The 142,240-nt window shown below is 50.9% G+C and overlaps 5 protein-coding genes across 5 annotated transcripts; 4 read left to right on the plus strand and 1 right to left on the minus strand.

Annotated features, from left to right (window-relative positions):
* Positions 1 to 15,081: 15,081 nt before the first annotated feature.
* Positions 15,082 to 27,235, minus strand: LOC311186051 (CD177 antigen-like; the record flags this gene model as incomplete). The annotated part of the gene is made up of 9 exons (XM_084256939.1): positions 15,082 to 15,167; positions 19,302 to 19,442; positions 19,667 to 19,801; positions 19,929 to 20,114; positions 25,440 to 25,583; positions 25,776 to 25,895; positions 26,558 to 26,740; positions 26,963 to 27,115; positions 27,187 to 27,235. 9 exons carry the CDS (start codon positions 27,233 to 27,235, stop codon positions 15,082 to 15,084), a joined length of 1,197 nt encoding a protein of 398 aa, XP_084113065.1.
* A 13,755-nt stretch (positions 27,236 to 40,990) lies between these two features.
* On the plus strand, positions 40,991 to 52,055 carry LOC311186052 (cell adhesion molecule CEACAM1-like; the record flags this gene model as incomplete). Its single annotated transcript, XM_084256940.1, is given in 8 exon segments — positions 40,991 to 41,104; positions 44,308 to 44,478; positions 48,270 to 48,596; positions 48,962 to 49,084; positions 49,087 to 49,215; positions 50,390 to 50,668; positions 51,586 to 51,706; positions 52,010 to 52,055. Coding segments are annotated over 8 exon segments (1,260 nt in total). The 5' UTR covers positions 40,991 to 41,040.
* A 14,267-nt stretch (positions 52,056 to 66,322) lies between these two features.
* On the plus strand, positions 66,323 to 84,356 carry LOC311186053 (poliovirus receptor-like; the record flags this gene model as incomplete). Its single annotated transcript, XM_084256941.1, has 8 exons — positions 66,323 to 66,404; positions 72,396 to 72,755; positions 74,949 to 75,248; positions 77,683 to 77,800; positions 80,233 to 80,381; positions 81,622 to 81,735; positions 83,443 to 83,474; positions 84,279 to 84,356. The coding sequence occupies 8 exons, from the start codon at positions 66,323 to 66,325 to the stop codon at positions 84,354 to 84,356; spliced, it is 1,233 nt and encodes a 410-aa protein (XP_084113067.1).
* An 8,885-nt stretch (positions 84,357 to 93,241) lies between these two features.
* CEACAM19 (CEA cell adhesion molecule 19) lies at positions 93,242 to 107,012 on the plus strand (the record flags this gene model as incomplete). The annotated part of the gene is made up of 7 exons (XM_084256942.1): positions 93,242 to 93,296; positions 93,887 to 94,255; positions 102,672 to 102,828; positions 104,742 to 104,788; positions 105,733 to 105,818; positions 106,096 to 106,149; positions 106,875 to 107,012. 7 exons carry the CDS (start codon positions 93,242 to 93,244, stop codon positions 107,010 to 107,012), a joined length of 906 nt encoding a protein of 301 aa, XP_084113068.1.
* A 13,869-nt stretch (positions 107,013 to 120,881) lies between these two features.
* Positions 120,882 to 126,674, plus strand: CEACAM16 (CEA cell adhesion molecule 16, tectorial membrane component; the record flags this gene model as incomplete). Its single annotated transcript, XM_084256943.1, has 5 exons — positions 120,882 to 120,918; positions 122,076 to 122,420; positions 122,752 to 123,027; positions 123,940 to 124,218; positions 126,247 to 126,674. The coding sequence occupies 5 exons, from the start codon at positions 120,882 to 120,884 to the stop codon at positions 126,672 to 126,674; spliced, it is 1,365 nt and encodes a 454-aa protein (XP_084113069.1).
* Positions 126,675 to 142,240: the final 15,566 nt, after the last annotated feature.

The raw sequence follows: 142,240 nt of genomic DNA on the forward strand, positions 1-142,240 counted from the left end.
GCTAAGCATACAACAGAGAAATTAATTAAGCTAACAGTTCTATTAATACACAGTGTTTAGTAACGTTTCATTTGAATTAGCCTAGTTATTAGATTTTGTATGTTCTTTTTTAATCAGCAAACCAATGACCTTTTTAGACAGAGAAAGAGAAAAGATTTTAGAAAGAGAAAAGATTTTAGAGAGACAGTTGTATTAGAATAAAGTTTGTGGGCCTTGAAAAGGCGGGATAAGGTTCCGTGTGGTCAGCATTACTGTAGTGGCTCCTGGGGGTCGTTATCTTTCAACAGGCTTCCGTCTTATCTATGTCTTCAGGGTGTTTTGCTGTTCTCCCCCTGCGCACTGGTTCCTTGCCCAGCCGGACCTAGGGACCTTGGCGAAAGCCATTAGCCCTAAAGGTCACTACAGGGGGAGGTGCAGCAGTAAACAGTGCTGCTATGAACATAGGGGTGCAGGTGCCCTTTGGAATTAATGTTTCTGTGTCATTTGGGTAAATACCTAGGAGTGCTGGATCATACACAATGGAATATTACTCAGCAATCAAAAAAGATAAACACATGCAGTTTGCAGCAACATGAATGGAGCTGGAAGGGATCATGCTCAGCGAAATAAGTCAGAAAGAAAAAGAAAAATACCGGATGGCCTCACTCATTGCAGGAATTTAGAAAACCTAAATAAGGGACAAGGAAAAGACTAATTAATACAAAGTAAAAATCAAAAGCAACAAGCAACTATAAACCAGAGACACACTGGACGGGAGAGGGGGAGCGGGGAGAGGAAGGATTAGGGTCAAAGTAAGGGGGGGTACAATTGTATGGGGAATTTAACCAAAATGAAAAAATGCATACATTGTGCAAAAATGAAAAATGATGTAAGAATTATATAAAATAAAATATTAAAAAGAAAGAAAGAAAAGATGAAATGCAGCTGTTTTCAGCAAAATGGAGGGAGTTAGAGAGAATTATGTGCAGTAAAGGCAAATCAGAATAATAAAAACAAATCCAGGACATTTACACAGCAGATAACCAATGCTATGTAAATGGCAAAGCACAAAAAATAATTCTTCGGCTCTGTGAAAGAAAGATTTATTGGTTACGGGAGGGAATGGGGCGAGGAGAGAGAGGATGGGGAAGGAAGAGGATAGGACATTAACATGAAAGTTTTTTTTTTGAAAGATTTATTTATTATTTACTTATTTATACAAGCACTGGGTACAGTCAGAAGCGTGGGAGGGTGAGAGAATTCACCAGAGCCAGAGCGGGGAGCAGAGCAGGCAGAAGGACCGAAGTACACTGCTGAGGGGAGCAGCGGGCGGCAGGAGAGGTCTGCGCGCCATGTGGGACCCTCCTCTGGTGGCCGGGGAGCAGCTGGGAACCGAACCGACGCTGCAGAGGCTGCGGGCAGCTTCGCAACCCCGCGCTCAACCGCTGCGCTACCGGGGAGGCCCAACATGAAAGTTTTAATGTGGGGTGAGTGAGGGCACAAATGGAGGTATGAAAATGTACCCCCAAAGTTAAAAGATTTGTAAATGACTGACTAATAAAATTGAGGGGGAGAAAGATGACTTGATAAGTAGATACCAGAACTAGTGGACATGGACAAACATTCTGAAGGGCTCTGAAGTTAAGAGGGTGGGGAAGGAAAAGGAACAAGGGATTGAGGGATGCTGGTGGGGAAATAAATGCAAACACTTGAGAGAAAAGAGCAAATAGAGCAAAGAGAAAATATAATAAGCAGAAAATGCAAAAGAAAAAGGCATCTGTCAGTATTGATATAAATATATCAACAGTTCCAATAACAAAAAGGAATTAAAATTCCCTGTCGAAGGGTTGAACATGTAACTTGTCTCACAAGCAGCCACTCTAACCATGGCGCTAAGATCAAGAGGTAGGCGGCCTCCCTGGTGGTGCAGGGGTTAATGTCTCAGCACTATCAAGCAATGGCCAGCCACTGTGGCATGAGGGCATGTGTTCAATCCTCGGCCAGGGAGCAGACCTCTCCTGTTGTGCCCGCTGCTCCCCTCAGCAGTGTGTTTCAGTAGATCTGCCTGTTCTGCTCCCCACTGTATCTCTGGTGAATCCTCTAGAGACTCCCCACACCTCTGGCCTGTACCCCAGCTCTTGTATGCATAAGTAAATAAAAATAAATCTTTTTTAAAAAGGATAAAGAGGTAACAAGAACATGTCTCTTCATGGAGTTTGTAATGCCCACAATTACTTATTTTTTGAATTGAAGAATAAGTGGCCTGATAGATAGAAATTGGAAGTCCATTAACTTTCTTTGAAAAAAAAAAAAAAAAAGAGTAAAGCCTTCCTAGCATCTGGCACCAGGACAGACTCAAGACATGGCAGATGGATTTGGGCCACTGGTATTGATGTTACAGGACACAGCAGCCCTCTGTGGTGCAGGCCCTTCCCTCTCTCCTCTCTCACCTCCATCCACACTGTCCAGCTGTAGAAAGATACAGGCACAGGCCCAAACCAGCAAGATTCTCAAACCAGGCGCCATGCCTGCTTGCCTTCTCGGTGCTGACACTGTCTACCTGTCCTGTCCTCTTATAGAGCTCATTCCCCCTGCACGACCCCCTCCAACCTGATAAGAATCCAGCTCACTTGGACAACGCTGGCACATTCCTCGGCTACAGGACATAAAGTTCAAGCGTATCCCTCAGGTGGAATCCACAGGGCCTGGCCAGCAGGCAAATGTTCCTGAGCCTGCAGGGTTTGAGATGCCCTTAAAGAGAGTGGAGATGTTCTTGAAGCGCTGTGCACTTGCCAGGCTCCCCGGCCAGGCACAGAGACCAGGGGCAGATGAAAGGACCTTGTTTCAGTGTCCTCAGTCCAAGGTATCCTGAGATACCTTGAAAGAGGTGAGATCTTTTCAAGACTAGAGTTAAGACGCTCTACTTTCTGGTACACAGTACATGGTGAAATTGGAAGGCTGGAAAAAGGCACAGAGGAAAGACAGAAAGACCCACACAGATGCACAGCCCCGGTGAGCTGGTGTTGACGGAGCGCCTGGTGCAGAGGGAGGCCCCACACCTGCTTAAAGCTCTTACAGCCCGCCCACGGCAATGCTGGGAAGGGGTCACTATGCCCATTTTGCAAGGGAGGAAACCGAGGCTCACAGCAAGGGAAGCATTTCTGAATGAGTAAAGGAAGCTCCGGGCCTGAAGCCGTTCTGGGGAAATCAACGCATGCCAGTAGGAGACATGGCGGGAAACTTCCACTCTGAAAAAGTCCACCAGACCACACAGTTCCCACAGCCTCTCTGCCCCAACTCACCCTGAGCCTTTGAGGCATTTCCTGAGCCTCAGTTTTCTCCTCATCCTCCAAATAGGACATGCCTGGATGCTTTTTTGGGGTGCTTTGAGACCCTGTGGGGATGAGTCCCTGACACTGAGCCTATAGTCAGGAAAGGAGATGGCCGCTGTTGGATACCCCAGGGGAGAGAACAAGGTCCTTTCATCTTCCCCTGGTCCCTTTGCAGGCCGGAGAGCATGGCAAGTGCACAGCGCTTCAAGAACATCTCCACTCTCTTTAAGGGCCTCTCAAACCATAGAGGCTCAGGAACATTTGCCTGGTGGCCAGGCCCTGTGGATTCCACCTGAGGGATAGGCTTGCACTTTATGTCCTGTGGCCGAGGAATGTGCCAGCATTGTCCAGGTGAGCTGGACTCTTATCAAGTTGGAGGGGGTCATGCAAGGGGAGTGAGTTCTATAAGAGGACAGGACAGGTAAATGATTGTCAGCGCCAGGAGGCAAGCAGGCATAGTGCCTGGATTGAGAATCTTGCTGGTTTGGGCCTGTCCTATGGTCCATTCTGGACTATGTGGATAGAGGCGAGAGAGGGGAGAGGGAAGGGCCTGCACCACCGTGGGCTGATTTGTCCTGTAACATCAATGCCAGTGGCACCAAATCTATCTGCCCTGTTTTGAGATGCTAGGCAGGGCTTTGCATTTTATTTAATTTTCAAACAAGTCTCTGAAATGTAAACCTAGTCCATCCGACCCCAACACCCACAGAGTTATTGACCCACTCTCTGAATGCCTCCTTCACTCCCTAATGTGCATCCAGTGTCCCAGACGTGGGCAGCCTACACGGGGTAGGCCGTATACTTCAAAGGAGGCTTTTTTTTTTTTAAAGATTTATTTATTTATTTATTTATACAAGCACTGGGCACAGTCAGACGCGCGGAGGGTGAGAGAATTCACCAGAGCCAGAGCGGGGAGCAGAGCAGGCAGAAGGACCGAAGTACACTGCTAAGGGGAGCAGCGGCGCGGCCGGGGAGCAGCCGGGGATCGAACCAGCGCTGCAGAGGCTGCAGGCAGCTTTGTAACCCAGCGCTCAACCGTTGTGCCACCGGGGAGGCTCCCAAAAGAGGCATTTTTGATGTAAATAGGGTTTCATGTTTGGCGTATCAGGGCAGCGCCACCTCAGGGCATGTCCTAGGGTTAGTGTGGTATAGCTGCGTCTCAGCTTTATCCTTTGAGTCACTTGTGCAAGAACAACAATAAGGAGAAGCATAAGATTCCGATTCACGTGCTACGCAGTGGCCTTGTCCACATCCAGAGTGTGTCTATTTCGAGCAAACATGGGCTTCAACACATGAAACCAAATACGGAATTGCTGACTATTCTCACCACACAGTCTCACTCTAGAGCAGATCTAGACCTTACACTTAAAAAGTGTGAAGAAGGGAGATTACATTAAGTGTTCTTACACCTAGAGAATTATAATGTACATTATTTTTAATATTTAAAAAAAAGAGAGAGAAAGCGACAGAGCTGGTCCTGCCACAGGATGTATTCTGCTTGTGTCACTGCTTTGTTTTCGCTCCTTCTCCATCCATGTCCTCTGCTTCTGCATTTCTTCCAGCTCATTGGCCATCTGTGAAACTCTGATTCTTCTATAGTTAATCAAACTTATCAACACTGGAAAAAATGAAAACCAAAATTGAACAAAACATGCCAATATGAGTGGGGAGTCTGCTGAGGCGCTGCGTGTACACCAGCTAACTTGGCTCCCAGTCTCAGACTAGGCTGGTGTGCACGTTCCCAGGCTGCATGGGAAGGGTCAGCTTCCACCAGCAGAGCTAGGGAAGCATCAGGGTGAAGCCGCCTGCAGGTGGGGGCTGAACCTGAACCCAGGGTCAGGCCTGCAAAGCTGGTACCATATGCGGAAGGAGGATATGTCTCTTGACATATCCATATGTCAAGAGACATATCCTCATGTCAAGAGAAGTGTTCTGATAGGAGCCTGTCGGGGTGGCATAAAGCAGGATGGGGTAGGAAGATAGCATCAAACAGAAATATTCAGCGGTGTGCAGAGAGGTGACGTTTACTACAGTAAATCCAGGGATGAGGCCGAGAGTTCACCTAGGTAACACAGACTTGGCCAGGGGCCACATAACCCCGGGGCCCTCCGCTTGTGGTACTTTTCATCTGAAATCCATGCCAAGGCCAGCACGTACTGAGACAGCTTGGATACTCCAGGCTTTCCTATGATGTGAAACAGAATATTAATGATGGTAACAAGAAATCACCTATGTTCACAGAGAGAAATTCTATTTAGACTTTTTTTTTGAAGATTTATTTATTTATACATACAAGAACTGGGGTACAGGCCAGACATGCTGGGGGTGAGAGGATTCACCAGAGACAGAGTGGGGAGCAGAACAGGCACTGACTGAAATACACCGCTGAGGGGAGCAGTGGACGAGACAGGAGAGGTCTGCCGCGCCATGTGGGTAGCTCCCTGGTCTGGGATCGAACTTATGCTGAAGTGGCTGCGGTTAGCTTCATAGGTTGTGTCTTACTTAACCCCTTGCCCCACCAGGGAGGCCCTATTTAGACTTTTGATGTTGTTCTGGTAAAGCAGAAGCTACAGCTCCAGATTCAACAGATCAACAGGTTATAACAAATTACGATCTGAAATCAGGCTGCCTTGGGATCTGGTAAGCTTATCTGTTGCCTGGAGCGCCAGCTCTAAGCCCATAACAGCAGAAGCAGACTCCTCAGGGTAAGACTGTGCCAGGGAGGAAAAAAGCTTAGCTCCAGGCCTGTGACCAGACTGTTAATTGCAGTCTGTGCCCAGTGCCTAGAGTGGCAGTGGGTACAGGCTGTACTCTCACTGAGTACCAAGGAGCTGGCCTGGATGAGGGGATCACTGTGGATTCTCTCCCCACCACACAACTCTGGCACCTACAGCACAACAGGAAGTTCAAATTCCTGAGTCTACTACTATTAAAAACAATACGGTATTGGCACAAAAAACAGATACATAGATCAATGGATCACAATTGAAAACCCACGTACATAGACATAAGAAAGGACGAAATGCAGCTATTTCAACACAATAAAGGGACTCTGAAAGAATTATATGCAGCAAGTAGGTCAGAATGATAAAAACAAATACTGGACATTTAGTTGGAGACAATTCAATAATTTTCAAAAAACCAGTGGAGATTAATGAGCATCTGGAGGGTTCTGAGGTTAAGTTGGTAGGATGTGTGATTTTAAAAAAGAAATCAAATCAAATTTTACACCAAATGTGTTACTTTGCAATTCTTAGAAATTTCTTGCTTCCCTTGATAAACCAGGTTTTTTTTTACTTTAATGGAATTTTCCTTAAAATTCCATTGAGAATTTTTACATTGAGAAAATTTAAATCTTAAGGTTTCTTCTGTAATTTTTTTCAGCACAGAGTATTAAATGAATAAAATGAATAGAGTGATATTGTCATAAGGTCACACAATTTTTACTGGCCAAAAAAAAACAAAACAAAACAACAAACTATGGCATGTTCATTCAGTGGAAAAATATTAATATAAAGGAGCAAACCATTGATACACAATATCATGAACAAATCTCATTGACATTATGAGTGAAAGAAGCTGTTCTCACAAGCTTCCATACTATATGATTCCAGGCTTTGTGAGCTTTTTTTTTTTTTTTTTTTTAAGATTTATTTATTTATTTATACAAGCACTGGGTACAGTCAGAAGTGCGGGAGTGTGAGAAAATTCACCAGAGCCAGTGCCGCAGACCAGCACAGCAGTAGACGATGAGGCCACCTCAGGGTTGAGAGAAGCGTGCAGGGTGGTCAGGGAGTCGGCGAAAGAAATGACAAACAGACACACTTCAAGAGTGAAAATCTGAGTGTAATTTTCTTTAAGTTTGTGACTAGTATATATGTTTTCTAAAAGCACAGGAATGAATAAAGAAATTAGCTTGCTCGCTGGCTCAGTCTATCACTATCAGGGAGGTGATCTACATAACAAGCAATGACCATTATAGAAGAAAGGAGGAAGTTTAGAAAGACAGATAAGGGATTAAAGTTTGTAGTTCTAGGATTTTTAGCATTCTTGTAGTGGTTCTTGGTGGTCGTTATCTATTGATAAGCTTCTGCCTTTTCAGGGAACTTCTGCTGCACTTCCTCTGCTTCAGGCTGTTCTCTCCCCGCGCGCTGGGCCCAGCCGGATCTAGGGACCGTGGCGAAAGCCATTCCTAAAGATCACTGCGGGGAGAGGTGCAGCAGGTAGGGTTTTGCTGTTCTCCCCCTGCGCGCTGGTTGCCCAGCCGGACCTAGGGCCGGTTAGCCCTAAAGGTCACTGCAGGGGGAGGTGCAGCAAGCCAGAGCGGGGAACAGAACAGGCAGACAGACAAAGAAATACACTGCTGAAGGGAGCAGCGGGTGCGGCAGGAGAGGTCTTTCATGCCATTTGGGACCCTCGCTGGTGGCCGGGGATCGAACTGGCCCTGCAGGGGCTGCGGGCAGATTTTCAATCATTCAACCGCTGCACCTCTAGGGTAGGCCCTTTGTGAGCTTTTTGGGTTTTTTGTTTTGTTTTGTTTTGTTTTTAAAGATTTATTTATTTATGCATATAAGAACTGGGGTTCAGGCCAGAGATGCGGGGTGGGGGTTGGTGAGAGGATTCACCAGAGACAGTGGGGAACAGAACAGGCAGATTGACCATAGTGCACTGCTGAGGGGAGCAGCGGGCGAGTCAGGAGAGGTCTGCTGCGCCATGTGGGTTGCTCCCTGGCTGGCTGGGAATCGAACATGTGCTGCAGAGGCTGTGGATTGCTTCATAGTGCGGTGCTTAACCCCTTGCGCCACCAGGGAGGCCCCTTTTTGTGAGTTTTTTGAAATGGCAAATCTATAGCAATAGAGAACAGTGGTTGTCAAGGGCGGGGCTGAGGGATGTGACTGGAAAAGATAGTATGGTAGAGTTTTGGGTATGAAGAAACTTCTGTGTTCTGATTATAGCACTCTTTAATTTACACAGTGATATTTTACTGCAAAAGAAGTTATTTTTTAATTTGCTATATCACTGTTTTAATCATGTGTCCCACATCCAAAAATGAATCCGCTACGTTCTCTTATCCATTTCCCTCATGATGGATATTTGAGTTGCCTCCAACTTCCACCAAAAATCCTCAGTAGTATAACACAAATTGTATTCCTCAAATTCTTAGCATAGAGCAAAAACCAGATTAAGTGTCCCAAAATGTAACTTTTTGTTAACATGAAATAGTAACAGGACCTGAACAACTAATTTTCTGGTCCCCAATCAAAATTGACCTCCTACTCAGACATCACTGGCCCAAACGAGGGTGTGCCTACATGTCCACTTTAGCACCACTGAGGAAACAAAGAGGAATCTTTCTATTCTTACCTTTTTGCAATGCCCATCCTAAACTGTAACTCTTCTCTGCTTGAACTTGCTGGCTATTTTCTTCACATTAGCGCCAAGTCGAAAGTAATGGGTTGCAGTTGGTGGTTGTTATTTAGCTGTTGGAGAGGGGTGTGTGTGTTTGTGTGTGTGTGTGTGTGTGTGTGTGTGTGTGTGTGTGAGAGACAGAAGCTTGGTTCACTTTGATCAACAGTTCTGGAAGACCCATAACAGAAAGTTGCCATTCACATCTTACAGCACTGTTAAGTTGTAAAGCTGTTGGAAAGCAGGCCTGTTCCTGAGGTGCTGTTATCTTATCAGGGGAGACCATACTTTATGGGACATAGTTGTTGCCATTTGTAACAACATGGATGAAGCAGGAGGAGATTATGCTAAGTGAAACAAGTCAGAAGGAGAAAGACATTTTTTTAAATATTTTATTTTATATAATTCTTACATCATTTTTCATTTTTTCACAATGTATACATTTTCATTTTGGTTATATTCCCCATACAATTGCACCCCCCCTTATTTTGACCCTAATTCTTCTTCTCCCTGCTCCCCCACCCTGTAGTGTGTCTCTGGTTTATAGTTGCTTGTTGATTTTGATTCTTACTTTGTATTAATTAGTCTTTTTCCTGGTCCCTTATTTAGGTTTTCTAAATTGCTGCTATAAGTGAGACCTTCTGGTATTTTTCTTTTTCTTTCTGACTTATTTCGCTGAGCATGATCCCTTCCCGTTCCATCCATGTTACTGCAAACTGCATGTGTTTATCTTTTTTGATTGCTGAGTAATATTCCATGGTGTATATGTACCATGTCTTCTTGATCCAGTCATCTATTTTTGGGCATTTGGGTTGTTTCCAAAGCTTAGCTATTGTAACAGTGCTGCTATAAACATAGGGGTGCAGGTGCCCTTTGGAATTCATGTTTCTGTGTCATTTGGGTAAATACCTAGGAGTGGAATTGCTGGATCATATGGAAGCTCTACCTTTAGTAGGTCAAGAAAGCTCCACACAGCTCCCCATAGTGGTTGGACCAGTTTGCACTCCCACCGGCAGTGCAGGAGAGTTCCTTTTTCAGAAGGAGAAAGACCTTATTGACATAAGGTAGGCACGTGTGCTGGGGCTATGCTGAGGGGAAAGGGAGATGAATTTCAGGGTATAAGGAACATGATCGCAATGATGTGAGGACAGAGCTGATTCCACATAGATGAAGGAGCAGATGTATGGCAGAATTATATTTTGCTGTTGCTACTGCCTCCCCACACCCCAAGTCTTCATATTACTTCTCTTGCTCCTTCTCGCTATTCAATCAATTACCATAGAAATCAAAAGAACCAGAAATATCTTTTTTTTAAAAGAAATATCTTAATGTCGGGCCTCTCCAGTGGCGCAGCGGTTGAGCGCTGGGTTGCGAAGCTGACCGCAGTCTCCGTAGCGCTGGTTCAATCCCCAGCTGCTCCCCGGCCACCGGAGGAGGGTCCCACATGGTGCGCAGACCTCTCCTGCCGCCCGCTGCTCCCCTCAGCAGTGTACTTCGGTCCTTCTGCCTGCTCTGCTCCCCGCTCTGGCTCTGGTGAATTCTCTCACCCTCCCGCGCTTCTGACTGTACCCAGTTCTTGTATAAATAAATAAATAAAATAAAATAAAATAAATCTTTAAAAAAAAAAGAAATATCTTAATGTCCAAGCTTTGAAGTTTCAAAGTAGGTTATATAAATTGAGGCAGAGATAATATCCAGGTCAACACCTGGAATGTTCAAGTGTCAGTCTAAGAATGAAGGCCTTCTGGTGTGATCGTTGCTACAAATAACCAATTTGAGAACCATGTGTCTAGTGTAAAGTGGATGGTACGTGCCAGGTGCTGAAACTTTCCTGGGTGCCCCTTGGGAGGAAGCAAGTCCCTGTGAAGTTCTCTTTTCTCAAGGTCTTGGGGGAATTTCATCAGCCCTATGGGCTGTCTAGGCAGCTTCAGATTCCTGAAGTACTTCCTAGTCAGTGGGACTTGACAGCAGGAAGACACTGGGAGGAAGCAAAGGGGGATGCAGAGTTTTGAGGGTGTGTGGCGTTGGCAACTGGTGCCCAGACAGGGTTGGAGGAGTCCCAGATGCCAGCAGGTATGGTGCTGACTGAGCACCATCATTAGTAGGAACTTGGACATGAGAGCAGTTAGCAGCATGAGAGGCAAAAACTAGATGGTGCCCTCAGTCCTTCAGCAGAGGCCTGGATGAGGAGGGCGGGAGCGGGGAAAGGCCTCAATTGGCTGAACTTAAATCTGAAATGACCGAGAAAAGTGAAGTAAGTCAGAGGAGAAAGACAAATACTGGATGATTTCATTTATGAGGAATATAGAGAAACAGAACACAGGAATGGAACAACTAAATCAAAACAAGGCCTAGAAAAACAGACACAAACAAAGCAAACTACACCAAACTCTAGAAATTTACCGTGAACTGAGGCTACCAGGAGAGAGAGGCAGGGATATGAGAACAGAAGGGAGGGGGCTCAGTGGCCTATACAAGAATATTATCACACACAATTGGAACAGTGTGACCCTGTTCTCTTAGAATATGTATAGTGTTATAAATCAACATTACCTCATTAAACATAAAAAAAGAAATGAGTGTGAGAAACTCATTAAAGTTTTCCAGATCTCCCTTTCAGCAAAATGTGTGGGTTGGAGAAGATGAATTTTTAAGGGCCCGTTCAGCATTAATTGTCCACTTCTAGTCCCGGGGCATGCACAAGTCACAGCAGAAGCTTTATTTAGAAATAACAAATACACCTACAGGATCTTTCTGTTCTTCACATCTCCACCCAACTCAGTGATCAGCAGTCAAAAAAGGCTTGAGCTTCCTCAGGGACAGTAGGCAAGCAGTTGTAATAACAGCAGTAGCAGTAGTGCTGACCTCCATACTGAAATGGGAAGGCAGGCCTTCCCAGTTTCTGCTGCTTTGGGTTGAGGGACAGGCTGGCTTGGACACTTTTCCTTCACCCACATGGGTCCGATTGTAAAGAACCCAGACATCAGCCTGCAACCAACTGAGGATGAGCAACCTTTGACCTCCAGCTCTGAGTTGATGCCTCCTATGGAACAAGAAAGGTGGGAGATAGAGAGGTTTTAGGAAATCTAGCGCCTCACCCCCCCCCCCCATTCCTGGAACCCTGAATGTGAGGGAACCTCTTGGGATCCTCTCAGAGATGTCTGGTTTTCCATCCTCTGAAACCATCCATGTTCAGTTTACCTCCAGTAACCTGAAGCCTTCCTTGATAGCAGTGAGTTGTGCCAGTGGGACAGGGAAGAGAAGGTGCGCTGGAACAGGTCCCAAAAGCCATACAGGTTGGGCAGCTGAGGCCGGATGGCTTTCCGGGAGCTGGAGGGTAAAAGAGAGGGGCAGTTAAGAGATAAAAGATAGTGGTCTGAGGTGCTTTTGTATATTGGCCCTCTGCATCTAAGTCAAGTAAGACAAACAAAGAAGACCTACAGGGGGTGATCACATTTCTCTTAACAACCACCTCTCCCCTCCCAAGGTACCTGGGGTCGCTTGTGTATGCAATAATTCAGATATTTCTTCTTTGCTGTTGCAAAAGGACGACCCACAGTAGTTGCTGTATGAGATGGTGAATATGCCGGGGAATGGAGAATGCTGGACAAATGTCACCGCCTGGTCCCCTTCAGCGACGCAGCCCTTAGTGGCCAGCACTGCTGTCTTGCCTCCTGTTATGAGACAGGAGGGAGGGACATGCATGGTGGGCCTAATACTTGGCCTGGGGAAAGTCAAACAGAATTGGCCTGGGCATAATCACCCTTCCTCCCACCCAACCTCACTTTACCTGTTCTGATCACCAGCACAGACTCCTGGCAGTAGATTTCATTGCCACAAGTATCAACTTTCTCTGTGGTCCAGTTAAACGGCTGCTCTGAATCACCTTCTATACTTACGTATACACCTTTGTGACAGTAGAAATTTTCCATATCTGGGGAGAAAATGAAATCAAGGTAAACACCTGCCCTTCTCTGTGGGCCCCAAATCACTTCTTTTCCACTGGAAATCCATCCTCTGTGACCCTGCTGTGCTCCCCACACCCCCCATACATACAGTTTGAGAAGGTGGTCCCCAGGAGAAAGAGGAACAGCAAACCCAGGATGGGACGGCTCCCCATAACTTCTTTTAGAGCGGTAGGGAAGAGCTGCTCAAATCTGTGCTTCAGTGGAGAAGAGGAAACTTGTGAACCACACAGAATGAGATTAAACCCAGGCTCTGCCCAGTCACTGACTTCAGGGCAGTAGATGGCCTAAGGCTGGGACAGTCTGTCATGAAACGTTTGTGAGCTGCAGCAAGTAAGGGAGGCTCTGGTGTCTGTTTCCACAGCCGAGTCCGCAGACCCGGCCACCTAGTGCTGCTGAAGGCCCAGGTGTCCCTCAGGCCCCAGGGGTCCGGCCCCTGGACTCGGGGGTCCTGCTTCAAGCCTGTGCATTCTTAGGGCCCGGGCAGCTCAGTCCCCAAGCCCAACGCCACCAGAATCTGGGATTCTGAGAACCCGGCCCTGTCGGAGGAGGGTTCCAGGAGCTGGGGTTCGGTCACCTTTTCCCATAGAGCGCGGGATTCCAGGGTGCCCAGCGCCTGCCCCCCACCCCACCCCCCTCAGGCCCAGGAGTCCCGCACCCCCAGCCCGCTCTTCCCTCAGGATCCATAAGTTTGGGTCCCCTGACGACGTTTCTCCCCTTAAGGGACCAGAACCTCCTCCAGGCTTCCAGACAACCCCCAAAACCCGGCTGTGCTGAAGGTGCCGCTGCCAACAGTGGGCAAAATGGTCTAAGGGGACATTTCTTAGAGCAAATGCAACGTCCTTCTGGCCCTACCTGCTCGCCCCGTGCGGTCGCGGAGGCACAGAGGGGGGGTCAGCCGCACCCGCCCGCTTACTCGACGCCCCATTGGTCCCCCGGCAGCCTCTGGCGCGCTCATTGGGTGAGCCCGCGGGGGCGCCGTTGGCCGGAGAAGCGGCTTCCCGCCGCTCCCAGGGGCGCATGCGCAGAAGGCCCCGGGCAGGCCGCTTGGCCTGGGGGTTTGCAGGACTGGCCGTGCCGGGCGTGCAATGAATGCAGTGCTCGCAGGGACTGCTCAGGGGGTGGTGTGTCACTGTCTTCTCTCTTTGGGCTATGGAGTCAGCTTCTCCAGCCATGCTAGGAGGTCCAGCCCTCGGGCCTCACCCACCAGGTTTTGCGCTCTCTCTGCCCAAATGGACGCGCATGTGCCCTGCCCGGCTCCTGCCCCACCACCCTGTGGTGGCCCTACCCGCTGGGGGTCAGTTTGGCTCTCTCACTATCTACCCCACCCACCCCGGAGGCCTCCTCCAGGCCGTGGCCCCAGCCCTCTCCATGTTGTTCTGCCAGGCGTGTAGAGGAAAGCCAGCTCTGTTGTTGTTTCTGGCAACTCGGAAGGTGTGAACAGGAGTAGTAACTGTGATGTGATGGTACAAGCTACTGTCACATTGACCCTGCGTGTGTCTGTCAGTGTCGCGAACCAGATGTGACATTCAGATCTCTTGTTCATGGCAGCAAAGCTTTCTGGATATGACTTGAAGTAAGGACGCCTTTTGTGTAATGGTATTTTGTTCTCTGAATTCTTGGTATAAATGAATATTTGTTAAATAGAGAAAATGCCACCATTAGAATGGCATTAGCAAAGTTCTTACTTTTACATACAAATATTTACTCAAATTGCTTTAAAAAACCCAATGGAATAGCAATACAAATATTGAGAGGTCTAATGTAGCTAAATTAAGAATATAATTGTTCTTTTAGAATTCCCCCAAAAGCTTTTAAAAACTCAATAATAATCTAAGACAAAAGAACTGCAATGAGGTTCTGTTGTCCTAAGCAAAACACTAAGAGCAGATAAATGATTCAGGGAGGAGATGGGAAATAATTAGGTGTCAAATGTCCTTAAGTCCTGGGACTAGAGAATGGATGGGTTGGGGTCATCAGGAGGTGGGAAGGGATGCAGCACCTCACAATAGCCAACCCCCAATTTTGCCCAGCAACCAAGCCAGGGGCAGTGCCCTCAGCCCCAGGAGAGGAGGCCTCTGTGGGTGGCAGTGAGCATGTATGCCTCGTGTGTTCAGGAAACTTCTGCCGAGTATGACTTGATGGGGTTCAGTTCTTTCACGTGGGATGTCGGATTTAAGGTGTTGACACCCGCATCTGAAAATATATTACTAGTCTTCTAGGATAGTGAGTTAATATCTGGAGTGAATTCTAGGATGGCTCTGGCATACTGGAGAAAAACAGTGTCCCAAGTTTGGGGACATGTGATGAGTCTGTCACATGCAGTCTCCTTACTGTATCCCCTGGGGAAGGCATTAAATACACAGAGGAAGGAACATCAGGAACATGGCAATGGTGGCTCATCTGTGAGGCAGAACATGCTGCTGGGATCCTGGAACAGCCAAATGGTGACACTGGGTGTGCAGAAGCCAAGTGGCCCCAATCACTGAAACAAAACACAGAGAAAAAGGTCATCAGAGCAGGCTGACAGGCGGGGGTCTGTGCTGAAGTTTAATGACAGGGGTGAGGGTGAAGTAGCGGGGAAGGTGTCCCTAAAAGTGAAATCAATGGAAAGCCTGCTAAGGTGGTGCAGGTGGGAATTTTTGAGCTCTGCTTGGAAGAATTACGACTTGGGTCACTACCTGGGGATTTATGGCATTTTAATCTACTTCCCCAGATTAAGCCAGTTCATAGACCTGGAATGCTATGAATGAGGGGGAGGCTGGGTCTGTTTGGGAAGGACCTTGCAGTGCAGCCACAGTGGAGACAGTGAATCTTCCCCTACATAGAAGAAGCAGGCGGGGACCAGGGCAGGGGGACGTTTATCTGGGAGAGTTGGTCACTGGCCAAAGGGAATGTTCAGATTTAATGGGAATTATTTGAATGATGCCTCTGGAAGGATGTTAATCCCCGCCGTGACCCAGGTCAGGGCATAGGTGGCCTTTTGGTTCAAGTGCCTTTCCCAGTGGGCATAGAGGGCCCACGGACTCATCATGTTGACATTTATGTGACTCCAGAGTGTATAATGAGAATAAGTAACTGCAAAATTCCCCACAGGTGTTGCCTCACCCATGGAGGGAGGCTATTACGGTTGGAAAGTCAAATGATGCTTCTGATACCATCACCTCCCCAAACAAGATAGTAAATGAGAAGCAATATTTCTCTCCTGGAGGAATTTCTGATCTTGCAAAGCTAAGAGGCATTGGAGAGCAGGGGTTGAGATTGCAGTCACGGCTCTGTGTCCTGAACCTATTTGGTCACTGCATAAGCAGAAGGGTCTGGAAAATGACAGCAGTGTGTGACAGGCATAAGTGGCAATGGCAAATGCAGCTGCAGTTCTGGATGTGATTTCTTGCAGACCTTGGACATGCAGCTTCGGCTCTAGCAATTCATTTTCTTGTATTTATTGGCAGAGACCTCAGCAGCATGTACACCTTCATTTTCTGACCTCATGACTCGGTTAGATCTCCAACAGTCTCCTATAATATGGTCTTGAGGGACATTGATCATGTGATTTCCTATTGAACATCACACTGGTCAATTTCAGTGATGAATTTCGTTAATTGGATCAGACACAGTGAAGAAAAAGTAGTAAACACCCTGATGACATGAGAATAAGACGCTGGAGCCAGTCTCCCATTACACTGGTGTAAATTCTAGGGGCCTTTGGTCTCGGCATGGCCCAGTAATCTTTCAAAATTGAGAGACATTTTGCTATACTTTTGTGGTTGCCTTTGAAAAGGAGCTATATCCCTTAGAATTTGGTGGTGGGGTATGTAGCACATTTTGACTTGCTATCCTATTCACTGGTGAGAGAACCCCTATAACTGCCAGCTTTGTGTGGCTCCAGGGCAGGAAAGGGCTCTAACATAGGCCCAGGCTGGAATCCAGCTGCGCTGAACCTTGGGTTTTATGACCCAACACATCCAACATCACTGTAAGTTCTGTGACCTAAAGAGATAATAGGATAATCATAGTGCAGAACCTCAGGGTTTGGGAGCAGAGGTGTCTCCTCTACAGATAAATGGTCTCCATTTTGAAAGCAGCTCCAGGCTTATTACTGGGTCCCAGTGGTCTGACGGCCTGACCACGGGGCACCAAGAGTACTGTGGCCTGAACTGCACACCATATACTGGGTGCTGTCTGAGACGGTCACAGGTGTGCACCTTGGTATCCATCATCCATGGAAACCTTGTGTCTGCCAATGGCTCAAGCAGGGAGTGAGGGCGCTCATGAATGCCCCAGCAGGTGACTGACACCCATGGCACCTGCTCCTCCCACCTCACTTTCTCCCACACAAGCAAGTTCACAGGGAAAGTGCATCCAAGGTTTCTGGCTGGATCTGAGAGTGGGCCGACTCCAGGAAATTGTGGGTGCCTGCTATGTTAGCACCCCACAGAGACAGGCACTGAAAGAGTAAAGTAGGAAAATTCTTCAAGTCACAAAGCCTCAGGGGTCCACCTTGCTGGAGGCAGGATGTCCATGGGTCCAACTCTGCATGTGTCCATGGTAAGCACCTGGTCAGGGACTTGGAAAGAATAAACTTGAGACAAGGAGGCTCTGTGGACTTCTTGAATAGCGACGGCTGGAACTGAGCAGTGGAGCAGGGAGGGCCAATCAGGTGGTTGGAGTTGTGGGGGCCCCCTGCCCGCTATTGGGCAGGGCACTTTGACACTCTCATGGCACTTTGACACTCTCATTAAAAATCTTCTAACACACCCTTGATTACTTTGCCTTTATACACACCAGTGGTGCACACCCTAAAAGGGCAATGTGGGGGTTTTCTCCTCTCGGTGTGGACCCCCGGGATGCCCCTGGGCTTTGCCTGGCATCACTCTGGGGATTGGCACAGAATGTGAAGATTGTCACATGCCCACCAGAATGCCTGCATGAGAGGAGCCTCCTGGCATGTGGTGCACAGTGTGAGGCCTTCCCCTTCAGTGTATGCTCTGTGGGTAGGAGGGAAGACTCTGTGTGGGCACAACAAATGGGCTCTCTCTCCCCAAGGCTCACCTGGCCATGGACTGAATCAGTACCCAGCCAGCATAGGCAGGGACCGGCACTAAGCCCCCGTTCCAGCAGCTGCTCTAGGGCAGGACTGCGCTGCACACACCCGTGGCAGTCTGGGCAGAGCTGTGTCATTGCAGAGGTCAACTGTGTGCCGTGGGTTGTGAGTGAACTTCCTAGTACTAGATGCTTCTGTCAATGCTGCTGTTCGGGAAAATAGAAAAATGTCTTTTCTACTGCTGTGGCATCCGTGATGTATTACTTCACACTCACACTCAGGGAGCTCACAGGTTGCCTCTGGTGCCCACTATAAACATGGTTGCTTAATTGGAATGATGAGGTGGCCCATGACTGACCATGAGGGCACCAGGCGAGACACTGTACCTGCCATCTGGTAGGAAATGATGCACATCTTAAGCCAATGACCAATCTATCCTGCCTTCTCCCCCGATTCAGAATGCAGGGGCCCATGAAATGGGGTGGACAAGGGAGACCCCCCTCCCACTAGTACACCCAACCCACTGAAAGAATTTTTGCTTCTGGTCCCTGTGAGTTTGGCATAGGTGAAGAATCCCATCTCGACACCAATCAGTTGGAAGCTGTGATGCCCCCCCCCCAGCCATTTTGTGTTCTTTGTGCTGCTGGAGCAACAGGAAAAGAGGGTGACCCTGCTGATAGCCAGGGGGAGGTTGGGTTGCTGGTTCAAGGAAGACTCTGCTTGCAAGCCAGACAGCACTTTGGGGTAATCTTTCCTTGGTTAATGTCTCTGGAGTGGAAAATGGCCAATAGTCGTAAAGACAAGACCATCAAACACTTCCCATAAGAGTGGAAATTTGGGTGCTACAACAATGGTCCAGGGGGGTGTTTGCAGATGGAGGGGTTGGATGGATTTTCCAACCTGAGATCAGAGCTCCCTTCAGGCCACCCTCTCTAAATCTCCTCTCTCCCGATTCCTCTCATGCTTTCAGGTCTTAGGATTAGCCCAGAGACCCAATGGCATCATCTTTGGGAAACTGCAAATCCTTTGTTTCTCTACTTTACACATACCCTTATGTCCACTTACTCCAGTGGGGTGAAACTCCTGCTTGTTTGGGGGCCTTTTCTGCTAAGATAGATGCCTCTGGAGATATGGACTGGCTCGGCAAAGGACAGACCTGAGTTGGTGACTCTCTTATCAACCTCCTCCTTCTCCCCTTGCTGGACTTCTGAGTGCCTTGCCCTCCCCTCAAACAGGAAAACTCCAGCAGTGGGAGAAAAATGATGCTTTTATTATTAGACACATTGTCACTGCTTGAATGTCCAGTGTCCCTTAGGGTGAGTTCGGCTGCTACCAGCCCTTCCAAATATTGTCATCAGGTGATAGTGTGTGGGTGGGTATAGGGATGATAATTCAAAGAAAGAACAGGCATTTTGATTATGGGGTCAGAAGGAGGATTAGGCTTTGGGTGTGAGGAGGGGTTGAGAATCATGGTGAGTTGTGGTCAGCAGAGAGGGCAAATTCCCCCACACCAAAGGGCAAGGAGTAGCCACAACCCCATCACCCAAGTCAGGTAGCGGTCAGGGGCAACTTTACTTTGAGATGAAGGCTGTTCCTCAGGCTCATTCTCAAGGGTCTCTTCCACAGAGAAGATCCCAATATTCTTGATGTGGTGCAACAAGGACCTGGCATTTTGGGTCATGCAACCCTTTATGTGAATTGAGAGGGACAAACCACCTAGAGAGCGAAGATCCAGTCAGGAGGACTCCAGTGCAGCACACTGCAATTCCCCAGACCCAGAGTCTAGGCTCCAGCCCCTCCACCCTCAGACCCAGGAGTCCATCCTCCAGCCCCTCCGCCCTCAGACCCAGGAGATCAGCCTCTACTCCCTTCCTCCCTCAGACTTCAGAGATCTAGGCCTCCAGTCCCTTCACCCTTGAGACCTGGCCTTCGGTACTCACCATTTCCGACAGAAATAAAACCACTGTAACAACTAGTGGTGCCTTTAGGACACGTAACATTCTGACTGTTTTCTGAGCAGGATCCAAACAATTCTAAACAGACAGGACACAGCAGGTCTCCGGGAACAGGGACAGCTGGGGAGCAGAGAGAAGGTTGGGGGTGCCCAGCCCTGTTCCTCGCTGCAGCCATCCACCTTGAGCCCCAGAGTCTGTGTTTCTGGGAACCCCATGTCTTCATGCCCAGGCCACAGGGACCCCATACCTGAAGGGGAGAGGGAGTTCAACAGGACGCTGCTGCTGTTGGCTCGGTTGCACTCCTGGGAGGTGCAGAAATGGGCGTAGGAGGCCAAGAACACTCCATGGTGCCCTCCGTGTGAGGTGACATTCTGGGAATCATGGGTCTGGGCATCGCTACAGCCTTTACTTCCCACTAGGACTGATTTGGGTCCTGTGGGGCGAGAAAGGAAAAATGGAGCTGCTGGAGGTCAGAGCTGGGGATTCCACCACCCTCAGCAGGTGGAGGGTGAAGGCTCTGCTGAGCGGTGTTGAGCATGGGGCAAGCGGGGGAGAAGGAAGGGGCGGGGCGGGGGGGGTCTTCCTCTCAGCTCTGCTTGTCTGGCTTCCTCGCACCTGCCCTCAGCACCCATTTTCAAATGGCTGCTTCCAGCTCACTTTCCCTATCTCTTCCCTTCCCCAGCTGGATCTCTCTTCTTAGCTATTATCTCCCTGCCCTGAGCTGCTTCTTTTTATTTTTTTCCCGTTTCCTGTTTTCCCAGAAAACTACAGGAAGGCAGACACAAGGACACAGTGGGGTCTGGGGCATCCAGCAGGCAGGTGCTCAGTATGGAGTCTGTGCCTGCGACCACCCAGCAAGGTAGTCTCCCTGGTGGCCATCACCCCACCCCCAGTTTCCAAAAGGAGAAACCAAGGCACAGAAAGAGGAAGCAGTTGTGTTGAGAACTCTAGGTGTGAGGGGGAAGAGGGCAGGAAATTCAGGGGACAGAGTGCACTGTGGGGAGCAGGCAGCGTCTTGCCATCTTGCGCAGCCCACTCACCTACATCGACAAGCAGCAGTGTCTCCTGACACACCTCCCCCGTGTTGCACCTCTGTGTCCCTGGCGTGGTCCATTTTATAGGCTCCCAAGATAGGTTTCTGTGCAAGTAGCTCATGGCCCCCCTTTGACAGGTCAGGAAAGCTGGGGAGAAGGAATGACAAGGGTCCGTGTAAACCATAAAGCCAGCTGGCTGTCCTTCCAGGTCCCACACTGGGGGAGGTGATCACATTATTAAGTCACCCCCGTGACCTGACCACAGAGTCCCCCATCTTGACTTAGAAGGGTCCTTGGATCAGGCCTCCCCGGTGGCGCAGCGGTTGAGTGCTGGGTTGCGAAGCTGCCCACAGCGTCTGCGGCGCCGGTTCGATCCCCCGGCTGCTCCCCGGCCACCGGAGGAGGGTCCCACATGGCGCGCAGACCTCTCCTGCCGCCCGCTGCTCCCCTCAGCAGTGTACTTCGGTCCTTCTGCCTGCTCTGCTCCCCGCTCTGGCTCTGGTGAATTCTCTCACCCTCCCGTGCTTCTGACTGTACCCAGTGCATGTATAAACAAAAACAAACAAACAAATAAATAAATAAATAAGCATGCCTCTATTAAAAAAAAATAATAATAATAAAAAAAAAAAAAAGAAGGGTCCTTGGATCCTGAGCCTCACCCCCATTCTTTTTTTTTTAAAGACTGAAAGCTTTTCTTTTCTTTTCTTTTCTTTTCTTTTCAAGATTTATTTATTTATTTGTTTGTTTATACAAGAACGGGGTATAGGCCAGATCTGCGGGAGGGTGAGAGGATTCACCAGAGACAGAGTGGGGAACAGAACAGGCAGACTGATAAAATACACTGCTGAGGGGAGCAGCGGGCGTGACAGGAGAGGTCTGCTGCGCCATGTGGGACCCTCGCCAGCTGGCCGGGGATCGAACCTGCGCTGTAGAGGCTGCGGACAGCTTCACAGCCCAGCGCTCAACCACCTGTGCCACCAGGGGAGGCCCATCCTACCCCCATTCTTTACCCTCTTTTTGCTCCAAAACCTTTGGGGACCTTTTCCCATACCCTTCGGGGGGCCAAGACTGCTCCTCCCTTTGGGCACAGGGGAGATGATTAATCTGAGACTGTCTCTATTTCCTAACCTGGCCCTCAAGGTCTTCCATCAGGATGGTGAGGAGGTAGACGGATGCACATATTCTTTTAACACAGAAGCCCCAGAACCCCAGTCAAATAGGCCAGTGTCCAGTGCTTAGGGGGCGTGCCCAGGTTGTGGTGCTACTTTCCCGGATTAGCCCATTTAAGCCCCCTGAGGCATGCACCTCCTCTAGATAATCTCATTTCCTCAAGCAATCCCCAAAGTAGATGGTGTCATCACCACCACCCCCATTTTTCAACTTGAATAACAGAGGCTGAGGAGTTGTCAAATCGCTTGTCCAAAGTCTCACCACTAGTTGTTGGTGAGCTAGACTCGCTATGCAGGCACTCCCCCTACTTGGGGAGTAACAGGGGTGGGAGACCATCCCCAGCCCCCAGGTCCCAGTGGCCCTCAAGAGCCCGCACTGGAGACCATGAGCCTGGACCTTCTCCTAAGGCCACTGCCTAATCAGCTGTGACAGGTGCCGTGATGCAGAAGCAGCCACAGACAAGGGTGACCTTCCAATAGCTCCACAAAAGCGGGTGCTCATTCCCCCACTGCTTAGACAGCAGAATCGAGGTGCCTGCTGCTCTCCTCCCCTCCTGGCCCCCGCTCTCCCCCTCCCTCACCTTCCTTCTCTTGGTCAATGACAGCTCCTTTTGTGCAGTTGCACAAGTCAAAATCATTGCTGCCATTCTCAACAGTTCTCCACCCCTTCCACCCCATGTTGCACCCATCAGGAAATCCTGTTGGCTTAAGCTGCAAAAAGCCTTACAGAACCTGACCACTTCTCCACACCTCCGTGGCTTCTACCAGGGTCCAGACCCCTCTGTCTATTGACTCTTGCTCGCTTCCTCCTGAGCCTCCGGGACTCCCCTCATCCACTCCCATCTCCCCCTTACTCTATTCTCACCCAGCAGCCAGAAGGATCCCCGTAAAAGAGAAGTTGATCCTTGTCACACCTCTGCTCAGAAGATTCCAATAGGTCCCCATTCAACTGAGAGTGAAATTCTAAGTTCTTTAAAACAGCCCAAAGGCCCTACACAACCTGGACACCCCCCTCCCCCACCTTTCTGTCCACACATCTTGCTCTGCTTTCCCCTTATCACATGCCTGGGGTCACATTGGCCTCCATGCTCTTCCTTGACCACACAGCTGGCACATATAACCCCAGGGTCTTTGCATCTGCTCCCTTGCTCCCAGCTATCTCAAATCATCTCCTCCTTCCTGAATTTGACAAAAGACACTCAAAGAGGGGTGATCCTCAAGAGCTGGTTCAGTGGCAGAGCCCAGACAGGAATCTGCATCTCTCCTGCTCAGACATTGTGCTCTTGACAGCTGTGTGTTCCCTGATTCTGTGGACCCACCACTCCATGGGGACCACCGCCCCGCTTCTTAGTGGCAGTCCAGGTGGTACATGCTCCAGCTCTTTAGTTCTTCTTCACCATGGGCTGCCGCTGTGGCCTGTTTGAGGTACTCTGTGTCTTTGTACTCTGTCCCCTCCCACCCCCATGGCTGCCAGTTCTGTCCCTTCGACTGCCCTCCTCTCCCTTCCCAATTCTGTGACATCTTGCTGTACCCCGGCTTCTGATTCCTGGCCTTGCGGATGCCCAGTACGCACTTGCTAAGCTGCCAGACTAATGTGAACCAGGGAAGGCAGACGTAGCCTCCAAGATCTGGCTCTGGATCCAGTGTGGCATGCTAAGAGACTAGCACTAGGCGTTAGGAATAGTCGCTGTGTGGCATGTGTGTGGTGTGTGTATAACATGTGAGGGGCTGTATGGAGTTGTATGAAGCTTGTGATGCGTGTGGTGTGAATGAGGTATAAGGAGGTGTGTGTGGTGTGATGTGTTGTGTACGTGTGGCACAGCATGTGTTGTGTCAGTTGTGTGTCATTGTTTCTAGTGTGTTGTGTGTGTCTACTGGGTGTATTTTGTGTTTGTGTCTGGTGTATGATTGTGCCTATTGTGTGTTGTGTGTAGCGCATATTTCATGGGTGTGTTGTATGTATTATATATTTTGTATTTGTGGTGTGTATTGTGTGTCTGTTGTGTCTGTTGTGTGTCTGTTCTGCATCTGTTGTATGTATTGTGTGTCTGTATGGTGTGTGGTACGTGTTGTGTCTGACTTGTTTCTGAAATGCCTTCTGGGTTATGAGCGTTAACCTAGCCCCAGACATACGGGTCAGACCATTAAAACCAGCATTAATCAAGAGGAAAGACTCAGTCAGACCCTGTTCCTGCTCCGCAGCCTTCCACAGCCCTCCTACTCTGAGGAGAAGGGCCAACCCCTCGGTCTTACTTTATGGGCTCCTGACCTGCCACCAAGCCCTCACTACCTCCCCACTTCCCCGCCAGTGTCCAGGACATGCTTGGCCGCTTCTTGCCTCCTGGGCTTTGCACTGGCTGTCCTGTCTGCTCAGAACAGCTCTGCCTTCACCCACACCCACCTGGTCTTCCTAGTAAACAAGCAGTCACCCCCCAGCCCCAACTGTACCCCATCCTCTTGATCTTAAAAGCCTTCTTGAAGCAGAAGGCTTACTCCCTCCTCCGGGCTTTTGCACATGCTGTTTCCTCTGCCTGGAAATGTCCTTTCTCTTTTCTACCAATAAACTGCAGCTCTTCTTTCCACATGGCTCACAGATCAAAGCCCAGGGCCTTGGTCTCTTACTCCTCTGAGTTCCCCTCCACTGAATCCTGTGACCCTCTGTGTCCTGGAGGTCCTTTAGGGCAAAGATGTGGTCTGAGTCCTCTGCGGTCTCCACGGGAGGCCTTGGACACACTCACTTCAGCAAGCACACGCTGGATGCTGTCTGAGCCAGCTTGTGTACCTGAGGCTGGAACCCCAGCGCCATGACACCCGGGCCTTGAACTCCAGGCTCCGGGTCATCCAGAGAGATCCAAGCACATGAGGAATGTTGGTAGAATCCACTCAGCCCTTTCCTTGAAGTTTTAAGGGTTAGGGTGTCGTGGGCAGAGGAGGAACTAGGCCCTGACAGGGCAGGCCTTCTACCCTCCTGAGTCCTCTTTCCCGCCTGTCTCTGCAGAGTTTTACATGGGAAAATGGGGACTCTCCCAGTGCCCCCCTTTGGCTCTTGCTTTCCCTGCCATACTTGAAGCACCCTCTGTTTTCCCTCTGATCTTTTCTACGCAGCAGGGTACTGAGGTGCCATGGATGGGGATGGATGAGGCGGGGTGGTGAGGGCAAGTGGGAGGGGAAGCCCAGAGTTACCCAAGGTGTGAAGAAATGCCTTGGAAACACTGAGTCACTGTGGCATCAAAATAAGCAGAAGTTCCCACTCACTTACCCCTGACCCCTCTCTGCCCTCCCTCATCGACAGGCGGCCCTAACTTAGCCAGGCTGACCCAGGATCATTTAAGACATCCACCAGCGGCTCTGGTCGCATATTTCTGTCCCCTGGGCCATGTGTGCCCTCTCTTCCCCCATCAGCTGGACCCCAAACTGATGGAAGAGTCCCTCACTTTGCCTACACCTGAGTTATAAGCTTCTAAATTACTTTGGGCCCTGGCTTTGGGGTGATGCATTTGGATGTCCGACTTTCTCAGGGATCATGGGGCCCCAAGGCTGAGGTGGGGGACTCACCCTCCACTCCTGGCAGGATACTCTCATGTTTGGGGTAACAGCCCTCCTTCAAAGTTATGGGCCCTATTTGCTGAGTCCCATTAAGCAGGTTGCAGCCTGCTTGCGGCATGCATCCCTGGACTCTCAGCTTGGTAGAGATGCCTCCTGTGGAGAGGGCAGGGAGAGAGAGAGACTCAGAGAGAAATGCCACCCTGGGCCCATCCTCAGGGGGAGGTGCAGCTATTCCCCCTCCTCTAGGTCCCAGACCTCCCCCGCCCGGACTCAGGTCTTGGCTCTCAAACAGCTTCCCACCCTGCGTCATTCAGTGCCCTAAAGGGGCACCAGGTTCCAGCTCACCTCCCTGCATCAGGAGGACCCCGTTGTAGCAGTGGCTGTTCCCGATAGGGCAGGGCTGCACCACTGGAGACAGACAGTCTTTAGCAGAGAGGCAGAAGGGACACTGCACAGGCCCGGGGGCTGGGGAGGTGAGCAAGAGGGAGGACGAGAGAGTTATAGGTTCCACTGGCTGCCGTCACCCCAATCCCCTCTCTCTGGTCCCAGCCTCCCCAGTCCTTTTCACCCCAACATGCTGACTGTCCTCTCATCAGGCCAGGGGTGCAGGGAGATGAGATCTTGGAGGAGCACCTGGGAGAGAGTACAGGACAGGGTGCCAGGTGGAAGGGGGGTTCCCAGGGAGGAATCAATGGCTTTGCTCAAGGTTCCACTAAATAGTTTGAGGAGACAAGACGTGGGCGCTCACAAGTGACTCCAAAGAGCAGAGACTGGTAAAACCTTCCCCGCTCTCCCCAACACAGTGTACGATCTCTGGCCGAGAGAGTGGAAAGTCACAGGCGAATCTACTTCAGAAAAGGAACAAATAAAACCCTGGGGAGCCCAATCCAGTGACAGAAAACAGGAGCATGTCACAGGTTAGGATCATGGCCTGATTCTGAGGGGGTGGCTAGAGATCAGAGAGCAGCCCCGGTGGCCGCAGGCCCGGAGGGTCACAGGAAGCTGTGCTAATGTGTGGGATGAGGAGGGAGGGATTCTGAAAGAACTGATTCTCCATCCCCTCAGCCCTGTTGCTCTCCTGCCTCCCTGCGGCCCCTTCCCTCCTCCTCGAGTCCTCCCTGGAGCACCTGTGGGAGAAGGCATGGCCCAACGCGGGAAGGTGCTGGACAGGTTATTGCATCGATCCTCGTCACACACCCTGGTGTAGGAGAAGACAGATAGGCCCGGGTCGGCCCTGTGCTGGGTGATGCGCGCCTCCTGCACGGGGTCCAAGGTGCAGCCCTTGGTGAGCACCAGGCTCACTTGGAGTCCTGGACGGAGAGAGGGAGGTGGGGGTGGGGGGCATGGTCAGGACCCCAGCAGGCCAGAGGAGGTCTGCATGCTGACCTGGGGTCAGGGGATGGAGAGCGGCCCTGAGGGGCAGCTCCTGGTGTGGGGGGTGACCAGGAAGGCGGCAGCACAGGGCTGAGGATGATGACAGCTGCGCGGGGAGAGGGGGTAGGGGTGCGCCGAGTGCCATGGGGCCTTCTCACCGTTATCAACGAGCAGCAACGTGTCCTGGCACCTCCAGTCCTGGCTGTTGTTACCGCACACCACCCGTGCAGCTTGCCATTCCAGGAAGAGCTCCTTTGAGTTACTCACTGTCTCCAGGAAATGCCTCTGGCAGACCCGGGCTGGCTCTCCTGCTAGGGGAAGAGCAAACCCAACTCAGCCCACCCTGCACAGGAATTCCCACCCAGGCTGGGGCCTTACTCACCAGGCAACATGAGGGTGCCCAGTAGGGCCAGCAGCAGGAAAGGGTGCATGGTCCAGGCCCTCAGTGCCTTTCTCCCAGGCAGCAAAGTGCTTTTACATCCTGCCTCACCCCAGGAAAGGGTGGGGAGGGGAGGGCCTTGCTAAAGGCAGCCTGGGCCCTGCCTCTGAATCTCAATCACCCAAGAAATCTGGGTTCTCCCTCCTCCGTCAGCCACAGGACTCCATCCAGCCCACTCCCCCCTCAGACCAGAAGTCTGGACTCCCAGGCCCCACCGGCGGTTCATATCCCCAGCCTTCCTTCTTCCTGAGTCCAGCTCTGTGGGTCCCCACCCCCCACCCCACTTCAGGGTAGCTAGGGAAAGCAATTTCCTCATCTCTCATGGCCAGCTGGCCACCTTATGGCTCCAGGTGGGGAAATGGACCAACTGTTTGTGAGGATATTGCGTGGTGGTCCTTAACCAGAGCTCACGTCCCTACCCTAACCTCTCCCCGCATGGATACCTAGTTCTCTTTCCTTCCTGTATTGCTTTCCTTCTCTTTCCCTGTGCACAACCTTCCCTCCCACATGCTTTTGGGGAAAAAAATGAAGCATAGGTATATATATATATATATATATATATATATATATATATATATATATATATAGAGAGAGAGAGAGAGAGAGAGAGAGAGAGAATAGAATATATATTATTATATTATAGTTTATATCATAGATACAGTATAATTATATATAATATAGCTATATAATATATAATATAGTTATCATAGTTTATATCATCTATGATATAAACTTTTTCTTGGTCTAGTATCCCTGTGACAAGTGGACTAGAGGAAGAACTTGCTACTTGGTTAGTTGTCACCGATGTAATTGGGCCACCAGGGAAACTCATATTGTGAACATCTCCCTGAAACCCTTGGAAAAGCTTCCAAGAAAAAGGTGACACAAACTCTGAATGGAGAAACTGAGATAGCGCAAGTTCAAGTGCAGTCATCCATGAATGAACCACCCTTCCAAAGGCTGTACTTCCACGCCCGTTACAAGAATTGGCTGCTTCAGGGAAACTCAGTGGGGGATTTATTGTCTTAATCCATGACAGTTAATTGGCTGAAAGACAGGTTGCTACCGTTTACACAGGTAGTAGATATGCTTTTGGAGTTGCTCAGGATTTTGGCATGTTTCAGAAACTAAGGGAATTTTTTTTTTTAAAGATTTATTTATTTATTTATACAAGCACTGGGTACAGTCAGAAGCGCGGGAGGGTGAGAGAATTCACCAGAGCTAGAGCAGGGAACAGAACAGGTAGACTGACGAAATACACTGCTGAGGGGAGCAGCGGGCCCAGCAGGAGAGGTCTGTCGTGCCATGTGGGACCCTCGCTGGTGGCCAGGAATCGAACCGGCGCTGCAGAGGCTGCAGGCCGCTTCGCAGGCCAGCTCTCAACCGCTGCACCAGCAGGGGAGGCCCAAAACTAAGGGAATTTTTATTTTCCTCTAGGCAAGCAATAAAAAATAGCTAGGTCTTCTAGATGCTCTTCAATAACCTAAGTCTGAGGCAATAATAAAGATTACTGGACACTCCAAAGAGAATAGAGTAAGGGCAACCATTTTATACACATTGCTGCCAATTACTAAATCTCTAAAGACTTTAGTGAAGAATTCCCTAACACTTTACAATCCTATGGGCTCTGCCAAAGAGTTTATTTAACTTGATCATCTAAACTGTACTTGCATATAATGAGTAAAGTACTCCTTGAAAGGTTTAGTGCTTCTTGGGAAATCCCTTCAGAACATCATAATGACTGAAACATTCATTGTCTAAGCCAAATCACATAATCTGTTTGCAAAATCTGACTGATCTTATGACATCATTATGCTTACCACAACAAATCTTCTGGATTGGTTGAAAAAGCAAAAGGAATTTAAAAACTCAATTGGCAAAACGGAATCCTTTAATCTCCCCTGACCAGAGGCTCTGCCTTGGTTTTACTTAACCTAAGATTTACGCCTTCTGCCAAACAGACTATCACTTTTAAAAATAATTAGATAGGCCCAGGTGATTAAATCAAGGCCTATATGAACCAACCCTACTGAAAGGGGATGTTTTAAGTTACTGCAAGGAACTCATCTGAGTCCACAAGAAAAATTCCAATCTGGTAGCACAGTCAACCTGGCAATCCACTGTTTGGCTTCTAACCACAGAATATAAAACCATCGACAAAAGGCCCCATATGTTCTACCATATTCACAGAAGCATTTACAATAGCCAGAAGCACCCGGAAGCAGCCTACATCTCCTTCAAAGTATGAATGGCTCAAGATGTAATACATACACACCATGGAGTACTATGTAGCCATGAAAAGGATGAGATGCAACCATTTTCAACAACAGGGGGCAAATTTGAGAGAAGAATGTGCAACAAAGAAATTCAGGACATATAAACAAACATTGGGCCTTAGCATAGCAGACAATTCAACAAAGTGAAAAAAGTCCAAAAACTAGTGGCCTTTAATAAACATCCTGAGGGCTCGGAGGTTAAGAGGGAGGGGTGAATGAAAGAGACAAGGAGACACAAGGATGGTGGTAGGAAAATATAAATAAACAAGAAGTAGTATGTGATGTCAGTTTGGAGAAGTGTTGGGTTCAGAGAACGGGGTCCTTGGGTTTCCTCTGGCACATGGTAAATTTCCCCAGGAAAGTTTCTCTAAGAGGTAGAAATGTTTAGTTATATTTAAAATGGCAGGCTTGGGCCTCCCTGGAGGCGCAAGGGGTTAAGCGCCGCAGTATGAAGCAATCCGCAGCCTCTGCAGCATGAGTTCAATCCCCAGCCGGCCAGGAAACAGCCCACATGGCACAGCCGACCTCTCCTGTCTCGCCCACTGCTCCCCTCAGCAGTGTTTTCAGTCAGTCTGCCTGTTCTGCTCCCCACTTTCTCTGGTGAATCCTCTCACCCCCCATGTCTTTGGCCTGTACCCCACCTCTTGTATGCACAAATAAACAAATCTTTAAAAAAAATAAAAGGGCAGACTTACTATAAAAAGGGAGGGAAGTGGAGGAGGCTTGCACAGACACAAGCGGGCAGAAAGAGCTGCCCCTGAAAGGGACAGGTTTGTTAAGAGAGACACCATAGTCACAGGTAGGCAGCCTTGGGAGGAGAGCAGCCTCTGCTGCTTGGCAAAGGGTGCGAACACCTGCTGGTCACAGGTGGGAAGGAGAGCTGCGTCTTGTCAGTGCAGACATTGTACTGATCCTGGATTCTTTTCTTTTTTTTAATTCTTTTTTTTTTAATAGAGGCATATTTTATTTATTTATTTATTTATTTGTTTGTTTGTTTATACAAGCGCTGGGTAAAGTCAGAAGCGCAGGAGGGTGAGAGAATTCACCAGAGCCAGAGCGGGGAGCAGAGCAGGCAGAAGGACCGAAGTACACTGCTGAGGGGAGCAGCGGGCGGCAGGAGAGGTCTGTGCGCCATGCGGGACCCTCCTCCGGTGACCGGGGTGCAGCCGGGGATTGAACCGGTGCTGCAGAGGCTGCGGGCAGCTTCGCAACCCAGCGCTCAACCGTTGCGCCACCGGGGAGGCCCGATGCTGGATTCTTTTCCTTGGAGGGGTTCATTCCTTTGTGGACTGTTGTTAAATTAATTATTACCAGGGTTGGCACTTAAGAATTTTTTCTATATTTGGTTTGACTAAGTAGATTTGAAAGTAGATTTTTTTTTTACAATGACCCCCTACCTTCCCAATCTCCGTAGCCCCACTTCCAGTTCTGGACTTCTGGATACTTTGTTTTTATTTATTTATCTTTTAAAGATGTATTTATTATGCATACAAGAACTGGGGTACAGGCCAGAGGTGCAGGGGGTGAGAGGACTCACCAGAGACAGAGTGGGGAGCAGAATAGGCATATCTACTGAAATACACTGCTGAGGGGAGCAGCGGGCATGACAGGAGAGATTTGCTGCACCATGTGTTGCAATGGCTGCCAATAGCTTGATAGAGCTGTCTTTTTTTTTTTAAGATTTATTTATTTATACATACATGAACTGAGGTACAGGCCAGAGGTGTGGAAAGTGAGAAGATTCACCAGAGACAGAGTGGGGAACAGAACAGGCAGACTGACTGAAATACACTGCTGAGGGGAGCAGTGGGGGAATCAGGAGACCCCATGTGGGGTCTGCTGGCCAGGGATCGAACTTGAGCTGCAGTGGCTGCAGATAGCTTCATAGGTTGCGTCTTAACTCCTTGCGCCACCAGGGAGGTCCAGGGCTGTGTCTTTAACCCCTGTGCCACCAGAGAGGCCCACCTCTGGATACTTTAACAACTATCTTAATCATTTCTACCCCCACCTCCAGTTTCTGGTCTTATGATGCCTCTTTCCTAAATTATCTACTCTTAACCTCCAATTTCTACCTCCACATCTAGTTTCTGATCTTAGCACACCTTCATACTAAATTTTCTACAAACAAATAAACAAACCAACCAAACACATCTGCATTTATTGACACATGATCTTACTTTTCCAGAGTCAGCATGAGATTGGTCAAGTGTGATTTCCTCTTACTGTTATAGGACAGGGAGAGGGTCAGCCCAAACCCCACAAACCTGCCTATTCTAAATGGGTTCTGCCATCCGCCGCATCAACACAAAACATATGACACTTTAATGGGAAGGAACTTTAATAAAACTAGGAAACAATACAGGTAAGGCAAAGAGTCTAGTTTCTAAATGAAGCACCCAAAGTTACCCGTCCCCTCGTGGGTAAAACTCCATCCATATGGGATCGGCCCAGAATAAGGCCCCAAAGCCTGCTACAAGTCTAAAGCATCTTCCAGTGGGGACCCACAGAAAAGGGTCACAAACAACCAGACAAGCCCGGAAGGAAAAGAGCAAAATCAACATCAAGATAAAAGCTGCCATTGTCACCTCCCCACAGGTCTCACCCACATCTGTGTCACCCAGTCCACGACCAAAAGATAAGCGCAGTTTCTTTACGTGTCTCTAGGCTCCTCCAGGTCTCCTGGCTCCATCCTGCTTCCTTCCTTAGTCTCTTCTTCAGCTTCTCCTCTTCCTGCTCAGCTCCACCCTCCCTTGGGTGGGGCAGGGAACCTCCCCCTTTCCTGGGGACCACCCTGTTGCAATCCCCCCTTTTAATTTTTATTCCACCATATCTATGGTGGCACAGATCTCATGGTGTAATCTTAGGAGACAGTCTTTTTTTTTTTTAGGGTTACAATGTGTGTAAGAGAAGCAACAATTAGTCAGCAGCATTGTCCATGAATGTCTAGTATGACAGTTACATTACTTAAAAATAGTCCATTATCTAAGCCAAAAGAAAAAAAATTTGGAGCATTGGCTAAAACAAGATAGCAAATATATCAAAATCACAGGGAAAAAAATGTTAAAATGGTACAACTTATGCAAAAACAAATTCTCTCAACCTTGATCCCAAACTTTTAACAGCATAGCAAAAGTTTGCAAACTAAATCTACTTTTAAACCATTTTTCCTATTTTTGCATAAGATCACAGGGTAGAAATAACTAACAGCAATTTTTAGCTGGCTTTGTTGAAATTCTCCATATAGGATCAGAGCGAACCATTGGCATCCAGTCGACGTAGGCTCAGGTACAAAGTTGGTCTCATCAGACTCCACCTGGGCTTTCCTCTTCTCGAGGGTACCAGGGCATTTTCGTTGGCCGGGTTGTCCAGTCCTGCCAATGGAGGCAAGCTTCCTCACCTTCTTTGGAGGTCTCTGGAACCCTACAAACAAAGCAAACAGGTTCTCCTCTTCTTGGTTCAGCTCTTTTTCAACTTTCTGGAAGAACTCCACACAAAGCCACACAATCAAACTCACGTCCAATTTTTTGTTAAAACAGACAAAATCCCTATGGAAGTTATGCAAAAACAGACTCTGAAATAAGTAGCAAAAATTACTACCACTATTTGTATGCTGTGTTGGTATCAAGGGGAGAGAAAATGTGACAAGTTAGCTTTGCTGGAAAAAAATACAACCTTTCTGCAGATCCTGGTTACTCAAAACAAAACAAAAAAAAACAAAAACTTCGTGGATTCAGGACAGAATGCATAAAAAATTTCCAGTATTATGTCAAAGAAACCTTAGTAAATGTCAGATGTATTCCCAGGTCTATTCAGTCCTTTGTAGGAAAGTTTTTCACTCTCAACAGTTCCATCAATAGGAATCTGTTGAGACCTTTTCTCCCTATATTGCCAGATACAATTTCTGTAGATATTAAACTGTTGAATTATACAATATTACAAGGTGACAATCACCACTGACAATTTACATACATACCAGATACTGAGAGGTTTTTTATACACATTTTAGAAAACCACTGTTAACATTTCTGTACATACCGACGTTTTACCATTTCCTCAAGTGACAATGCTTCCCTTCCAGTGTTACTTCATCAGGTAAAAGCCAAATAGAACAAATTCATCTAATGCCTTTCCAGGAGGAAAGGCAGAAACTTTGTGGAGTGTCTCAGGAGCTCTACTGAGGTTCCACAAAATTTCCTTGCATCAGACAAATGACAGGCTACCAAATTTGTACTTGAATTTTGATTTCTGGGAAGCTTTGCCATAAATATCAGAAAATTAACAGAAACAACAATATTCAATGTCTATGAAGGTGTAACAGGTTGGTCCCCAGGAAAGGGGGAGGTTCCCTGCCCCACCCAAGGGAGGGTGGAGCTGAGCAGGAAGAGGAGAAGCTGAAGAAGAGACTGAGGAAGGAAGGAGCAGGATGGAGCCAGAAGGAGACCTGGAGGAGGCGCATGGAGCCTAGAGACACGTAAAGAAACTGTGCTTGTCTTTTTGGTCGTGGACTGGGTGACACAGATGTGGGTGAGACCCGTGGGGAGGTGACAATGGCAGCTTTTATCTTGATGTTGATTTTGCTCTTGTCCTTCCGGGCTTGTCCGGTTGTTTGTGACCCTTTTCTGTGGGTCCCCACTGGAAGATGCTTTAGACTTGTAGCAGGCTTTGGGGCCTTGCTCTGGGCCAATCCCATTTGGATGGACTTTTACCCACGAGGGGACGGGTAACTTTGGGTGCTTCACTTAGAAACTAGACTCTTTGCCTTACCTGTATTGTTTCCTAGTTTTATTAAAGTTCCTTCCCATTAAAGTCTCCTATGTTTTGTGTTGATGCGGCAGATGGCAGAACCCATGTAGAATAGGCAGGTTTGCGGGGTTTGGGCTGCCCCTCTCCCTGTCCTATAACAAAGGCACCGGCTTAGTTCAGTAGCACAATGTTGACAATCAAACCATAACCTTTAGTTTTTCTCATAAGTGGAGACTCTTTTTTTTTTCAGTGTCCATGGGCACCATGTATACCAATTTGTCAATCACTGGAGGTCAAGACAGACACAAGGACATACAGACATACAACATATAGACAAAGACAGTTTGTTTTTTTTTTAGTTATGCCACGTAGAATATGTTATGTAACTGCAGTTTTACTCCATAGGCTCAGAAAAAAAAATGTCAAAGTCCAAAAAAAATGTGGAGTGTTGCTGGCAGAAAAATTTCCAGTTGTCATCCTACAAACCTAAGACTTTGGAAATAGGAAGGAAAAGTTTTATTAATCACAAGGGTTACACGACCTTGTTTATCACCTTAGGGTTTTCAGTGTTGAAGACTTTTTATTAGAAGTCAATCCTGGGGTATTCTGTACAGCAACTGAAAGAATATAAGTTAACGTTTAAGCAAAAGGAGTCATCTCTTGTTAGCCACCAAGCAGGCACTCCTTGGGTTTCCTGGAATAGAACCTGAAAAAGCAAAATCAAAATATCAGTAATTAACTTTCAATTAAAAGGAGTCATCTCCTTACTTCTGTTAGCCACTCTGGGACAGAAGCTGAAAAAGCAGATTAAACATCTAAGCACAGATTACTCCTCCCCCACACTAGGGAGGGACAACAACACAGGTATGAAAACCTGGTACAGTTACATGATGCACCCTAAAGAGTGCTTTCCATAACAGACCTTCCTCAGTAGGAAGCAGAAACTTAGAATTTTGTCTTACACCAGCAATTGAACAAATCCAGGATTCAAAATGGCAAACATGCCCAAAACAAATTGTGCAGACAAAATTCACAGCAGCAAATTCTTTCAGACTCAGACAAAATCTTGTTAATTTTTCTGATGCAGACTTTGCAAAAATTCAAGTTATCTCCAAGAATCCATCAAGGATACCAGCAATTACCAGTTACTGCTTAAGGGTACTCTGCACTTAACACCCAGGCATACATTTGCTAATTTAAACACCACGACTCCACAATTGGCTTGCAAAATCCATCAGGCAGAGAGCAGGAAGTAGCCAAAGACAAAGCAACATAACACTGAAGAAACATTATTGCCTTTAGAAATGCTAATGAGACAGCAGAGATTACAAAAAGAAAGAAAAAAAAGTTCCAAAGTCCTAGCAACAAGAACCTCTGAATTTTACAAGAGCACGCCAAGTGCCCTCAGACGCCATCTTTGATCTGGCCACATGGTCCAATGTACTGCCTTTTCTTTTGAGTAAAACTGGCACAGAAAAAAATTTCCATAAATTAAAATGTCTTAGCTAGTCACGACAAACAAATTACACACAAACGCACAGAATCTTCACAAAGCCCAATCCAGTTTTTCAACAGCAAATCGACATATGAAACAAACACACTAGAGAAACCAAAAATCACATTTGCGCTTATGGTAGCCAGTGCCATAGGGAAGCCCAGTTTCCCCATGGGGCTGACTAACCACGGATGGCTCTGTCCTAAATCACGTTGGATGCCAAATCTGTTATAGGACAGGGAGAGGGTCAGCCCAAACCCCACAAACCTGCCTATTCTAAATGGGTTCTGCCATCCGCCGCATCAACACAAAACATATGACACTTTTTTTTTTTTTTTTAATAGAGGCATGCTTTATTTATTTGTTTGCTGGTTTGTTTGTTTGTTTTTGTTTATACATGCACTGGGTACAGTCAGAAGCGCGGGAGGGAGGGTGAGAGAATTCACCAGAGCCAGAGCGGGGAGCAGAGCAGGCAGAAGGACCGAAGTACACTGCTGAGGGGAGCAGCGGGCGGCAGGAGAGGTCTGCGCGCCATGTGGGACCCTCCTCCGGTGGCCGGGGAGCAGCCGGGGATTGAACCGGCGCCGCAGAGGCCGCGCGCAGCTTCGCAACCCAGCGCTCAACCGCTGCGCCACCGGGGAGGCCCAAAACATATGACACTTTAATGGGAAGGAACTTTAATAAAACTAGGAAACAATACAGGTAAGGCAAAGAGTCTAGTTTCTAAATGAAGCACCCAAAGTTACCCGTCCCCTCGTGGACTCCATCCATATGGGATCGGCCCAGAATAAGGCCCCAAAGCCTGCTACAAGTCTAAAGCATCTTCCAGTGGGGACTCACAGAAAAGGGTCACAAACAACCGGACAAGCCCGGAAGGAAAAGAGCAAAATCAACATCAAGATAAAAGCTGCCATTGTCACCTCCCCACAGGTCTCACCCACATCTGTGTCACCCAGTCCACGACCAAAAGATAAGCGCAGTTTCTTTACGTGTCTCTAGGCTCCTCCAGGTCTCCTGGCTCCATCCTTCTTCCTTCCTTAGTCTCTTCTTCAGCTTCTCCTCTTCCTGCTCAGCTCCACCCTCCCTTGGGTGGGGCAGGGAACCTCCCCCTTTCCTGGGGACCACCCTGTTGCATTACAAGAAGTAAGGTTTTTACCCAGTGGTATTGTAAAATCATGTTACAAGATTTGAAGATTCTATTGCAAGTGACTGATTCTTCCCCCCAAAAAATTAACTGTGGGCTATTCCAGAAGCAAAAAGCATTGTAATTTAGATTTTGCTAATTTACTTGCACAGATTTGAGCCAGCTTAAGCTCATATAATTTCTACATTATTCATGTTGGGTCTAAAAGCAATTTTAGTCAACAAAGAACCAAATTTAAAGTCACTTGAATTCTGCAAGTATGAGTTACAAAGGCGGGGGCCATGAAAGTGGTTAAGAAAAATCAATAAGGGGAAGAAGGAAGGGAGAGAGAGAGAGAGAGAGAGAGAGAGATGAAAAACAGGGGCAAAAGAACTTCTCTACTGAATAGACAAGGAGAAAAAGGAAATAGAAAGACAAAAGGAAGGCAAGATTTGTAGTATCTGAAGGTCAACCTCTTTTCTCCAGATATTGACCTCCAATCCCAGCCTCTTACAGTGTAGGAATGAAGGACACCCCGGAACCTCCAAACCTGCATGCTCTAAATAGGTTCTCCCATATGCTACATCAAGACAAAGCATACTTTAGTGCATAAGACCTTTAATGGAAAAGAATTTTATTTTTTTTATTTTATGTATTTTTACATCATTTTTCATTTTTGCACAATGTATGCATTTTCATCTTGGTTATAGTCCCCATACAATTCCCATCCCCCTTGTTTTGATCTACTCCCTCCTCCCCCTGCCCCGTAGTGTATCTCTGGTTTATAGTTGCTTATTGATTTTGATTTTTACTTTATTATAATTAGTCTTCTTCCTGGTCCCTTATTTAGGTTTTCTAAATTCCTGCTATGAGTGAGACCATCCAGTATTTTTCTTTTTCTTTCTGGCTTATTTCGCTGAGCATGATCCCTTCCAGCTCCATCCATGTTGCTGCAAATTGCACGGGTTTATCTTTTTTGATTGCTGAGTAATATTCCATGGTGTGTATGTACCACATCTTCTTGATCCAGTCATCTATTTTTTGGCATTTGGGTTGTTTCCATAGCTTAGCTATTGTAAACAGTGCTGCTATAAACATTAGGGTGCAGGTCCTCTTTTAAATTGATGTTCCTGTGTCCTTTGGGTAAATACCTTGAGGAATCTCCACACAGCTTAGAAAGGAACTTTAATACAACCAGTAGGCAATAAAGAGAAGAGAAGGGGAAGAATAGAGTCTACAGATTTTAAATCAAACACTCAAAGTTACCCACCCCCTTGTGGGTAAATGCCCGGCTAAACAGGCTTGGCCCAAAGCAGGGTCACTCTGGTCCTGAGAAAGTCGGCCACAAGTCTGAGGCACCCCCTGGTGCCTTATGGTGGGGACCCATAGGAAGAGGGCAGAAATGGCCACACATATCTGGAGGGAAAAGAGCAAAATAAATCAAGGTAAAAAATTTTTTTAAGATTTATTTATTTGTGCATACAAGAGCTGGGGTACAGGCCAGAGATGCAAGGGGGTGAGAGGATCCACCAGAGACAGAGCGGGGAACAGAACAGGCAGACTGACCGAAATACACTGCTGAGGGGAGCAGCGGGCGAGACAGGAGAGGTCTGCTGCACCATGTGGGTTGCTCCTGGCTGGCTGAAGATCGAACTCGTGCTGCAGAGGCCACTATTACTTCATAGTGTGGTGCTTAACCCTTTGCACCACCAGGGAGGCCCAAAGCTGCCATTATTAACCTCACTCACATCTGTTTCAAGTAACCAGAGAAGAAAGGGGATGAAGATGTAAGAAAGAGGTGGCAGGAAAGACAAAGAGACGGAGACAGAAGGTGAGTCACAGAGAGACACGTAGGACCAGGACTGGGGAGGCGAGCAAAGTGCTCAGGATGCTTCACTGAGGGGGCACTTGCATGACCCCCAGAGTGAGCAAGTGCCTGTGTAGATATTGTGCCTTAGACACCTCACTTCCTCATCCTCATCCTGGACCTGAGACACAGAGAGACAGAAAAACATATACAGGACTGGAAGAGATTCAGAGAAGAGAGAGAAACACAAGTACACAGAGATACAGAGACACCCACAGAGAGACAAAGAGGGATGGAGTCACACAAAATAAGAAGACAGAGATGGAGATACAGGGAAAAGGAGGGAAAGAGACACAGGAAAGAGATAGAGAGATATGGAGAGATATAGACTGAGAGATAGCCCTAGGGGTCAAGGGGAATTCCAACTGCAGATGGGACAAGACTCAGGGTCCATCCACATTTGTGTCCATCTCAGAGGGGCTGAGGGTCCCACAGGGGCCTCCCCTCCTCTAACAGAGGAACTCACAGGATCTCCTAGATGGGTCTCCATGTGGGGCTGCTGCAGCCCTAAGGCCCTACAGGGACACCAGAGCAAATGACAGGACATAGATGACAAGGATGTGATTCCCCTGTGCTGTGATGGGGAACACAGGGCATTCCGGGGCTCAGACTCCAGGCAGACATGCCATCCCAAGAGCCTCAAGCACCCCTCACAGCCCATCTTCTGAAATCTGGAGACAGAGGCTCCTCCTGAAACAGGGAATCCCCAGAGTAACTTTCTCCCCACACCCGACCAGGTGTCCTCTGGACACCTTTCCTCTCCCTGGGCTCAACCTGCACTGGGTAAGAGCTCACCTCTGCCCAGGGCCCGCCACAGCCCTGACACTGGCCGCAGGTCTCGTCTTGCCCTCCAGGGGGAGACATGAGGACGAGGCGCCCTCTGCAGGCATCAATTTCATCCTGAACTCCAGCAGACCCTCTGGGATCTGCCCAAGTGCCTTCTCTGTCCCCACCCCCATCTCAGAGCACCCTGCTCTTTTAGGTTCCCTGAGCAGCTCCCCATTCCCTACCTGGCACCACCCATGCGGAAGGTGGCTGACCACACGGAAGTCAGCAGGCAAAGCACAGAGGCCCCTAGGGCAGTAGGGAGAACATGGACAGGCTCCAAGTCACAGCTCAGCCATTGGACACAGAGAGGGAGGGTCTCCCTGAGACCTTCCCAGGACCAGGGAGCCAGGCCCCGGCCTCCCCTCCCCTTCCCAGGACACGAGGAAACCTCCCCCTTCGCACCAGGAGCTGCAGCTCCTGAGACCCCTGGTCCTGGGTCTCCTTGCCTGGGAGCGGAGACCAGGCTGGTGACGCTGGAGCTAGAGGGGCCCCTCCCCAGGCCTCAGTCAGCGGCCCCGTTCTCACCCCAGGGCCTTCTCTGTGACCCTCCTGCCTGGAGAGAATCCAGCCTTCCCAGAGCTCTGAAAAACTGGGGAGACCCTCTGCCCAGCCAGGCTCCTGTGTCACAAAGGGAAATCTCCCCTGGGTTTCGGGATTCCAGGTGTCTATGTGTCCCCAAACAGGACACAGCACAGACCTACAGTGGGGCGGGAGTCTCTCTCAGGCACGGGGTCCTCATCAGTCTCGCTCTGGAAAGTGGGCACCACTTGGATGACAGCATCACCTGACAGCTGGGGAGACACAGACTCTCGGGTTCCCCCCTCACCTGCCGGGTCAGGAGCTGCATGTTCCCAGGACCTGCAGCCCCTCCCAGTGCACAGGAAGGGGTGAGGGGGGAGACTCCCACCATCACCATGGGGTCACCTGTCTGGGCATCCCCCTTCCCTGGGCAGCTGCTGAAGCAGCATGTCTAAGGCATCACCTGGGCATTCGCGATCTTTACAAAGTTGCACAGGTGATTCTGTGCACAGGTGGGGGGGCAGCCCTGTGACAAGAGTCCTGCCGTGGCCCCCCGGCTCCTGCTCTGAAGGGAGAAGCCAGAAGAGCAGCCCAGAGCTGTGGGGAAACCCTGGACACAGACACCGCCCCCCTAGATTTGTGTTTATCCAAACAATACTTGTGTGTGTGTAGGGTAGTAAATCACAACCTAAGAAGGTAGAAGCCTTAGCAGTCCCCAGTGGCCTGATAAGGGGAAGAGGAAAAAGAGGACCACAGAGGTTAGAAGAAAGGAGGGTCCTGGGAAGAGACCCCGCCCCAAACCATGTGACCCAGCAAAACCTTCCTGCCCCAGGAAGAGGGTTGGCACTGAGCTGAGAGCACCTCAGCCCAGACACTCAGCTGCTGGGAGCCTTTCTGGAGCCCTAGCACTTCTCTCAGAGGGAGCTTAGAGCAGGCCACAGACGCCATGGAGCCCCCCTCAGCCCATGGATGCAGAGGCCGAGGCCCCTGGCAGGGGCTCCTGCTGGCAGGTGAGATGGGCCGTTCCTGGGGTGGAAATATGGGAGAACAGACATTGACTGGGATCTCCTCGGAGGACAGGGTCTGAGAGGGGACAGAGGGCTTCTGTTTGGACCTGAGGAAAGAGGAAAGAAGAGCAGAATAGCATCGGGGGGAGCAGGCGCTCAGCAAGAGAAATTCTCATGATCTGGAAGTGGTGAGAGAGAGAAAAGTCACCATTAATTTCTATTAATGTCGCAGGTAATTCCTCACTGAATAATATTTGAAGGCCGATGATAAAATCACTATTTATGTGAGAGTGACCCCATTATCAAACCTAATCAAGGTCATGAACATTCTCGACCACCATGCTCAGAAACTGGCAAATAAATACCAGGTCGTGGAGGCCCTGGAGACACTCACACTCACCCACAGGGACTGGCAACCTGTCCCACCAGTAGGGGAACAAAGTCCCTGCCCTCATGGAGCTTATGTTCTAAGAGGAGGGAGCTAGACCACAAAGATCTAGAACATGCTGTCAGGTGCTGACAAGTGTTCTGAAGGGCACAGAGCAGGGAAAGGTCACACAGTGAGGACAGAGGGTCTTCAGGGCAGGGAGTCAGGCCGGCATCTCCCAAGGATGCCCCAAGGAGCAGGGTCTGAGAGCAGAAGGGGGTGAGGACACACACCTAGAGAAAAGCATTCAAAACAAAGGAAATAATAAGTTTATAGGGGTTGAAGCAAGAGCTGTCATGGTGCTAACCCTGAACCAGTAGGAGACACACCACCCTGCACCCCTCCACACACACACTACGGGTTTGAAGGCTTAAGAGACTGGTTCAGCCTCCAGAGCCTCATCTTTCCATTCCAATACATAGATTCAAATTGATTTGATCGATTTCTAACACTGTGTTTAGTAATAGTGAAAGTGGATGCCCTTGTCTTATACCTGATTTTTAAAAAATATTTATTTATTTATGCATACAAGAACTGGGGTACAGGCCAGAGGTGTGGGGGCTGCGAGGATTCACCAGAGACAGAATGGGGAACAGAACAGGCAGACTGACTGAAACACACTGCTGACGGGAGCAGCGGGGAGACAGGGAGCAGCGGAGAGGTCTGCTGAGCCATGTGGGTATCTCCCTGGCCGGGGATCGAACTCGTGCAGCAGTGGTTGTGGATAGCTTCATAGGTTGCGTCTTAACCCCTTGTGCCACCAGGGAGGCCCATTGCACCTGATTTTAGAGGAAGTTTTCAGTTTTTCACCATTGCCTGTGATGTTAGCTGTGGGTTTCTTGTATACGGCCTTTATTATGTTGAGATATGTTCTCTCTACCCCCACATTTTTGAGAGCTTTTATTTTTTTATCATAAATGGATGTTGAATCTTGTCAAATGCTCTCTCTATGTCTAGCGATATAATAAAATGATTTTTCTCTTTCCTTCTGTTTATATGGTGAATTTACATTGATCAATTTGTGAATGTTCAATAATCCTCCCACTTGGTCATGATGTATAATCCTTTTTTTAAAATTTATTTTTATTTATTTATGCATACAAGAGCTGTGGTGCAGGCCAGAGGGGTGGGAGATGAGAGGATTCACCAGAGAGAGAGTGGGGAGCAGAACAGGTGGATCCACTGAAATACACTGCTGAGGGGAGCAGCGGGCGAGACAGGACAGGTCTGCTGCACCATGTGGGTTACTCTCTGGCCGGGGATCGAATTCATGCAGCAGTGGCTGACAATAGCTGATAGTGCTAGACTTTAACCCCTGCCACCGGGGAGGCCTAATGTATGATCCTTTTAATGTATTGTTGGAATCAATATGCTAAGATTTTGTGGAGAGTTTTTGTACCTATGTTCATCGGGGATATTGGTCTATAATTTTCTTTTTTTTTGCCATATCCTTTTCTCCCTTTGGTATCAGAACAATGTCAGCCTCATAAAATGTGTTTGGAAGAGTTTGAGAAGGATAACTATTAGCTCCTCTTTGAAGGTTTGGTATCACTCATTTGTGAAACTCTGGTCCTGGGCTTTTGCTTTTTGGTAGACTTTTGGAGCCTGGGGGAGGGTAGACTTTAGATTCTGTTTCAATTTCCTTGCTTGTAATTGATCCATTCAAGTTTTCAATTTCTTCTTGATTCAAGCTTGGAAGATTCTAAGACTCTAAGAATTTGTCCATTTCTTCTAAAAATGGAATGAAGATATTCATAGTAGTCTCTTATGGCCCTCTTTATTTCTGAGATGTTGTAACCTCTCTTCTTTATTAGTTTTCTATCCTTTTTTCTTAGTGAGCCTTATTTTTTTCTTTTTCTTTTTTTTTAAATATATTTATACAAGCACTGGGTACAATCAGAAGCGCAAGAGGGTGAGAGAATTCACCAGAGCCAGAGCGGGGAGCAGAGCAGGCAGACTGATGAAGTACACTGCTGAGGGGAGCAGCGGGTGGCAGGAGAGGTCTTTCACGCCATGTGGGACCCTTGCCAGCGGTCAGGGATTGAACCGGTGCTGCAGAGGCTGCAGGCAGCTTCTCAGTCCAGCACTCAACCGCTGCGCCACCGGAGAGACCCGAGCCTTATTTTTTTCAAAGACCCAGCTCTTGGTTTCATTGATCCAGCAGGGGCAGCATGGCTCTGGACTGTTGCCCCAAGAGCACACGCCCCTGGCTTCCAACACAAGAACAAACGTTACGTTAAGCAAAGTAAGTCAGAAGGAGAAAGATAAATATCGAGTGATTTCACTGATATGTGGAATATAGAGAAAGAAGACACAGGAACACAAAAACAACCAAAACAAACCCTAGAAATCTGACTATAGAAGTGCAGCTACCAGAGTGGGAGGCCAAAGGGCCAAAGGGAGGGGGCCCAGTGGAATATTATGGACTTATAATAGGTGCTTTGGTGGTGGATGTGGTATTAGAACTAACACCTGAGGAGGTATGAACCTATACCCCCAAGTTATATACAGTGTTGTAAGCCATTGTTACCTAAATTAAAATAATGCAATAAAAATCCAAATTGATCGATTTCTCTCATTTCCTTCCTAGGCTTGGTCTTGACCTTCTGGACCCTGCCCATCACCACCCAGCCCACTATTGAGTTTGTGCCACCCAGTGCTACAGAAGGAGTGGACGTTTTCCTACTCGCCCGCAATCTATCAGGGCATGCTAATAGCTATGTCTGGTACAAAGGGGAATCTGGGCGGCCCAGTGAACTAGTTGCCTCTTACATAATAGCTACTAATGTGATCACCAAGGGCCCTGAATACAGCAGTGAAATGACAATCTACCCCAATGGATCCCTGCTGATCCAGAAGGTCACTCAGGCGCACACAGGACCCTACACCCTAGAAGTCACCAAGAACAACTCGCTAACAGAAAAAGTAACTGGACATCTTTCCATTCACCGTGAGTGATGACTTTCTGACCTCTGGATGCTGGTGGGTGAATCTATTTCATATGCACTGGGTGGAAACAGGTCTGGGTGGTACCTCCCTCTCCCCTACTTCCTTGGAGTCTGAGAATTTAGAACAGGACACAGACAGTGGAGACAAAATTTGTAAGCTCAGAATTACTTTCCCAGTTGCCAGACTCTGCCACATTCTCTGCAGAGAGAAGGCCCATCCGAAGGAGTCACTGTCTCAGTCCAGAGAAGGAACCAGTCTCATCCAGCCTCCAGGGTCTACATGACCCTGAGCAAGACCCTGCAGGCCTTAGTCAGGGACTGTCTTTGAGGGCCCCAGGGGTCCTCACAGAGAAGCTCAGCCTTGGGCTGCCCCAAGGCTCCTGACTACTGATCCTGGGGGACCTGTCAGGGTTGGGTTTGGACCTCCTGGGAAGGACTGGCTAGGAGTGGTAATGCCCTGGCAGTTGTGAGTCCTGAGGTCCCTGAGCACCTCACCAGGCAGGGCTCAGCCCCCAGAGCCATGTGGGGGCAGGGACAGAGCCTGGTCCTCCACCTGAGATTCAGCAGGAAAGCACAGAAGACAAGGTTCCCAGGCCATCAGCTGACTGCCCTAGGGAGCTAAGAGTCCACTAAAAGGCCAGGTCCCCGGGGAGCAACAGAGGAAGGAAGAAGCCCCTGGTAGCTTCTCCTCCATCAGGAACCAGCCCAGGGAGTATCTCCCCTGAGACAAAGAACAACAAACGTTCTTTATTTGGGCAGCTTTTCTGTATAACCTGTAGGTCAATTAATGATGAATAATTTAAGATTAATTCAAGACAATAGAGCAAGCCTGAGTTCACTTATCACTTACCCAGCTTTATGCCGGGGAAACTGAAGCACAGGGAGATTCGGTCACCAGATGAGGGTCCCGTAGACCGTGAGTGACCAGCCCCATTGTTCAGCCTACCCCACAGCCCGGCCTCTCCCTCACGGGCCTTGTTAGACACATGAGGATCCGAGACCATCCTCAGCTCTGAGGCCGAGGCTCTGGTCTGGGAAATGAGAGTAAACGGAGAATGTTGACTCTAGAACTAACCTACCTGCATCCACAGTCAGTGCCAGGAATGGCCAGGCCCCCCTGACAGGCCCCTCCACATTTCCCTGCACTGAAATCACTTTTTGTTTCTTGATATGTGGGTGTCACTCCCACTGGTGTAAGATGCAAAGGAATTTGCCTACTCACTCCCTGCCCTATACATGCACCTGGTATAGGGGGCACAGGCCCACCTTGAACAACCTCTGTTGTTTTTCTTTTGTTGTTTGTTTGTTTGTTTTTTAAAATTTTATTTATTTATTTATTTATTTTTTATACAAGCACTATGGTACAGTCAAAAGCACGGGAGGGTGAGAGAATTCACCAGAGCCAGAGGGGAGAGCAGAACAGGCAGACTGACGAAGTACACTGCTGAGGGGAGCAGTGGGCGCAGCAGGAGAGGTCTGTTGTGCCATGTGGGACCCTCGCTGGCAGCCGGGGATCGAACCAGCGCTGCAGAGGCTGCGGGCAGCTTTGCATCCTAGCACTCAACCACTGCACCACCAGGGGAGACCCCAACCTCTGTTGTTTTTTGATATAGAAGGAAGGAATGAATCGTGATGAATGAAGGAGTGGACAAATGAACCCTCCGCATCTTGGCGGGGTCTGAACAAGTACAGGGCCTAGCAGACTGAGCCACAGCTGCCCCCTGTCTCTCCAGGGTCAGGACCCAAATTCTGTCCTCTCACCACCTCTCCCCATAGCCATGTGTCCTGCTGACTTTGTGGGGGAGGGTTTTCAGGGCTTCACTGGTTCAGAGTTCCTGGTGCCTGAGATCTTTGAAGTCACCTGTAGCCCACTGCTGGTGGCCTAGGACATTTCTGCTCTCTCTGTCCTTTCTGCCCTCTCTGACCTCCATGTCCCTCTCCTGCCTCCATTCCAGCCAGCACTGCCCCTCTCTGCACAGCTTCCTCCACCCTGCGCCTCCCAGATGACCCCTGTGACACCAGTGATGCTAACACTGTCCTGAGTAATAGGGAGGAACATCAAAATTAGTCAGAGCAACAACCCTTGAGACTCTGCCACTGGCCAGTTTCCCAGGAACCTGGACAAAAAGCTTCCATTGTGCCTAGACCCATCTTACCCTCCTTGATGCCCTAAAGTGGAACAGGACCACCCTGCTGTCTATGCCACATGACATGAGCAGGGAGATTAAGGCAGCATGGATCTGTAGCCCCCCAAACCTCACAGGCTTCCTCTTGGGATCCTGATTCACTTCCTGCTCCTGCTGTGAGGGTCTTGCTCCTCCCAGGGGGTCCCCAGACCTTCCCAGGGGAACTGGTCAGGCCCTGTGCCCTCTGACTGGTCAGTGCCCACCTCACACACACGGTGTTCATGACGACACCTTGACCACAGAGTGGGTGCCCTGGGAGCTGAGACCCCCCCCCCAGCCATGTCCTTTCTGTAAATGCTTCCCATCCTGCAGGATTCATCAAACTATAGTTCTGTTTCCTGAGGACAAGAGAGAAAAAAAGCCCATCACAGCCCCGTGTGGGGCTTCCTCCCCGCTCCTTACTGTCCACAGAGCTGCTGACAGGGACTCTGCCCTAAGTGTACTGACGCAACAGCATTTCGACTTGTTTGCTGTCTAACAGAGACCCCTTTTATCTCACAGACCCCTCTCACCTCCTGACACACCCATGTCAGCATCATCTCATCATATGGTCCTGGCTGGACTGCAGACCTTGCTCTAAGAGCTTGAGTGGTGGGCCTCCCTGGTGGTGCAAGGGGTTAAGCACCGCACTATCAAGCAGACCGCAGCCTCTGCAGCATGAGTTCAATCCCTGGGCAGCCAGAGAGAAACCCACATGGTGAGGCAGACCTCTCCTGTCTCTCCCGCTGCTCCCCTCAGCAGTGTATTTCAGTCTGCCTGTTCTGCTCCCAACTCTGTCTCTGGTGAATTCTCTCACACACACACCCCCATCTCTGGCCTGTACCCCAGCTCTTCTATGCATAAAAAAATAAATCTTTAAAAAAAAAAAAAAGAGCTTGCGTGCTCTCTAGAGAGAAGCTTCCAGAAACTGGTCTACTAGATCTTTGGGGCTTAAGTAATAACTTTCTCATATTTTCTGACAATTTAACTTCTCCAGTTTCTGTCTCATAGCTGCTAAGCACAAATGAGGCCAGTTTTTTTTTTTCCCAATAAAATTATACCCTTCCCCTTTCTATCAGTCATTGTTCTACATTTGAAAATATTGATATGTATTTCAGGAAATATAATCAAGCGTATTGCTCTCAGCAGAGGGAAAAGAGACTTCCAGGTCCAAGGGCAGATTCCATGGTTCTGCTGCTGAAGCCAGCAGCTCCTGCTTCCTCTCTCTGTCTGGATCATTTCTGGTCTTGACTGTGCTCTACCCTTTATGGGGTCGCTGTCTCGTCTCAGTCATGGTCACTGGACAGAGCTGCCCACACCCTATGTCCTGAGTAGTGGCTAACCGTGGTGTCTCCTGGTCTCCCCCCACGTCAAACCCCCCAGACCTTGAACAGGGTGGTCAGAGATGAACCAGTAGGGTCTCTGGGGTCTCTGTCTCGTTCTGGTTCCTTCCTTCATCCAACACTGCATAGCAAACACTAAGAAGGTCTGTATTTCCCCCAGACATGGAGCAGGTGGCCTCACACCCTCCTGCATCTGTTTGGAGACACACATCTGCCTTGAGCTTTAAGGATGTAGGTTGGCTGAGTGTTGAGAGGTGCCAACTCTGATGGAAGATGCCTTTGCAGGAATCAAAGCTACCACACAAGGCAAAGTTCTCTCTGTAACCCACACAAAGCGGTTACCCAAACCTCACATCACAAGCAACAACTCCAACCCTGTGGAGCACGAGGACACCGTGGTGTTAACATGTGGACCTGAGACTCCGGACACAACCTACCTGTGGTCCATCAACAGCCAGAGCCTCCCGGACAGCAACAGGCTGCAGCTGTCCAAGGACAACTGGACCCTCACGCTACTCCGTGTCACCAGGACTGACACGGGGCCCTATGTGTGTGAGACCCGGAACCCAGTGCGTGCCCGCTGCAGCGACCCATTCACCCTGAATGTTCTCTGTGAGTAACCCCTGTCCCGACGCGGCCCGGGCTGCCCCAAACCCACACAGCCAGAGCCCAGGCCCCATTGTCCCCCTCAGGTCCATGTGCACGGCCCTCCCCTGGACATCCCAGCTGGTCATGACTGCCCATCCCAGGCAAAGCCAGGCAGGCCCAGCCTGAGCCAGGACTAGGACGGGGGCTGCTCCTGGGCTGGGGGGCTCGGGGTCCACAACCTGTGATGGAGGAGCAGACTCAGGAGCCGACCTTGGGGGTGGTGGTGGGACCATTTCAAACAAGGTGAGATCTGCTGAGAGGGACACTGCTGCCCTTGTACAGCTCAGGAGCTGATGCCATCACGTGTGGCTTTGTTCTCTTTGCTCCAGATGGCCCGGACACCCCCATCATTTTCCCCCCACGATCTTACTACCGTCCAGGGGCAGCGTTCAGCCTCTCCTGCCACGCAGCCTCTAATCCGCCCGCACAGTATTCCTGGCTGATCAATGGTGGTACCAGCAATCCACACAGGAGCTCTTTATCCCCAACATCTTTGTGAGTGACAGTGGCGCCTACACCTGCCTGGCCCACAACAACGCCACTGGCCTCAACAGCTCCACAGTCAAGAATATCACGGTCTCTGGTAAGCGGCTCCATGGGCCATCAGCACCATCTCTGGGGTGGAGTCTGTTGGTTTCCGGAAATAAGTGGGAAGTCATTTTTTTGCTTTCCAACTTGTGTCCATGGACACAAAAAGCCCCAAATCTGTGCCTGAACCCCCCGCCACTGCACCTCTGTGGACCCTTCCTCTCCTTCCTCTCTTACTTCTCATAGCAGAAGAAATGGAATGTGGGAGGAAATTTTCTCCATCTCCAGAGAATGTTTGATGTTACTGTAGATGAAATTGTTTTTTTAATTTCCTTTTTGGATAGTTTATTGTTGAGTTTAGAAACACGACAGACTCTTTATGTTGATTGAGACCATGCAACTTTGAAGGATTTGTTTATTCAGACAGTTTCTGTGGGATACTGAGGGTTTGGGGCATATACGTTCATGCCATTGGGAGGAACCCTCACCCTTATCCAACCAGATGCCTTCCTTTTCAGTTTGGATGCATTCTCTCTGTCTCTCTGTCTCTCTGTCTCTCTGTCTCTCTCTCTCTCCTTGTTATTCTGGCTTGGACTTACATACAATGTGAATAAGGGTGCTGCAAATAGCATCTGACTTCTTCCTGATCTTATTTTTTTTTTAAGATTTATTTATTTATTTATACATGCACTGGGTACAGTCAGAAGCGCAGGAGGGTGAGAGAATTCACCAGAGGCGGAGCGGGGAACAGAGCAGGCAGACTCACGAAATAACACTGCTGAGGGGAGCAGCGGGCGCAGCAGGAGAGGTCTGCTCGCCATGTGGGACCCTCGCCAGTGGCCAGGGATCGAACCGGCACTGCAGAGGTTGCTGGCAGCTTCGCAGCCCAGCACCACTGGGGAGGCCCCTTCCTGATCTTAAAGGAAAAGATTTCAGTATTTCACCACGACTGTGACACTGGACACATGGGCTGAAAGAGGTTTCTGTTGCTGCCAATACTACAGAGATATGCAGGGGGACTAGTCTGGGGTCCCCCTGAGGTCAGAAGACGGGGCAGCCCTCATTTTCAGATTACCCCATGAAAGACACTCACCTCCTGCAGAGGTCAGCATCATCCTCTGTGACCTTTGCAGTCTCCTGTGGCCTGTGAGGGGCTGAGACCTGAGGAGGGAGCTTGGCCCAGGCCCCAGGCCCACTCTCACTCAATCTCCTCTGCTGTTTCTCCACAGAGTCAGCGACTCTGCCCTCCATCCAAGCCAGCAAAACCACAGTCACTGAAGATAAAGATGCTGTGATCCTGACTTGCCTCACAGGAAACACTGGGATCTCCATCCTGTGGCTCCTGAATAACCAGCGTCTGCGGCTCACAGACAGGATGACGCTGTCCCAAGACAGGAGCTCCCTCACAATCAGCCCCGTCAAGAGGGAGGATGCCGGGGAGTATCAGTGTGAAGTCTTGAGGCTGGATATTTCCAGCCAAAGTGACCCCATCACGCTGACTGTGATTAGTGAGTGACCTTTGACCTCTCCTGCTTCCCCCTTGCATGTCTCACTGAGGGTGGGGGTTTGGAATGGAGGATCCCTGAGGAGTGGGCATCTCCTCAGAGCCTGTGGGGCAACACGGGGAAGAACCAGAATTAGGCCAATCTTGTTTGTTCTGATGACCCAGCTGTCTGACCTCGGGCAAGACTCATCTTCCTGAGCCTCAGTTTCCCCATCTGCCAAACTGTAATAGAACAGCTGGATCTCAGGCTGTTGAGAGGGTGTTGATTAGGAGCCAATGAGATGAAATCACTTAGGCTCCTGCAGAGTCAGGGTTCAAGGTATGTGATTTTTTTTAATTAACATTGTTTTCATTAACTGAAAGTCAAGCAGAACTTGGTTACAATTTTGTTTTGTCTGTTCTATTCTGTGATCTCTGTAGACTCTTTCAGAATTTTATGTTCAGGTTCTAATTATTCAGCGTGGGGATGACACCCTCTCCCTCCTGGAAGGAGGACTGGGTGAGGGAATGGAAAGTTCTTCCACGAGCCTGGCACAGGCCGACCAGGACACATCGGCTCATATTATCATTCCTCATCAGCGCTGAGGTGATGGTGGGCTCTGCCCTCAGAGACCACCCACAGTGACGGGACAGGGAAGAGGGACGAGCAGAGTGTGAGAAGAGAGGCCTTGAGGAAAATGGCGGGAAGCGGTACGGCTGCGTGTGGGAGAATGTGAGGGGTGCAGCAAGTGCAAGGTCTCGGCTGTGAGAGCAGAAGGATGCAGCAGCCGGGAGGGGCATCTAGACACTCTGAGGACAACACACAACTTCACACAGACCAGTGACCTTTCCTTCCCCTCGCCAGGTCCTTCCTTCAAGGGCCCTGGTGGTTTCCCCTCTAAATGACCTGCGTTTCACCTCTACGTGCTCTTCTGCTTTCAGCAGGAGGTGATGCCACAGGCCTCTCTGCAGGAGCCATCTCTGTCATCGTCATCGGAGTCCTGGTCCTAGTTTTGCAGGGATCTGCCCTGGGTCGGCTCCTGTTGCTCAAATTTGGTAGAAGGTAAGAGGGCATTTCCTGCCCCCAGCCGTGCCCCTGCCTTTTATAAGGGCTGAATCTCTTCCCACGCCCACCCTGTCTTACTCCTCCTCAGCCTGAGGAGTCCCTGGAGTCCAGTCAGGAGCAGAGTGGTCACTGGGGCATCAGTCAGGGGTCCAGAGCTAAAGAGGAGTGGGGTGCAACCAGGACCAGCATTGGGGTTTGGGACTCTAGCTTTGGAGTTGGCTGCTTGGAGACAGAGCTGTTAACTCCTGAGAAATGACCCCCTTCTCTGTGCCCTGACATCTGCTCTCTCCCCCTGCCCAGGCTCCCATACCCGGCCCTGCACCAGCTGTTCCCATCTACCATGTGAGTGTGGGTGATGAGTATCCTGGCCCATAGGCCTGAGGGCCCCCAGCTGCCTCTGGTTGTACTTCATTATAAGGAACAGCAGGAAAAGGGGAACAGGTTGATGTGGGAGAGGCCTGGGGGCAGAAACCCCTCTCAGTCCATCCAGGCCCCCCACAGAGCAGCCCCAGGTGGGCCCAGGGCCTGGCGGATGCTGGACATGTTCTGAGCAGGTTAAAGGAGCTCAGAGGTCTCTCTTTCTTTTACAGGAGTGACAACAACCCGACACAAATAGCTCCTGCTGAATCAATTCCATGGTACAAGTGGCTCCTTAGTTTGTTCCAGGAACTGCTCCATTAGTGCTGTGGCAGGTCCCCTGAGACCCCAGACCCTAGTAGGGTCAGAGCTGGAACCTGAGTCAGAGAACAAGCTCTGAACCATGAGGGTATTCTGAAATATGCCCAGGTCTTTGTCCCACGATTTCTGGAGACCCTAGCAGGCTGCCCTGTGCCCTGAATAGACTAAGGTTCCACCCCCCTGAAAATGTGTGTGTATGGGGTTGGGGGCAGGTTTCCCAGGGGAGTCACCCATCACAGACCACCTGAGGGGGTCTGAATAAAGAAAGCTCCTTTATTTGCTCTTTTTCTCTGAATGGAAACTTCTATATAGAAATTCCCAGGACTTGGGTCCATTCTCTGTGTCTTTTCTAAGTCACCCCACGCCTCTCTCTAGCCCCTGGGATTTAGGTGGGGAGAGCTGGTGTGCAGGTGGGGAGGGATCATGCCAAGAGGAAGGTGAGTTCACAGAACCCTGACCCAGGACCCAGGGCCAAGGCTATGCACCCCTCCCAGGTTTACCCCTTTGCAAATGTGCACTGGGTCTCAGGAGCTCAGAAGATGGAGCCATCTAATGTCCTCGAAAGATAAGCAAGGAAGGCGCTGCCCTGGGGGTGCACCTCCTGGGTGGGGCTCCCTCATAGACTCTGGGTGTCTGGACCTCCTGCCTCCTCTCCAAGGCTGATAGAGCATTGTCGCCATCACCCGAGGACAGAGATGATTTGCTCGCAACACCTCAGTGCTGGGACAGGGAAACACGAGCATTCTGGGCTTCCCCCCACACTGGAACCTTCCCCCCAAAGCCTCAACAGACCCCTACAATACCAGTATAAAACCTTAAAGACAGAAGCCTCCTCCTGAGGCAACACGTCCCTCCAGTGACATTCTCCTGACACTGGACAGGAGTCCTCTGGACACCCGTGTCATCTCCCTGGCTCAGCCTGCACTGGAGTGGGGGTGAAGCCCGAGATCTTCAAGACAGAGCTTGGTCTCACTGGCCTTCAGCCTGGAGATCAGCGCCCACCTCTGACCAGGGCTCAGCGTCGACTTCACCCTCCACAGCCTGGTCAGCATCCCTGACATTGGCCACAAGTCTAGAGAAGACACCACAGGCCTCTCTGGGGGTGACATCGCTGCCGTCATGATTGGGGTCCTGTCTGTAGTTTTGATGGCAGTTAGCCTGGGCTGGGTCCTGTTCCTCAAATTTGGTAGAAGTGTAACAGGGTGGTCCCCAAGAAAGGGGGAGGTTTCAGATTTCCTGCCCTACCCAAAAAGAGGGTGGAGCTGAGCAGGGAGAGAAGAAGCTGCAGAGGGGACCCTGCAGAAGCAGGATAGAGAGCCTGAAGGAGGCCTGGAAGAGGCACATGGAGCCAAGAGACACGTGAAGAAACTGAGCTTGCGTTTTGGTCGTGGACTGGGTGACACAGATGTGGGTGAGACCCGTGGGGAGGGGACAATGGAAGTTTTTGTCTTGATTTTGATTTTGCTCTTTTCTCTCCAGACTTGTCTGGTTGTTTCTGACCCTTTTCTGTGGGTCCCCACTGGAAGATGCTTTAGACTTGTGGCAGGCTTTGGGGGTTTTTCTCTCTCCCTTTCCAGGCCCCTCAATCCAACCCCTGACCAACCCTTCCCACCTATGAGGTGAGTGTGGGTGATGAGTGTCCTGTCCCTGGGTCCCAGAGGGCCCCAGCTCTGACCCCAGCCACCCCTGGCTGTGCTTCCTTGTCAGGAAATAGCAGTAAAAGGGGAAGGGGTAGGGCTTGAGGAGGGAGGGACCAAGGGGCAGAAACCCCCCCCCCTTCCCACTCCCAACACAGCCAGGCACCCCACAGAGCAGCCCTGCCTGGGCCCAGGGCTGGGGGAGATGCTGGTCATGTTCTGAGAAGGTTACAGCAGCTCAGAGGGTTCTTTTCTTTTACAGGAGTTGCATAACCCCAATGCAAACCATTACTGTCACATCAACCACAAAACAGATGTGGCTTCTTAGTTTCTTCTGGGAACTGCTTCTTTAGGACTGTGGGAAGGGGACCCTGAGAACCCAGGCCCAGACCCCAGAGGAGGTAGAGTGCGAGCCATAAAATCAGATCTGAGCCCTGAGGATATTTATGTACCTGAGCCCAGCAGTCGGGGCCCCTCCTGGATTTCCTGAGACCCCAACAGGCCACATCAAAGGCTTCAAGGAAAAATGTTAGACCTTTGACCACCTGACGGGGACTGAATAACCTCCCCTTGTTTGCTGGTTTTCTGTAAAGGGGAACTTCTGTACAGAGACTCTCCTGAACCTGGTTTCACTCCTTCCTGAGTCATGCAGGGAAAACACTAAGTCACCCCCAAACCCACCTCTATTTCCCGGAGGTAAGAGCACAGAGCGGAAGTAGGGCAGGATTCCCAGAGGGACCAGCAGAGGTTGCTGCTCAGTCAGCTCAAGGCCCACCTCTCCCCGCTGAGTCTAATCCAGGGGTGTGACTAAAAGCGCGAGAGGAAAGGCTGCGCAGGTGGATGGTGGAGAGGATAATGAGAGACAGGATGTGGACAGAGCCCGAGGACTTGAATGCTGGACCAGACGTCTTTCTGCTAAGGGCATCCCCATACAGGGGCCTCTGGGATCCACCAGCTTCCAGCACAGAGAGGCCCAGATCTTCTGGGAGGCTGAGGCTGGGCATCCCCAGAGGGAGGAGAGGGAGGCTCAGGCCCAGCACTCCCTGGACATCTGATGTCCACTGACTCAGCACCAACGGGCCGGCTTCGTGGTGAGAGCAAAGGGGAGGGAATGCGACCTGGTCGCCTGAATACTCAGGCTCTGGCAGGACACATGGACGTGTTCCTCCTCCAGAAGTTCTGTGCCGCGCCAGGGTCATGAATATGGCTCCCTACAGTGACAGAAAGCAGCCTTGTATCAGCACACAAGTTTGACTGATGAAATGTTGTTGGGTTAGATGACAGATGATTGTTAACTCTGTTCAGAGTAAAATTATTTGTAACCCCCTGAGAAACAACCCAGGTTCTTTGAGGACAAACTTCTGGGCAGACTCTTCCTTCTGTACATCGCTCCGTGTCCACCAGAGGGCGGCAGAGCACCCACAAGTGGAGCTTCCCTGGGAGCTGCTGACCTGTCCCCCTACCGGCCAGCCTGGCCTACAGCCCAGAGGTCTGACCCTCATGTCACCTCAGCCACAGTCATCCTCGCTCTCCACTCCCCACACTGGACTCTCAGCCCCTCATCCAGCCAGACGTCTGCCCACCTGATGGCCCATCCTCTGCAGGCAGCTCCTCCCTCACATCCTCCTCCATCTGTAACTGAGTGAATGTCCATTCGCCAACACTCAGGACCCAGGTAGGACACACCCCAGGGGGGCTCCTTGCTTGACTTATAAGTCAACACGTGCATGCTCCAACACTCTTACTTTTCCAGCTTTGTTCAACTCACATCCTGGAACTACTGGAAGGAAACTCTTGGAGACGACACATGGAGGGGAGATGTGTAGAGATCCTTGGAGCTGAGACTGGGAAAAGAGACTTATGGTAAGAGACACACACGTGGGGAGGCTGCCCTCAGTCCTTGGCAGAGACAGTGACAACTGTTATCTTGGCTTTGTGTTGGATTGTGTAGTGTATTTTGCATTTATTCTCTCTCCTTCTGTCCCAGCTTTCTGGGACCTACCTAACCCCTTTCTTGTCAGGAGGCATCTTAGGCTTTTGAGCAAGCTCTCAGGCCTCAATGGCCCCACTTCAAGTCAACCCTGTTTGACTACGCATTTGTCTATGACAGGATGAGTAATTTCGAGGGTTTTACTAGGAAGCTATTTTTTTTTTAAGATTTATTTATTTATGCATACAAGAACTGGGGTACAGGCCAGGGGTACAGGGGGTGAGAGGATTCACCAGAGACAGAGCGGGGAACAGAACCGGCAGACTGACCAAAGTACACTGCTGAGGGGAACAACAGGCGAGTCAAGAGAGGTCTGCTGCACCATGTGGATTGCTCCTTGGCTGGCCGGGAATCGAACTTGTGCTGCAGTGGCTGTGGATAGCTTCATAGGTTGTGTCTTAACCCTTGTGCCACCAGGGAGGCCCAGAAGCTATTATTTTAAATCCTTTCTTCTCCTTACTCTCTCTCTCTCTCTCTCTCTCTCTCTCTCTCTCTCTCTCTTTCTCTCTTTCTCTCCCCCCCCCACATACACTAATTTTATTAAGAATTACACTAAGAGGGCCTCCCCAGTGGCGCAACGTGTTGAATGCTGCACTGTGAAGCTGTTCACAGCCTCTGCAGTGTGGGTTCGATCCTGGCCCGCCAGCGAGAGTCCCACATGGCGCAGCAGACCTCTCCTGTCGTGCCCGCTGCTCCCCTCAGCAGTGTATTTCTGTTGTCTGCCTGTTCTGCTCCCTGCTCTGCCTCTGGTGAATCTTCTCACCTTCCTGCGCCTCTGGCCTGTACCCCAGCTCTTGTATAAAAATATATAACTCTTTAAAAAAAAAAAAGAATTACACTAAGAGTGTCCTTTCTTTGCCTTTGTGCATGATGATGTGGAATCCCTTTTACAACATGCACCCTTTAACAGGGGTCCCTGACTGCCCCTCAGTCATATGCTAACAGTGTGAAGCTGATTATTATGTACAATGTCACCAAACATGATATCCATGACATCATACTGTGCAGTTAGTGGGCTTATTTGTTAAAGAAGTTACTGACAGAGATCCCCAAACTTCATCTCTTCACATTTGCAAATTCCTGAACTGATTTGCAGTACTGGGGATGTGGAGTTATGGTGCAGAGGGAGGGGAGAGTTGGTGTCCCAGACTTCTCACTAAGAGTGCCCAACATGCTCTGCTGAAATTACTTGTCTCCACATCTGCCTCCCCCTTTGGTCTGTGCAGAGGGAGCCATCTGCTGTTCATCTCAAAAAAACCCACAACCGACTCTATCAGTTTCTCCAAGCTGACTCAAACCTGCAGAACTGACCCACCAGTGGAAATGCCTCCACCATTACACAGAGGTGGAAAATCTGAAAGGTGTTACCACTGGAGTTGATCCAGAACCACACCGTGCTCGCTAGATCTATGCAGATAAGAGCTTCTCAATTGCACAAGGTCAGTTTCTGGTGCCTCAGAAAACACCAGACTCTCCATTACTATGTGTGCCAAAGGCATTATTAGCGCAACTCCATTTTACTTCCACTTTCCAAGTCTCCTGTAAGTCTCTCTGACTGGCAGAACCCTAGCTGCAAGGGAGTGGGGAAGTGCAGCTTGAGCTTTCTAGCTTCTGCAGATTGGGAAAGCACTCCAGAAGGAGGAAGGTAAGCAAATAAAAATGCACAATCTAAAACCCCTGGGATATTTTCTCTTCAGCTTCCTACATTCAGGGAAACCCCACATCTGATTTTTCCCTTGCTAGGTAAGATCTGCTTTTCAGAAGGTCCAGATAAACTCTGGTTTCATTGTACCTATAATACTTTCCTACCAGCAACTGGGAGAAGATTTAAGATCTCAAGGAATAAAACCCTTCTTTGCCTGAAGGGGTGGATGTCAGGGAACACTGGCTGGCTGTGTGGATGTAGGATGGCTCTTGGCCTCTCTGAGTCACAGCACTTGCCTGTTGGGGAGAAAATGCAAACAATAATCTAAGTGGTTCTGTCCAGAGGTTTTGGGACTTGAGTTCTGTCTCTGCCGCTTCCTGGCCCTGTGAGTTTGGACCAGTGCTTTGATGTCTCTGTGCTTCTGTTTCCTCATCTGGGAAACTGGGACAATAATAGCCCCCACTCCAAAGTGTCACTGTGAGCATCAGCAAGGGAGCAGCTTACAGTAACAGCTCCCAGCACTCCAGAATACTAGTGGGCGCCCAGTGAAAGGAGCAGGCATCAGGCTGCAGTTAGCATCACCATTATTCTGTCAGTGCTGTGACTACACCGTAGGCAGTGGCGGGGGGGGGGGGGTCATCAGAACAGGCCATAGTTGGAATCAGAAATGTGGTTTTGGGGGGCAGTGAGACATGGGTGCCTCCCTGGTTTGGCAAGTTTCCTTCGCTGCTGCTTTCACCCATGCTCGGCAGGTGTGATCCTGTGTGCCGTGGTGGCAGCCTTGTTACAGGGAACAGACGTGATAGGAGTTGGCAGAGCAGCTGCTCCGCGGCAGGTGCTTTAAATTGCATCTGTTGCCATAAAAGGTGTCCTTCCTGGTTTTATTCATCTTCTATGCCAGTGGCTTCGTAAACTAGGAATATGCAGAGGAGCTGATTGGTAGCGAAGGGTGGGGGAATATTTGGAAGGGACAAGGGTGGTGGAAAGTCTGGCTTGGCAGGTCCCAGAGCACTGCCTCCCTCCCTGACCAGGGTCCGGTGGAGCTTCAGGGCGTGATTCACCGGGAGAAAAAATAAAAACGAAATCCTTGTAGCCCCTGGTGAGCAGCTCAATTACTCTCTCTTTCTTTCCCCTTCCCTTCCCTCCTTTCTTTCTTTCTATCTTTCTTATTTATGCATGCAAGAACTGGGGTACAGACCAGAGGTGTGGGGAGCGAGAGGATCCACCAGAGACAGAGTGGGGAGCAGAACAGGCAGACTGACTGAATTACACTGCTGAGGGGAGCAGCGGGCGAGACTGGAGAGGCATCTCCCCGGCCCGCCGGGATCGAACCCGTGCTGCAGAGGCTGCGGACAGCCTCACAGTGCGGCGCTCAACCACCTGCACCACCAGGGAGACCCTCAGCTGGGTAGTTCTCTGCCAGGCTCACCCCCTCATGCATCTGTGGCCAGCTGGCAGGTTGCTGAGGGACTGTCTTGACTGGGATAGCCTCAGCTGGGACAATTGGCCTCCCCTCCACATTGCTGCCCACCCTCTAGCAGGCAGACTCAAATTTGTTCACCTGATAAAGCAGGTTCCAAGAGTGAGCGCAGAAGCTGCAGTGCCTTTTTGGGCCAAGGCTAAGCAGGGGCACATCATCACATCCCCCACATTCTATTGACCAAAGCAAGTCACAGGGCCAGCCCCTCTTTAGGGTAGGGTGGGGCCACTACAATCTACCACCAAAGGTGGGGGGCCATGTTCAAACACCAGGAAGCCTGCCAGACCCAGGTTGGGTGCTCGCTGCCTCTATCAGTCTCCCATCCCTTGCCCCCTTGTAATCCTTTTGCCCAGGCACAAGGGATTCACAGTTCTCTGCCTCTGTCCCTCTCTGCCAATGGCACTCCGTGCCTCTCCATGTGCGTGGAGAAATACGCCAGCACGGTGCGTAACTCCTAATTGTTAAAAACAGTTAATCCCCCAGCTCCCATGTGTGGAGGTAATTGACTCTATGGCCCATTCTGGGGTCCAGGTTTGCTAAGGAAACCCTGGTATCTAACCACCTGAGGCGCCCTGCTCTACCCCTTCCGTTCTCCCACTTACCTCCATTGTCAAAGGAGATGTTAGTCATTTCCTGCTGACAGGAAGGGAGCAGATTCCTGCAGATCCAAGTATGAGTGGTTCTGGACAACACTCCAGCCCCTGCCTCAGCCACCAGCCAATCTCCAGTTGTCCTCCGGCCAGTGCTGCCAAGAATTGCCATGAGTGTGTTCCTCCCTGTCTAAAAATAAATTTCCACGGAGACCTGACTACCAGATATACTCAGTCTCCTGGTGGTTCTCTCATTGCACTGTTCTGCTTTCTATATCACACTGCATCATTAAGTATTTATGGTGTGATTGTCGAATACTTACTTCATCTACTAGACTATCAGCTCCATGACAGTAAGACCTGTATCTGTCTTAGAGTATGTGCTCAATAAATTTTTGTTGGCTGAAGGAATGAAAGAGAGGCTAAATCCATACCACCGGGAAAACTCAAAGGCTCTGTTGAGTCACTGAGTCACAAACCCCTTTTCAAATTGGAGTTAAATAACCTGACCCAAATTTATTCCACCCTCTGCCAGAAAAACAGGGTCAGTATCCTGAGACCCCAACTCTGACCCCAAATAAATGGTCATCTCACCACTACAGAGTAGCCCAATCTGGTAGGTAGCCATGATACAGATTGCCCTCAGGGCCCCAGATTGTATTCTTCATTCTCTCCATAGTAACAGAGTCCTTGATTTTTAACTTGGCACACAGTGTTCTGGGGGGTGGGTGATCCCCACATTGCCAATGAGATAGACGTGTTCCATGTGACTTGCAGAACATGTCCTGAAAGGAAGGGAGCAGGAATGGGGATGTGATGGCTGGAAACTAGCAGCCATGTTGTATCATGAGGTGAATGTATCTTGTGGAGGGCAGAAAGGTAAGGCTGAGTTTGCTGGCCCGTCTCATAACAGCTCACAAGAGCTCATGTAGATCTCTTCCCAACTCCACATTGAATGATGATACATTGATGTCTTGATTTCAACTATGCTAGTGGTATTTACACCACAGGCATTAGAAAACACCACAAATCAGAGATTTGTTTTTCAGAGAGCCAATTGCTTTTCAGAGAGCCAAGACTTCATGAAGCCATTCAACCAGCCCTACCTTAAATACCTCTGGATTCCTTTTACATGAAAGAATAAACACCCCTCTGTTTTACTCACAACACTGCTATTTTAATTCTATTGTTCCACTCTCATCCTGATGATTATATCTAATCTTGGGACTTAGACCTTGAAGTCAAAGATTTAAACACTACTTGGCAAAACAAAGTTAAGTGGTTTGAAGGCACTTCTGACCATATTTAGGCATGAATGTATAAGCCTCAAAGTGTGAACCAAGAATCAACAAAATAAGGTGTTAAGGGAGGTTGTGAAGTACAATTTGCAGAAACATGAACGGAGGGTTTCCTGGAGGAGGGGCCAAGATCCCATGAGATTTAGCAGACATTGCACTAAAGGGTTTTAAAACATCATTTTCTTTTATTTCCCCAAACCCTAGAAAGTGTATGCTATTATTAGCTCCATCCTACACATGAGGATGTTGAGGTCTCACTACCAATTTTGAGTTGTACTGCCCTGGGTCCTGTCTCCTTGGAACTTAGAGCCCAGTGGTGACAAGGACCCATCGCTAGAGAGTGACAACTCAGAGTGGGCAGTGCTGGGACAGGGGAGCTGAGGGGTTAGGAGTCACCAGAGGATGGGTAGCCCAGTCTCAGGAAGGCTTCCTGGAGGAGGGGACGGCTCAGTCTTGACCTGAGTGTGAGTGGCATTAACCAGTGAAAGAAGAAAGACTCAGGTGTCAGGACTTTGTCCTGGAGACTACAGGGAGCTGCTTCGGGTGTGGTGCTGGTTAATCATCAGTGGGTAAAATTGGACCAGGGATCATAGCTTTCACTTCCTTTCTTATGTCCTGAGAAGCCTCTGGAATTTTTCCCTGAGAAAGAAAGGGAACAACCGTTGTGAGGTCACTTCACCTTGAGTGGATGTGGCATGGGGTGGGGGCCTAGTAGAAGAGGCAGGACCCATTCTAGTAGCCAGCCAGCAATGGGGAAGGATGGGGTGGTTGTTTTGGGGAGCAGGGGAAGAGGGGGGCCCTTTTCCAATTTTTTGCAAATTAGAGGCAGCACCAACACCCCATTCTCTGTCCATCCCCGTGATGGCACCCCAGAGAGGCCGCGACAGGGCTTGTCTCTGCTATTTCCCATGAGACTTAGCAGCAAGGAAGCCTTGCCCTGCATGTAACACTCTGTGGCTCTCGGCTTCCAATGCAGTAATTGCTAATCGGGGGTGGCCTCCTAAGCCCAGGACACGGATCAAAACTGCTGCCATGAATAACTTTTTAGCCACATGGCTTATTTCCACTTAACCATCGCCAATGTTTTTAGGGTTCTTTACAGGTGAGAAAAAGGAGACAAGAGAATTAATAAATTGTGCTTGGGATTGTCAGCTGTTAATTGGTGAACCTGAAATTTGAAGCAAGGGAGTCGTAAATGGAGATCCTGCTCTCACCCAGTCCTTCCTGACCTTCCTCTTCCTGTGCTCCTCCCTCTACTTCCCCCTCTCTCTCCTCTCACAAGTTCCTTGTGTCTGGCCCAGCAAATTGGCCTGTAGGAAGTAGAGCACTAACATCATCACGCAAGCAAGAAATGACATGGGCGGGGTGACTCAGGACAGCTCGGCTAGCCAGTGCGAAGGGCTGGACACATTGAGAGGCCAAAAGATTCAGAATTAATAATAATATGTTCATGTATGATTGAATGAATCAGTGAACAAATGAATGAATAAGGCTAGGCCCTTATCTGGATAGATCACCCCTATCTGGCTAGCCCCCTATTTGTGGCTCAAACAGGAAGAGACAGAACAATGCTCCTATTTTTTTTTTTTTCCACGGGGGTAGGAAGAACAAGGAAATCTATTGATTTTTCCTTTTTTTAAAAAGAATTATTTTTATTTATGCACACAGGAACTGGGGTGTAGGCCAGAGGTGCAAGGAAGGACTCACCAGAAACAGAGTGGGGAGCAGAACAGGCGGATCCACTGAAATACACTGTTGAGGGGAGCAGCGGGAGAGACAGGAGAGGTCTGCTGTGCCATGTGGGTAGCTCCCTGGCCAGAGATTGAACTCATGCTACAGTGGCTGCTGATAGCTTCATAGTGCTGAGACTTTAACCCCTGCGCCACCAGGCAGGCCGTCTATTCATTTTTTCTTGATTAGACAAGCTTCCAGGTGATTCTTTGGGATGGAGAGGTTAGAAAACCATGTAGCCATGCCATGAACTCTAAGGAACTCTAAGGGGCCAATATCCATTCACCAACTCACTCTTTCAATAACTATTTCAGCACTTGAGTGAAGGACACTTGAGAACCGACTCCAAGCTTCAGGGAATTTAGGGTATTGACAGAGAGACACAGGAAAGCAAGCAGTTATGTGCAACCCACCTTCCAAACCGTTGCTCCTCCCTTGTGCCTACGTTAGTCAACATCACCTCCTTCTCCCCTCAGAACCTAGGAGTCACTTGTGAGGACAGATTTTTCTCATGCCACATATCCAATCTGTCAGCCGTACCTGGTTGTCAACCTTCAAAATACTTTCAAATCTAAACACATCTCTTTCCTCTCCCCTGACAGAGGAAGGAACCTCTGTGACCAGCTCCCTGAAGTGTCCCTTACTTCCCCAATGGGCTCCCTATCTCAACCCTCACCCCACTTAGAGCTTGTTCCACACGCAGTAACCAGAGGGATCCTGTTAAATCAAATACAATAACATTCTTTTTAAAAAAAGATTTATTTATATATGCAAACAAGGGCTGGGGTGTAGGCCAGAGGTGTGGGGGGTGAGAAGATTCGCTAGACACAGAGTGGGGAACAGAACAGGCAAACTGACCGAAGTATACTGCTGAGAGGAGCAGCAGGCTAGTCAGGAGAGGTCTGCTGCGCCATATGGGCAACTGCTCCCTGGCCTGCCTGGGAATCGAATTCATGTTGGAGAGGCTGCAGACAGCTTCATGGGTTGCGTCTTAACCCCTTGCACCACCAGGGAGGCCCTACAATAACATTCTTAGCTCAAAACTCTGCAGAGTCTTCCCATCTCCATAAAAGGTAACTAACCGTGACTTACAAGGTCCAGTAATATAATCAAATGTTCCTTTTTTTTTTTTAAAGATTTATTTATTTATACAAGCACTGAGGTACAGGCCAGAGCGTGGGAGGATGAGAGAATTCACCAGAAACAGAGCTGGGAGCAGAACAGGGAGAAGGACCAAAGACACTGCTGAGGGGGGTAGTGGGTGAGACAGCAGAGGTCTGCTGCGCCATGTGGGAATCTCCCTGGCCGGTGGGGATTCAAACCTGTGCCTCAGAGGCTATGGACAGCTTCATAGCACAGCGCTCAACCCGCTGCACCACGGGGGAGGCCCTATAATCACATATTCCCTAATGATATGTTGGTCAAGGAAGGGCCTCATGTGCAACAGTGGCCCCAACAGACTGTGCCATCTAACCTAGATCAAAATCACCTGCTGCACATTTCTTAGACTGTATTCCTGTAGCTAAGCGACACATGACTGTAATTGACTCCTTCAGGTCCCTCTGAACTATTCCTTATTCTCCATAGAACTCTTTCTACTCTAGCCACACTGGGCCTTTTGCTGGTCATCCAGTCTTCAAGAAGTTTTCTACCTCGGGACCTTCCTACTTGCTGTTTTCTGCCTCAGGGCCTTTGCACTTGCTGTTCCCTGTGCCCGAAATACATATCCCCAGGCATCTGCAGAGTCTAGTTCAGTAGGTCTCCGATTAAACTCACCACCTCAGAGATGTTTTATTCTCTCAGACAGTTTCCACTAGCTTTTGTGCAGACAGAACACCATCCCCATTTCTGTCACTGCTGAGGAGTCAGATGCCCAGTAGGTAAGAGGCAGAGTATGGGGTGTGAGGTCGGCTCCAAATCTGAAATCCAAACCTTGGCGGGGGGACAGCTCTGACCAATCTGAGAGGAAACTATTGGAGTCACCATGGTGCGGGAAGCCCTAGGTGGTAGAGGGAAACCCCAGATGATGACAGTATGATCACAGCAGCAGCCAGTTTCCTGATTCAGAGATAACTCAGAGCCAGAACAGGGAAACCAGAAAATTCACAGATTTTCGAGAAGCCAAATGCCGTGTTTCCATTCAGAAAAATTTACCTACAGGGGTCCTCCCTGATGGCCTAGGGGTTAAGTCTCACCGCTATCACCGCTGCAGCCTGAGTTCTATTCCCTAGCCAGGGAGCAATCCACATGGTGCAGCAGACCTCTCCTGTCTTGCCTGCTGCTCCCCTCAGCAGTGTACTTCGGTCAGTCTGCCTGTTCTGCTCCCTGCTCTGTCTCTGGTGAGTCCTCTCACCTTCCCACATCTCTGGCCTGTACCCCAGTTCCTGTATACATAAATAAATAAATCTTTAAAAAAAAAAAAAAAAGCGCACTCCAAATTGGCCAAAGTCCAAAGGAGGAATTTTCTAGGAAGATAAAGGGATGTCACAGAACAAGGATCAAAGCTGTTAGTGGACCTGGTGGGGACCATGGCCAGGATGGACACTACTGGGGACAAAGGAGTCTCCCAGGTTCTGTGTGAGCCTGTGGCATCTGGGTGTCTCTGTTGTCCAGTTCTCACCTCACGGTCAGTCCTTGTGCCTCTGTCTCCTCTCTCTGATTCTCATCTTCTGTCTCTATGTTTCTGTTTCTCTTCCCCTCTCTCTCTCCCTCCCTCCCCACCCTTCTATGTTGTTCCTCAACCACTATCACCTGCAGACACCACAGTGTTGTGTGTATTAAATTGTTGACGGTGTGTTTCCCCCAAGGGAAGGTGAGCTTCACGAAGGCAGGGGCTTTGTGTGTCTTATTTTCTTCAGCGTCCCCAGTGCCTCGAACACCGCCTGGCTCCATAACTACGTTGAAGGGAGAATCGATGAATCAGCCTTATCATCATTAGCATCTGGCGATAACTGCAAAGTACCAATAAAAGCGGTTGCTGTGATAACATCTGTTGTGGAGTGCAAAGTGTACACCAAGAATCGGGCTAAGTAGTTGCTTAGGCCTCACAAACCCTCCGGAAGAGCCATTACCCCACTTTTCAGATGAGAAAACTGAGGTCCCAAGAGGAGAAGCGAGTTGCTGGTCTGCTTCCCAGCCGGAGTGGACGGGCAGCCGCTGCGCAGGAGCAGCAGGATCTGTCTCCACTGAGAGACTGAACCTCAGTCTAGTCGCGGGCGCTGGAAGGTCCTCGACTCCCCCCCCACCCCACCCCCACCCCCACCCCCCCCCCCCGCCTGCCCAGGGCTGGGCCTGTCGCCGGGATCCGGCCCTGCCCGGGCGCTTCCCAGGCCTGGGCGCGCGGGCGCGCGGGGCGCAGGCGGGGCGGCCGGGCCTGGGCGCGGGCCCTCGCGGAAGGCTCTGGAAGTGAAAGAGGGAACTTCCCGTGCCCGCCCCCGGGCTCTGACGCCGCCTGCGCCTGCCGGGGTATTCCTGGTCGCACCCCTGGAATCCAGACGCGAGCCGCGCCGCGGGGAGAGCGAGTCGGCGCCGCGGACGGGGAGCGAGCGCGCGGCCCAGCCCAGCATGGCCCGGGGCGCGGGCCCCTCCGCGCGGCCGCTGCTGCTGCTGCTGCTGCTGCTGCTGTCCTGGGCGCCCCCCGGAGCCGGTGAGTGACCCCGCCGCGCCCCCGCCCCCCCCCGTCCCTGCCCATCGGCCGGGTCGCTGATTCCCGGGTTCCCGGAGGCTGAGCGCGGCCCCTTTGCCCCCCACTGCCTCCACCCCAGGGATGGAAAAGTGGGGGCCGGGGCAGGACCCTCTTATCGGGGGCCCCCAAAGCCGCTCGACTTCGGTGGCCATGGGAGATTTCCAAAGGGCGAGTCAGTGTCCGGAGGGGGAAATCGGCAGAGGGTGACTCACCCCCAACACCTCATCCCCAGGACGGCTCGCCACACCCTGGCTCGCCAGACCCCCGGGGCCTGCGGAATAGGAGTGAGGACGGGCCTCCCGGGGGGCGCAGCGGCTGAGCGCTGGGTTGTGAAGCTGCCCGAGGCCTCTGTGGCGCCGGTTCAATCCCCGGCTGCTCCCCGGCCACAGGAGGAGGGTCCCGCATGGCGCGCAGGGCGGCTCTCTCGAAGGGTGGCTCATTCATTCATCTGTGCGTCAGCTGTATGTCAGTGTTGGGGGACAGCGCTAAGATTCAGGCTGGGGGGTTAAAACAGCTTTCAGCATGTAATAACTGTGAGTTCAGGAAAATTACCCGAGTAACTTAGAAACAATCAGGCTATCCTATCATATTTTTTTGGAGGAGATAGATAATTAGCTTGATTGCAGTAACCATTTCACTAGATATGTATGTATCAAATCATCAGCTATATATGTATTTCAAATTTATTTATACAAACACTGGGTACCGTCAGAAGAGAGGGAGGGTGAGAGAATTCACCAGAGCCAGAGCGGGGAGCAGAACAGGCAGACTGACGAAATACACTGCTGATAGAGCAACCCCGATATTAAACGGGTTCCTGGCTGTGGGTCCTCACCCGCGCGCTTTAAAGGGACTTATGAATACTCCACTACAGACACACACAAAAGGGTTAATAAAAGGTTTATTTACAAGAGAAAAAGAAATAAGGAAAATATACAACTCAGGGAGAAAATAGGGAAATAAAGTCTTTAATGCGTCCTACCCGATCCAACGACCTGGAAACCCAAAGTCACTCTCCGAGCTGGCCGGGCGCTGCGAGCTGGTGGAGAGCCAAAAATGGAGAAGCTCAAAGCCCACGTGTCTGCCTTTTGTATCCACCTGGCTGCTTAACCCCACCCTCAGGTCCCAGCCACCTTCCCTTTGGTGGTGATGGGATTTGGAGTTCCCAGTGTCTTTGGCTTTGACCTGGGGTGGGGGTGGAGTCCACAAAGCCTATATGGAATTTGCTTTGGGACATCCTTTTCCCCCTAACAAGGGGAGCAGCGGGCAGCAGGAGAGGTCTGCGCACCATGTGGTACCCTCGCCGGCAGCCGGGGATCGAACCGTCGCTGCAGAGGCTGCAGGCAGCTTCGCAACCCAGCGCTCAACTGCTGCACCACCAGGGAGGACCTATATATATATATTTGCACTTTCACTTTCCATATTCTTTCTTTTGTTTTTCCTTGTTCTTTCTTTTTTTTCCTCTGTATTTCATATCCTCTGACACTCAATGGCTGTAATTTTTTTTCACCCTCCACCACCCCACATACCCCTGGGGGTCCCTCCCCCAACCCCTGTTATATAATTAAGAAAGTGGGGCCTCCCCGGTGGCGCAGCGGTTGAGCGCTGGGTTGCGAAGCTGCCCGCAGCCTCTGCAACACCAGTTCAATCCCCGGCTGCTCCCCGGCCACCGGAGGAGGGTCCCACATGGCGCGCAGACCTCTCCTGCCGCCCGCTGCTCCCCTCAGCAGTGTACTTCGGTCCTTCTGCCTGCTCTGCTCCCTGCTCTGGCTCTGGTGAATTCTCTCACCCTCCCTCCCGTGCTTCTGACTGTACCCAGTGCTTGTATAAACAAAAAACAAACAAACAAACAAATAAAACATGCCTTTAAAAAAAAAAAAAAGAAAAAAAAAAGAAAGTGGTTGAGAATAGACATCGGGATCTGGGTTCACCACCAACTGCCTGCCTCAAGGTGTGTGTCATCAGAGACAGGGAGGGGGGAGTTTTACAGGATCAAGCTAGGTAGTGGAGTGTCCGAGCTTAAGGACATTTCTTTAAAATGTTGGCATTGGGGGCCTCCCCTGGTGGCACAGCGGGTTGAGCGCAGCATTGTGAAGCTGTCCGCAGCCTCAGCAGCGCAGTTCAATCCCAGCCGGCCAGGGAGCAACCCACATGGCTCAGTGGACTTCTTCTGTCTCACCCGCTGCTCCCCTCAGCAGTGTGTTTCAGTAAATTCTCCTGTTCTGTACCCTGCTCTGTCTCTGGCGAGTCCTCTCACCCTCCCATGCATCTGGCCTGTACTCCGGTTCTTGTATGCATGAATAAATAAATCTTTTTAAAAAAAAAATGCTGGCATTGGTGGACAGGTGTATCTTCCAGGAGAATGTCACAGGGTGGGGTCTTTTCGTAACACTCCACAGAGATGTCTTTCTTAATCACCGGGAGGAGCGGTCAGGGGGGCGATGTTCCTCCACAGTCATCCTTAGGGAGAAAGCAGTCTGTGGGTGTTCTTTTGCAAAGAGTTGAGTCAGGCTGATTACTTTTCACCTGTGATGGTGTCACCTTGTGACAGTCAGAGAGAAGAGAGAATGTGTTTGATTCAAAGTAGGTTCCAGAGGGCCTCCCTGGTGGTGCAGGGGTTAAAGACAGAGCTATTAAGCTATCTACAGCCAATGCTGCATGAGTTCGATCCCCGGCTGGCCAGGGAGCTACCCACATGGCTCAGGAGACCTCTCCTGTCTCGCCTGCTGCTCCCCTCAGCAGTGTATTTCAGTAGATCTACCTGTTCTGCTCCCCACTCTCTCTCTGGTGAATCCTCTCACACACACCCCTGCACCTCTGGTGTGTACCCCAGTTCTTGTATGCATAAATAAATAAATCTTAAAAAAAAAAAAAAACAGTAGGTTCCAGAGCTCCTGCTTCGTAAGTCTCCATCTTGGGAGGTTACTGAGCAAGGGCAGATGTACTCAGTAAGAACAATAATGGTAGGTGAACAATAATATACTGAGTGTGGACTTGAGGAAGCTGGAGTCCCTCCTTTTACCACCTCTGAAAGGATGATTCTCCAAACATGGGGTACTCCTCTAGCAAAGAGGAAACCCGGACTTGAAGAGTTCAGAGAGAGCCATCAGTCTAAAGCCCCTTAAGGAGATTCCTACCATTGCTCCTATTGTGACCCCATCCTGCTTATAGATAAGAGGTAGAAGCACAGAGAGGGAAGAGATTTGCGCAGGCCCCCAGGCAGAAGTAGCAGAGACAAAGAAACTGAACAGAAGAAGCTGACATGCTCCCCTGCCCCCTACCTGCCCTTACGCACACCAGGACAGGATGGAACAGGCTCAGGTCCGAGCATAGGCTGTTGCTCACCTGCTGGTTCCTTAGGCCAGGGCTTGACCTTACAGGGTCACATGCCCTGCTGTGCAGAGGGCATGACAATACTAGAACTTGTTTCATGGGGCAATGGAGAGCACTGGAAGCAGCCACATCAAGGGACTTGATAGACGCCGTATCACAGGGAACACGCCCAGAGAAAGGCCATTTCATCCTCCTGGCAACCTCACCAGGGAGGAGACTTTGCCCTCTAGTGAAGGAAGCCAGTAGAGGACACTCTGTTGCCCAGAGCTGCACAGCAAGCCAATAGTGGGGCCAGCGTTCCACCTGGACTAGCCTCACCACTCCACGATTCTTCATGTCCAAGCTGTGCCTTTCTTCTACACAGCACCCCCCCTACCAGGACGCCCATCCTTGGCCTCCCAGCTTCCTCCTCCTCACATTAATAACAGTGGTAATAAGCATGTGCTGATCTATGACACAAATTTCACCTTTGAGTCCTTGCAACAACCTCAAGCTACAGTCACCACTTTGGATTGTGAAATCGAGGCTCAGAGGAATGAAACCGCCCACACAAAGTCCGTAGCTACTGAGTGGCAGGACTGGGGTTCAAAGAACACCTCCCACCGTCTGCATGCCCATTATTGTTAATAAGAGTGCATGCTATTGTGTTTATTACTATCAAGAGAGCCAAGGAGTGTTGAGGACCTGGAGACCTATGTGCTGGAGACTAGAGAGATTCTTTTTCTTTTTTTAAAGATTTATTTATTTATACAAGAACCGGGGTTCAGGTCAGAGGCGCGGGAGGGTGAGAGAATTCACCAGAGACAGAGCAGGGAACAGAACAGGCAGAAGGACCGAAGACACTGCTGAGGGGAGCAGCGGGCGAGACAGGAGAGGTCTGCCACGCCATGTGGGTTTCTCCCTGGCCGGCTGGGAGTCGAACCCGCGCTGCAGAGCCTGCGGACAGCTTCACAGCATAGCTTCAACCCGCTGCGCCATCAGGGAGGCTCTAGATAGATTTTGATGGAGAGCGGGGGGGGGGCAGAGCTCTGGACTCTGTCTGCAGATGACTTATGTTCAAATCCCACCCCTGCCAACTACTCGCTGGGTGACCTGGAGCAAGTGACCATATGCCTCAGTTTCCCCCTTTATCACCTTGCTAAGATGCTTGCCTCGGGGAGCTAACTAAAGCTGGAATGAGTGAAGGACTCAGAACAGCCCCTGAGCTTATAAACATCCCGGGAATGTTCACTGATTAGTCCCATTTTATAAACTAGGGAAAAACCTCCAGGAGGTTAAGTAAACTGCCTAAAGCCTCGCAGCAGAGAGAGCTGAAGGAAGCCAAAACCTTGGGCTACCCTCACCTCCCCTCTGTACCAGCATCCCCACAAACATCCTCCCAGCCAGGGTCCTCCCAAAGAAATAACACCATGTTTCATATATTCATTGTTCCCGCAGTGTGCAGGGTTATTGAGGACACGGGGTCTCTGTGGGAGCCCCAGGTGCCTGGAGGTTTGGCCTGGAATTAGCCTGCAGGGGCCATGTTCCGAGGGTGGCCAGGAATGGGGTCTCCACAACCTGGGTGACTCTCAGAGCCACCTGGCCCAGAGCCTTTAGGCCGGACCATGGCCATGGAGCAAGGGTGGTTTCCCAAAGGCTTGCTCCTTGTGAGGGGGCTGGCGTGGCCCCGGGGTCAGCATCTTTCTGCGTTTGTCCCACTTGAGGCTGGGCTGATGTCAGTCCTTCCCCAGGGAGGTCACCCGCTCGGCAGAGTACACTTCCTTGTCGCACTTGGGGCACTGGGCCTGGCGGCACCGTGTCTGGATCTGGTGCAGGAGGCTGGGCGGCTGCCAAGGGACAGTGTGGGACTCTGTACTGCATAGATTCTAAGACCTGGAGTTTCTTCCCATTTTCCCACCTCTAAATCCCGGGATGCGGGGCCTCCCTGGTGGCACAAGAGGTTAAGTCTCAGGGCTATGGAGCTGTCCATGGCCATTGCAACACGAGTTCGATCCCCGGCCAGGGGGCTACCCACATGGCACAGCGGACGTCTCCTGTCTCACCCGCTGCTCCCCTCAGCAGTGTATTTCAGTAGATCTGCCTGTTCTGCTCCTCACTCTGTCTCTGGTGAATCCTCTCACCACCCCCACACCTCTGGCCTGTCCCTCAGCTCTTGTATGCATAAATAAATAAATATTTGGGAAAAAATAACCATTTAATAAAAAAAAAAAAAACCCCGGGATGCGCTAACCCCTGACAGAGCCCTGCTACTAATGACAGAGTCTCTGTGGGGTCTTAAAACTGATGACGCTGCAGTAGTGGAAGAATCTGGCCCTAGATAGAGCCACAATATTTATCCCACTTTTGAAATTTGATGATGCTGACTTCGAGGAAATCCGGTAATAACTAGCAGGGAAAATACGGTGCTAACAGCCCAGAGAAGCAGTGAGGACACAGTTGCTGACCAGTCAGCCCCCCTCAGCCCAGCCACTACCCCCACGATGACTCCCCACACCCCCATAAGGGACTCCAGAGCCCCCTCGCCAGCAGGTGCTGACCTTGGTGAGCGACCGTGCCTCTCCTGGTGCAGACCTGGGCCGCCCGGGCCTGACACCTCCCCCCAACCCTGTTTCCCCGCAGAGACCCGGAAGGTGGTCGTGCGGGCGCCCAGCCAGGTGCACGGCTTCCTGGGCCAGACAGTGGAGCTGCCGTGCAACCTGCAGCCTCTGGAGCCGGGTGTGCAGGTGACGCAGGTGACCTGGATGCGGCGGGAACTGTCGGGGGAGGCGCACAGCGTGGCCGTCTTCCACCCCACCCAGGGCCCCAGCTTCCCGGAGCCCGGGCGGTTGCATTTCGCAGTGGCCAAGCCGGGCGGCGAGCTGCGGGACGCCTCGCTGGTGGTGAGTGGGTTGCGTGCAGAAGACGAAGCCAACTACACCTGCGAGTTCGCCACGTTCCCGCAGGGTAGCGGCAGCGCCCGGACCTGGCTCCGCGTGCTGGGTGAGCAGGGGTGGGGGTTGGGGGGTTGGGGGGGTGGGGTGTAGACAAAGGGAGGAGCAGGGAGGTAAGCAGAGTAGGTAAGACCCAGGAGGGAGACTCCCTCCACAGCAGAAATTTTATGGGGACTACAGAAGGGGAGGTTCGAGGGAAGGGGGCTGCTGAGGGGGCAGTTACAGGTGGGGAGTCTGACCACTGGGAAAGAGCAGTTGATCCTGAGGGGGAGGGTAAGATCTTGGGGACAGAGAGCAGAACCTGGGGGGGAGGGTTACTGGGAGGAGCCCAGGAGGCTGGCTCTGCAGACCCTCCTTCCCGCCTGCATAGTGTAGGGTTGCCCACAAAGCTGCCCTGAGGCGGGGGCAGGCGTCCAGGCCAGGGGCTCCGAACAGACGTGCAGTGGGCTCCTGATGCTCTCAGTTGCGGACATTCTTTTTGTGAGGAAGGGAAAGCTGAAACAGACTGGAAGGAGAGAGATTCTAATACTAGGGTGAGGAGGGCTTCGCCTGGTGGGTCCTGGTGGGACTGGATGCCCAGTGGGTTCCCCTCCCCCTCAGGGAAACTGGGATGATTTTTCATGAATGTCAGGAAGAAGATAGGAGCATAAGTAAGAGGTGTCTGTACCTCAGTTTCCCCATTTGTGAAATGGAGATGACAATGAGGATGAACAAGAGTGGACATTAATTTTTTTAAGGATTTTATATATTTACACATACAAGAACTGGGGTACAGGTCAGAGTTGTGGGGGGTGAGAGAGTTCACCAGAGACAGAGCGGGCAGACTGACAGAAATACACCTCTATGGGGAGCAGCAGGCGAGACAGGAGAGGTCTGCCGCGCCATGTGGGTATCTCTGTGGCCGGCCAGGATCAAACCTGCGCTGCAGAGGCTGTGCTGGACAGCTTCACAGCGCTGTGCTCAACCGCCTGCGCCACCAGAGAGGCTGCAGACATTAATTTTTTGCATGTGTACTAGGAGCTTTTTTGGGTCTTTGCATGAAGAGACGTTCTTCGGGGTAGCCAGTGTAGACGGGATAGAAAAGGATGCGTATCAATGTGGACAGTGGTCACCGGCAACAGTCTAGACAACACTGGGAACAAAGACAGCTGGTGGCAAGCATGACTGGTGTGGACAGAGGGACAGGGCTGGCGGGCTGCTGGGGAGCCAGTGTAGACAATGTAACTCACTGAAAGCTAACTACTGGCAACCTGCAACCAGAGGCAGCTCTGTTTATTCCAGCAAACCCTGGACTCTGAGTCTGAGGGCTTAGGCTGAAGGCGATGTGGAGAAGGAACTACTAAAGCCCCAGGTTTGGGAATCCCCAGTGTGGAGATTGAAAGGTGGTTTTAGTCAGACGGTTGCCATTTACAATGCGTGACCTTGAGCCGGTCTGTTCCCCTCCCGGTAACCACGGTGGCCTTAGTCACTCAGCTATCCCCTCCTCCATGAAGGCCTTCTGGCCTCCTCATTTAAACTCGGGTACCCTCAGGAGCCCTCCTGGGCTCCCTCATCCCAGCCTTGCCCACTCTGGGTCCTCGCTGTCTAGGGAATCTCTTTGTCTTGGACACTACACCCCAGGAGAGCAGACTCTTGTTCATAACTGGGTCCTCTCACAGAGCCAGGCAGTCACTCGATGGCGAGGACAATAATATTTATTGAGCATTTATTATGCTCCTGGTACCATTTTCAGAGCTTTTTCTGCCGGGGCTTTCCCCCATGGCTCAAGGGGTTAAACATCAGCACTATGGAGCTATCTGCAACTACTGCAGCATGAGTTTGATCCTCAGCCAGGGAGCTGACCCACATGGTGCAGCAGACCTCTCCTGTCTCCCCACTGCTCCCCTCAGCAGTGTATTTCAGTGGATCTGCCTGTTCTGCTCCCCACTCTGTCTCTCTGTGAATCCTCTCACCCCCTGCACCTCTGGCCTACACCCCAGCTCTTGTATGCATAAATAAATAAATCTTGAAAAAAAAATTACCTGCCTATTCTCATTGCCTATGGTCCTGTCATTATCCTGAGCTGACAGACAAGGAAACTGAGGCACAGATGTGCCCACGGCCACCCAACCACTCTGGGACAGACCTGGGGTTTTAGACTGGTCATCCTGTACCTTCAATTACCCTCTACCCAGTTGCTGAGATGTTTGTTGAATGACCATAGATGAGGAATGACCTGTGCCCCTTTTGCTTCCTTCCCCAGCTGAGCCCGAAAACCACGTTGATATCCAGGAGGATCTGCTGGGCCCAGAGCCTGTGGCCACAGCCCGATGCATCTCCACGGGGGGTCGCCCAGCCCCCCGAGTCTTCTGGTCCTCCTCACTTCCGGATAGAAATGTCATCGTGACCCAGACACCAGGTCTCCTGCCAGGAACGTTCAACATCACCAGCCAGTTTAACTTTACACCCTCAAGAGAGTTAATTCACCAGAATGTCACCTGCAGAGTGGAGCACGAGAGCTTCAAGGAGCCCATCCTGCTGCCCCTGAATCTCAATGTGCACTGTGAGTGTGCCAGGTGGCTTCCACCCCCTCATGCTATCTAGACTGACTCTTGAACACTTTACTCTGGCACCTTCATTCCTATTCTGTCTACACTGCTGCCCTGGCAAACTGTCTATATTGCTCCCCGAGTGCAGAACATACTTCCCTCTGCCCCAATAATGTCTACACTGGCTAAGGGCTTTCTTCTTCCCCCACGAAGGCTACACTCGTTGTCCTGTGTTCTGTCTACACCATTTACTCTGGTCCGGTTACACTGCATCACCTCCACTCACTCCCCCTAGATCCTGACACCTACAGCACAGCCTTGTGTCGCTAAAGAATGTCGACATGTGCTGAGAAATATGTCGTTAGACTATTTCATCGTTGTGAGAACATCATAGAGTGTAATTACACACAGCTCTATAGAAGAGCCGCTCCACGCCTGGGCCGGATGGTACAGCCTGTGGGGACCCCTATGGTATAGTCCATCCATTGCTGGCTGAAAGGTGTTGTCAGGTGCGGCATGACTGCATTATCGCTAAGTGAGGCATGACCATATTGTCTATACCACAACTTCAGAGACTCCCAGACCTGTGCTGTCTGACAGAAGGAGGAGGCTACACAGCTTTAGATCACAGCTACATTGTGGTTTAAATTTTTCTAGAGCCACACAATTAAAAATATAAAGGGATGAAGCTAATTTTGATCAATGATTTTACTTACCCCAGAAGACCTCACTGCTATCAGTACCGCATGGAATCAAATCTAAAAAATATCAGTGAAGTCTTTCACATTGTTTGGCCCTGGTAAGTCTTCCTGGTCTAGTGTGTGCTTGGAACCCATTCAGCTCGTTAGTCACAGGTGGCAGCCACATTGGACAGCACAGATCTAAACCAGGCTCTCCCGGGGTCTACAGTGGCTCCTAAAAATTCTGTCTACACTTGCATACACACACAACCTGTCTTTTTAAAAATATTTTATATAATTCTTACATCATTTTTCAACTTTGCACAATGTATGCATTTTCATTTTGGTTATATTCCCCATATAATTGCACACCCCCCCTTATTTTGACTCTAGTTCTTCCTCTCCCCCCACCCCATAGTGTGTCTCTGGTTTATAGTTGCTTGTTGATTTTGATTCTTACTTTGTATTAATTAGTCTTTTTCCTGGTCCCTTATTTAGGTTTTCTAAATTGCTGCTATGAGTGAGACCATCCGGCATTTTTCTTTTTCTTTCTGGCTTGTTTCGCTGAGCATGATCCCTTCCAGCGCCATCCATGTTGCTGCAATCTGCATGTGTTTATCTTTTTTGATTGCTGAGTAATATTCCATGGTGTATATGTACCACATCTTCTTGATCCAGTCATCTGTTTTTGGGCATTTGGGCTGTTTCCAAAGCTTAGCTATTGTAAATAGTGCTGCTATAAACATAGGGGTGCAGGTGCCCTTTGGAATTAATGTTTCTGTGTCCTTTGGGTAAATACCTAGGAGTGGAATTGCTGGATCATATGGAAGCTCTATGTTTAGTAGGTCCAGTAATCTCCACACAGCTCTCCATAGTGGTTGGACCAGTTTGCACTCCCACCAGCAGTGCAGGAGAGTTCCTTTTTCTCCACAACCTCGCCAACATTTGTTGTTGCTAGTTTTTTTAATATGTGCCATTCTCACTGGACACACAACCTGGCTTAATGTCACCGTTTTCTGGGACCCACTCTGTTTGTTTTGTCCCCTGCCCCCACTTCCCCTGGGAACTAACTCTTCTCCCACACAGTTCTCTGCCCTGAGTCAACACCCTGTGTACCCGGAGCTCATCAGAAATGTCTGCATAAGCTCTTCTGGATGCTGTTGTCCTACATTCATGGTCTATACTGAATTCTCCACCCTGGCAGTCGCTATACTGATTCCCCTCGGCACCGTCTACACTGGATGCCTACGATATTACCATTGGGTCTGAGGAAGGAAGGGAGCTACACTGATGCTCCCCCCCACCCCCACCCCCCAAAAAAACCTCTCATGGGCCTTCCCCTGAAACTCCAGAAATTCTTCCCTGTTGATCACATCTGGGAGGGATAAGCAGCGGCCGAAGCAGGGTCCTTGGGATTCTTTCCTGTAGGACTTGTCGGTGCTTTGAATATGGTCCTGTGGGTGGTGAGTCTGCCAGAAGCCTCTGCTCACAGGATATCCAAGGCAGAAGCACCTGGCTGCTCAGGAAAACCAGCAGAGGCGTGGCAGGGGGAGGGGTGTCCTAAGAATCTCTCTGTATATCCCCTGGCCCCCCATGGACTCCCAGGCATCTGTCCTCTGAGGAACCTGTTGCCCCAGGTTCTTCACAGGCCTTTTCACTTCCAGCTGCTCCTGAAACCCACTGAGGTCTTGCCAGGTTGTGACATGAATCCCACCTATCTCTAGGCCCCTGAAGGCTCCCTGACAATCTGTGTTTCTGTTTCCCCCAGACCCCCCTGAGGTCTCCATCTCCGGCTATGATGGCAACTGGTACCTCGGCCAAAAGGAGGTCACGCTGAACTGTCACGGAGATGGCAACCCCGAACCCACAGACTATGTGTGGAGCACGTGAGTCCTGGCAGGGGTGGGGCCTGAACTCTTGGGCCTGAGGAAGGAGAGGCTGGCGTCTGTACTGGCTCTGAGAAGGAGAGAGATGCACAAAGTACAAAGAGAGAAAGGTTGATTTTGGTTCCCCATTAAAAGAGTCTTGAGTGCACAGAATTTACAAGCTGGTGTCTCCCAGGCATAGAGGAACAGCTGCCCTTATCCGTGTGCCAGTACTCGCCCTCATCCCATGCGACCCCCACACTCCAGGCACGGTCTGCACTATCGCCATGCCCAGGTTAAAGATCGGGGGGCCCCGGTAGCTGCTGTCATTTGCATTTGCTGTCACAGCCATGAAGGTGCAGATTGAGCCCTCAAATCAGCCTCCAAACCTGATCCTCTTAACCTCTGAGCTGTGCCACCTCGGGGAACCTGGTCAGTCATCGCTCACAGAGTAAGGACTGTCCCTGTTCTCTAAAAGATGAGGCTCAAGACGAGAAGATGTCCTCAAATCCAGGGCGGGGAGAAAAAAACAAAGGGGTGCATTGTCCTATGTAATTGTTATTCGACCTTTGTCCTTATTTCAGAAATAGTTTATGACTGCTGTAGAAACTGTAGACAGTTGGCGCAACGGGTTGAGCGCAGTACTGTGAAGCTGTCTGCAGCCTTTGCAGCACCAGTTCAATTCCCGGCCTGCCAGGGAGATTCCCACATGGCGCAGCAGACCTCTCCTGTCGCGCCCGCTGCTCCCCTCAGCAGTGTATTTCCATCGCCTGTCTGTTCTGTTCCCTGCTCTGTCTCTGGTGAATCCTCTCACCCTCCTGCGTCTCTGTCCTGTACCCAGCTCTTGTATAAAAATAAATAAATCTTAAAAAAAGAAAGAAAGAAAGAAACTGTAGACAATACAGTTCCCAGCAAAAAAGATGACAGTAGCATCTGTAGTTGTGTACCCAACCACCTCCATAAATAGCCACTGTTACCCTTTGTTATATAACCTTCTTGCCTTTTAATCAAAACAAACTGTGTGCTGCATGTCGCGTCTAATTTTGAAAATTTTCCTCTGTCTCGCCAACACCTCTCCTGGTCCCTCCAACAGTTCCAACAGTTTATTGGTTCCCTCCAACAGTTTATTAGGAGAATGTTCACACACAGAGTAAAGTAAGTATTTTCCAGTGAACACTCAGAAACCCACCACGTGGATTTTCTCACTAACAATTTATTATTCTTGCTTTTTTATCTTGCTCTGTCCTGCGCATAGCTCATATGCATTCAAAGTGCCCACAGCCTCTTTTTTAATGCTGCTGGGAGTTCCCATGCATGTGTCACTGATTACTTAACCAATCCCAAATGTGGGTTCAGAGATTGTTCCCCACTTCCAACTGGGTACAGGTCTTGGTGGGTGGCATCCCCGGCCACCCATCTCTATGTAACGCCCATCGTGTCTCAGTTCCTGGTGCCTCAAAGTGTGGTGATTCAGGCTTTTGAGCCACACCACTGGGTCTTCATCCCAGCTCTGTAGAGTGCACCGATAAACCATGTCCTCCATGTCCTTCACCCATAAACCAGTGTTTGTGTGCCAGGTGCTATTCACTGACTGACACACTTGGGTCAATAAAACAGACCAAGTTCCTTCTGGAGTTTGCATTCCAGCTGGGGAGAGAAATAATGAATAGGATACGGCTGGAAAGCACATAGTGTGTCAGCTGCTGGTAAATGCCATGGAAAAGCAGAAAAATGGGAGGGGTCATTACCATTGCACTAGGGTGGCACAGAAAGGTGTCCCTAAAGCAACATCTGAGCAGGAACCTGAAGAAAGTAAGGGGTAACTGTGTGGGAAGAGCATTCCAGGCTTAGGGAACAGCATTCCGGGTTTAGGGAACAACATATGCGAAGACCCCGAGGAGGGAGTATAACTTGAGTGTTTGAGGCCAATAAGGAGGCTTCTGTGAATACAGTCAGGAACAAAGGAGAGAGAAACCGATAACGTGGTCAGAACAATGGGGCAAGGGGCAGCTGGTGTGGTATCTGTGGCTGTAGTAAGGACTTCGAAGACCTTGGTCTTTGCACAAGGTGAGGTGGGAGCCCTGGAAAGCTCTGAGCAGAGGAAGGACATGAGTTGACTGGGTTCTAGCAAGATCCCCCAGGTCAGTGTGGACTGGGAATGAGAGAGGAAAGCAGGGAACCCAGTAAGAAGGTAACCACAGTGGCCTTGGAGTAGGGGTGGTCAGACCAAGTGGTGGGGCCCTAAGGACTCAGAGGTGTGTGAAAAGATTCTGAAGGTGAGGTCAACAGGATCTTCTGATTGATTAGATGTGGATCTGAGGAGCTGACTTGGGGGGACCCTGGAGTTGCTCTTAACTTGTCACACAGATTCCGTGAGAGGGCTCTGTCCCCAGATGGCCTGTCACTTGGAGCCTCCAGCAGAGGCCACTTCCTCACCAGTCTCTCTCCCCCAGGATCAGAGGCTCTCTGCCCACTTCTGCTATGGCTAAGGGCAGCCGTCTCCACATCCATACTGTGGACAAATCCATCAACACGACTTTCATCTGCCGTGCCACCAACACCTTAGGAACTCGCCAGGCAGAACTGATTGTCCAGCTCAAAGGTAAGGAGCCACCCAGCGAGGAGAGGGGTCAAAGGAGGAGGTCTCAGCAGCATTATGTCTGAGGGAGGGATTTGGAGGTGATCCCTGGTTAACTGAGTCCTTTAGCCACAAGAATGTTCTCTGACTCCATCCTCCCTAGTCTTCTCATGAAAGGACTCTTCGGAGTCAGATTTACTCCCCCTGTTAACTCAGCATCTGTACCATTGTCTGGATACACCCTTCGGCAAACCCAGACTGGGGTAGTTTTGGGGTGCCTCTTCCCCAGGAACCCAGTAAGTCTGTTCCAAGTGAAGAACTCTGTCAGTTTCAATGGATGGAATCACAGAAACTCAAAGTAGTCCCAGCAAAAAACAGGGCTTTATTGAAAATGCACCTTCAGGTATGGCTAGATCCAGATGTTCAAATTGTGTATACCAGGAACTTTTCCTTACATCTCTTGTCTCTGGTTTTCTCTGTGCTTGCTCTCTTCTTAAGAAGACTCCTTGGTAGGGGCCTCCCCGGTGGCGCAGCGGTTGAGCGCTGGGTTGCGAAACTGCGCACGGCCTTTGCGGCGCCGGTTCGATCCCCGGCTGCTCCCCGGCCACCGGAGGAGGGTCCCACATGGCGCGCAGACCTCTCCTGCCGCCCGCTGCTCCCCTCAGCAGTGTACTTCGGTCCTTCTGCCTGCTCTGCTCCCCGCTCTGGCTCTGGTGAATTCTCTCACCCTCCCGCACTTCTGACTGTATCCAGTGCATGTATAAACAAAACAAACAAACAAACCAGCAAAACAAATAAAGCATGCCTCTATTAAAAAAAAAAAAAAAGAAAGTGACAGAGATGAGGGTGAGAGACCCATGGGGTCCTTCTGCCCTTTAAAAAAAAAAAAAAAAGACTCCTTGGGGAGGCAAGATGGCCCACAGCAGCTGCAGGCTCACATCCCAGCAGTTTAGTAATCCCAGGGGAAAGAATATACCTCTTTCAGTGCAAACCAAAGTCCCAGGGCTGGCTCTCATTGGCTCACTCCCAGCCCTAGGTCCCCAAGAACCAATCACAGCTGCCAGAGCGAGTGGAATGCTCTGATTGGCCAGGTCTAGGTCCAAGTCATTACCTAGGAACGAGAGGGTGGAGTCAAGTCCACTTAAGAACTGAGGAGGGAGTCAGAGTGGTAGCTTCTTAAAAGAATACATGGCAATGTTTGCTGAGCAGGTGAAAACCTCAAAAGTCTTCAAACCTAAATCGCTGTTTCCTTTTTCTCTTCCAGATGAACCTCCTGGGGGCTCCAACTCAGGAGCGACCCTTGCGATCATCTTACCGATCATCATCGTGGCAGTCCTGATTCTGGCAGGGATTGTTTTCTGGCAGCTCAAAAAATCCGGTGAGTCTCCTTCTCTTTGGCACATTCCTCCGTTGTCTGCTGTGAATGAGCCTCACTATAGCCACCACAATCAAATACCCACTGTGCTGGGCTCCATGCTAAGCCCTCCACGTGGCAGCCTCCCCCTGAATCCTCACCCCAGAACTTTGAGGTGCCCTCATTTTATAGACAAGAGCACTTACAGACTCAGGCCAGGGAGTCTTACTCATTGATTCATTTTACAAGTCTTTAGGGACTGGGGGCCGATCCTGTAGGGCCTCGAAGGCCACAGTAAAGACTGTTTTTTAATCCAGGGGACAGGAGAGCCCTGGGTAGAGGGGTGGGGGACAGATAACATCTACCCTCCAGCTTTACCCTGTCACGTTGCTCAGAAGTGACTCCCTGGCTGTTACCATGGAAAGGAGGAGGTGGCACTTGCCAGCATCCCAGTCCCCGGCTCTCAGAGGGCCCGGCACCCTCTCAGCTCAAGGGCTCTGCGCTGCTCTTCCCTGTCTGGAGTACCCTCTCCATGGCTCCTTCTGGGGAAGTCCTGTGGCCAATTCTGCAATCCAAAGAACTGCGTTGTGCTGAGCCCTTTGCAGGTGCCGCCACTCTCTGCACAGCTGCCTGCCATGCCCACCACTGCCCTGTGAAGTGAGTGCTGTTGTGAGCCATGTTTCACAGAACAGGAATTTGCACTCAGAGAGGAATGTCATCTGCCCACCGGCACACAGCTGGGAAGTCAGGAGCACAGGGCTGTTCTGTTGACTACAAAGCTTGTTCCCTCAGCCACTAAACAAAACTGCCTCCTCACATCACTGCTGGAGGCCCCCTCCTCCAGGAGGCCCTCCCTGATCCCCCAGAATGAGCCAGCACCTGCTCTGGGCTCCTCTACCCCAGTCTGGCCCACTCTGGAGTGTCACTGTGTGGGAACTTGTCTGTCTCACCAGTGGACTGTGAGCTCCATGACGGCAGAACTGGTGTTGTCAAAGTCACAGCTGTGTCCCCTGCCCCACCTGGCATGGGCCCAGGCACAAAGGAGGCACTGGAGGATGCGTTTGCTGAATGCATCATCTCCAGAGCCAGACTGCCTTTGTGCTTAGGACCCCACTCCACTGCTCTATGATGTCACCACGGGCAAATGACTTCCTCTCTCTGACTCAGTTTCCTCATCTGTAAAATGGAGTAATTGTAACTGTTAACACAGGTAAAGCATTTAGCACTGGGCAGCTGTAAGCTGCACACTGAATATGTGAATGAAGGTCGCCATTGCCATTACTAATATTATTATTGTTGTCATTATTATAAGCTCCACGGGGGCAGTGATTTTTGTCTGTTTTGTTCACAGTTGTATTCCCAGCGCCTGGGAAGTATCTGGCACAAAGTAGACATTTGCTATTTGTTGGATAAATCCCTGTGTGATGGCTGAGGAGGCACAGAGAGGTTGTCAGTTGCACAAGGTCACACAGCTCCTAGAGGTCAGGGGTGGGAGGCGAACCCATCCATCTGGCTACAGAGCCTGTGCTCAACACTTCTTCAACTGAATGAATAACTGGATGAAACCTCTACCTCACCCCATTTTATAAATGTATCGACCTTAAAGGGAAGGTGCCTCTACCCCTGTCAGTGGCTGATCTGGGACTTCAAAGTCAAGAGGCCTGTCACCCACCTGCATCTTCCTGGGCTTCTGAGCATTCATTCCTGACAACTTCTCCCCTGTCTCCGCAGGTCGATGCTGTGGTAAACCTCCTGCTAACAGGGTAAGTGTGGCGGTGAAACTGAGAGGGTGGGGGCCTGCAGGAGCCACAGGCTGACTGCTGGGTGCTTTCCCAAGATGTCTGTACTTAACCAAAAGGCAGCATGACATCAGGAATCAGGTTCCAGATCTTTACTTCAAATTCCTCCAGCAGCAATTCCCAACCTTTGCTGCAGGGCAGAATCCCCTGCAGGAATTGCTGAAATGCATGCTCTGCATTTCATTTGTTCATTTATTTATTTATTTATTTATTTATTTATTTTATATAATTCTTACATCATTTTTTATTTTTGCACAATGTATGCATTTTTTTTTTACAATGTATGCATTTTCATTTTGGTTATATTCCCCATACAATTCCCACCCCCCCCTTATATTAGCCCTAATCCTTCCTCTCCTGTCCCCCAGCCCCCGTAGTGTGTCTCTGGTTTATAGTTACTTGTTGATTTTGATTTTTTTCTTTATTATAATTAGTCTTTTTCCTGGTCCCTTATTTAGGTTTTCTAAATTCCTGCTATGGGCGAGACTATCCGGTATTTTTCTTTTTCTTTCTGGCTTATTTTGCTGAGCATGATCCCTTCCAGCTCCATCCATGTTGCTGCAAATGGCATGAGTTTATCTTTTCTGATTGCTGATGCTCTGCATTTTAATAGCCGTCCCTCTCCCCTCACAGCCACACCTTGGGAAGTGCTGCCCGACTTCTGGGGAGGGAAGGACAGGTCTGTGATGCTGCCCTTTGGGCTTCCATGGGAAGATCTTTTCTGAAAGGGTCCCACTGATGACTAACGTTTGCATATCCCCCTTCTAGACCGAATCCTATTCCGTTGTGAGCACTCAGCAGGATCTGCCCCAGGAGAACGGACGAGATGCAGGAGGCAAAAGTTGACTCTGGGGAACCAAATGGAGAGAGACTGAAGCTGGCAAGGATGTGGACCTTGAGGCTGGACCCCACCCCAATGGATGAAGCTCCCTCCCAAGAGACTGGCCACTCTCCCCCCGTGGCAGGACTCAAGTGTGAGAAGTTGTGGGTGGGGGGCACTGAGACCACCCTCAGTCTCAGGCTAGAAGGACTCATAGAACTCAGGAAAGCTATGATAGCTGTTACTATTTATTACACTGGACTCTAAGACTGATGGCAATGGGAAGAGGCACATGGGGCAAGGGCAGAATGGACCAGGAGTGAGCTTCCAGCCACCCACTGGGTAAGGGGGGGGGGGGTGTGGGGAGCAACCTGCAAGTGCACTTAACTTCTCCCAGCAAGAACACCTGACAACACACCTGCATTATTGCTTACCGGGAAGCTCACTTGAGTCTCGGTGTCCAGAGATTTTATTGGGGGGAGTCAATGTCCATATAGCTGACCTTAGTCACTAGCCCCTTCAGAGGTCAATTCAATATATGTGGCCAAGAACCCCACCATCCATCACTAAGCAAAGGCTCCGCTGTTTCCCACAGCCCCCAGGTAAATAGACAGTCCTCTAGAACATTCCAAGGGCTTAAATGTTACTCCCAGGAGCCAAAGGCAAAACACCGAGTCCCTCTTTGGTCAAGGTGACCCCTCTCCTGCACAGTGGGACCCACAGAATGTACAACTGCCAGAGTCTTTGTAAGAATCTGACCTTTGGTCTTGAACTTCTGAGTCTCTCTATCAGTTGAATCTCTGTGGGTTTTAAGAAGTAGCTGCTGACAGTTATCACCAGGATGAAACCAGAAGCTGAAACTTGGGCCCCAACTGGCTGTGTGGGGCTCTTTGGGGAACAGGAACAACTGGTGGCTGTGAACTTGGAGGTTGTTCATCCCAGACACCTTCTGCCAAGACTTGAGTCCCAGAAAAGCACCTGTACCTGGGGTGCTGGTGTTGACAAGACCCCAGGGGCTGGGGCCAGTAACCCACGGACAAAAGCAAGACGCTGTTCCCAACACATAGAGAAAGGCGCTGAGGGAACAGGAACTGGCTATGCAGCGCGCACGCCTCTGCGGCCCGTGTGGACTAAGCCCAAGGGCAGGAGGCAGAGCCTCGGATATAACTCCCATGTCAGCTTTCAAACGGAATGTCATCGTGGCAGGCTGTGGAGTTCCTCCTACGGAGAGAACTGTTTAGGAAAATACTCTAGGGAGGAAAGACCTGGGGCCAGAGTGCTGAACCAGAGAGCTCGTGATGGGCTCCTGTGCAAGAGAAATGGAAGGTTCAGGATTTGTTGTGAACAGACCAGAGAGCACAGGACAGAGAGCAATGGGGAGAGATGGGAACCAGGAGGGCAGTAGGGGTGAGGGGTACAGAGGGTGAGGACCCTGGACATGAGGGGCTCAGGGGGTGACAAGTGGGGCACCCCAGAGTCAGAGATTCAAATGGGCTCACTGTCGTGTCCACCCCTTGATCATCCCCAGCTCCTAAATACCTCATCAAAATTTATTTATTTATTAGTTGGCCTCCCTGGTGGGGCAAGGGGTTAAGTCTAAGCACTATGAAGCTCTCTGCAGCCACTGCAGCAGCAGTTTGATCCCTGGCCAGGGAGCTACCCACATGGCGCAGCAGACCTCTCCTGTCTTGCTCCCTCAGCAGTAAATTTCAGTAGACCTGCCTGTTCTGCTTCCCACTCTCTCTGATGAAGCCTCTCAATCCATTCTCTCTGATGAATCCGCACCTCTGGCCTATACCCCAGTTCTTGTACCCATAGATAAGTAAATCTTTAAATAAAATAAAATTTATTTATTACAGCTTGAGTGCCTGTGTGTATGCCAGGGGTCCTGGGGGGAAACTGAGGAGGGGTCAGTTCTCATGGGGGATAAAACCAGAGACGTGGAAGCAAGACCCTGAATCATAAAGGCCACACGTCACGAGTCCCCAGGAAAACTTGTCTTCTTCTCTCTCTTTGTAATTTTTTTAACTAGGAATACACAAACATCCGAAATTGATAGTTATAAGAAGACGTCAGGGGTCCATTTTGACTTAATATATGCATAGGATGTAAGGGAAGGGACCGTTCTTTTGTACGTGGCTACCCAGTTAATACCATTGAACTATACACTTAAAAATGGTGACACTGTCCAATTTTCGTCATCTCTACTTTCCCACAAACTTTAAAAATTAATCATCTGATGTGGCCCAAATTATTGACTTGTATACCCTTTCCATGGGGAAATTGTAGCACCCACAAACTTAGTGATCTGAAAAACTCAAAATTGTCCTCTTACACTTATGGAGACCCGAAGACAGAAATGAATCTCCTGGACTAAGATCAACGTGTCAGTTGGCCTGGTTCCTTCTAGAGGCTCCAGGGGAGACACCTTGCATCGCCTTTCCAGTTTCTAGAGCTCATCTGACATGAAAGATAATGATCATCATCATTAGGAAAATACAAATCAAAACCACAAGGAGATATTACTTCACACCCTTGAGAATGGCTGCTGTCCAAAGACAAGAAACAGCAAGTGCTGGAGAGGCTGTGGAGAGAAGGGAACTCTTACACGCTGCCCTGGGACTGTAAATTGGTATGGCCACTGTGGAAAACAGTATGGAGAGTCCTCAAAAAATTAAACATAAAAACTCCATACAATCTGGTTATGCCACTTCTGGGTATTTATCCCCAAATCCAAAAACACTAGTTTGAAGAGCTATGTTTATTGCAGCACTGTTTGCAATAGCCGAGAACTGGAGACAACATAAGCACCCACCAAGTGATGAATGAATACCAAGGATGTGGTAGGTATACTCCACAGAATACTATTCAGGCATGAAAAAGGATGAAATACTGCCATTTGCAACAACATGGATGAACCTAAGTCAGAGAAAAACAAACACCATATGATTTTGCTCATGTGGTAGATAAACAACCAGATGAGCTAAATAAAACAAAAATACATTTTTTAAAGATTTATTGATTTATTTATACAAGGACTGAGTACAGTCAGAAGCGCGGGAGGGTGAGAGACTTCACCAGCACCAGAGTGGGGAGCAGGTCAGGCAGACTGATGAGGTACACTGCTGAGGGGAGCAGCGGGTGCAGCAGGAGAGGTCTGCACGCCATGTGGGATCCTTGCCCAGCGGCCGGGGATCGAACCGGTGCTGCAGAGGCTGCAGGCAGCTTCACAGCCCAGTGTTCAACTGCTGTGCCACTAGAGAGGCCCCCAAAATAAATTTTTATTTTATAAAAATAAAAGTCCAAGTTACCGGAAGGAAAGAGGAAGGGGATACGTAAGAAAGGACAAAGGGAGGGCCTCCCGGTGGCGCAGTGGTTGAGCGCTGGGTTGCGAAGCTGCCCGCAGCCTCTGCAGTGCCGGTTCGATCCCCGGCTGCTCCCCGGCCACCGGAGGAGGGTCCCACATGGCGCGCAGACCTCTCCTGCCGCCCGCTGCTCCCCTCAGCAGTGTACTTCGGTCCTTCTGCCTGCTCTGCTCCCCGCTCTGGCTCTGGTGAGTTCTCTCACCCTCCCGCGCTTCTGACTGTACCCAGTGCTTGTATAAATAAATAAAATAAAAATCTTAAAAAAAAAAAAAAAGGACAAAGGGAGCAATCGATGGTGAAGGGTAGCACTAGACTTTTAGCAGTGAACTTAATATATTATATACACTTTGATTTTCAGTGAGACACATCTGAAACTTACATCATGTTGTAACACAATGTTACTTCAATTAAAAATATAGAGACGTCTGCATTCCTTGGCTCATGGCCCCTCCATCATACCACCTTCTCTCCCCTGCACCACTGTCATGGCTCCATCCACCCTTCTCTGTTTCCCTTATAAGGCCCCAGAGATAGCATTTAGGACCCTCCCAGGTCATCCAAAATAAGCTTCCCAATAGGGCCTCCCTGGTGGCGTAAGGGGTTAAGCACCCCATTATGAAGCAATCTGAAGCCTCTGCAGCACAAGTTCGATCCCCGGCCTGCCAGGGAGCAGCCCACATGGGCAGCAGACCTCTCCTGTCTTGCCCGCTGCTCTCCTCAGCAGTGTGTTTCAGTCAATCTGCCTGTTCTGTTCCCCACTCTGTCTCCGGTGAATCCTCTCACCCCCCGCATCTCTAGCCTGTACCCCAGCTATTGAATGCATAAATAAATAAATCTTTAAAAAAATAATAAGCTTCCCAATAGCCTCACCTCAGGTCTCAGGCCCACCATTCCCTGGCCAGAAGAATGAGACTGCCCTAGGATGTTTGTGCAACAAGGTCCTGCCCGCCGGGGCTGGGGAGAACTGGATAGAGGAGCCACAATGGTCAGAGGACGAAAGACTAGACCTACGGTATTAGCGTGACTTTCAAGATAGCTGGGAAATGGTTAAGTTTTACTCTTTCCGTTTTTTGAGTCCATATGATCACAATTTTCTGTAATAAACCTTGAATTTTCTTTATTATGCCAAAGGAATCAGAGCCATTATTAGGGACAAAGGCCAAGACACAGGAGCGGGAGAAGGAAGGAGGAAAGAAAGAGAAAGAGAAACACTAACAATTAAAAAAATCCAACACTAGATCTTACGATTTCTGCACTGGCAAGGATAGCTCTCCTGCCCACCTGTGACTAGGCAGGTGTTTCTTTTCACAGTTTCTCTTTGCAAAACAGTTTCTCTTTGCAGCTCTCCTGCCCACCTGTGACCATTTCTCCTTTTCTTGATAAACCTGCCCTTTTAAAATGTAATAAAAAAAAAATTAGAAAATCCAGAATGACTTGCTTTGCTTTCTGCACTGCCTGGTTCTGCTTACAAAGTAGTTCCTGGGGCCTAGCAGGAACCTTGCATTAGAATCCCTTTAACCCGGATGCTCCGCTCCAAATTCCTCCCAGAGTAAGTCTAGCTTGGGCAATCTTGTTGGTCCCAACCTCGGAGTTAGCGCCCCCCGGTGGCTGCTCTGGGAATTAACTGCTGGAGCCACAACAAGCACTCAGGGGAATTCGCAAAACCTCTGCAAAGGACTGAGGGTGTAACAGGGTGGTCCCCAGGAAAGGGGGAGGTTCCCTGCCCCACCCAAGGGAGGGTGGAGCTGAGCAGGAAGGGGAGAAGCTGAAGAAGAAACTAAGGAAGGAAGCAGGATGGAGCCAGGAGACCTGGAGGAGGCACATGGATCCTAGAGACACGTGAAGAAACTGCGCTTGTCTTGTGGTCGTGGACGGGGTGACACAGATGTGGGTGAGACCCGTGGGGAGGTGACAATGGCAGCTTTTATCTTGATGTTAATTTTGCTCTTTTCCTTCTGGGCTTGTCTGATTGTTTCTGACCCTTTGCTGTGGGTCCCCACTGGAAGGTGCTTTAGACTCATGGCAGGCTTTGGGGCCTTTCTCTGGGCCAATCCCATTTGGATGGACTTTTACCCACGAGGGGACGGGTAACTTTGGGTGCTTCACTTAGAAACTGGACTCTTTGCCTTTCCTGTATTGTGTCCTAGTTTTATTAAAGTTCCTTCCCATTAAAGTCTCCTATGTTTTGTGTTGATGCGGCGGATGGCAGAACCCATGTAGAATAGGCAGGTTTGCGGGGTTTGGGCGGCCCCTCTCCCTGTCCTATAACAAGGGTAGATTCTGAACATCACCTCCTAAACTTCCAGGAATTAGGTGAAAGGTTTGGTGCCATAAAGAAAAAAAAAGCTGATACGGAGCAGCCCCGATATAAAACGGGTGGACATCCTTTTCCCCCCAACAGAGCCAGGCCAAGCTTTCTCAAAGGGGAAAAGGTCGATGCACGGGCCAGGAATGAGGAAGCCCACATAGAAAAAACCAAGATGGCCCTGACACCAGAACCAGTGATACCTCAAACCGAAACTGAAGCCATAAACAGGAGAAAACAACTCGGCTCCATAAAGAACAACTTTGTCCCGCCTAAACCTGTTTCCCTCCCCACAACCCAGTTTTCCTGCCTAACCTCCCCTCACCCTAGAAAAGGGACATCTCTCCCCAAGACGGGCGCAGCTCCACGGACCCCCACCTTGATCCATGAGGTCCGCCCGGGGCCCAATCAATTTTCCCTTCCTTTAAGAAATATAGCTTGGCTCCCCTGATTGGGCCCCGGGCGGGCCTCACGGACCCAAGGTGGGGGTCGGCAAAGTCGCGCCTGTTGTCAGGGGGAGGCAGGCTTTTATAGGGTGAGGAGAGGGCAGGTGGGAGACTGGGTTCATACAGCGGGGAAAAAGTTTGTAGGGCGCGCGAAAAGCTTTGTAGGGTGGGGGGAGGTTCATTGTCTGAATTCTCCGGCCTCCTGCATGGCGGTTTTTGCATTCCAGCCTCCTGCACGGACCTTTCATTAGGGACTAATCAGTAGATTGGGGGAGGGGGGTTTGGAAAATGCACTTTCCTTGAGCAGGGCTACAAGGGGAGCAGGAAGAATTTGGGGGGGCGCAGGGGCAAAACCAAAGACAGGAGCGATAGTAACAGCAGCATTGTGTGTTTATTTGCGTCAAGTTCCAGCAGCCAAGCCGTGACAGAGACAGGCTGAGATCGAGGCTCACCAAGTGGACGGGGTAAAGTCGGTGGGTGCTCTGCCTACCTGGGCCAAAGGTCCCCAGCCCCAGGCCCTGCTCCATCTCCTGGCACTGCTCCCCTCAGATCCCTAGACCAGCATTTCCCAGTAGAACTTTCCGTGGTGATAAGGGAAATGCTCAAATGTAACCACCACTAGTGCCATTCAGTTTCAAATGTAAATGTCTATTTTGTTCATCCTATGGGGCACAGTGGTATTAACATGACCCTGCACGGTCCATCACCCAGCCCTGGTCCACAGAGCTGAAAACCACACTGATCCCTCTTACTTCTGTATTCTGTAGTCTCTCCACCCCTCACCCTCCCACCCTGCCGTTCCTCCAACCGCCTTAGTGCCTGTCTCAGCCTCCACACATTTGCGTGTGCTGTTTTTTTTTTTTTTAATAGAGGCATGCTTTATTTATTTGTTTGCTGGTTTTGTTTGTTTGTTTTGTTTATACATGCACTGGGTACAGTCAGAAGCGCGGGAGGGTGAGAGAATTCACCAGAGCCAGAGCGGGGAGCAGAGCAGGCAGACGGACGAAGTACACTGCTGAGGGGAGCAGCGGGCGGCAGGAGAGGTCTGCGCGCCATGTGGGACCCTCCTCTGGTGGCCGGGGAGCAGCCGGGGATCGAACCGGTGCCGCAGAGGCCGCGCGCAGTTTCGCAACCCAGCGCTCAACCGCTGCGCCACCGGGGAGGCCCTGCGTGTGCTGTTTATGCTGCCTCCTTGCTGAAAGGTTCAGCGCGGTAAAGAAAAGGAGAACCAGGCTAAATTTCTCAAAGGGAGGAAAAGTTTATTGCGCCCCGGGCGGACCTCACAGACCCAAGGCGGGGGGTCAGTGGAGTCGCGCACGTTGTTAGGGGGAAGCAGGGTTTTATAGGGTGAGGAGAGGTCAGGTGGGTAGTTGGGCTCGTACGGCGGGAAAAGTTTGTAGGGCAGGTAGAGGTTCTTTGTCTGAGACGAGACTGGTAGGGGGAGGGGGGAGGCTCATTGTCTGAGTCCTCCAGGCAGGTATCCGCATTCCTGCCCCCCCAGGTGGGCTTCCTGGTTGGCTCCTGCATTCCGGCCTGCTACAAGGACCTTTCACTTGCTACTCCTGCTCTCAGCCCTGATGACCCCTCCTCCAGGAAGCCCTCCCTGTCCTTCAGCATCTCTCAGCCCCTGAAGGAACTAGCCCTCCATCTTAGTTCTGATCACTCTGGGTCATCATTGTCTGGGGATAGGTCTGCCCTCCCACCCCCAAATTTGTGAGCTCCAGTTTGGACTGAGGGCAGGGCAGAAACTGTCTCAATCATCGCTGTGTCACCAGCACCCAAAGAGTGTGTGTTGGAAATGATGACTAGATGAATGGAGGCTGCTTGTGGAAAACTATACTAAGAGCGCTAGCGTGAGCCAGATCAAATCCCATCCCTGCCTGCAGATAGACGTGCCTCTTTGTTTGCTCCTCGGTTTCTTCATTTGTGAAATGGGATCACTAATGCCTGTTGGATATGGCAGGACAGAGGGCATGGGGAGACCGCCTGCAGCAGCCTGCCTGATGGGGAAGGTGGACGGAAGCATTGGGGCCCAGGGGTGCTGAGGGACCCTGAGGGTCTCGACTTCTACTCAGGAAATGACTCAGGCGGGAGTCAGCACAGGTGAGCTGGAAATGAAGCCTAGCTGTAAGTGAGTGCGGGCAGGTTCAGAGGAGAACCCTCCCCTTTGGGCCTTAGGCTGCAGACATGAATGTTTGCTTAGTTTGGGGGTGGGGGGCGGCTCCCAGATGGGGTTTTGACAACTTTTGCTTAACAAAAGGGGCAGGAATTTACAGCTTGGGATAAGGAGATTTGGCCAATTGTATTTATCAAAAGCACCTGCCCCCTAATCTCCTGTTAGATAAGATAGGAGAAGTTTGAAATAGCGACACCTGGTATGAGATAAACTAATAGGGTTTGAGCACTTTGTTCTGAAATGCACTAAAACCCTGCTCTACCTAAGGGGTGTGTGTGTTGCTTAACTAGAGGCTGGACAGTTGTAACACCTGCTCTCACCATTGATGGTCACCCTGAGTGGGAAGGAGAGACTGAAAGGGGTCAGGGGAGGAGTTCCGGGAAGCCCCAAAACATCCCCGGCACCCTGGAAAACTGGTTCAACCAGTGTCTGCGGTCCAACTCAGAGGCCACCTCCCTAGCTTGCGAAAAGGATGTTGGGGCCGGGCAGCCTCAGCCATGTCTGGGAGGCAGGCCTGGGATCCTCACGGAGCTGGCCAACTTTGAACAGCCCAGGCCTAGTCCTCTGGCCCCCTTGGTGGACGGCAGGTGGCCCCTAGGCACCTCCCCAGGATACCAAGATGGCGCTTCCCCAGGGAGGGCAGGGCTGCCTCTTAAAGAGATTCCCGCTCTCAGGTAAGAAGGAATCAGACTCCCAGGGCTGAGAAAAGAAGTGGGACTTGGCCCGGGGAACGAGGTTCCCACTTGGAAGAAAGTAAATATTTACAGGGACAATAAATTATTTGAGTAAGGTTTGGGGGGGCAGATGGGGCTGGGAAAAAAGACAGCAGAATTATAAGCCCATCCTGATTTTATCTATGGCCCTTCCTAGAAAGCCAGGACCACGAGGGCAGGAGGTTCTTTGGATTGATTCCTGCTGTCTCCCCCAAGTCTAGAATTTTAGACATTGCATATATATAATTCGTATGCCTGGAAATAATGGTTATATGGTTGCATGGATAGAGGAATAAATGAATGAATGAATGAATGAATTTAGAAAGTTCAAGAACTAAGAAGCAGGTCACACAGCATCTCAGGGCAGAAAAAACTTCTGAGCCAAGTGGCAAATCTGTGACTGCCGACCCCAAGGCAGACACCACGAATCGACCCCAGCACTGGTTCCAATAAACACTGAGTCTTTGCCCCAGAGGTTCCCATAGGGAGGAGAATGCTGTGGCCGCTGTCAAACATCCCCCATCTCTGACCACTCCTGTCACTCCCCTCAGCCTCAATCCTGACTTTCTGGATCCTCCAAGGCTCTGGGGAGGCCCTCCGCATCCAGAAGATTCCAGAGCACCCTCAAAAGAACCAAGACCTTCTCCTGTCTGTCCACGGCATCCCAGAAATCTTCCAGGTCTTCAACTGGTACCTGGGGGAGGAGGTCAGTGGCAGCACCATGCTGTTCTCCTACTTCCCGGAGCTGCAGCGACCCCAAAGGGAGGGCAGCGCCATGAAGCACCGTGACATCGTGGGCTTCCCCAATGGCTCTATGCTGCTGCGTCACGCTCAGCCCAACGACAGCGGCACCTACCAAGTCACTGTCACCATGAATCCTGACTGGACCATGAGGACCAAGACCCAAGTCCAGGTGGTCGGTGAGTGCCGGGCATAGTAGGGGAAAAGGGAAGACTTGATGTTGTACCCTGAGCAGGCCACGTGCCAGCACTACCTCATCGGTTCTTCACATTCATCCATTCAATACATATGGGTTGAGGACCTACTGTGCATCAGTCCCTGAGATACCATTGAATCCTCACATGCATTAGCAAATAAAATACCTGCTAAATGTCCACCTGGTGCCACACACCGGGCCAGCCCCTGGAGATGTGCCATTTCATTTGCCTCTCACCTGCATTCATTAATGAATGTTTATTGAGCACCTACTATATGCCTGCTACTGTCACGTGCTGCTTCACAACAGCATTTGTGCTGAGAAATGAGTCTCCCAAAATGACTCCAGATATTGCCAAATGTCCCCGGGGGGCAAAGTTACCCTGGTTGAGGACCACTGCCCTCTACTTACTCATTTGTAGCTTAAAAAAAAAACAAAGCAAAACAATTCCACTTGGCTGTAAGCCAAGTATAACTCAGTAGAGCTGGGTGGGAATTGTTGGGGGAAGGGATAACTTCTCCACCCTCTCACCCAGACTTGGTCATCCATCATCTATGTCCCCCAAGGACTCTGCTCACCCTCCTTACCTTTGTGATTTCCATCCTGTGTTTTAATCCATCAGTTTCCATACTTATCTCACTGGAACAGTAATTCTTCAAAATGAGACAGCCAGAGCACCCATCTTATGAACCAACGTTTACCACAGAGTGTGAGATAAAACAAGTTCTGTGTTTGTTGAATAAATAAACAAATAAATGGAAATTTAAACAAAAGTCCCATGAAACAGGCACCATTGTTGGCGCCATTTTACAGGTGGGGAAACTGAGGCACAGAAAGTGGTAGAACTGGGATTTGATCCCATGAAGTCACAAGGCCAGTGTCTGGGAGCTTAACTGCTTCAGCAGAGAAGTAAAAGTGAAAGCAGAGTGTTGGGTGTTGACAGTGACCATGTAAATAATAAATTAAGATGCCCTGTGAGATGTTGACATTAACAACAGTGATCATTAACGTTATTTAGAGCTTATTACATGCCAGTAGCTCATTCCATCCTCACAGCAGCTCTATGAGGTGGTTAATACTATTAGACATTTTATAGATGAGGAAACTGAGGCAAAGAGAGATTATGACTTGCCTAATGAAAAAAAAAATAATCAGCATGATATATCTGGGATAGAAGATCATCAGGGAGGCCTCCCTGGAGAAACAACATGTGAGCAGGGCAGGGATGCAGAGAGCTCTGTGGATTTCTAGATGACAGAGTTCCCGGCAGGAGCGGTGAGTAGAGGGGAGAAGAGTTTTGGGAGCTGTTCAGGTGGAGGGCTCATCTATGGCAGGAAGCTGTAGGGCTTATGAGTTGAGCTGGCAGGAGGTCAACATGACTGAGACAGGGGAGCAAGGAGGGCACCCTAGGCGGCCAGCACCTCAGGATCCTTTTAAGTCAAGGCTCATCTCTCCAATTATTCAACAGAGGAAGGTGGGGGGAGAGCATCTTGTGGAACTCCAAGGTGTGCCCCTGGATGTCAGCTCCCAGAAATCTGGGATCACAACTGTGTCCTCAGAGTATGGAACTGTTGAATGAATGCATGAGTGAAGGGTGCACGCATGCACAAATGTGTGGGTGGGGATCCCAGCAGAGAAGGTGGGAAAAGGAAGGGTTGTCTAGAAGGCCATGTGCTGTCTCCTCCTCCAGGGGGAGCCATCTCTGCGCTCCTCTTGGCTCCTGAGCGCCCTCTCTCCATGGGAAGGGAGTCCCACCACCACATAACCAGGGTATCAGCCCAGGCTTCTTTGCATATTCTGAGTTTCCTCTCTCCAAATGCAGCAATAGAAAGAAAGGGAGCTGGAGAGAGACAGACAGGGACCAAGAGAGAATCTGTGTAGCCCTGCCTGGCCTGTGGTTTGCTTTCCCTTGTGACAAGTGTCCACCCTGTGCCCAAGGACATGGGATCAAGTAGAACAAGATGGTGAGCTAGGAGCCTGGGGATCAAGACCCAAAAAGTCGTGGTCGTTTACAGCTGAAGTCTCTCGTCCCATTACTCTAGGCATGGGGATTTGGGACCCCCAAGCAGCCCTGCTTGGGTTCCTCAAAGCCTTCTGAGACCTCTGACACCCAACGTAGTTACCTGGGGAGCCCAACTCCCCATGGTCAGAACAATTCACACATGTTTATCCTCTGCATCCTCCCAGTCATGGCATGATGATGCCCATCTGACAGGTAGAGAAACTGAGGCACAGTTTAGGTAACTTGTCCCAGTCTCCTAGCTCAGGAGCAGCAGATGCGGGACTTGAACTCAGGCTGCTCAGCTCTTGGACCGAGTGACTTTCTTGCACGTCATCATTAACAGCCATCATTGAGGACAACTGAATGATGTCATGGATTTAGTGCTGGTGAGCCTGCATCCATGACCATGAATGGGGGGACAGCAGCACCCCCCACCTCAGGATGGCTGTGAGGACTGACTTGGCAAACCCCTGAGACTGTTGCTTGTGAAACCATGAACATCAAGAAAGACCAGCCAAATGAGAAAAGTAAAATGGTTTATTCAGAGCTGGCCATAAAAAGGGGGTTGGCCACCACCACTTGTGTTTTGCCAGAGAATCGAGGGCACAGGGGCAAAAGAGCATGGAATCATCACAGTGAAGAAAGGGAAGGCTTTGGGTGTGCCTGATTGATGCTGTGGACTTGCGGGCGCTGCAGAAGCTTCTAGAAATGGGCCATCCTATGTGATTGATTGGGGTGCATAGTTGTTTTCATTTGATTGGCCCTAAGTTAGAAGTAGGGACAAATATTAGGAAAGTTGTCAGTTATTAAGCAAGCCCTGGCCATTTGAGGCCGATTGTTACAGAAGTCATTGTTTTGCTTCCTGGCTTGTCACCATAGAGTTAGCAGCTGCTCTAAAGCAGCCTGGCTTCCTGGAATGTTTTTAAGAGATTGGTTGCCTCGGCAGTTGGCTGCAAGTTGTGTGTCAGCGTTCTATTTTTATACACGGTTCTGGTCACTGTCCATTTGTGTAATGGTCCCTCAAAGTGCTTTGCAGATGTGCTTGAATCTAATCAAAGATTGGTGTGGATAAATCTGGTCCTTGGATGACAACCCAAATGATTCTTATTTTTTTTTAAAGATTTGTTTATTTATGCATACAAGAGCTGGGGTACAGGCCAGAGGTGTGGGGGGTGAGAGGATTCACCAGACAGAGTGAGGAACAGAACAGGCAGATTGACCGAAGCACGCTGCTGAGGGGAGCAGTGGGCTAGTCAGGAAAGGTCTGCTGCGCCATGTGGGTAGCTCCCTGGCCTGGCGGGGGGATCAAACTGGTGCTGCAGAGGCTGCAGAAGCTTCATAGGTTGCGTCTTAACCCCTTTCACCACCAGGGACGCCCCTAAATGATTCTTTATAGTAGATGATCACAGAGGTCCGCGATGAGAACATCCAAAGTGAAAGAAATCAATCTTGGAAGAAAAAAGCAATATGTGGGCAAGATTGGGGTGAAAGGAAGGAAATCAGAGTACAAACCAAGGTAATAGCTGCCACTGTCAGCCTCCCCATGGGTCTGTCCCCCACGTCTCTTCCAAGTGTCTCCACATGTCTCCTTCTATGGCCCCCTCTGGCGCAAGAAGCAAGCGTGACTTCCTCATGTCACCTCCACATGTCTCCTCCAGGTCTTCTCCTCCAAGCCCACTTCACCAAGTCCTCCTTTCACTGCTTGGCTCCACTCTTCATTAGATGGGCCAGGGAACATGGAATTTACCCCCTTTATGGAAATTATACCCTGGAACAATATCACGGAGGGGCATGTGGGATGGGAGCTTCTATTGCAAAAAATCTTGAAAAATAGGAGAAGTCGCAGACTCCCTCTTTACAAACTCACGGTCTATAATACTAAGCAAGAAAAAAAAAAACAGTTATAAAAAAAGGACACTTCATCATGTGATTCAAGCAGTCTTCTTGCAGCAGCAACAGAAACTGGCTGATTTGTTCCGGCTGGCTTAAGCAGAAAAGGAATTGATTAAAGGAGGCTGAGCAGCACAAGGCCCTCAGGGCAGCTGGGAGCCTGGCTTGGGAGGTGCTGTATGCTGAATCACACCCCCTCAAAAAAGATGTGTTGAGTCCTAATTCTCAGGGCCTCTGAGTGTGACCTTATTTGGAAATAGGGCCTTTAGAGATATAATGGAGGCAAAATGAGGTCATAGGGGTGAGTCCTAATCTAACATGCCTCGAGTCCTTTTAAAATGAGGAAATGTGGACACAGACATATGCAAAAAAACCCACGGGAAGGGGAAGGCAGAGATGGGGGATGATCCTACAAGCCAAGGAACACCAAAGATGGCAGCGAAGCCCCAGAAGCTAGGGGAGAGACACAGAACAGATTCTCCCTCTCAACCCTCAGAGGCTCCAACCCTACCCACACCTTGATCTTGGACTTGGGGGCCTCTAGGACTGTGAGACTTTTCATTTATGCTGTGTAAGCCACCTCGTGTGTGGCCCTTAGTTATGGCAACCCCAACACAGAGGGGACAGCGTCAGAACCGGCTGTCCCCAGGAAGACATGTTGCAGAGATTACAACTGCGCATCCGCAAGGCACTTCATTTGCCCGGCATCAGAGGCCGGCCATCTGAGTCTCATCATCATCCCTTCCTCCCCCTTCCTTGCAAGGAGAACCCCGAACTTCAGCTGGGCAGAAACCTGCCCGAAGCAGAGACATCTCCCAGCCCTAGTCAAACGTGCCTTAAAGCGTTGTGTTGAAAATGTCGACGTTGGGCCTCCCTGGTGGCGCAAGGGGTTAAGCACCGCACTATGAAGCTGTCCGCAGCTTCTGCAGCACAAGTTCGATCCCCAGCCAGGGAGCTACCCACATGGCACAGCAGACCTCTCCTGACTCGCCCGCTGCTCCCCTCGGCAGTGTGTTTCAGTAGATCTGCCTGTTCTGTTCCCCACTCTGTCTCTGGTGGATCCTCTCAACCCCCGTACCTCTGGCCCGTGCCCCAGCTCTTGGATGCATGGATGAATAAATCTTTTTTTTTTTTTTTTTTAAAGAAAATGTCGACATTGAAACCCTGGGAATTTCTCATACAACATGCTCTTGAGGAATGGAGAGTCAGATGCTATTTCCACGAGGCAGTAGTGGGCCCGGCCCAGGAGCAGCCCTCTCCCCATAAGGAGAGTTCCCAGGTGACCTTTTCTCCGCCAGGCTGGCTGCCTGTGTTAATTAACCCACTTAATCCACACAGCAACCCTGGAAGGAGGTGCTGTTGTCTTTCATTTGACAAGAGGAAACGGCGTTCAGAGAATCCCAGCATTTACCAGTGGCGATCAGGATTCAAACACGCTGCCAGACAGCCTCATCTGTCAGCTTTGCATGCTAGTTAATGCAATGACTGTGGGCACTGTTGGAGAAAATATCTGCAAAATGAAATAACTGTGATCACAGTAATAGTGACACCTAATGAAAATGATTGTACACCTACTATGTGCGAGCACTTGTTAGGGGTTTCATGTCCTCCCCTGACCCAAAGAGGAAGGAGCTGTTACCAGCCCATTTGACAGATAGTGAGCCTCATTTCTGTGAACCTCAGGACTTCATTCATAAAGCAGGACGATGACACCCACACACCCACCCCCCCAGGCCTAGTCTGTCACCATCCACTCCACCCAAGCTTCTCACACTTGGTATTTCCTGGAAGCAGTAATTTTTTTTTTTTTCATTGTAAAATGTTTCTGAACAATGAAACTAAATGAATGCACTCATTTGTTGAACCAATATTGATGGCGTGGCCACGGTGCCCGAAACCTGGGGCTGTGTGCCACAGCCCGCAGAGGGCAACAAAATGAAATAGTGGTGGCGGCGAGTTAAAGAAAACACAACTCCAACTGACTTAAATAACACATGAATGATTCACTCCTGTAACTAAAAAACAAAACAAGAAAAAGCTCTGACAGTAGGTGGGACACAGACACTGATCCTACCAGATCCTACCAGACTCTGGTTTTGTTTCTGAGATTCTCATTGCAGCCCTTTTTCCATGGGCTGACTTCACTCTCCACTTGCTGCCTACAGGGAACTAAGATGATCCCAGCGCCCACACACCTCACTCATGCGCAGCTTCTAGAATAAATGGAATCTCTTTCCCTACTCTGAAATATAGGCCTTTACTTCACTCTGATTGGACCAGCTTGAACTGATGAGAGGAAAGAAAGCTCTGGTTGGCTTACTTTTGGATTGTCACCATCCTGAGCCCATCACCATGGCAGGAGATGGGCTTATGCAGTTTGAATATGCTAATAAAGTCCCATCCAGAGCTGGGGGTGTGATCTATCCCTCCCTAAGCCCTGGATGCCCAACAATAGGCAAGTCCTCTGCACCAACATAAATCAGCTCATAATGTAAGTAAATCGTCTATGAAAGAAGAATTTATCAGAAGTTTCCATGGCCTTGGTTTCTCAAAGAAGGCTTTTTGGAAAGAACTAGGAATGGGGAAATGAGGAGGAATTACTGTGTATGAGAAAGAATTTGCCAGACAGAGGGAAGAGTCTGGGCAAAGTCAAGACAGCCCAGAGAGTGAGGCAAGGGCTTGTGGGTAATGAGCTTGTGTGTGTGAATGAGCAGCGGGGACCAGATCTGGAGAGAAGTGGTTGTAAATGTTGTTAGAAGGTTGGGGAGGCACTGGGGGAGGAGAAGGGAGGTGAGCAAGACAGGGTCTCTAGTCAGCCAACATGGCCTTGAACTTTCTCTCCCTCTTGAGTCACTCAGAGAAGCCAGTGAATTTCCACCCTGCTGTTGTGGGGATTCAGTAAGGTAGAAAGTTGCTGGTGCAGTCAGGAAGAGAAACTTCTACCTCTGCCCAAATGCACCTGCTCTGGGCCTCAGTTTGCACACCCGCAAAGCGAGTCTAACGCAGCTACCTCCCTGGGCTGTGCAGACAGTGACTCAATGTGCCAAAATAGTAGACAGGTTTGGTTTGGGGCTACCCCGCTTCCAGTAATTAGGCTAATTTTCAAATGAATTATGATTATTCTGTTTGGCTTGTTTTGTTTCCACATTTTAAAAGGACAGGTTTGTTAGGTAAAGGAGAAAGAGAGGCACCTGCATGATCACAGGCCAGCCGGAGACCTGTGATCGTGGTTATTTTTGCTGTTTGTTTTTTTTGTTTTTGTTGTTGTTTATTTTTTTATTTATTTGTGCATACAAGAACTGGGGTGCAGGTCAGAGGTGTGGGGGGTGAGAGGATTCACCAGAGACAGAGTGGGGAACAGAACAGGCAGGTTGACTGATATGCACTGCTGAGGGGAGCAGCAGGAAGACAGGAGAGGTCTGCTGCACCATGTGGGTCAGCTCCTTGGCTGGGGTTCAAACACGTGCTGCAGTGGCTGCTGATTGTTTCATTGTGCTGAGACTTAACCCCTTGCGCCACCAGGGAGGCCCCGTTTGTGGTTATGTTGAACAAGCTAACTTTTAGGGGAATGGATGGCATAGACAAAAGTCGACCTAAAATATTTATTAATTTGATTACACAGATATATACAAAGTGACCCTCCAGTCCATTTGGAAATAACAGTTTGTCTCTACTCCACCCTTTGGAGGTCCCAGACCCGGGCATCTCCCTTAGAAGTCACACAGAGCAGTCATTAGGAGTTAAAGTGACCAGCATGTGACCCCAGCATTGCTCTTACAGTGAGCCCTTAGATCAATTGACCTCTGGTTGCCTCTGTGTCCTCGTCTGTGAAAATGGCACAGAACTCACTTTGATGGATAATGGAGAGAATTGTGTGTGTGTGCATGCACATGTCCATGCTATAAACTCATCCAGTCTTCCTACTCCCCATTTCACAAAATGGAAATCCGAAACACAGAGAGGTTGAGAACATCACAGAGCCAGTAGGGACCAGGGCTTGAACCCCAGCATTCTGACCTCCAAGTCTACAAACTTCGCTACTAGAAGGACTGGGATACAGCAGGTATCCAGCTTGAGATTAAAGACAGGAGGTTCTAGGGGCTAGCATGTGGAATTTGAAAATCCTGTTAGTTAAGTCCCCTAAGCCCCCCTACAAAACACAGTGAACCTCATTCTTTCACTGGGAGGGTGGGGGTATCAACTGAGGAGAGAAAAAACAAGCTGGCAGGTGAGGGGAGTGTGTCAGGAAGTAGATTTGGGATGTATTACAAATGGCAGAAAATTCTAGGGAAGCAGGGGTTTTGAGGCAGGGAGAGCCGAGGAGATCCATCCCAGACATGTTGAGTTTTAGTTACAGAAGAGTCTGATGGTGGGCTACTCAGATCTGAGAAGCGGAAGGAATCTCTCCGGGCTGGGAAGAGGAAATTGCATTCTGGGGCTCAACGGCTAGCCCCTGGTGGAGAGACCCGCCTGAAACATCACACAGTCCCTGCTCTGTGTCTCTCAGAACCCCTGGTAAAGGATAAGGAGTCACCCATTGGACGCCTGCCCGAGAACGTTGGGATCGTGGCTGCCATTGTCATCGGAGCGCTTGCTACCGGGTCCCTCGTCGGCGGCATGGCCTACTTCCTGGTGACACGAGGCTGCAGGGGCCGGAACCACAGGTATGGGGACCCCCAAGTCTCTCTTCCCCCATTCAGGTCCATGTATTGATTCTTCCATGATTCCCATCACTCATGTCAAAAACAGTCTCATCAAGGGCCTTCCCCTGGTGGCGCAGTCAGTTGAGCACAGCGCTGTGAAGCTGTCCGCAGTCTCTGCAGTGCTGGTTCGATCCCAGCCGGCCGGCAAGGGTCCCACATGGCACAGCAGACCTCTCCTGTCTCGCCCGCTGCTCCCCTCAGCAGTGTATTTCTTCAGTCTGCCTGTTCTGTTCCCCACTCTGTCTCTGTGAATGCTCTCACCCTCCCACGCATCTGGCCTGTACCCCAGTTCTTGTATAAAATAAATAAATAAATCTTTAAAAAAAAACACACAGTCTCATTAAGCCTTGGAACCCCTGAGGTGAAATGTTCTTCCTTGCCTGTGTTGGACGGAATTCTGCATTGCAAGGAACAGAAGCCCTACCCTTAAACTGGCCTACCAGCAATTAGGAAGTTTCTTTGTTCCATTTTGTCAAGAAACACTTGTGGTCACCTCTTAACCCTGCTTTTTTCTGTGGTGGCTTTGCTCCCAGGCATGCCTTCCCCTTGTGATACAGGTAATAGTTCCCCATGGCACCAGGCTTGTATTCCAGCAGCTCAGCCGCCCCAGAGGGAAGACTGTACCATGTTCCTGATGGTTCCAAAAAAGGCCCCAAGGCTGCCTCTCACTGACCTGCCTCTCACAGGCTTATTCCCACATAAGCTTGTCTCTGTGGCCACGTGCTGGAATGCTCTGGTTACCAAGGCTACATCCCTCATTGTGGACACAGGGCCAGCTCAATCTCCACTCCCACTTTACCTCTCTGACCTCACCTCTTCCCACCCGCCCCACCAACTCTGCCTCAACCTTGTTCCTTGATTATTCCTGTTCCTGCCACAGGGCCTTTGCACAGGCTGCTTGGAACATTTTTCCTAGGATTTCTACACAATGGGTCCTCTCAGCTACTTCAGGCCTCTCTTCAAGTGTTATTTCAAGGAGGCTCCCCAGACCATCCTACTCAAAATTTCACACACCTTTCATCGTCTACCCCTTTCCATCTATAGTTTCTTTCATTGCACTTTTCTCTCCCTGACATTCTACTGTTGGTGGCTTATTCCAATTCTCTCTCTCCCCTCTAGAGTGTCTGCTCCAGGAGGCCAGAAGTCTATGTCTGTGTTGTTCCCAGCTGTGTCCCCCATGCCTTCAACTGTGTCCAGCCCATGGTCAGTGTTTGGGAAACAGTTTGTCTAGTGAATGAACAAGTGTGCCATTGTGGTGTCAAGTGAACTTTTTTTTTTTTTAAGATTTATTTATTTACGCATATAAGAGCTGGGGTACAGGCCAGAGATGCGGGGAGTGAGAGGATCCACCAGAGACAGAGTGGGAAACAGAACAGGCAGACTGACCAAAATACACTGCTGAGGGGAGCAGCGGGCGAGACAGGAGAGGTCTGCCGTGCCATGTGGGCTGCTCCCTGGCCGGGATTCACACTCATGCTGCAGAGGCTGCAGATTGCTTCATAGTGTGGTGCTTAACCCCTTGCACCACGAGGGAGGCCCTCAAGTGAACTTTTTAAATGAGGGTGTTTGAATAAGTCAATTTAAAGAAAAACATGAAGGAAATCATGGAACGGGTAGATGGAACAGAATCGTTTAGATGGTAAATGACATTAGGGAAAGGTTTGTTGGTGTAAAGTGGCAGCTGGGGAAACTGAGGCAGGGCTGTGTGACTGGAGATTAGGGCAAATGCAGCAATAGGGACAGGTCTCCCCTTGGCTCACTCTGAAGCAGGGACCATCAGTCTCTGGAGTCTGGGGGGTTTTCCGGGTTCTGTGGGTCTCTGCACTCACCTGAAGGTGAACATTCCTAATGGCAGTTTGTCCATGTGTCCCCAGGACAATGGCTGCTGCGAAACCGGAGCTGGGCCCCAGTCATAATGCCGGTAAGCCAGAGACCCCTTCTGCCACCCCACCCTCCTCGATGCTCCCTCCAGCCAAAATCCCCACATGCTCCCCTACTCACTTGCACCCCAGATCTCTCTGGGCCTCCACAAACTCAGCTTTGCAGATTCTGCACACATCACCTCTCACCCCGAACCTGTTTTTCCTCCTCTTCTTGGTGGCTGGCACTCCCCACACATTCACCTGCCCACACCCGAGCCTCCCATCCACCTCCAGGCCATTATCCACCCAGGGTCTGTCTCCCAGATTCCCACGCCTGGTTCCTTGTTGTCTCCCAGCCTCCAGGCTCACCCCCACCCCCATCTCTGGGCAGGTCCTTCAAGAACTCTGACCCTGTTTCTCCTCTGCTCAAAGTCCTTCCATGCCTCCCTGGGGAAAAAATTCAGGTACTTTAACCTGGTGCTCAGGGCCCCCCACAAACTGTTCCCCACTGTCTTTCCTGGCTTCGTTTCTCATATCCCCATACTCAAAAAATATATACACGTAGAGATAGACATATAGAGAGATATCAAATCCATACAGACCAGTCATACTATATAGTTCCTCACATGGCAGGGAGGCTCTCACCACCAGCCCTTATATCCACCCTCCTCTGCCTCTGCATAGCTCTAATTTCTCTTTCCCATTTCAAGTGTCCCCTCCTCCAGGAAGCCCTCCCTGACCACCTTCCACCAACCCTCAGGACTCCCCCACTCCAGCCCTGCCCACTCTGGGTCATCCCTGTCTGTCTCCCCCACTGAGCTATGAGCCCTTGAGGACAGGTCCTGGGCTGCCTCAGTCGACACTGTGTCCCCAGCATAGCTCTCACCCAAGAAGGAAGAGGGAATTGCACAGATGTTAGTTGAATGAATGACTATAGGCAGCAGCCAGAGCAGGCCTGTGACCTACCTGTCAGCCAGTTCCCTCTCTTTGTCCTCTGCTTCAGATGATGACACTGTCTATGAAGTGATGCCGTCTCCAGTCCTCCTAGTGTCCCCCTTCGGTGACATGGGGGCCATGAACACTGCTGTGGTGAGTTCCCATCCCTGTCCCCTAGCTGGTACTTCTCCTCCAAGCTGGCTCTGGTACCCTGGGGTACCTTGTCACACAGTTTGGGAACTGAAATACTCTCTCTGTGATGTTCCCTATTTATAAAACCACAAGGGGAAGACTCTGGAAGGAAACAGCACAACAGGAGAGCATTTGTCTCTGGAAGGGGTCGCTCAAACCTAGATCCATCCTCACACCGGTCAAAGGTTGGCGGTATAAGGGTGCTGGGCACTGGCTCATCTGCGTTCTTCCCTTGTAGCCCCCACCCCTGCCGTTGCCCCTGCAGCCGGAGCCACAGAACCAGCACTACCAGGTACGGAGCAGGGAGGCAGGAGGGGGTGCTGGGGACCCCAAGGAGCCTGGGTGGAAGGGGTCATGAGGGCCAGCTTGATAGAGAGAAACTGTCCACACCAGTCCCCCCACCCCTGAGTCTCGAGGCTCTAGCTCCCTAGGAGGCCCATTACAGCCTCACTGAGAGACCCTGGGCAAGTCCTTTCCCTCTCAGCCTTGCAGTTTCCTCCTCTGTAAAGGGGCCCAAAACTGTGAATTTGCACAGGAGGAAATGAAGGCCAGAGAGGGGCAGAGTCTTGCCCAGAGTCACACAGCATCTGTGTGAGCCAGGACAATCCTGGGCCTGGGTCTCTGTCCCTCTCTGGCCCTTGATCTCTGTCTCCTGCTCTGTCTCTGTGTCTTTGTCTTTATTTCTCTGCCTGTCTCTCTACCTTTCTTGGAGTCCAGAGAGAGAGACAGAGAGAGGGAGATTGTCACATATCTTTGTTTCTCTGTCTCGTAAACTCTTCCCAACTGTGTCTCTGCCTCTCTGGTCACTGCGTGTCTGTCCCTGTGTCCACCTTTTTTTCTGGCTCTTCCAGTATTTCCGTCTCTGGGTCTCTCTTCCCATCTCAGCCTTCCATTCTCTCAGTGTGTGGTTCCCTCCACGTCTCTCCTGCTCTGTCCATCTCTGTATCCCCACACCCCTACCCTCTGCCCCCAACTCTAACCCCCATGACAATTCCTCTCTCTCTTCTCCCCTCCAAGGACCTACTAAACCCTGACCCTGCCCCTTACTGCCAGCTGGTCCCAACCCCTGAAGGAGTTCCAGAGCCTCCGACTTCCCAGGGGACCACGTGCCTGCGGAGAAACAACACCAGAGCCCCAGAAGGACTGGGCCTGTAGAGCTGTGAGACAGACAAGGTGGACTTGGTGGACAGTGCGGCCTGGGTGGGGGGCAGGTGTGTGTCAGGGGACAGGGCAGTTGACCGTGATGGGCCCAGCTCACCTTCTGAGTAGCAAGACACCTGGGCTACGGGCTCCTGTCTCCTGCCGCCCCAAAGGCCCATCAGGCTATTTGGAGGTGAGAGCATGGTCTCGGATCTGCCTCCAACCAAAACTCACAGACGTCTGCTTGGCGGGCTTCCTAACTAGTAGCTCTCAATATCCAGCCCAGCTCTGCCAGTTTCCCTCAGAGCCCCTTCTTCCCCTGAGGACCAGGCAGCCCCCATGACATGTGCCCCAGGGAACAGGGTCTGGCAGGAAGGCCTGGCCTGGCAGGCCTGTGGCTCCCGATGACCATCTTGGTCTAGAACCATGGCTGCCAGGACCCTTCCCCCTTAGGCAGGCCCAGTTGGGCTCTTAGACCTGTGGCCAACCTTAACCCCTCGCTTCCTACCCTGAACCTCACCCAGGGCCTCTCCACCCCCATTGCAAATGTGGGCCCAGTCTGTAACCCTTTAATTTATTTATTCAGCAATAAATAAGCACAATTTTCCATTTTGGCAGGGAATAAAACAGCTCCTTTGTTTTGTTCTGCTCTCTTTGAGGGCCAGCCTGGCAGGGGAAAGAGTCAGGAAACAATAAATAACTAACATAGATGGTGTCCTAGAAGGTGATAAGTACATTGGGGGGAATAAAGAGAGGAGGGGGATTGAGGTTTTAAACAGAGAGGATAAAGAAGGCCTCATTGAGAAGGTGGAAATGAGCAAAGGCCTAAAGGAGGAGAGTGGGAGTCACAGTGGAGATCTGGAGGAAGAGCATTCCTGAGCGGAAGGAATGGCAGGTGCAAATGTCCTGAGGTAGGAGCATGTCCCATGTGACTAAGGAACAGCAAGACCAATGTGGAAGGGGCAGAGATATGAAAGGTGAAATGATAGGTGGTCAAGTCTGGAAGATGGGGAGCAATGGATCATGCAAGGCCATGAAAGACACCGTGAAGACTGATTTTTGCTCTGGAAGCTGAAAAACAAGAGCTGGTGGTAGGCTGAGTGATGGCCCCACAAAGTTGTCTATATCCTTATCCTGTGGGAATGCTCCCTCAGCTACCCAAAGGGACTTTGCAGGTGTGATTAAGGATCCTGAAATAGAGAGACAATTCTGGATTACCCTGGTGGACCCTGAATGTAATCACAGGAATCCTTGTAAGTGGATAATAGTTATGTGGGATTGTGTGAATGAAGGCCACCCAGAGTCTTCAAAGAGGGACTAGGAAGAAGTGTCTAGAGATGGGACAATGAAGGAAGCAGAGGTTGAAGATGGAAGGGGCCAAAAGCCAAGGCAGCACTGAGTTGGAGTCATTTGTGAGAGGTTCCACTGGCCCTGACTGACCTGGAAATGGAAGGGGGGCATGAGCAGAAGCATCTAGAAGTTGGAAAAAGCAAGAAAACATTCTCCCCCAGAAATCAATACAACCCTGTTGAAATCTCAATTTGGGTCCAGCGAGACCTATTTTAGACTTCTGACTTCCAAAGCTATAAGATAATGGATTTCTGTTGTTTTAAGACACTACTTTTGTGGCAATTTGATATAGCAGCAACAGGAATTTAATGGTGGGGATGAGAAAGAATTCACAGAAGGGAAGTTCCTCCCACTGGCTCACTGTGAAAATATTCCCCAGGAGGGATTTCCCTATCCCCAAACCTGCCAGGACAGCCAGGATCTGGATCTCTGACCTGCTTGCCAAGATCAACCAGGTCACAAGGGCAGATCGCAGTCTAGTCAATGGCTGCTGGGGTCTGGGGTGTGGGGAGATGCTGTACGTCCTGGAGCCTAGACAGGGAGAACCCATATGCCTGTCTTCCATCTCTGTGTACCGACAACTGCTTGCCAAGCCCTGATATCTTTTCTCTCCCTTTCCTCAGTAGTAGGGTTTTCAACCAAGTTCATGGCTGCCAAGCATAAAAACTGCTTTTCCCAGCTTCCCTTGCAGCTAGATATGGCAATGCAACTAATTCCCAGCCAATGGAATGTGAGCAGAAGTGATAAATACAGTTCTCAGGGCATACCCTTAAAGGAAGAGGATTCCTCCTCCATTCAGTCTTCCCTTAGGCTGGAGGAAAGATTGGTAGTGGCAGTCAGGTGGGATTATGTGGATGAGGACAGCCCAGAGACAAGTTGGAGCTTGGGCAGAGACAATGATATAGATAGAGCCGCCATGACAGGTTAGATTGCTTCCTGGGAGAGAAAGAATGCTTTCTTGTTTAAACGGCCATTGCTTTGGGATTCTGTTACACCCAGCTCCTCCTAAATCCTAATTAATGCAACCCCACCTTCAAGATGGCAGTATTTTCAAGAGGAAGCTCTGTGAGCCTGACCACCTGCTAGCTTAAATGGCCCCAACTCTGTGGTAGGCTGAATTCTGCCCCTCATCTTTAAATGTTGAAATCCTAACTCCCCAATATGACTATTTTGGAGATAGGGGCTTTGAAGAGGTAATTAAGGTTAAATGAAGTCATGGGGTGGGGGCGTAATCCAATAGGATCAGTGTCCTTATAAGAAGAGGAAGAGAAACCAGAGGATGTGGGCACAAGGACAGAAGGTCTCGGGAGAATACTAGGAAGAGGCAGCTTCTACAAGGTAAGGAGAGAGACTGAGGAGAAACCAGCTCTGATAATATCTTGATCTTGAGCTTCCAGCCTCCAAAACCAGGAGAAAATAGATGTCTGTTGTTTGAGCCACCAACTCTATATTATTTGTTATGGGAGCTCTACCTGACTAATATGAGCTTGTCCTACCCTAGCCCTGGAAATTGGGAGTACCGAAGGGACCTTCTTCCTTCACCTCTCCAAACCCAGAATTAAACATAGTAATAATAACAACAACAGCAATATCTCTAGTGAATCGAGCCTGACCTTTGTGTTTTACACGTCTACACTTCTTGAACTCTCAAAATAATCTTAGGAGGAGGCTGGGATCACAATATTCCCATTTTGCAGGTGGAAAAATTGAGCCTCAGAGACATCAAGCAATTGTCCAAAAGTCACACATCACCTGTAAGGAGAGAATAAACTGGGTTATGCCGGAATAACAACCCACCATCTCCGTGGTTCAAAGTACCAGAGGTTTATTTCTTGTTTATACCACTTGTCCGTGTCAGGGAGGCAGGTGTGAGAAGGGTGGGGGAGCTCTGCCTCAAGGCTCATTTCTGAGCCAGACTGACAGAGACACGGACTTTTAAAGGCTACCCCTGGGGAATGACACGCCCACCAGCACTTCATTGGCCAAAGCAAGTCACGTGGTACAAGCTACTCTCAAGTGGGCGGGGCAAGAGCATGCCTGCTTTGTTCCCAGAACAGAGAGAACCGAAAAATGTGTGAACAGCCCAACCAACACAACTTCAGATTCAAACCAGAGTCTACTCTCCTGAGAGAACTGTCCAGCCAGGCATGTCCGCCTCCCTTTGTTCATTCAATGCGTCATTCATTCATCCAGCAGGTGCTAGATTAGGCTGTGGGGTGACCAGGGGAAGAAGTTCACTGTGCTGAAAGACACTGAGCATGAAGCATTGATAGAATTTGGTCCTGGATGAGATCTGAGGGTTGGTGGAGAAGGGTGTGTCAATAACCTGGTCATGAATCAATTCAACATTTCTCCATCACGGGCTGTGTGCCATTGTTCTGGGCTCTGAGGGGACATTTGTGAGCAAGACATACAGATCCCCGCCTTTGGAGAGCTGACAAACTCAGAAGGAATGTGTGAGGGTCATGATGCTACGAAGAATAAAGCAAGTGCTGAGAAAGTCGGGGTGCTGGAGTGGAGGGGGGGCATTCATACGGCAAGAGGGCTGGGTTTTCAAGAAATGAAGTCATAGCCAAAAAAAAAAAAATGTGTACACAAATGTCCACAGCAGCTTTATTCATCACAGCCAAACATGGAAACTACCCGAGTGTCCCTGAGTGTGCGAATGGATAAACCACGTAGGGTGTATCCACACTGCGTATTATTCAGCCATTGAAAGGAATGTAAGTGATGCAGTGTTAGCATTTTCACACTGCGTCCAAGTTACATCATGGATGGATTCAGACGTTTACGAAGTAAAAGATGCCAGACACAAGAGACCACCTAGTGCAGGATTCCTTTATATGAAATGTTCAGAATAGGCGAGTCCATAGAGACAGATAAAGAGAGAAAGAAGTCATGAGTTCAGAGGCCCGATGGGGGGATGAGTAGTTGGATACAGGAACGTGAGTGGACCGCGCCACGGAGTTGTCATGAAATGTCATCTTCTATCAAAGGTTAGGGTTTGGGTTTCTTGGGGCCGTATTTTTTCCGGACTTGCCAGCTGGGGGCAGCAGAGGACCGTGTAGATGAAGGACAGGCGCCCGCTGCATTGGGCACCCATGCCGGTCAGTGACTCTCAGTTCCGCCAGGGGAGGCACCAGAGCCTGACCCCTAGATCTCCTGAGCTCACTTTCCTTCTCTACAATCCAGCCCTGGGCCAGGTGGCTTCCTCCCTCTTCCACCAGCCTCCTATATCTGGTCTCCCACCCCCTCCCATCTCCCCACCACTGGAAAACCACAGAGATAGCTCAAAGCCCAAATTCAGTGTCACCCCTCCTTATCAAGAATTATTCATAGCTACTCAGTGTCCTTAAAGTCTAGGTTTTTCATCACCAGTCTTCCTCTACTCTCTGCAAGTCTGGCTCAGCACTTCCTGCCCCTCACCCCCATCCTGTGGTCTATGTTCATCAGATTGAACTTCCAGACCTTTGTACATTCTGTTCCCTCTTCCTAGAGTATGTCCACAGGGAAACGACTTGACTCTACCTGCAAAGTCTTCCCCACCTGCCCTATTCATCTTCCAAGTCTCCTTGCAGGTGCCTCTTCCTCCAGGAAGCCCTCCCTGACTCCCAAAGTGTATCAGGTACCCCCCCCCATGAGTTCCCATCCATTCTGTGTCATCACTGCCAGACTGTGAACCCAGAGAGGGCAGGATTTTGGCTGCCTCGGTCACCCACGGGTCCCAGCACCACCCCACATGGGACCAGCATAGGGCAGGGGTTCAAAGAAAGTATGCAGAATAAGTGAATGTGGGTGGATTCTCATTGTATCTTATCCTTCCTTTCCTGTCCCTAACAGACACCATTCACTCATAACAAACAGTTGAGTGAATCTGCCTGGGCCCTAGAGACCTGAAAATAAGACAGGCCAGCCCCCACTCTCAGAGTGCTTGAGTCAGAGGGGGTGGCGATCAGGAAGCCATGTAATAACAATTAATAATAAGCATTTGCTGAGCACTTACTACAGACCAGGCACTGTGCTAAATGCTTTACATCTGTTAGCTTATGTCAGCTTTGCAACAGCTTTGCAGGAGAAAAACGCTCTGATTATCATGTTTTACAGATGAGGCTAAGAAAGGTGAGGTCACATCTCTTGTCTCTCCCGCTGCTCCCCTCAGCAGTGCTTTCGGTCCGTCTGCCTGTTCTGCTCCCACTCTGTCTCGGTGAATCCTCTCGCCCTCCCGCACCTCTGGCCTGTGCCCCAGCTCTTGTATAAATAAATAAATTTTAAAAAAAAAAAAGAAAAAGAAAGTTGAGTTCACAGGGGGAGTAAAGGACAGCCTAGGACTGGAACCCAAGTTTTCTAACACCCCAGCTTTATCCTCTGCTCCCTCAGGTCCTACAGGAAGAAGACCAAAGATGTAATCCACACCCATTAAATGTTGGGGTCTGTATGTCCAAGCAGCAGGGTCTGCTTTCTGTAACAGGACACGAAGAAGTGGCCAATGCTTAATCCATCAGGTATGGTTGTTGGGGGTGGAAGGCGGAGGTGGGAGGGGTGGGGGGGTGGGGGGCAGGTGGGGGGGTGGGTGTCGAGGTGCTGATTTGGCCCAATTAGGAAGAGACTGGAACCAGGGCTGCCCTCCAGGGTACCTTCACTCTCTCCACCCAAGCTCTGCCCACCAGGGATCGCTGACCACCACCACCCACTTCCTCTGAGTCCAGGGCACCCCTAGATTCTCTAAGTGCTGGCTCCTTGTTTTACAAATGAGGAAGTAGTGGCCTGGGGGAGGAAGTGGGCTGGGCCCTGAGCAAGGGTGATATGATTCATGGGGAAAACCCTTTCCTCCCAAATTCAACCCCTTTGTGTGCAAAAGGGCATCACATTCTGAACGAGTCACGGGGTCACTGGTGTGGGAAGGCCAGCGGCAGACACACAGACTCCCTTGACACCCCTCCACGCCACTGAGGGGCTGCAGGCTTTTTCCTGTGCTGGTGGGGGGGTGAGGGAGAGAGGGGAAAGAGGGAGAGAGGGGAAAGAGGCGTTAGACTCGGTATTTGCTGTATGCCTGGGGGTTTCCTGGAAGATTTAGTTTGAGGGGAGCTTTGCACTTCTGCAGTCAAATGCTCTACCCCTGAACTATACCCCCTACTCTGAAGCAAACATTTCAAAATGTTCGGATGTTGGCATCCTGCCATGGGGAAACTTTCTGGAGCGATAAAAAGTGTCCTAGGCTAGATTAGCACAAGAGGAATTTTAGGATATGGGAATTGAGACAGGGCAAGCTAGGGTTATTAGGCAGTTTTAGGGATAGTGCAGGAGGGGACCTCTGAAAAATTTAGGGAGGCTTCAGAGATAAGGACAAGCAAGGGAAAGTAACCCATTCCATTAGGAAAAACAAACATGCCAGGACCAAGGACAACATTGTTAATGCTAGTCCTGGTTTCCTTCAGGTGGTAAAGGGAGGCGGAGATTGGAGAAATGGAGAGTGGTTTAATTTATGGTCACATTAGAAGGGCAGCTGTTTAACTTCAATGCAGGGATGTCCATCCAGAGGACTGGGCCAAAATTTAAAGATGCAACAAATGGGAAAAGAGAAAGCTGTTAGATAAGGAACGTAAAGATCCCCCTACTCAGTAACAAATTAAGTGAGACAGCCGAGAACTAACCAATCACAAAGAGACTGGGACAGCTTTAGAATATTGAGGGAAAAAAGGTCTATATTCCCTAAGACACGACTCCACTTTGGCTTCCTTGCCCCTCCCAGGCCTGGTTCCCTGGCCTGGGAGTCCCACTTTATTTCTGCTCTTTTTCTCCTCAATAAACTTTTTCTTCTAAACAAACCTGCCTCTTCTCGCTTGCTTGCCTGAGCGTCTGCGAAGTTCCTGCTGCGGCTTCGTGAGACACCAACCCGTGGAGGTCTAGCGGCTGGGGCTCAGCGCTGCCCTGCAGCCTGGGATCCGTTCCTGGCTGGGAGACTAGGCCTGACAATTCCGGTATCAGAATGATATCTTGACAAAGCTGACAAGAGAGTGTGCACACCTTTCAGGAGACCAGTAGAAACCGGAACACTGACTATTTGAAGCCACGAAGGAGTTGTTTGCTAGATTTGTTATTTTCACTCTTTTTTTAAAATGAAATTTATTTATTTGTTTGTTTATACAAGCACTGGGAACAGTCAGAAGCACAGGAGGGTAAGAGAATTCACCAGAGCCAGAGCAGGGAACAGAACAGGCAAAGTGACGAAACACAGTGCTGAGGGGAGCAGCGGGCGGCAGGAGAGGTCTCCGCGCCATGTGGGACCCTCGCCGGTGGCCGGGGATCGAACCTGCGCTGCAGAGGCTGTGTGCAGCTTCGCAGCCCAGCACCCAACTGCTGCGCCACCAGGGGAGGCCCTATTTTCACTCTTTTTTTTTTTTTTTTTTATAGAGGCATGTTTTTATTTATTTATTATTTATTTGTTTGTTTTTTTTTTTTGTTTATACATGCACTGGGTACAGTCAGAAGCACGGGAGGGTGAGAGAATTCACCAGAGCCAGAGCGGGGAGCAGAGCAGGCAGAAGGACCGAAGTACACTGCTGAGGGGAGCAGCGGGCGGCAGGAGAGTTCTGCGCACCATGTGGGACCCTCCTCCGGTGGCCGGGGAGCAGCCGGGAATCAAACCGGCGCCGCAGAGGTCGTGGGCAGCTTCGCAACCCAGCGCTCAACCGCTGCGCCACCGGGGAGGCCCCCTATTTTCACTCTTTAGCTGGAAATATTTCCTGAGCACTTACCATGGACCACCTTCCCAAAATTGCCAGCCCCTCACACTTTTTTTAAAAAAAGATTTATTTATTTATACATACAGGAACTAGGGTACAAGGCCAGAGGTGCGGGGGTGTGAGAGGCTTCACCAGAGACAGTGTGGGGAACAGAACAGGCAGATTGACTGAAACACACTGCTGAGGGGAGCAGCAGGCAAGACAGGAGAGGTCTGCTGCGCCATGTGGGTCAGCTCCCTGGCCGGGGATTGAACTTGTGCTGCAGTGGCTTCGAATTGCTTCATAGTGCTGAGACTTAACCCCTTGCACCACCAGGGAGGCCCAGCCCCTCACACTTAATTGACCCTACCTCCTGCCACCCCTCACCCCACAACTACAGCCTTCCCTTTGCCCCCTCACTGACTCTCCTAAACTGGACTTTAACCATCACCCATCCCACTTGGCTATCACCGGCCATCTTGCATCCAAACTCACTTTCTCTGGGTCCCCTGCCCCCCCTTTGACCACCTCCTCCCCCTGTTCCTCCTCCCACAAGCCTCCTTGCATCCTTGAGCTCATCAAAGACCTTTCTGCCTCAGGGCCTTTGCACATCCCACAGATGTTCGCTAACTTCCTCATCTCCATTCAAGAAAGGCCCTCCCTGCCCCCCCTGCTTTTCCCTGTCCTCTCACCCTACATTTTATTTTTTTATAGCACTTGTTTCCACCCGACTTGATATGCTATATCAATGTTTTGATTAGTGCCCATCTCCCGCCAGTATGTTACCTGTGTCCCCAGAGGGCCATATAATCAGGGCTCAATAAGTGTTTGTTCAATGACTGAACAACTTGGAAAAACCCAGGTGAACAGGTGAGGGGGGAGGAGGGACGAGAAGGAAGGAGAGGAGGGAAGGGGGGTAAAGGATGGGTATCTGGGTGAAGGGAACAGCTTGTGCTAAGGTCTGAGATTTGCTCGTCCCGTCCTCCACCACCCCGGTCCTCACTGGCACAGTCCCCTGCCCAGGCTACCTGTTCTAGGGGGAATTAAGGAGACCCAGGGGTGCCTGTTCCCCACGAATAGTCTCCCTAGGCCCATCCCCAGACCTTGACAGATGGCACTGGAAGCCACACCCGAGGTCAGATCCAGGAGCCAGTCAATAGAGCTGCACAATGGGCCTCACCCTGGGGAGATAAGGGGGCATCACTCAGCCCCAGCACCCTCAGCCAACCCACAGTACATACTGTTGCTACAGGCCACTGTTGCCCTGTGGCAAATATTAAGTCTGCAGTGGGCAAGTCTTAGTGAATGAGAAGGCCCCAGGTCCTCTGGCACCTTAGGGAGATAATGACTTAGCTGGTGAGATAAGCAACTGGGCTGGGAGGAGAGCTGACAAGGGTGGAGAACCTGGGCCCCAGCGGACAGTTGGGACACAGACTTCCCTCCTCGCTCCTGAGGCCTCTGTTTCCTTGTCTGCAGAGTGGGTTCTCTGAGAGGAGGAGCATGCTGAATGTAGGAACCTGTCAAGCCAGCCCTGTCTAGTGAATAACAGAATCGTTGGTAAAACAGATCTGTGATCTCACAATCTCACACGAGCCACGTCCACAACTACAGGTGTTCCAGCGTCATGCACAGGAAGATAGAAGAGAACGTGTTCCCTAGCAGGTGCCAAATGCCATCATTTCTCCCTTTTTTTTTTAAGATTTATTTATTTGTGCACACAAGAACTGGGGTACAGGCCAGAGGTGTGGGGGGTGAGAGGATTCACCAGAGACAGAGTGGGGAACAGAACAGGCAGATTGACTGAAGTACACTGCTGGCAAGAGCAGCAGGCAAGTCAGGAGAGGTCTGCTACGCCATGTGGATTGCTCCCTGGCCGGCTGGGGATCCGGGGATCGAACTTGCGATGCAGAGGCTGTGGATTGCTTCTTAGTGCGGTACTTAACCCCTTGCGCCACCAGCGAGGCCCCATTTCTCTTTTTTTAAAGATTTATTTTATTTATTTATGCATACATTTACTGGGGTACAGGCCAGAGGTGCGGGAGGGTGAGAGGCTTCCCCAGAGACAGAGTGGGAACAGGCAGATCTACTGAAATACACTATTGAAGGGAGCAGCGGGCGAGACAGGAGAGATCTGCTGCTCCAAGTGGGTAGCTCCCTGGCCAAGGATCAAACTCATGCTGCAGTGGCTGGTGATAGCTTGATAGTGCTGAGACTTTAGCCCCTGCGGAGGCCCCCCAGTGCTATCATTTCAGCGTGGAATAGGTGTAAGATGCGTGAATGTTATCTTTTACACCCTTTTTTTGTGTATGTGTGTCTGCAGCAGTCATCCAGAGTGGGTGTCGATCTTTAACTTGCAGACTGCTCAGTCAGGGTATGCTCGTGGCCACCACATTAGAAACAGACTAGACTACCATGGTCCCTGCCTCCCAGAACTCCCTGCTTCGACCTCACCCCCCTCAGCCTGTTCCCCACACGCGTCCAGAAGCTCCTGCTAACACATCAGTCTGCTCCTGCTCCTCCCAGGGCACCCATCTCAGAAGACAAGGCAAAGTCCACCCTGCAGTCTCCGCCCATCCCCCTCTGCCTGCCTCCCTCTGTCTCAGCACACACTGGCCTCACCTCAGCACACACTGGCCTCACCTCAGCACACACTGGCAGCTTTGCACAGGCGGCTCCTCCCCCAGAGTCAGCGTGGCTCCCAACACCCTCTCAATTAAGGTGTTCAGTGTCTGCCCCAAAGCCACCTTTGCCCTCCATAAACCTGTGCGAGCCCCTCGCCCAGCTCTTTTTCTCCACAGCAGATAGAAATCTAACAGACAGAACATTATCTGTTTGTGTCTCCCCTGATGACAGGTCAGTTCTGTGGGGCAGGATTTTTTCCCATCCTATTCAGGGCTGTACCCCAGAGCCCTGCTCAATGCCCTGCACATAATACGTGCTCAGTAAATGCTTGTGGCATGAAGGAGCCGTGGCCCCACATGCCTGGTGCACACTGCGGGGTACCGAGCTCTCCATGTGCCTGCTCTCTTCACGCTCAGAGGAGTCCCATGGAGATGAATGTCATGATCACCCATCACCTACTTCATAGAGATCACCTGGTCTGCTTACTACCCAGGCCTGGAGCTCACGCACAGTAGGTGCTCAAGAAACTGCAGTTCTTGATGGGACCGAGGAATCCGGCTCACATCCAGGGGCACCCAAGCAGAGGCCATGGAAGTAGGGGGTGGGGCCGGAAAGGCCAGGACAGCAGAAGAGGGCGTGAGGGGGTGAGAGGCTGTGGGTGGCAGGAGCCTGGCAGGGTCTGGACAAAAGCAGGAGTCTGTCCCTGAGCCCCTGGGAACCACAGCCTGGTCACGTTCGTCAGTCAGACAGCAAATCACCAGAAACCCATACCTCCCTGGAGGCTCTTTTCTCTCTGTCTCTCTCTCTGTGTCATCCACACCGGGTATCTGGTTCCACAAACACCCCTGAGCCCCTGCTCTGTGATGGGCAGTGCTGGGACACAGAGGTGACCGCAGCAGCCCCGGCCCTGCCCTCCCAGAACTCATGGTCCAGTTGGGAAGACAGGGTCACCCTCTGACGGCGAGGACCCAGGGAGAACCTAACCCAGACTGAGAGTCCAAGAGGGCTTCCTGGAGGAGGAGGAGGAATTGTTGAGTACATGATGAAAGAGAGTAGAAGGCAGCATATGCTGAGTGGAGGGAGGGCAAATGATACAGAATGATGGGAGCAGAGTTTGCAGAAGGAAGGGTGTTCTGTGACGTAGGACCAACACACAGGAGCATGGCCAGGAGCTGAGCTTTCTACTGAGGGCACTCGGGAGTCATGGCAGGTTATGAGCCTCATGACCAGGGCCAGAGACCAGGAAGGAGTTGGGTAAGGGAAGCTAGACAAGGTGCGGGAGGGCACCTGGACCAGGGCAGGGGCTGTAGGGAGGGAGAGAAGGGTGCCCAAGGAAGAGTTTTTAAGAGACAGGCACCAGAGGACACGGTGTGCTGGGAAGAGAGGGGAGGCCTCGGGGACAAGGCCGCGTCTCTGTCCTAATGACAGGTGGACGGTGGCGCCACTCTGATAAAAGAAAGGGGTGGGAGAGCAGGTCTGAGGGAAGATGCCGAGGTCACCTGGGGACGAGGTGAGTGAGGTGCCAGGGACATCTGGGGAAGGCATCCTGCATGACACTGGACCAGGCCCCAGGGCTCAGGGGAGGGGCTGGGCCAGGTGAGGGTGAGGTGAGTTTGCAGATAGGGTGGGGGGAGCAGAAGGTACCAGGTCACCCATACCTCTCACTGCCCTCTCTCATCTCTCCCCCAGAGCCCCGCCTGCAAGGGCAGCTCGGGACACGGGGCTGGAGGAACAAAACCAGGACATGAAAGCCACAGGGTTGGTGCCCTGCCCAGAAGCCTCAGAGGGAGCAGATCAAGATAACAATAAATTAACATGTTTGTCAGGAACACACCCCACCCTATCCCCCCTCCCTGGGACCCCAGGGTCCCTGCCCAACATCTTCCCAGAGACACTGCCCCCAATTTAAAAATCCCAAACCCCCTTTCGGCCTTTAGTTTTTCCCCAGGGCACTTACCTCCAGTCACTGTGAAACAGAGTGTCGTTTTGTTTATTTAGCCTCTGAACATCGGTGTGGCAGGGTGGGGTGTAAGGGCTGAGCCCGGTGAAGCCTGGCAGAAGAGGCTCCTACTAAATCTGTGCATAAATGCATGAGTGAGTCGCTCTCCACCAGGCAGTGTTTACTCATCTAACCTTTCCAGCAGCCCTTGAGCTGGGTGCTGGGATCATCCCCATTTTCCAGATGGGGAAACTGAGGCCCAGAAGCTCTACAACCTACCGGGGCTCATGCAGGGAGAGAACAGCAGAGCTAGATCCAGAGTCTGGGCTGAAACTCCAACCAGACCTCGAGTTCTGGGCCAGGAAAATCTTGACTCCGAGGGCCAAGCTGCTCCCTAACCCTGAGCCTGCATTTCACCCTCCATTTTGAGTAACTGGAGACTCGCTCCAGCCCCACTGCCAGTGAGTGTACAGGCAAGGTCAAAGCTCAGCTCTCTCCACAGGCTTCACACCCATTAAAGAGAGAGCAAAATCAAGCCCTCAAGGGGGAAAGCGGGAGGATGTGGACTCCTCAGTCCTTGCGGGCAGCCGACCAAGTAAAAGGGTCCCAGAGAGAGCAGATGGCACCCAGCTCCTACCCTGCTGTGTGGCTTCTGGCAGGAAAAGCAGGCTTCGATCCCCTCTCCCTGCAGGACCTGGCATGGTCCGCGCCCCCACCCGCCCGCCCATGCCTCACCTTCCCCATCTGCTAGTGGGGGTCTGACATCAGTGCTGTGATGCCCACTGAGATGACACCTTTAGGTCACACGCCTGGGTGGGAAAATGGCTGTCACTGTTTATTGGTTTTATTCCACAGTGACACCCCCAAGTTCACCACGGAGGTCAGGCCTGGGCTGTGGGTAAAAACTGCCCTGAAACCTTCCCCTGCCCCCTCCTTCTTCCTCCCTGGCGACCTGGTTCTTCTCCGGGCACCGAATCCGGCTGGCCCCGGGCACAAAGAAGGTTAGGCAGCGCCCCAGGAGGCCTGGCCAGGTCGTGGCCCCTGGCCCAAGCCTGCCACACCTGTTCAGGTACCCAAATGGGGCCCCAGATCCTGGGTGACTCGATCCCTCCAAATTCAGGTGATCTCCCCCGGCTCCAAATCACCAAACCCTCCCAGATCCCTCGCCAGACAGAGCCAAGCCCCAACCAGGAAGGGTCTCGGAACTGGACGCCAGCGCCGCTGTCTCCAAGACCGGCTTGGGGGCCGAAGATGGTGCTGACCGGGTGCGGCTGGCTCCTCCTCAGTGGTGAGCCGGGGAATGGAGCCCCCCAGAACCTCAGCCTCCACTAAGGCCTGGGAAGGGAGGGGATCCCCAAACCAGGGAAAGAGAAGGTGAGGGCCGAGGTCCAGCATGCTGGGGAGGGAGAGCGGCTGGCATTACCCAGGCCATCTGCCCCTCCAAGAGGCGCCAGTGATGGGGGTGAGCAGGGCCAGCCACCCGAAGAGGTTTGCAGGGAGGAGATTTTCTAAGGCTGGGGTATGAGAAAGGGGCGCCTCATGCAGGCAGCAAGCCCTCACTGAGCTGGGCAGCTTGATCACAGAGGATTCCACCCCTCTCGAAGGATGTGGCTGTGGCAGATGCCTTCTCAGCCTCAGCCTCCCTATCCATGAAATGGGCCTGACGCACCAAGTCCCTCACAGGTCACTAGAAGCAGCTTTTCTTAGAAGCTATTTTCAACGCTTTCTGGGTGTAACCACCACCCTGCCAGGGCCCACTCATGGCCCCCACTTCACAAATGAGAAAACTGGTCAGCGTCACACAGCCAGAAAGTGGCAGGGTGGAACACTAGACCCCAAAACCTCCCTCCTCACCCTGCTCTACCAGCCTGGAAAGTACTAGAAACCAGGCTGGGCATGTAAGGACTTCTTCCATGAGAACCAACATGGCCACCCATTCCGGGGGACACACGCTAGTCAAACCCAAACAGCCCTGACCAGCTAGTCCAGTCCAGCTGCTGGGTTGTGAAGAAAAGGGGTGGAGTGTATTCAGCAGGTGCCTAAGGTCGGCTGTGGTTCTGCAGCAGCAGCAGAGAAGCAGAGGAGGAAAGTTGGGGGCGGGGGCTGGGGACGGGGTGGGCATGAGAGGCCCTGACCTCTAATGTGCAAAAGTAAAATTCACTGGGCTGGATGAACCAACTTGACCTTGTAAGACCCAGTTTGGGAAAATCTTTTGTGTCCAGTGAAATCTCCAGGATCCCTAGGCCAAGTGTGAGCTCCGGGTTTGCCCTGAGCTGTGTGCTGGAAACTGGACACTCTCCTCAGCATGCACCTCTCCCCAGGACCCAGGCACCGTGCCTGACTCAGCTTACTGAGCACTTACTATATGCCAGGAGCCAAGTCTCCTCCTCCCTCACATGAGGGGGATCGGTGGGGCCAGCTTCATCCATCCCTCCTTTTCCTCAGCCGCCTTCCTGGGCACAAGGGCCGAGATCTCTATCACCCCCGAGCCTGCCAAGCCAGCCGAGGGGGACAATGTCACCCTGGTCGTCCACGGGCTGTCAGGGGAGCTGCTTGCCTACAACTGGTATGCAGGACCCACACTCAGCCTGGCCTACCTAGTGGTCAGCTACATCGTGAGCACGGGCGACGAGACCCCTGGCCCGAAGCACACCGGGCAGGAGGCAGTGCGCCCCGACGCCAGCCTGGACATCCAGGGCGCCCTGTCCAGGCACTCGGGCATCTACATCCTGCAGACTCTCAACAGGCAGTTTCAGACGGAGGTGGGCTACGGACACTTACGGGTCTATGGTGAGACACCCCCCAGACACCCCTCTACCCCAATGGGGCCGCCCCACTTCCTTCTCAATCCCTCTTTAAAAAAAGGGACAGAGAGAGAGAAATGTAAAATATTTAAAACCATTTCCCCCCCTTCAAAAAAAAAATACTAAAAATAGCATTAAAATAGTCACCTCCTTCAGGATGACTTCCCAGATTAGACCTGCCTGCTAACCCCTTCTTCACCCCTCTAGCTGGGGGTGCCAGAGCACCACCAGGACCCTGCCTACCCCTGGCCTGGGGAGGGGAAGTCCCTGGGAGCAGGCGGTGCCCGGCCCCCTCCCCCTCTGTCTCTTGCCCACAGAGATCCTGGCCCCGCCTGTGATCATGGCCAACAGCACAGAGCTGGTGGAGCGTCGAGACACCCTGCACCTGGTATGCAGCAGCCCCAGCCCTGCTGAGGTCCGCTGGTTCCTCAATGGTGACGCCCTGCCCATCGCCGTCCGCCTCGGCCTGTCCCCAGACAGCCGGGTGCTGACCCGGCACGGAATTCGAAGGGAAGAGGCAGGAGCGTACCAGTGTGAGGTCTGGAACCCAGTCAGTGTCAGCCGCAGCGAGCCCATCAACCTGACCGTGTACTGTGAGTCCTCCTGGCCCCGGCAGAGATGCCCAATCGCCGGACCTCATAGGTGGGGAAACTGAGGACAGACGAGGGTGCCCAAGGACACCCAGGGAGTGAGTAGGCCACGCTGGGCTAGGAACCGGGATCCCGCTTCAGATGCTCTTGACCCATCTCTGAAGGACCGAGACCCACCTTAGAAGTGGAATAATCCTTTGGTTTGGAGCAATAGCTGTAGGGAAGGGAGGCGGGAAGGGAGTGGTGGGAAGTGGGGAGAGAGTTGCTGATAAAATAAAAAAACAGAACCCAAGTATGGAGTCATTCCCAGGGGCCGCAGATCTGCAGTATGGAATCCGGGAAAACCAACCGCCAAGGTACACGAGTGCCAGCGATGTAGAAAACCTTAGAGCCTAGAATCTTCCCATCGGGGAATTCTAGATTTCAGAAGTGCTGAATTCTAGACTCTGAGAATCCTAGAAACCCTAGAAGCGGAAATTTTTATTGTTAGAGTGAAATTCGAAAATCTTAGAGCCACCTGATTCTAGAACCTTAGAAACCATGATGCCTAGAAGCTTAGCATTCTAGATTCTAGAAACATCGACTTGGAGCCTTAGAATCTAGACACGGAATGGCTATCAGAAACCACTCCTTAAGCTGCTGCTGCTGCTGCTTCTCCTTCTCTTTCTTCATCATCTTTTTAAACGGAGCCATCGATTTCAAACATCTTGAAATTTTGTCTGGCTCAACGCCCTCCTTTGATAAGCGAAAGCAGAGCCCCTAAAGCAAAAAAAAAGGGGGGGGGGATGGAGGTGGGATTCAAAAAGGCCAAGGCTTTCTCCCTCCACTCGGCCCAGATACCCCCAGGCACCCAGTCCGGTGGAGAGAAAGCCAGGCGCCCCCCTCAGCAGCCCTCTCCCCCTACTGCCCCTGCAGTTGGCCCAGAACGGGTGGCCATCCTCCAGGACTCCACCACCCGCACCGGCTGCACCATCAGACTCGACTTCAACACATCCCTCACCCTGTGGTGCGCATCTCGGTCCTGCCCAGAGCCAGAATATGTGTGGGCCTTCAACGGGCGGGCCCTAAAGAACGGCCTGGACCACCTCAACATCAGCAGTATGACGGCCGCCCAGGAGGGCACGTACACATGCATTGCTAAGAACCCCAAGACCCTGCTTTCTGGATCCGCCTCAGTGGTAGTCAAGCTCTCTGGTGAGCAGCCCCCAGCCTGGTCCCTCCCCACAGAGGCCCTATTGGACTGTGAAGGTTTGGCTGCCCCCCCCCACCCGCATACACAGTGGAGCCACCGTTTGTCCAACCGATGATTGGAAAGTTCGAGATTGTCAGCCCTTCACTGGCCAGGTGACAAGGTAGCATATTGGGTGGATGCCTCTTCATCCAGAAGAGGAGACAGCTCCTACCTTGACACCTGGAAACACAGGTCAAGTCACACTCTTCCCTGAGGGGTGGCAAAGTGAAGTGTGGGCCACGGGTCCCACGTTGTGGGGCAGCAGCGTGGAAAAGCATTCAGAGGCCCCTTCATGTGGGGGCGCCCCTGTTCTAATTTTATCAGCTGGACCCACGACAGCTGCACTTGTGTGCAGCCGACTCAATTATCCAGTATCTGGCCCAGATTACAGAGCACATGTCTCTCTCTCTCTCTCTCTCTCTCTCTCTCTCTCTCTCTCTCTCTCTCTCTCTCTCTCACACACACACACACACACAGAGAGAGAGAGAGAAAATCAGACCAGTTGTTGGTAAATGGAAAAACCCCAGCAGAGAGGCACTGTTTCCCGCCTCTGTCCTTAAAAGACCTGGGGGCTGGAGGTAGTGGAGGCGCATCTGGTGTTTTCACAGGCATCAGGAACCTCAGGGGACATTTTCTCATCGCCCTGGGGATGGTGGCTTTGAGCAGGAGGGCCTCATTCATTCTGCCTCGGTTTCTTCCCAAGGGGCCGCCATCCCCTGGGGACAGAGGGCACAGCCCTTCCCTGCCTCCCTCCTCTCCTCCCTCCCTCCCTCTCCCGTCCCTCCTTCCTACGAACAGGCTGGGTCTCATCCAAAGGGTGGATACTCTTTCACCCAAAGCAGAAATGACATCCCCCGGGTAAGTGAAACTCCTACCCCACCCACCTGGGATCTTGGCAGCGGGTCCTGGCAGGAGACAGGGGGTGGACTTAGCCCTGTCTGTGCAGATCAAGATGGGGGGTGGGGTGTCCTAGGCATTCGGGCCTGTGCAGGGAGTGGCACTGCACCCCCGAGGGTCTGCTGAACTGTGGCCAGTGCCAAGGGAGAGACAAGGAAAGGGAGACACCCTGCCCTGACCCGGGGAGATTGCTCTGATGGAGGAGACATGGCTTCCGCCTGGCAGAGGTGGCCCCGCCACAGGGAAGCATGGCCTGTCCCAGGGAAGAGGCCGTACCTCATCTCCATGGCCTCTGAGCAGGGATGGCGCCTGACATCCGCCCTCAGCCAGCGCCTAGCCCGATGGAGGAGACCCCGCCCAGCCCAGGAGTTTCCATTCTGACTGGGGAGACGTGGTCTTAAGAAGACATGGACTTTTTTTCATAATTCCTAGTCTGATGGGGGAGACGGTACCCACCTTTGCAGTACTCCCAATCTGATGGGGGAGTACAGGTCCCCCCTCCTTTCTAGGAATCCCCAGTCTGATGGGTAGACGTGGATCCATCTACTTCTGCGGTCACCAGCGTTATTGGAAGGGCCCAGCCCCAAAATCTGAAATTTCCAACCAGATGCAGGAGACATGACCCCAGGCCTTTCTTGGCAATCCTTCAATCTGATGGGGACTATAGTGCCCATATACTGAGGCCTCTGGGTTTGACAAAAAAGTCACGGCCTGGGTATACGCTCCCAACGATCGATGGGGGAGACCTGGCTCCCATATTTTGGGAATCTGATGGAGGAGACATGATCCGACTTTCTAGGACCTTCCAGTGCAAGGGGAGAGACATGCCCCAAAGTCTAGGAGATTCCAGGTGGGGGTGAGATAGACCCCACCCTCTAGGGTCTCCCAATCTGATGGGGGAAGACACAGCTCCCTAGTAGACGTAGTTGGCCACAAAACCCGCCTCCACTGCCGCACAAAGTCATCTCCTTCCCAGCACCCACCTGGGGAAGCACCGGCCAGTGTGGAGGCACAGAGGGGCTGGCAGGGGGATGGGAGGGGTCACTGTGCCTAGTGCAGGCCCAGCTGACACAGCCCCCCATCACTCTCCCCAGCGGCAGCGGTTGCCATGACCATCGTGCCCGTGCCGACCAAGCCTACGGAGGGCCAGGACGTGATGCTCACCGTCCCAGGTTACCCCAAGGACCTGCTGGTCTATGCGTGGTACCGCGGGCCTGCCTCCGAGCCCAACCGGCTGCTCAGCCAACTGCCATCAGGGAACTGGATCGCAGGCCCCGCGCACACAGGCCGGGAGGTGGGCTTCACCAACTGCTCGCTGCTGGTGCACAAGCTGAACCTCACAGACGCCGGCCGCTACACACTCAAGACCGTCACACTGCAGGGCAAGACGGAGTCTCTGCAAGTGGAGCTGCAGGTGGCCCGTGAGTGTGCGGGACGGGTGGAGGGAGCGTCTTTCAGACAGGGGCTGTTTTCTCCATTGGTCAGGGAACTGGAGGTCAAGGATGGCTATGCCTCCCCCTAAGACTGAAAGAAGGAGACTTGTCTCCTCCATCTGTCTTGGGGGGATCCCCCAAATGGAGCCCACACCTCTTCTGTCAGGCCAGGAGTCACTAGGCCTCCTTCATCAGCCTGAGGGCTCCATGCCTTCTCTCTCATGTAAGAGGTACACCAGACAATGTTTTAAAAGAGGGGGCTTAGTCTGAGGTTGGGGCCTCCTTTTCCCTTTAGACAAGTGGGCCCTAAGACAAGAGATATTGCCTCTTCTATGGGGGAAATGGGCTCATGATGGGAGGTGACCTCCCCCATGGGACTCAAGGCACAAAGCGAAGGTGGAGCAGGTATACCAGGCTGGAAGGGCCTGGCCAACAGGGGCCATATGTCATCCCTTGCATTCTAGTAAGAAGCACAGAACTTCTGCCATCAGAGGGTGGAATTTATCCTTCAAGCTGAACTAGGGATCATCTCCTTCATTAGGATGGAGCTTCCTAGGTGGTGGGAATTATGTCTTCTCCATCAGACTGAGGGCTCCCAGAGTCAGATGTCTCCTCCATCAGACTGGGGGCTCCCAGATTAGAGACCATGTCTTCTCCATCAGACTGGGGGCTCCCAGATCAGAGACCATGTCTTCTCCATCAGACTGGGGGCTCCCAGAGTCAGGGACCAGGTCTCCTCCATCAGATTGGGGGCTCCCAGAGTCAGGGACCAGGTCTCCTCCATCAGGCTGGGGGCTCCCCAGAGTCAGGGACAATGTCTCCTCCATCAGACTGGGGGCTCCCAGATCAGAGACCATGTCTTCTCCATCAGACTGGGGGCTCCCAGAGTCAGGGACCATGTCTCTTCCATCAGGCTGAGGGCTCCCCAGAGTCAGGGACAATGTCTCCTCCATCAGACTGGGGGCTCCCAGAGTTAGAGACCATGTCTCTTCCATCAGACTGGGGGCTCCCAGAGTCAGGGACCAGGTCTCCTCCATTAGACCGGGAGCTCGTAGAGTCGGGGACCAGGTCTCCTCCATCAGACCGGGGGCTCCTGGAGTCTCTCCATCAGACTGTGTATCCCCAGAAGCCTCCGCTCTGAGGCAGGATAGGGTTTCACCCACATGACCAGGCACTCCCAGAAGCCACGTTCCTGATCAGGAGTAGTGTCACCCTTTCTCACACCTGAAGCTTCCAGGATCAGAAGCCCCATCACCACCAGATACCCCCAGACACTCTCCTTTCAGATTACCCCCTGGTTTGCCGGGCAGTGTTGGGGCGAGTGCTGCTCAGTGGCAGCAGGCCACCCCAGGGAAGCCTCGGAATTCCTTTTCAACCTGTCTCTCTTCTCACAGTCAACCTCCCTCCCAGGCAGAGGACCAACGTCACCCTCCAGAACCCGAACCTGGCACAGGCTGAGCGAGGGGCTGGTGGGGCCGCGGGGAGGCCGGGGCGTGGGCAAGGCAATGGGAGGGGCGGGGGCACTGGGAACACAGTCTTTTACCTCCCTGATGGCCTCCTCCGCCCCTGTGCCCCCTCCTCCTCTGCAGTCCTGGGGTAGCAGCGTGGCCCTGGCATCCTGGGCAGAAAAGAGTTCTCTGCGCATCCTCCTGTCTCCGCCCCTGAGCAGAGGATGCTCTCCACCGGAGAGGCCACTGGACCAGACCGAAGTCCTGCTGTTCTGCTTCCCGCCGCCCTAGAGTTCGAGCCCACCGGGTCCTACTCCTCCACCAAGCTGTTGAGCTGTCGGAGAGCCGCAGAGGCCATAAATGTCCCCTTTAACACATGCGCGTCAGCCTCTCCTTCCACCACCGCCAGCCCTGTCACCTCCAGGGGCCACCCCAGTTCCCCTCCTATCCCAAGATTATTCTCACACCCCTGTGTGCATGCGCAGGGATGCCCAGTTTCAGCGCCGCCAGCACCCACTGCTTGATGTTGGGGTCTCAGGCCCTTCCTGTGTCCCCCCAGTTTGTAACTAAGGGCCCAGTTTCCCAGTGAGCCAAAGATTGCCCTTCCCCGGGGCACCAAACAGCTGTGGGGCATGGCCCCTCCTCTCTGCACCCCACTCCATCACCGAGGCCTGGAAGCACAGCTACTTATGCACAGGACTGGGAAAGACCAGATTTCTCAGAGTTTTAGCACCTTCTGCCCCTCCCCTGTTTAACCAGAGATGCCCCTTTATGTCCTCCATGTTTCAGAGATATCTTCCCTACCACCCTGTTTCTCTCTCAAACATCATCTGCAGAACCCTAAAAATATCTCCCTTCTCTAGCCACAAAAAAATACCTCGCGAAGGAATGATTACAATGGGAACAGGGGTGCGGGAGAAGGGGTGGAGAGCTGGAGCCAGAGAGGATGTGTCTTCTAAGTCCTCTTCTTGCAGAGTCTGAGCCTCAAGCCCCACCCAGCCAAGATGCCCCTCTAGAGAGAGACTCTTGGTGTTGATCAGAAGTGGTGATGGCAGATGCCAGGCTTTGGTAGAGAGTGCAGGCTGGGAAGGAAAAACCCACTAGAGAGATTGCCCAGAAATTTTCAAGACAGCCTTCCTGGAGAGGTTGAGTTTGGGTGGTGGGTAGTGAAGACCACCCAGAATGATGGTTATAATAGTTCCGCTATAATCCTACATTTCCCATGAGTCACTACACCCTCAGTTTGCCCATGGTAAAAAAAAAAAAAAGTGGTGGACTTGAAGTAGACTACAGTTTTCCAAGTCATTTTACTAGCTTCAGAGCCCTTTCTTTCTTTTTTAAAGATTTATTTATTTATTTATTTATTTATTTATACAAGCACTGGGTACAGTCAGAGGCACGGGAGGGTGAGAGAATTCACCAGAGCCAGAGCGGAGAGCAGAACAGGCAGACTGACGAAGTACACTGCTGAGGGGAGCAGCGGGTGGCAGGAGAGGTCTGTGCGCCATGTGCGACCCTCCCCAGCAGCCGGGGATCAAACCGGTGCTGCAGAGACTGCGGGAAGCTTTGCAACCCAGCACTCAACTGCTCCTCCACCCGGGAGGCCCCAGAGCCCTTTCTTTAAAGGCAAACTTCCATGGTTGGTCAACATATTCTTTAAAATACCAATACAGTAGGAGTAGATATCAATAAAAAAGCTGTTGTATCCTCCCCCCAAATTTCTACACACTTAAAATAACCCCTTATTTAAATGACACTTGGATTACAAAGGCCATTAAAATGCAAACTATCAAAGAGTATCAAATGACAAGTGAGAACATTCTACGAAGAAGCCTGGGGGGTATGACCAAAAGCCTCCCTTGGATGAGAAATGACAACCTTAAATGCTTCAATTCTTTCATAATACCAAAAAAAAAAAAAAGCTTACCACGAACAAAATAAGCTCCCCCTAAAAAAAAAAAAAACGAAACCCTTAAAAATAAAATTTAAATTAAAAAAAATAATAATAATAAAAACCCTAAAAAAAATGAGAAAAAGTCCACAAGACAAACCAAAGGACAAAAAGCTAAGGAATTAAGAAAGAGGAAGGCAGACATGAAAGCAATATTAAAATTAATCAATGAAACCTAAAACTGGTATGTTGAGAAAGTCAATGTGATAGACAAGGGTGATAAGAGACTAAGATATAAGATTAACAAGAAACTAGTCTGAGGCAGAGTCTCATTTGTGTTAAACGCTTAAACACCTATCAGGCATTTTTGGGAAGGGGGTGTGGCAGGCTCCGCGGCCAGCTCCCCAGCAGCCTCTCCCCCACCCTGCTCCAAGATGGCAGGTACCGCCTTCCACGCAAGAAGCTGACCGCGTCAGATACTCGCTTTCCCAGCCTGCTTTGCGGTTGTGGGCGGTCATGTGATCAACCCTGGCCAATGAGGGAATGGGGAGCAAAAAAGGCCCGCCCACTGACTCCACCCTACCTGAGCGGGGCGTCTGAAAGATCACCGTGGGGTCTGAAAGCTGCTCCCTCTATCAATAGTCTCTATTTCTTTCTCTTTTTTTATAGATTTATTTATTTATGCATACAAGAGCTGGGGTATAGGCCAGAGATGGGGAGTTGGGGGGGTGAGAGGATTCAGGAGGGACAGAGTGGGGAGCAGAACGGGTAGATTGACTGAAATACACTGCAGAGGGGAGCAGGGGGCGAGCCAGGAGAGGTCTGCTGAGCCATGTGGGTTGATCCCTGGCTGGCGGGGGATCGAACTCGGGCTGCAGAGGCTGAGGATTGCTTCATAGTGCGGTGCTTAAACCCTTGCGCCCCAGGAAGGCCCTCAGTAGTCTCTACTGTGTGATTTCCAAGCAGTGGCACAGCTAGAAGAGGAGGATGGATTTAAGCCCATCTTAACCCCACCGCTAGGTAGTCTCAAAACAGGAATAGCGCCCCTGTCCTTACCCACCCCCATCAAGCTCATCAGAGCCAGCAACACATATAGGGCTAGAGCCCAGATGTCAGGACTTGTCTTCAGTGGCTAGAAAGGGAGGCTGGACTTATAATTGAGAGACGGGAATATGTAAGAGTAGCTTATATGGATAGAAATTTATTTATTCCTCACATAAAAATCACCCAGAAGCAGATTGTTCAGAGCTGGAGTGGTGACTCCAGAGAGTCTGGGAGATGCCAGAGTCTGTCATCAGGACACAGCTCTTTCTATCCTTCTGCTCTATCATTCTTACCTCGGGGCTCCCATACTCTCAAATTACCTCATGACCCAATGGCTGCTGGAGCTGCAGCTGCCTCATCATCCAGCCTTCAGACAGAAAGAAATGGGATAAAAGGCAAAAATAGCCCCCAAACCAGTAAACAGATGGTGCCCCTTTTAAGGACCCTTCCCCAAAGTCCCAGCCTACAACTTCCACTTAAATCTGATTGGCCAGTTCTTAATCACATGGTCACTGTGGTTACAAGGGAGGCTGGGAAAAAGTAGTCATTTTTCCTCGGTATGCGCAGCCTCCAATAACGACATCAGGGTCCTGATATCTGGTAAAGCAGGAAGAATGAATGCCAGGTGGCCAGTTGGCAGCCTTTGTCATGCCAGATCTTGGAACACCTGCCTCCCAAGCCGGACACAGTGGCCTTTCTCGCCTAAGCCCAAAGGGCTAGTGCCACAGCCTAAGTGGAAAAGTTTGGGAAAAGACTAGAGTTGTGTTCATTTGGTGTTTGCTTTATGCAATAGAGAATTAGGCCAGTGGGAGGGGCAGAGGGAGGGAGGGAGGGCAGGGCAGGCAACTCAGATTTCTAGGTCAAGCCAGATCCCATGTCCTGAAGCTGGGGACACTCAGATGTCCCCAGCACCAGAATCCTGTCCCTCAGGCATCTCTGGGCTCCCCGGAAACCTCAGCACAGTCCCTTCCCCTTCTTTAAACAGTCCAGGAAAGATCAACAATAGTAACCACAAGTAACAAGAGCGCTGATAACGCTGGCAGTGAGTGTGTCCTTGGTGTGAATTATCTCAACAAAGTCCTGCAACAACCCGTTGGAGCACTGACCGCCAGTTTCCCCATTTTACAGGTGGGAAAACAGTGAGCTGAAAATCTCCAGGCCCCACAGTTCCCATGGCTGACGGTGAGTCCCCTTCATTCTGCAGCAGGGCTGAGTGCCCCACTCCAGGGGTGGTTGAAAAGGTTACCGAGTCAATACAAGAGAAGAATCTAATGCCTAAGTGCTTGATAAGTGTTCTGCTCTCCCCACAAAAGTGTTCCTTTTGGCAACAGGCAGATGGAGAGGCCAAAAATAACCTCTTTTTCTGCAAGGCTTCTTCCTGGACTCACCCCGCTCCACAGGTGGGCCTCATTTTGTGTAACACGTGGTACTCTTGAACCTGTCATCACTGCAAATGGCTCCCAAAAGGAAATAAGTGTGTGTGAGCTTTTAGAATCTTGATATTGATCATCATAGTTTCAGGGTTCTCCACAGCGACCCCCAGACTTGCTCCCCACAGCCTCCCTTTGAACCCCAGGCCATCTCTTCCCCAATTCCGAACTGTTTGTTAAAAACCCCACACCCCAGGTTCCTGATAATCTACGTCACCTGGAGCTGAGATTTTAAAATAAACAACCTGGATGCTTTTTGTCAGTTGGGAAGTCAGGGGACCCAGATGCAGGGATTGTTTCACAGAGAAAGGGAAAGTTAGGCCCAAAGTTCTGGCGACTTGCCCAGAGTTGCTCAGCCAGGAAGGGACAGGATCAGGAACCAGCCCAGAATCACACAGCACAAAGGGCTGAGGGCTGACAGTGGGGCCCCCACTCTGCCCCAGCAGGATGATCATGGCTCCTCACCTCCTCCACAAAGCCACGAAACCCACATGGTGCTGGGGGCACCTGGATGCCACTAGACCTGGGGGGTCTACCCGGCAGGGCCTCTAGGGCAGCCTCTGCCTCTCGCTGCCCCTATTCTTCCTCTTCCCCCCAGTCTGCCTTTCCTCAAGCAGCCTTTCAGGCAGTGGGGAGGGCAGGGGGTGAGTGAATGACCTTGAGGCCAGAACACACAATGGCGCAGCCACAGTCTGGAGCCTGCCAGGGAAAGGAAGGAAACCTGCCCTGTTTTTCTCCCCTGGACTGGAATGTTGACTCAGGATGGAGAGACTGGAGGAGGGTGGGACAGAGGGGCGAGGAGAAGGGAGAAAGAGGAGCGAGAAGCAGGAAGAAAAGGAAGTGAGGTCAGACTTTGGGAACCAAGCAGGTTGTCTGGTCAGCTCCAGCCCCACCTGACACATATGGCAGAGTCCAGAGAAGGCATCCTGGCCCCCTGAGGTTGCACAGGACCAGGGCAGCCAAAGAGTCTCGACTGTGTCACTAAGAACAGTCCGGAAGAGCTCTCTGGGTCCCCCCCATGACCCTCAGAAGAGGGTGTCAACCCACCCATTCTTCAGAAGAGGAAATGGAGGTCCCCAGAGGTTAAGCCACATTTCTGGAATCATCTTCTCCTGAGAACACAGTCCATAGCCTTCTCTTACCCCACTCTGGCCACTCTGGCCTCCCGGCTAGTTGAAACAAAACAGGTCATTCCTGCCTCAGGGCCTTTGCACTGGTCTTTCCTCCTGGAAGAATGAGGAATGTTCTTCCCCCAGGTCCCTGACTCACTCCATTCAGGTGTCTTTTCAAATGTTGCCTCCTCTGAACACTCAGCGCTGTCTAACTTTGTTCTTCATTTTGTATTACATGTTTCTCTCTTCCTCTGTCTGTGATCTCTCTCCTCCGCCAGACAGTGAGCTCCACAGGGCAGGAATTTTATCTCTTTTGTTCACCAAAGTGTGTTTATCTCCTGAAACAGTGCCTGGCACACAATAGGTGCTCAGTAAATAGTAGCAGCAGTAATATGATAAGGAGACTTGTGCCACCAGCTAGACATACTGTAGAGCTATTGTATTAGTTATCTACTGTGTAACAAGTTACCCCAAAATTCAGTTTCTGTAAGTCAAGAAATGAATCTGGGAGTGGCTTAGCTGGACAGTCCCTGGCTGAGGGTGTCTCATGAAGTTACAGTTAACATGTTGATTGGGTTTCAGTCAGTTAAGCTGTGAAAGGTTTGCTGGAGCTGGTAGATCCACTTCCTTGTTCATTCACACAGCTGATGGCAGGAGACCTCACATCCTTACCCATGGAACCTCTCTCTAGAATGTCCTCTAGGTGCTGCATCACCCACCAGAGCAAGTGATTCAGTGGGGGAAGGAAAAAGAAACCACTATGCGTGTTATCACTTGGTCTCAGAGGTTATGAACCATTACTTCCTCCATGTTCTATTCGTGAGAAGCAAATCCCTTTGCTGGCCACATCCAAAGGGAAGGAGATTCATCTCTACCTCTTGAGGATTGTCAGAGAAGTCGTGAACATATTGTAAGATCACCTGACCTATAATAATTAAAACAGTGTGGGGCCTCCCTGGTGGCGCAAGGGGTTAAGATACAACCTATAAAGTTGTCTGCAGCCTCTGCAGCATGAGTTCGATCCCCTAGCTGGCCAGGGAGCAACCCACATGGCGCAGCAGACCTCTCCCGCTCCCCTCAGCAGTGTACTTCCGTCAAGCTGCCTGTTCTATTCCCCACTCTGTCTCTGGTGAATCGTCTCACCCCCCCCCCACATCTCTGGCCTGTACCCCAGCTCTTGTATGCATAAATAAATCTTAAAAAAAAAATTAAAACAGTGTGGAGTGGGGGGCCTCCCAGATGGCGCAAGGGGTTAAGCATAAGCACTATGAAGCTGCCCGCCACCCCTGCAGCAGGAGTTCGATCCCTGGCCAGGGAGCTACCCACATGGCTCAGCAGACCTCTCCTGTCTCCCCGCTACTCCCCTCAGCGGTGTGTTTCAGTTGGTCTGCCTGTTTTGCTCCCCACTCTGTCTCTGGTGAATCCTCTCACCCTCTTCATCTCTGGTCTGTACCCCAGCTCTTGTCTGCATAAATAATTCTTCAAACAAACAAACAAACAAACAAACGAACCAATAAAGAGACAGTGATTGCTGGAGGGTGTCGTTGTCAGCTTGGGCAGCCATAACAAAACGCCATAGACTGAGTGACTTAAATAACAGAAAAGTGCTTCTCACAATTCTGGAGACTAGGTAGTCTAAGGTCAAGATACCAGCAAATTAGGTTTTTGTTCTAAGACGTCTTGTGGCTTGCAGGCAGCTCCCATCATACTATGTACTCATAGCACCTCATGGGAACCAAGAGGTTCAATTGAGACTTTCTGGTCTCTTTATAAAAACACGAATCCCATTAGCTCCCACCTTGGGACCTCATTTTACCTTAAGTACCTCCATATAGATCTTCTCTCCAAATACAATCCCATTAGGAGGTTAGAGCTTTGACGTAAGAAAGGGGCTGAGGGGGAGGAGGCAAGGGGAAGACACAAGCTTCAGTCCATAATAAGGGGCCATGCAAGATCAGAAGCACTGCCTGCACCCCCCCCTTCCAAGAACAGGGTCAGGCAAACAATTGGTGCTCAGTAAATACTTGCTCAGTAAATAGATGAGAATAACTGAGTGAATGAGTGAATCCCACCAATTTTTGCTGAGTGTACACTTTGACCCATATCATGTCCCTGGCCTTATGGGCTCACAGCCCACAGCAGGGCACAGGTGTTCCCAGGGCAGTAGACAAAGTCCTCACTAGATGTTGTGATGCTCTGGCTCTGGCAGAAAAGCATGGGTTCTGGGGGAGAGACACCAGAGCATGTGATTTAGGTAGAGATTCTAAAGCAGCCCCCCACCCCCAGAGGTGACATTTAGCGTGGGTATTAGTTTCCCGTGGCTGCTGTAACAAATTCCTACAAGCTTACTGGCTTAAAACAGAAGACCTGCATTGTTTTACAGTTCTGGAGGTCAGAAGTCTGAAACAAGTCTTACAGAATGAAAATCAACAGCCAGTTCTTACAGAGGCTCTAAGGAAAATCCATTTCTCGCCTCTTCCAGTGGCTGGTGTTGCCCACATTCCTTGACTTGTGGCCATGTCACTCCAATCTCTGCTTTTAGGACCATATCACTATCTCTTCTGCAGGGAAATCTCTCCCCCTGCCGCTTTCTCATAAGGACACTTGTGTGGGCCTCCCTGGTGGTGCAAGGGGTTAAGTCTCAGCACTATCAAGCTGTTGCCAGCCACTGCAATTCTAGTTCAATCCCCACCCAGGGAACTAACCCACGTGGCACAGCAGACCTCTCCTGTCTCCCCGCTGCTCCTCTCAGCAGTGTATTTCAGTCGACCCACCTGTTCTCCTCATTCTGTCTCTGGTGATTCCTTTTACCCGTCCCCCATACCTCTGGCCTGCACCCCAGTTCTTGTATGCATAAATAAAATAAATAAATAAATAAATACACAAGAACAGTTGTGATTACATGTAGGACCCACTGAGATAATGCCCGGTAATCTCACATTTTAAGTGCCTGAACTCATCACATCTGTTCAGTCCCTTTTGTCATCCAGTTGGCCCTTAAATAAGATGGATTTGAAGTGCCCAAGTCCACTTCACCATGGGTCTCTTTTTTCAGTAAATTCAATACATTACTGTGACTTTATTGGGTTTGTTTGTTTTTTTGTTTTTTAAAGATTTATTTATACAAGCACTGGGTACAGTCAGAAGTACGGGAGGGTGAGAGAATTCACCAGAGCGAGCCAGAGCAGGGAACAGAACAGGCAGACTGACGAAATACACTGCTGAAGGGAGCAGTGGGCGCGGCAGGAGAGGTCTGTTGTGCCATGTGGGACCCTCGCCAGTGGCCGGAGATCGAACCAGCGCTGCAGAGGCTGTGGGCAGCTTCGCAGCCCAGTGCTCAACTGCTGCTACCAGGGGAGGCCCCTTCCTTGTGACTTTGTAACAGCATTTTCTTTCCTCCAGCTGACTTTATTATAAGAATACAGTTTGTAATATGTATAATATACAAAATATATGCTCATTGACTGGGTCATCAGTAAGGTTTCTGCTCAACAGCAGGATGTTAGTGGTTAAGTTTTGAAGGGAGTGAAAAGTTATATGTGAATTTTTGACCGTATGGGGGAGTAGGGCCAACCCCTGTATTGCCCAAGCGCCAGCTGTCTGTGGTAACACTGGCAGTGATTCAGACCTGGAGAGCTTTGTTTATTGTTGTTGTTTGCTTTGTTTTGTTTTTAAAGATTTATTTATTTATGCATAGAAGAGCTGGGGTGCAGGCCAGAGATGGGGGGGGGGGGATGTATGTGAGAGGGTTCACCAGAGACAGAGCAGGGAACAGAACAGGCAGACTGACTGAAATACACTGCTGAGGTGGGCAGCAGGCAAGCCAGGAGAGGTCGGCTTCATGTGGGTTGCTCTCTGGCCAGCTGGGGATTGAACTCATGCTGCAGAGGCTGTGGATTGCTTCATAGTGCGGTGCTTAACCCCTTGCACCACCAGGGAGGCCCAGACCTGGAGAGCTTTGGAGAGCACTCGCCAGCCTACCAAAGATGAGACCTGAAAGATCAGAGGAATTGGGTGGAAAGACAGCAGGGGAAAGCATTTCAAATGAGGGCATAGAATGTGCAAAGGCCAGGAGGCAGGAAAGCCAAATGGAGTGAAGTGAGCGAAGAGTAGAGACAGGGAGGGGAGAGGTGGGACAGGGATCAGGCAGGGCCTTGGGGGCCACAGTGAGGACTTTGTCACCCCAGTGAGGTGGGAGCCACGGGAGGACTCTGAGCAGAGGATGAAAGGGCTCTGCCTTGGGTCTAACAGGAGCCTGGTGGCCACATGTTAGAAGAGACTATTGGGGGCAGAAACGCAAAAGCAGGGAGACCAGTGAGGAGGTGACAGCACCAGGGCCAGGACACGCTGGCAGTGGAAATGGGGATAAACTTTGAAGGTGGAGCCACCAGCATTTGCTGATGGACTTGCTGTGGCGTGAGGGAGGAGGGGAGCAAGGGGTCTCCAAGCTTCAAGCCAATGGAGCTGCCATGCATGAGATGAGGCAGAGGAGGTGACAGGACATGTGTCCTCTGAGAGACCAGCTGACAGGGAGACTCCCTTGGACCCCAAGGCACCCAGGCTCCAGGAGGGAAGTTGGCATAAGTTGTGGATTGTGGTTTTCACCCACCTCCCAGGGGCCTCTTCTCCTCTCCCCCAACTTCCCCTCACGCCTGGGTGGAGCCAGGCTTGTTTGTCTCCCTGTCCTCATCCGTTTTATGATGGGGAAGGCTGGTTTTCCCCTAGCCCAGCAGACACCTCTTCCCTCTGTCTGTCCCTGACCCTCCCACCTTGGGAAGCCCCGCGCTGGAGTCCTAAAGTGTCCCGGCAGGATGGGGCCCCTACCACCCATTCATCCAGCCAGATGGGCCCAAAAGGGGAAGTGGGTCACCCACAGTCACCCGGCCTGCGGTCAGGACTTTCGGGTCCTGTCTCCTCGATGCCCCACCATAGCCCTGGGAGGCTGGGGCGGAGCCGCCGATCCTTTCCACATTTCACACAAGAAATTGGGGAGCCCCACTTTTCTCTTGTGATTCTGTACACTCACCCAAGACCCTCCAAGAATGTGGGAGTCGGGATTTCAACCCAGATCCTGGCAGAAGGACATCTGTGTTGTAAGCTCTTAAAAAGCAAAGCGTGAACAGGATGCATCGCTGTCCTCCCCACGGAGGAAACATAGTCTGTCATGGACAGTAACAACCCAACAGTGGTCAGGACTGAGATGGGGGAGCCCAGGAAGCTGGATAGGGCAATACCTGACCCAGTTGGGGGTCAGGGAAGGCTTCCTGGAGGAGGGGGCAGCTCACTGAGACCTAGAGGATGAACAGAAGTGAATAGGTGCTAATGATTCAGGGAGAAGGAACAGAATTTGCAAAGACCTGGGATTAAGAGAGCATCTGGGGGTTCTCAATCTGACCCTGTCCTTCCCCTGATTAAACTCTCCTATGGACTCCTGGAAAACTCTTTAGCCTCATTTATTCTTTCATCCACACAAAATTCCCTGGAGTATGTAGCTAGTGTCAGGTCCTGTAGGGACATAACTGTGACCACCACGGACGGGAGGACTGTGATCCTGACCTGGGGCATCAGGGAGGGTCTCCTGGAGGAGGAGGCATCTGCTCTAAGATCTGAAGGAGGAATAAGAGAGATGTGTGGAAGAGTCAGGGAAGGGTGTTCCAGGCAGAGGGAACAGCCTATGCGAAGACCTGAAAGCAAGTTCTGAGCATGAAAAGCTCCAGAAACTGCTCCTCATAGAGCTGAAGCTCCAGCGGTCAGCCTGGTGGCTGCTGTGGCCCTCCCAGGACAGTAGGAAAGTGTGAGCAGAGGCAGAGGAAGGCCCTTCCTGGCTGCTGCCACATGGAAGGTGAACAGGGTGGAGTCACAGACTCCCCTGTGGGTTTTCGAGGGAAGGTAGGGGGTGTTTGGGACGATCCCCAAGGAAGGGGACCCAGGGAACCCTTCCGTGGTCTTCTGGGGGCTCCTCTCTCCTTCTACTGGAGGGCGGACTTGGCCCGACGCAACCACTAGGTGGCGCCATTACACCACCAGCCGGTGCGCGCTCGGGGAGGGCTGGTCAGGCCCAGGAAGAAATCCCTTTGCCTCTGCATCCCTTGGTCCTGGCCCACTCCCGTCCTGGCGCTTGCTCACAAGGGATTTCCAGTGCATGGGGCTGTTGGGATTCTGGGGTTCAGGGAAGAGCTCGCCAAACTGCAACAAATGTCTGCCCATCGTCGGTCTATACGTGCAACGCTGAGGCTGGGGCATCTTGCCTCCCCCTTGAGACAGAGTGTACTTCCCCCCTAAGATTAGAAATGCATCACCTCACACATCAGATGTGCCCGCCCGACCTCGGCCAGCTGACTCGAAATCCACACTCGAGCCTTGCTCTCCACCCATGGAACTGGGATGGAGCTTCCCCATCTGATCTGGAAAGTCCTGGCTTCTTCGCTATCTTCTTCACTGGGCTGGAATTCCTTGTGTCCCCTCCCCAGATTAGGGGAATCTTTGTCCATCGACCAGAGAGGAAGATTGGCCGTGCCTTGCAAAATTGTGGAGGGGTGGGGGGATGGGGGGGCGGGGGATCCTTCTGTCCATGGAAGGAACGACATACCCATCTCGCTGAGCAGAAAACTGAGGCACAGAGCAGTGGAGCTGCATGGCCCTGTGGACCTGCAGGAAAAGCAGCTTGCCCCTTTCTCTGCTTCTCTGCACCTGCCCTCCATCCCCCTCACGCCCTGGGTAACTCCCCTGGCAACAAGAGTAGGGGAATTCTGCCACTGTCCTTTGCACAGCCAGCCTTTATCTGCTGGGGCAGTGCAAAGGGGTTAAAGTGCAGATCAGGGCTTGGGGCTCCGCGCTGGTTGGGAGAGAATGGCAGCAGCCTGACCTTCCTGGGCACTCCCCAAGGTAGAGCCCTCACCGTGGGGGGTGGGCAGAGTCATGGAGGAAAGTGGGGTGTGGGGTCAAATTTCTTCTCTCAGATTCTCACTGCTAGGCCTCAGAATGGGCATTGCACTACCTCTCCCTTCCTCAGTTTCCCCCAACTAAAAAAAGGATCTTTCACTGGGAGTGTATGAGGCTTTCATGAGATCCCTGGGGACTGAGGCTTGATGGTGCCCCAGGAAGGAATTGCAAGTGAGAATTTATCCTCTTCATCCCTCTCCCTCTCCTATCCCCCCAACCCCAGCCACTTGCTCTCGAGCAGCACAGCCGGCCTCCCTTGCACACCCAGAACTGGTGCCCACCACAGCCAGAGAATCTTGTTCCAACATTCTAGCCAACATTCTATCACTCCCAACCTTCTATGGCTCCCCAGTGCCGTGCTGCAGTGACAATGATGTGGCCAACCATTGCTTGTCTCCACCCTCCTCTCTGTCTCTCTAATAGATCCTTAAACACTTCCCCACCTGCTTCCAGTCTCAGGGAAAACATCAAGACCCAGGGGCGTTCTTCTGGTCTCCACAAACCAGGCCTGGCCCTCTTGTTGGTCCTTCTCCTGGTGACCTGTGCACCTCTGTATGGCCATGACCACAGGCAAAAATGAAAACATCTCGGGGTGTCTGGCTACTTCTCCTGTCTCAGCTGGTTTCCCCCATCACATCATGGACAGCTTGCCTTGCTGCTCCTCCACACTGGGCTCCCAGCCCCTATTCTTGACCTCCACAAGCAGCCAGGGCATGCAAGTAAACCCTCCCACAGCTCCTGTCCCCCTCTGAGTAAAAGCAGCTGATGTCCCCGGGGTGACCCACAAAGAGCCAAGTGATCGCCACACACCACCATCCTCATCTCCCCAATCTCACATCGCTCTCCTCCTGGCTGGCTCTACTCCAGCTGCTCCAGCCTCAAACAGCCAGCGCAAACCACTTCAGGGCCTTCGCACTGGCTGTTCCCTCAGCCCCCCTATGTCTACCTGACTCCTCGCACCTCCTTCCAGTCTTGACCACCCCCCCACCCCCATGGAGGGGCCTCTTTTGGCCACTGGATTTAAAAAATACTTTAAAACCACACCCCGCTCCCCACCTTGTCTCTTGCCATCTGTTCACCTGCACAGCAGATAACTCCCACCTGCTGCAGGATCCTTGTGTCAGTCCCTGGGGCCAGACTCTGGCTCCCTGAGGGCCAGGACCTTATTTGCTCATGACCAAAGCAAAGCCTGAAATACTTGTTGGCGTTGGGATGGATTCAACGTGTGTATTGTGCACAGGTAAAGCTTCTCCAGGTTTCAAAATCCAAAAAGCACAGCATGGAAGGGAGAAGTCACCCCCTCCCTACCCTCACCCCCCCCACCCCGTCTCCCCACCCCTCCCCAGTCCTGTTCCCTATTCTGAGTTTCTGCTCTTAACAGTTTCTTGTGTTTTATTCCAGAAACAGTCCAGGCCCAGATAAGAAAATGCCTCCACACATCTTCCTTTACACATAACAAATGCACCTACATTGACCCTCTCCTGCCTCCTCCCTCTACCCCTGGAGATCACACCCAGCACCCAGGAAGTGCTTCCTCACTTTTATTTTTTTTTTTTTTTTGTGGCAGCTGCCACTGTGGCCCCGGGCCAGAGCTCTGGCTGCAAGCGTTCTCTTTCAGGAACTGCGTGGCTTGGTGGCCTGAACACTCAGCCCATCTCCCCTCTGAGCTGGGCTGCCAGTGCTTCGTGGGAAAGCAAACGCAGAGCAAGCAGCCCCAAAGGAGAGCGGTTTGCCTATTTCCCATGAGGTTGCAAATCCCCTTCCCGCGGGACCCAGATGCTTCATCCC

This window comes from Talpa europaea, assembly GCF_964194135.1.
Source record: "Talpa europaea genome assembly, chromosome: 16".
NCBI classification, from domain to species: domain Eukaryota; kingdom Metazoa; phylum Chordata; class Mammalia; order Eulipotyphla; family Talpidae; genus Talpa; species Talpa europaea.